The following is a 144,179-nucleotide window of genomic DNA, read 5'->3' on the forward strand; positions in this document are numbered from 1 at the left end:
GTGGGAATGGTAGACGTTGACACAAATACTTCCAGTCCGACTATTATTCTAAAGTTTTTAAATTATTTATTCTAGAAAAAGTTATTTATTTATTGTATTTTTTCCATTTGTCATTGTCTTTGTTTGAGGGTGATGGGTAAATTTCCACATATTTGGCCTTAAGTTATTTTTAAAGGCCTGGGGTTCCAAAAGAGCGCTGTTCTGACCACCTTGACCCCTTCAGCAACATGGGCAAGCCCAAATATAAAATAAATTTCACCCATACTCCTACAAATGTCAATTTATTTTATAGTTTATTGTTTTGGTGTTTTTTTATGACGTGTATGCTAATTAGTAAAATTATATATTTTTAAAAGTGATAAGCATAGATGTTTTTCGGATAAGAGTGTTTTTTTTTTCCTTTCGTTTTTGTTCTTAAAAGTGTGGTGGAAAAGGCGGTTTTATTGGGTACACCTTCCGGTTTCAAGAAGATTCCCTAGATCCCATGTGAAAAATAGTTCTACCTTTATAGTGATAATAAAAAATACAAACTGTGTCAATTACTTTGATTTTTTTTTTTTACTTTTATAACATGATTTATATAATGATCAAACATGCTCGGAATACAAGTTTATCAGTTCTGTGGCGGACGGATATATGTGACTGCAGTCCGCGCAGCATGCTCCGCCGCATTCTGCACCAAGGCTTTTAGCTGTATCGTGTTACACTTGACGTCCCCATCAAGAACTTTGTAAGTATGTTATACTATTGATAATACTAATAGTGAGCGATTCCCGAAATGTTATTATAATGTTTTTATTTCGTTAGTCCCAGTTGGTTCAGCTAAGTAATTCAAGTGTTTTTTTTCCCTCTAAATGGACGAACGTTTAAGAGCGCTTAACGTTAGTCTCCGTGCCGCTGTCTCACTGTGTTGCACTTGAGTCGACGTCCCCATCAAGGAATTTGTAAGTAACATTATGTTATAATATGGTAATACTAATAGTGAGTGTTTTTCGAAATGTTATCAAAGTTTTTTTTCGTTAGTCCCGGTTCAGCTAACGTTAAGTAATTCAATTTGTTTTCCCTATAAATGGACGCGCTAGCTACTTAAGCTAGCTCCTCGTGTCGCTGTCTCACAGTGTTGCACTTGAGTCTACGTCCCCATCAAGGACTTTGTAAGTATGTTAAAATATTGGTTATACTAATAGTGAGTGATTCCAGAAATGATATCATAAAGTTTTTTTCGTTAGTCCAAGTTGGTTCAGCTAAGTAATTCAAATGTTTTTTTCCCTCTAAAAGGACGTGCTAGCTACTTAAGCTAGCTTAGTTGCCAAGGAAGGCTCCTCGTGTCGCTGTTTGACGGTGTTGCACTTGAGTCAACGTCCCATCAAGGACTTTGTAAGTATAACATTGTTATAATAGGGTAATACCAATAGTGAGTGTTTTTCAAAATATCATAAAGTTTTTTTGGTTACACTTTATTTTGATAGTCCACTTTAGACAGTCTACTAACTAGTAACTTTTCAACTAGCAGCTACATGTCAACTAAGTTAAAGGAGAACTCCGGTCAATTCTAACATTGAGCTCATTTTTTTGTACATTTGGAGTGCTGTCAATACAGAGAACAATGACAAAAATCGGTGCTGCCTACACCAAGTTATTCTATTTTTAAAATTTGCACCCTGTTGACTTCAATGGGGCAAGTACTAAACCTGCTTTTAGCCTCTTAACATCCTTGATGTGTCATTACAAGTAGGGATGTCCCGATCAGGTTTTTTTGCCCTCGAGTCCGAGTCCGAGTCATTTGATTTTGAGTATCTGCCGATACCGAGTCCCGATCCGATACTTATTACATAAAAAAAGAATAAAGAAGAGCGAAAAAACAGATCCAGGATGTTCCTTATTTTTTATTTAATTCATTTGTCGATTGCCGAGTTCACACGCGTGATCATAGGTAACTAAAACTATGCGCGTGAACTCGGCAATCGACTACTTTGGACTTCAACCGAAAAACAGGATGTAAACACAGGTATTTGCGCTGGCTTAACATAATTTTTATACATATCTTTCACATCTACTGCAGTCAGATTCACTCGTGTTCACTCAGAAGGAATCACTCACATTTTCTGTGCACTTGTAATGACACATCAAGGATGTTAAGAGGCTAAAAGCAGGTTTAGTACTTGCCCCATTGAAGTCAACAGGGTGCAAATTTTAAAAATAGAATAACTCGGTGTAGGCAACACCGATTTTTGTCGTTGTTCTCTGTACTGACAGCACTCCAAATGTACAAAAAAATTAGCTCAATGTTAAAATTGACCGGAGTTCTCCTTTAACTCTCAGAGTATTAGTAAGCTGTAGTAGACCGGACGTTTTTTAATTCGATGATCGAGATTGTGATTTAATTTCGATCAATTTCGATTAAAAATCAAAATCGTGACACCCTTAATGTGTATGCATATGGTAGACATACACCCCTGTAGAAGAATAAAATAGAATAGCAGACATTTAGGCCAAAGTGGCAAAGATAAAAATCTTTGTTAGTGAGATTTTCTCTTGTGTTTTGTTGTTTTATTAACATTAAAGGGATAGTTCCCCCAAAAATTTTAATTGTCATAATTTACTCTCTCACGTTGTTTTAAACCCAAAAGTTATTTTTTTTTTGTCTGTTGAAAAAAAAAAAAAAAACGCCAAAGAGAGCCCGCAATCCAATACTATCTAACTTATTTGTAACTGAACACGTGATCCGTATTTATATATAAAAACCGGACAAGGCATCATCTCCAGTGTGTGTGTGTATGCACACGCAAAATATTTAATTTTACTGAATTTTGTTTTGACACTTTCAACTTAAGGGTTAAAGATGGCTTATTTAAGAATGTGGAGGAAACGTAGAGCAGACATCAATGAACTTCTCCAATCTGACGATGACACTGCGGTGACAATTGATGACGCAGTAACCACAAATGACAGAGAGGAAACAACCAATGATGATGGTGGAAGCAATACTGATGACCACAGCATCAGTGTGACCACTGATGGTTCAGACTTTGACACTGACATCGGAATGTGTGACTCAGATGTGGAGATTTTGAACCCCGAACCAGAGGTCCAAGTTAGAAACATCGGCGATGACTTGCGAGAGTGGAGTACAAGACATCAAATTACTAATAGGTCCCTAAATGAATTGTTGCAGATTCTAAGGGATCATGGACATGTACTCCCCAAAGATGCACGCACATTACTAGCCACTCCTCAAGTCATTGACAGCCATTCTAAATGCAATGGACAGTATATTTACTATGGCTTGGAGGGGGGCATTTCCCGTGTACTGTCTCAAAATGATGCTTTTAGACAACAACACAGTACAGTCAGTTTGGATGTGAACATTGATGGACTACCAATCTTCAAAAGTAGTAAAGTCCAGTTCTGGCCAATACTGGTTACATTTAGCAATTTCAGTCCATTTATTGTGGCATTATACTGTGGGGAAAGCAAGCCTGAGCCCCTTGATGCGTATCTCCATGACTTTTTGGAGGAGTTCAATAATCTCCAACAGAATGGCCTGGTGTTTCGTGAGAAAAAGTATGCCGTAAATGTTCGTACCTTTATCTGTGATGCACCGGCAAGAGCATATTTAAAATGCATTAAAGGTCATACTGCATATGACAGCTGTGAGAGGTGCCAAGTGAAAGGTCAGTATGTTGAAAGAAGAGTTGTCTTCAATCAGCTGACATCCACCTTGCGCACAGATGAAGGATTTAGTCAGTTAGAGTATTCCCGTCATCAAAATGGGTCTAGCCCTTTAATAGCTGCTGGGATTCCCTGTGTCAGTGCCTTTGTGTTGGATTATATGCATACGGTTTGCTTGGGTGTTGTTAGGCGGCTGTTGGTGTATCTGACTAGAGGCCCAAAACTGTGTAGGCTTTCTGTGAGACAGAAAAATGAAATCTCACAAAAACTAAACCTGCTACGAGGCCAGATGCCCAGTGAGTTTGCGCGACAGCCCCGTGGCCTTCAGGAGTTGGACAGGTGGAAAGCCACAGAGTTCCGTCAGTTTCTTCTGTACACGGGACCCATAGTACTCAAAAATACAGTCTCCTCACAGCTGTATGCTCATTTTGTGACATTGACCGTGGCAGTATCCATCATGCTGGACTCAGATGAGAGGAAAAGAGCTGCCTATTTGGATTTTTCTGCTGAACTGATGAGGCACTTTGTGTCTAGCTGCCCTGCACTCTATGGAAAAACATTTACGGTGTACAATGTGCATGCCCTGTTACACATCCATGAAGATGTCTCTCGTTTCAGGTGCTCTTTAAATGACATATGTTGTTTTCCATATGAGAACTATTTGCAGCAGATTAAAAGATTGGTCAGGACTGGCCAAAATCCCTTAACGCAGGTGTCCAAACGCCTGGTCGAAATTGAACATGCCCAGGGGAATTCCACTGCACAGCCTAAAGCAAAGCCCCAAATGTACATTTCATCAAAAAGGAGAGACAGCTGTTTCCTTCTGGAAGATGAGAGCTTTGCTTTTGTTCAAGAGAGGAGGGGAGATGGTACAGTTGTTTGCGATGTGGTAAAACAGAGACACACTGTCGACCTGTTTGACAAACCATGTCCGTCAAACCTCTTGAACATTGCCTACATAGGGAATGGCCGAAGACTTAGAAGAAAAGAAGTCAAGGAAAAAGACCTTGGTCGAAAAGTAGCCTGCCTTCCTTTCAACAATGGCTCTGTCATGATTCCTCTGCTGCATGGCATTGAACATTCATGATGAAGATTGGCAAGACATAAAGTACGTTGGGTATACTATGTATATGGGTGCATGATTTGCATGAAATGTGTATTGCTCAACTCAAATCTCGAAACAAGCAAAAACTAAATGCACTGTGCTTTCTAAAATAAAATATAATTAAACTAAATATTGACATATTAGCAATACTGCAAACTTGTTGTTTGTCTCAATAGTACAACAGTAAAGATGTCATATTTACCTATGCCCTTACTGTCTAACTGGTAGGCCTTGGACATATACCGAAATTTAATTATCAAACAACCTGCACTGCGTAAAATATGAATAAAAAATATAGACTTATCCTTATTAAAGCTTCAAAAGTTCTTTAGTCAAGAGCAGTGAGTAAATATACATATATTTAATAGTTCATTTATTTATTATATTCATTTTTGTTGCAGGTTATGCTTTTCGTCAGAGCCGTCTGGAACGAGAATGGGAAGGAAATGGAGGGGACCATCCCTGATGCCTGGGTTAATGTTGCCGAGAAAACCCTTCGATGGCCAAAAACAAGGGCAAAATATTGTTTCGACAATCATGTGGCTCCTAAGGAGGACTGGGAAACTTTCCCATTGCTGAAAGTTAAATTTACCTCAGGTAACCTCTTATATTTTGATACAATGGTAAAAAAAATTGGAGAAGTTATGTGGACTATACATTGATATAAGCTTTGATGACATGCATGCTGTCTTTGCAGAAAGTTTCCATGAGTGTGAAGACTACGATCAAACCAGCCATGCTGAACTATGTGAAGAAGATGAAGACGAAGAGGTTGTTGTTAAAAAGAGGATAAAAAAAACAAAAAATTTTGACGATTTTGTTGAAGGTATGTCCCCATCATTTGTTAAATAGTGAAAACATGCTAACTCATGTTACAATTGAACGTGTTTTAATATTAAAAGGATCTGACCTGTCTGAGGCGACTGCTGAGGAGGATGATAAAGAAAAGAGGAAAGGAGGTACCGAAATGTTTATTGTGGCATTCATTTAATGTGTATTGAAACGTTGCCTGTTCTCAGTACAAAATCAAGTAAACTGTATGTTAATTTTGCTATACCCCTTATTTGCTGTTAAGATTCCAGTCCAATAATTCCAGTATTTCCCACCCCACCAATCAAGTTAAAGAATGGTGAGTTGTTACTAAGATGACCATGTGCATTTTAACCAGATTCAAATTTTAAGTTAAGTATTTGTATTAAACCATGTCTATCTTTGTTGTCAGTGGGCCTCGACAGATCAAATAGTGGTGAGTAGAGCTGTCAATCTTCCCATTTAATACTATTCAAATTTCATTTTTCTTTTAATATTCAAATATTGAATGCTCAAATGAAGCCTGTACTTCACTATTATGCATTATCAACACTGTAATGAAACATTAGAATAATTTGAAACAAACATAATTAGCCGTCTAATGATAATGATAACATAAGCATTTTGGCTTGGTGGATGACAATTTTAAACTTAATGTTAAATCTATTACCCATCCTTCCGAATCCCAGCTGCAGCCTGTCACTAACATTACATGATACATAACATTAGCTCAGTAATCTAAAAACCTCACATTGCCTTGTGTTTCGCACTCTCGCTAACTTGAATTTACTTGAATTGGCTTTATGCACAGTTGAACGACTTCCTGAGCTTCAGCCTGCTCTTTTGTTTCCTGTCTGACATTATTCAGGGATGCAAACAGCGCGCATCCCTGATTATTAATGTGCAGCCCTACTACTTATCATGACTGACTGACATTTTCGATTTGGTTTGTTTAGGTTCACCCAGTTCTGCGTACCGTGACAGGTCAACTGGTCGTGAGTATAACTTTTCATTTTTAAATTATTGAATCAGCATGCAGGTTACTAACACTTGATAATGACTGACTGATGTTTCTGTTCTGCATTGCTTAGGTTCACCCAGGTCTGCGGGCCGTGACAGGTCAACTAGTCGTGAGTATAGCCTTTCATTGCTGAATATTGCAGGCTGGTCACTAGGACTAATGATAATGAATCACTGATGTTTCTGCTCTGCATTGCTTAGGTACAGCCAGGTCTACAGGCCGTGACAGGTCAACTAGTCGTGAGTATAACTTTTCATTTTTAAATTATCGAAGCAGCATGCAGGTAACTAACAATGTTGATCATGACTGACTGATGTTTCTGTTCTGCATTGCTTAGGTTCACCCAGGTCTGTGGGCCGTGACAGGACAACTAGTCGTGAGTATAGCCTTTTTTTATTGCTGAATATTGCAGGCTGGTCACTTGGACTGTTGATAAAGAATCACTGATGTTTGTTTCTGCTCTGCATTGCTTAGGTACAGCCAGGTCTACAGGCCGTGACAGGTCAACTAGTCGTGAGTATAACTTTTCATTTTTAAATTATTGAATCAGCATGCAGGTTACTAACACTTGATATTGACTGACTGATGTTTCTGTTCTGCATTGCTTAGGTTCACCCAGGTCTGTGGGCCGTGACAGGTCAACTAGTCGTGAGTATAGCCTTTCATTGCTGAATATTGCAGGCTGGTCACTAGGACTAATGATAATGAATCACTGATGTTTCTGCTCTGCATTGCTTAGGCACACCCAGGTCTTTGGACTGCGACAGGTCAACTAGTGGTGAGTTAAACTTTTCATTTTTAAATTTTCAAATCAGCATGCAGGTTACTAACAATGTTGATCATGACTGACTGATGTTTCTGTTCTGCATTGCTTAGGTACAGCCAGGTCTGCGGGCCGTGACAGGACAACTAGTCGTGAGTATAGCCTTTCATTGCTGAATATTGCAGGCTGGTCACTTGGACTGTTGATAAAGAATCACTAATGTTTGTTTCTGCTCTGCATTGCTTAGGTACAGCCAGGTCTACAGGCCGTGACAGGTCAACTAGTCGTGAGTATAACTTTTCATTTTTAAATTATCGAAGCAGCATGCAGGTAACTAACAATGTTGATCATGACTGACTGATGTTTCTGTTCTGCATTGCTTAGGTTCACCCAGGTCTGTGGGCCGTGACAGGACAACTAGTCGTGAGTATAGCCTTTCATTGCTGAATATTGCAGGCTGGTCACTAGGACTAATGATAATGAATCACTGATGTTTCTGCTCTGCATTGCTTAGGCACACCCAGGTCTTTGGACTTCGACAGGTCAACTAGTGGTGAGTTAAACTTTTCATTTTTAAATTTTCAAATCAGCATGCAGGTTACTAATTGGTCATGACAAAATGATGTTTCAGTTTTGGGTTCCACAGATTCGTCCAGATCCAGGTCCAGGTCTGTGGGCCGGGACAGTTCAATTAGTTGTAAGTATAGCCAGGCACAGTTGTGTTTTATTGAATATTAAATTAGCATGGGTAATTTGCACTATTGATAATGGCTACATTTGGGTTGCACAGGTTCATCCAGGTCTGTGGGCCGGGACAATTCAAGCAGTCGTGAGTATTGCCAGTTACATTTGGCTTGTCTTATTGAATATCAAATTAGCATGAATAATACTATTCATACTGAATAACTAATGTTGGTGGTTTGGGTTTCTCAGGTGTACCCAGGTCCCAGGCTGTGGAAAGTAGGTCCATAGATGGTGAATGTCATTGGTTGTATCACTTAATGAGGCACATTGTACAAGTGTTCTAAATATATTGATCGCTTCACACACTTTTTTCTTTCCTGCTTAGGTCTTTCACATGAAAAGTCCAGTTATAATAGGGATGTGCCAACCACATTCCCCCTGTCAGAAGCGAGTAAGTACAAGAATATTTTCATGTAACACCCAGACTAATTACTTATGTATTAACATTACATTCTCTTTGTAACTGGTGAATCAGACTTCAGGTTTTCATTTTATTGCTTTGGCATTTATGACATTTAGTCTAGAACCATCTCTTAATAAAATTGTTATTTAATACAACTGATTTGTCAAATACAGGGTTAAAGTTTACCTGTTAAATAGTGTTATGTAACAAATTGAATAGTTATTCATTTTTCTAGGATTGCTAGAGAGCACACTTTTACTGAAATGCCTTGCTGTTACCAGAGAACCATGATTATAGTGAGTAATTATTATTATTTTTCTTAATTTCTCATTATTGCCAGAATTCCAAAAAATAGTGCTGACAAAGCTGGTGACTCTCACTGATGAGGTCAAAAAACTCCAGAGGAGCATGCCTAAATCTAGCATTGAGATCAGAAAGATTAACACCTTGGAAGAGTTCGAGAGGGAGGAGGCTTCTCTTCTGGATAAAAACAAATTTGAAACCTTGGTAAGAAGTTTTCAACCTCTAATGAGCTTACAATCCTATTGATTATCCTTAATAAACATAGACATTATCACATTGTGTTTTTCCACTAGAAATAAACCTTGTTACATTATTACCTTTAATTTGGTACTGTGAAGCTGCTTTGGGGCAATACGTATTGTGAAAAGCGCTATATAAATAAACCTGACTTGACTTGACTTAGTGCTGGGCGGTAAACCAGTTCATACCGAAAGCCGCTGTATATTTTCGTTACGATGTTAATTTTTAATAAACCGCCAAACTGATGTATTCAAGTACACAACGTTCGGAAGTCGGAACGTTGCACTGCGCCACACGACACTGTTTCAGACGGACCCTTTAAAATGTTGCACTTCAGCGATTGCAAGCAGTGGTGAGGGTAAACAAACGGCAGTGTTCTGGTGTTACGGATGTACACGCTGCAAGTTCGGACACTTGGGAGGTCGTGAGATATTGCACACATTCGCATCAATGCAGCCGGTACACGGCACGACTGTCCTGCACAAATTTTATCCCGAGTTGGTGGCAATCACGTGAGCTTTCACGCTAAACACAGAAACAATGTAAAATGACAGAGAACAGTAGCCATTCGGAATCCATTCCTCTCAACATAAACACTTATTAAAAGAGCGAGATTGTATGTGTGATAGTGTATGTAATATTAATGCAAATTGTAACTTCACTAAGTCACTTGTTTTATATTTCCTTTTTAGATTTACTTGAATACTGTGTAATGTACCTGTATTGCAAGTTGTTCTATTTTTTTGTATTGGTTTTTTATAAAAAATAAAAAAGAAGTGAAATTTGAAAAGTTAAAGTTCTGAATTTTGACTACAATTGTCTTTGCATTCTGATTCCTCACTTCATTAGAAGCATGACTGGCTCTTATTTGTAAGCAACAGCATAATTTTCTGGGGCCATGCAAACCTGTTTTACTAGTGTGGAAATATTCTACAATATTCACTAATGACAGTAAAATAGACCATCCTAAATCAATTTACTGCAGTAATTCCTCTCTCAATGAGTAGAAAATGCATTGAACACCTGACTATGCATGAAAATAAAATAAAAAAACGTCATAAACCGGAAAACCGTCATCATAAAAAAAAAAATAAAAAAAAAACGTGATATAAATTTTTGGTCAAACCGCCCAGCACTAACTTGACTAATTAGGACTTGACTAATGCCAATAGGGGGCTATGCGGAACACCGAACGTTCTAACCGGAAAACAGGTCTTATTTCCACTTTTCACTTCAGTACAGAACACATCTGCAGTGGTAGGTGATGTCTTAGGTAACTGAAGTTTTGCTTATTATAATAAAATTTGTATAAACTGTAGTGTATTTCTTTTAATTAAAATGTTGGAAGTTTTTGTTTTGCCAAGCTGCAAGTCAGTCAGGGTGATATGCTTCCGAAAGATTATGCGTGCTAATTTTGTTGTAAGGAGACACACCCTGAGTCGCATTTTATGCCAGAAAATATATGCAACAGAGTAATACAGCAGAGATCTTATATATTGATACATTTCAATATCGATCCAGCAAATTCTTTCAGCTTTTTGTATTTACCTGCTGATAAAATGTTTTGGGATTTTTTTTATATTTGAGTTAAAATCTTTCAATTATTTCATGATTATACATATGATTTTTGTATGGTTTACATGTGATGTTTTTTAGGGCAGCAAACAACTGGACCCTGTTCTCAATTTTTTACCATTAATATATTTTCATGTGTTTTTTTAATTATAGGTTTGTCAGCTGGCAAGAGTGGGTGGGAAAGATGTGAAGGACTGCACGCACAAAGTGATGGACAGGTATTTATTTACATATTAACTTAACAGACACAGATCCCCAATCTGTTTTCATTTGGTAGTTTGGTTTAGTTGTTGGTTTAAGTAAAGAGCAGGACTGTGCACTAGGGCTTGGCAATATGGATAGTTTTATATCTTGGTGTTTTTTGGCTAAATGGTGCTAAAAGATAAACTGTATATCATATATTTTATGAAAATGGCTAAATTTGTAAGTCAAATCCACCTTAGAGATGACATATGCACTTTTATTTAAACGGATGGTCATTAAAATAAAATGCAGTGGTTTACTTCCCTGTTTTATTCCCTACGTTGAATAAAAAAGCATTATTTCTGGTTTCCAACAACAATAACAGGAGGATTAAGAGAGGGAGAAGGAGAGACAGACAGGGGCTCACGGACAAAAGAGGGCATGAGAGGAAATTCCACCAGATTTCACTCTTTTCGGCCAGATGTCTGTTATCTTTCTTTAAAGGGACACTCCACCCATTTGCATTAAGCTTTGCATTGTTAGAAACCCAGTCATACTATTGAATGGTCGTGCAACACTCTTTCTTTTTCCCCTGAAACGGGAGAAATCCGTTATTTACCTCTTACACTTCCTCCTAAAAATGACGCAAAAATCGTCATTTTGCGTCATTGTAGGAGGAAGTGTAAGAGGTAAATAACGGATTTCTCCCCTAATTTCAAGCTCTGGTGGTAGCTAGCCTTGTAGACGGAAGAGTGATTTCTCTTATAGGCAGATATGCGCTTTCTGGATTAGTGGGAGTGGCTTGCGGAGCTGTGCAATGTGGTGCATTGTGGGAGTTGTTGTCTTTCATACAAATGCGTCCTGAAGTTATTTTTTGTCTTTCCTCGATCACGAAGGCACCAAATTAAAAATTTATTTTACATTTAGACTACATATATGACCCACTTTAAATAAAAAACAATGTTCAAATGGGTGGAATGCCCCTTTAAAATAAATTTAAGCTCTGTCGATTTATGTAAATTGCTCCTCAGATCTCTGCAGGGTAAATCCATACAGCTAGCTAGACTATCTGTCCAATCTGAGTTTTCTGTTGTACGACTAAAACAACTTTTGAACATGTATGTTACACCAAAAGAAATTTCTTCCTAAGGCTAATTTGCAGTGGCACCGTGGCTTTGCCTGGCTCCAATCCCAGAATGCCGCACCGAAAACGCATGCATACTAGAAATAGAACCGACGCTTATTTTTCACGCGATTACATGTTGTTTGAAAGTGTCTAGGTTTTGACATAAAAATGCAATACTTTTATTAAATACTTGAATAAAAGTCAGTACTTCCAAAGTTGTCTTCAAATCAAATCAGTATATTTTTATGTTTAACATGAAGTGTGCTACTGCAGTAAATCAATTGGAAACATGCGTGTGTACAGACAAGGCTAGCAGCGCAGCGTCAGACATGTTTCTGGTGTGCAAAGACATAGAAAATGCAACGCAGCCGCCACACAACAGAAACGCCAGGCTCATGCGACGCAGCCAATTTGTGTAGCCAGCCTAAGGCTGACACTGGCTAATTTATGAATCCCTATGTGCTTCTCAGCTAAGAGGTCTAATGTATGTAAAGATCTGTATGGTTATATTGTATAGTGTCTTTTCAGGCGATTTGATGAAGGTAAAAATAGTGTGGCTGTGTATAATGCCAATGCTCTATCAAAATCAATTTAATTTGAAGACAATTCTGCGTGTGGTGGAATAATTGCATATTATTTTTGTCTTGGATTGGATTAGGCTCTTCACCAACCACCTAATGACACTATTTAATTTGAAGGGGAAGGGCAAAAAAGAGAAAATTGGTCTCGAAGACAAGAAATTGTTTTCAGCAATAAAAGGTAAGAATTTATATTATGGTAATTTTAAAAAAATTTGTGTGGAATGCTTAATATCAGGCTTGATGTAATTTTACTTAATTTGTTATCTATTTCATTTAATTGATTTGTTACTCAAATTTTCATCTAAGCATAATATGTATCTCTGCTGCAAGCTAAACCACAACAGTGGCGTTTGAATTGATTTATTTTACACAGGATTTCTTTGCTTTGATTGTAGATGCTGTCATGAAATGGGATGCAGCTGCCACAGAGGCCCAGATAAAGTCGGCTGCATCGGACCACCTTAAACATGCCCCTGGGAGAGTCGGGGGTGGTGCTTATAAATAAATAAATACACTGTGCTAATAGTACAAAATTTTATAGCACTTTTATTTATTACTTTACTGTTCTGACTTTTAAGTTTTATTATGTTATTGTGTTAATTTATACTTTCTGTTCTCGTTTTAAGTATTAGTGTGTTATTGTTTTAATTTATACTGCTGTTCTGGTTTTTAGTTTTACTAAATATTAGTAATAAAAATATATTTTGAAATTTAGATGATTTCTTGGAGTGATCAGTTTGGTTTACAGGAAAATGGTAAGCAGTTTATTACAATTATATTGATAAGATACAAAAATGCAAGACTAGTATATAAACTAAACAATTATTCAATTGAATATTCAATTTAATCCATATTCTTTCAAATAATTTAGGTCTATGGTCTGTCTGCAGTTTCATGACACGACAACCATTAACAATGAGTAACTGGGTTTTTCTCAGTGAGAACTAACTCACTCAATGCCACTGTTTGAAGCAAACATTTTTTTGAATTTTGATCCTGTCACAGTGTCTGGGTTGTGTCCCTGGGTGTCCACTAGATGTCCTCCTTCTCACGGTGTCTGTCACCTTATCACTTCCTGTCTCCTTATTTGGTCACCTTCCTCCTTGTTTAGGTAATTGATTGTTCCCCACCTGTCTCCTGTTTCCCCATCATCCTTGTGTGTATTTATACCTGGTCTGTCTGAGTCTTAGTCACGGAGTCCTTGTTTAATGTTGTACGTTAATTCTTGCCCGTCATCTTGCCTTGCCTTGCCGTCGTGTTTGTTTATGTTTGGATTGCTCTTCCGGTTTTCGACTCACGCCTGGACTGTTTATGCTCTGTGGATTAACCCCTAATAAAAGGCATACCCGCTATTGGTTCTCTCTCCTGTGTGTTCTGTACACCAGACGTGACAGAAGGACTCCGTCCCACTGAGATCCAGCGGTATGTTTTTTTCCCGTTCCCCAGCCAAGATGGCGGAGCGGAGAGCTAAGTATCTCCGGCTGATCGCTCTCCGCCAAGAGGGCAATGAGGTGGGTGCCCTGGCACAGGTGTTCTGGTCCCTGGCCGAGGGTATGGGATACAACGATGCGGCCTTGAAGGACTACTTCAACGGCGGGCTGGATGATCCAGTGTCTCAGGAGGAGATGGCACATTTAGAGACACTGGACTACTGGGAGTTCGTGTACTATGTGCAGCATCGGCTTCTGTGGAATGCCCCAGCCACTCCGGTCTCTTCCGGTGGGGCGGTCCCCAGCCCAGCACCACTGCTCAAGATGGCCGCCAATCCAGGGCCACAACACAAGATGGCCGCCAGCCCAGAGCCACAGCACAAGATGGCCGCCAGCCCAGCGCCACAGCACAAGGTGGCCGCCAGCTTGGGGCCACAGCACAAGATGGCCGACTCAACGCCTGAGTCTCCAGATAAGGTGTCACCGGCTCGCCAACATAGAGGACGGAGGAGGAGGAGACAGGCGTCTACCGTTCCTCAAGGCCCAGAGGACGTTCCCGAGGCGGTGCCCGATGCTGTTCCGGAGACCGAGGCGGTGCCCGATGCTGTTCCGGAGACCGAGGCGGTGCCCGATGCTGTTCCGGAGACCGAGGCGGTGCCCGATGCTGTTCCGGAGGCCGAGGCGGTGCCCGAAGCCGAGGCGGTGCCCGATGCTGTTCCGGAGGCCGAGGCGGTGCCCAATGCTGTCCCGGAGGCCGAGGCGGTGCCCGATGCCGAGGCGGTGCCCGATGCTGTGGCGGTGCCCGATGCTGAGGCGGTGCCCGACGCCGAGGCGGTGCCCGATGCCGAGGCGGTGCCCGATGCTGTTCCGGAGGCCGAGGCGGTGCCCGATGCCGAGGCGGTGCCCGACGCCGAGGCGGTGCCCGACGCCGAGGCGGTGCCCGATGCTGTTCCGGAGGCCGAGGCGGTGCCCGATGCTGTTCCGGAGGCCGAGGCGGTGCCCGATGCTGTTCCGGAGGCCGAGGCGGTGCCCAATGCTGTTCCGGAGGCCGAGGCGGTGCCCGATGCTGTTCCGGAGGCCGAGGCGGTGCCCGAGGCCGAGGCGGTGCCCGATGCCGAGGCTGTTCCGGAGGCCGAGGCGGTGCCCGAGGCCGAGGCTGTTCCGGAGGCCAAGGCGGTGCCCGAGGCCGAGGCTGTTCCGGAGGCCGAGGCGGTGCCCGAGGCCGAGGCTGTTCCGGAGGCCGAGGCGGTGCCCGAGGCCGATGCTGTTCCGGAGGCCGAGGCGGTGCCCGAGGCCGATGCTGTTCCGGAGGGCGATGCCGTTCCCGAGGCCGAGGCGGTGCCCGATGCCGTTCCCGAGGCCGAGGCGGTGCCCGATGCCGTTCCCGAGGCCGAGGCGGTGCCCGATGCCGTTCTCGATTCGGTGCCCAAGACCGGTCTAGAGTCAGGGCCAGCCACTGATGACCTTCCAGAGTCAGGGCGGGTCACCGTGGGACGTTCAGAGTCAAGTCAAGTCACGGGGTGGGCTGCTGCTCGGGCCTGTTGGACTCCGGCATCGACCACGAGGACGTGGTGGTCCTCCGCTCCACCCTGGGGGGCTTCCGCTCTGACCACGAGGACGTGGTGGTCTTCCATTCCGCCCTGGGGGGCTTCCGCTCTGACCACGAGGACGTGGTGGTCTTCCATTCCGCCCTGGGGGGCGTCCGCTCTGACCACGAGGATGTGGTGGTCTTCTGCTCCACCCTGGGGGGCTTCTGCTCTGACCACACGGACATGGTGGTCTTCTGCCCCGCCCTGGGGGGCTTCATGTTGTTTTTTGTTTGTTGGTTTTGTATTTACTCCTGTCCCTGTTCCTCTCTGTAGTCTGGCCCTCCATCCCTCCCCCTGAACCTCCTCCAGTCCTCCTCCCTCCTGGTCTTCCTGGTTTGTGTTTACTGTCTGGTGCCTGTTTCCAATGTCTTTCTTTTCTGGCCCTCCGTCCCTCCCCCTGAGCCTCCACCTGTCCGCCTCCCTCCTGGTCTGTTTTGTGTCTGTCGTGGAGCGTCTGGGAGCCGCTCCGTAGAGGGGGGGTTCTGTCACAGTGTCTGGGTTGTGTCCCTGGGTGTCCACTAGATGTCCTCCTTCTCACGGTGTCTGTCACCTTATCACTTCCTGTCTCCTTATTTGGTCACCTTCCTCCTTGTTTAGGTAATTGATTGTTCCCCACCTGTCTCCTGTTTCCCCATCATCCTTGTGTGTATTTATACCTGGTCTGTCTGAGTCTTAGTCACGGAGTCCTTGTTTAATGTTGTACGTTAATTCTTGCCCGTCATCTTGCCTTGCCTTGCCGTCGTGTTTGTTTATGTTTGGATTGCTCTTCCGGTTTTCGACTCACGCCTGGACTGTTTATGCTCTGTGGATTAACCCCTAATAAAAGGCATACCCGCTATTGGTTCTCTCTCCTGTGTGTTCTGTACACCAGACGTGACAGATCCTTGCAAATATGTCCAGATAGGATTTCCATGTTAATACGAGTCTTTAACAGTCATCTTTGACATTTCTACAGAAAACGCATCTAATACAACTTTTATTCTGGCTGTCTAAAGATTACATATTTAGCACGTTTTTGACATCTAAATAATGTCCTAAAAAGACATCAAAAAAACTATCTTTCTGGCTCTTGTGAGGACGTCTTATGGATGTCGAAAAACTACGTCCGTGGAACGTCTTTAATTTACGTCTAAACAACGTCCAGAAAAGACGTCAAAAAAACTTTCATTCTGGCTCATGTAAGGACGTCTTCTGGATGTCTAACAACTTCGTCTGTACAACGTCTTTAATTTACGTCTAAACAACGTCCAGAAAAGACGTCAAAAAACCTTTCATTCTGGCTCCTGTGAGGACGTCTTCTGGATGTCTAAGAATGACGTCGTTAGCACGTCTTTAATTGACGTCTATACAATGTCCAGAAAAGACGTCTAGTGGATATCTAAAAATGACGTCATTATCACGTCTTTAATTGACGTCTATACAATATCCAGAAAAGACGTCAAAAAAACTTTCATTCTGGCTCCTGTGAGGACGTTTTCTGGATGTCTAAGAATGACGTCTTTTAGACGTCTACTAGACTACTTCTTGCTCGCTGGGTTGTTTTAGGCTAAATAGAAAGCGTGATTCAATCTGATATCTATAACACAATTGTGATACTGATTTACAGAAGTAGCATAACAAGTTTATATTTTTATTAACTTATGTCTCAGAGGGGAAAAGCCAGGTAAGGTGCGTTCAACGTTGTTCCACATTTCCTTAGCCCGCAATGGGTTTGAGTTGGTCTGACCAGTTGACCAACAGAAAGCTGCTTCGTTTAAAAGTTGAATTCTTTTTTCCCCCGAAATTGTGGAGAAAAGGTGGCCTCGCATATTTGCTATATTCATTCACAGCGAACGAAAATACCTCAAGTTTGGCATGTAACCAAGCAACGGACATGATTTAAATTAAGTGGAACGGAGCGACAGTAACTTTTTCCCTCCTTGCTCAAACCTTCTGTAAGGCTCATGATCCAGTCCGGGATTTCCATTTTCTCATTAGTGAAAGAAACCCGCTCCAAACGATGAACAGGGTTCGAGGGACAACTGATGGTAGTTCCATTATCGCTCTCTGGTGAGATAAACCCGCTCCAAACTGCAGTCAACAGTCACACACAACTTCGTTTCCATTTCCGATAGAAAACAACAAATCTAAACAAAAGGACTCTGTGAACACAGACACCATGCGAATTCCAAACGGTGTTTTTGCGCACTGAAGGACACCGCCAAGACTTTATAGCTCCGCCCTTTTCAGTGTTCCGCTCGTTGTCTTTTGTCTTCCACACTACTCAATTAAAAGTAAAAATAATAGTCTGAATAGCTGCTTGAGTAAGAGTAAAAAAGTAAGGTGTGTGTATGCTGGTCATATAATTAGAATATCATCAAAAAGTTGATTTATTTCACTAATTCCATTCAAAAAGTGAAACTTGTATATTATATTCATTCATTAGACACAGACTGATATATTTCAAATGTTTATTTCTTTTAATTTTGATGATTATCACTGACAACTAAGGAAAATCCCAAATTCATTATCTCAGAAAATTAGAATATTGTGAAAAGGTTTAATATTGAAGACACCTGGTGCCACACTCTAATCAGCTAATTAACTAAAAATACCTGCAAAGGCCTTTAAATGGTCTCTCATTCTCAGTTCGGTAGGCTACACAATCATGGGGAAGACTGCTGACTTGACAGTTGTCCAAAAGACCACCATTGACACCTTGCACAAGGAGGGCAAGACACAAAAGGTCATTGCAAAAGAGGCTGACTGTTCACAGAGCTCTGTTTCCAAGCACATTAATTGAGAGGCGAAGGGAAGGAAAAGTGTAATAGGGATAACCGCACCCTGGAGACGACTGTGAAGCAAAACCCATTCAAAAATGTGGGGGAGATTCTCTAAGAGTGGACTGCAGCTGGAGTCAGTGCTTCAAGAATCACTACACACAGACGTATGCAAGACATGGGTTTCAGCTGTCGCATTCCTTGTGCCAAGCCACTCTTGAACAACAAACATTGTCAGAAGCGTCTAATGGCCTAAAGACAAAAAGGACTGGACCTGCTGCTGAGTGTTCCAAAGTTATGTTCTCTGATGAAAGTAAATTTTGCATTTCCTTTGGAAATCAGGGTCCCAGAGTCTGGAGGAAGAGAGGAGAGGCACACAATAAACGTTGCTTGAGGTTCAGTGTAAAGTTTCCACAGTCAGTGATGGTTTGGGATGCCATGTCATCTGTTGTTGTTGGTCACTGTGTTTTCTGAGGTTCAAGGTCAACACAGCCGTATACCAGAAAGTTTTAGAGCACTTCATGCTTCCTGCTGCTGGCCAACTTTATGGAGATGCAAATTTCATACAGTGCCAAAGCTACCTGGTTTAAGGACCATGGTATCCCTGTTCTTAATTGGCCAGCAAACTCGCTTGAAAATCTATGGGGTATTGTGAAGAGGAAGATGCGATATGCCAGACCCAACGATGCAGAAGAGCTGAAGGCCACTATCAGAGCACCCGCGGCTCTCATAACACCTGAGCAGTGCCACAGACTGATCGACTCCATGCCACGCTGCATTGCTGCAGTAATTCAGGCAAAAGGAGTCCCAACTAACTATTGAGTGCTGTACATGCTTATACTGTCATGTTCATAATTTTCAGTTGGCCAAGATTTCTAAAAATCCTGTCTTCGTATTGGTCTTAAGTAATATTCAAATTTTCTGAGATACTGAATTTGAGATTTTCCTTAGTTGTCAGTTATAATCATCAAAATTAAAAGAAATAAACATTTGAAATATATCAGTCTGTGTGTAATGAATGCATATAATATAAAAGTTTCACTTTTTGAATGGAATAAGTGAAATAAACTTTTTGATGATATTCTAATTATATGACCAGCACCTGTATATATAGGCTATATACAGCCTAGAATACACACGCAGCCTTTCAAAATATTTGTAATTTTTTTATGTTATTTATTTCAGTGATGCAAATCAAAATTTTCAACAGTCTTTACGCTGGTCTTCAGTGTCACATAATCATTACAATATGATGATCTATTATCAATGCTATTCTTTTTAGCTTTCTATTCATCAAAAAATCCTGAACAAAATGTCCCAGCCACAGTATCCAAAAAATATTAAGCAGCAAAAACTGTTTCCAACACTGGTAATAAATCAATATATTGATATCTGATCATATTACTCTGAAAGCTGGAGTAACAGCTGATGAAAATTTTCATCACTGAATTAAATTATATTTCAAATAGGGCTGGGCCAACGCTATCTCATGGCCACTCCGTAAGTAGCCTATTTTAGGAGGTGGCTAATTCCTCACCCGTACAATTTTGTCTCTCGCAGTGACTGGTTGTCCTGTCTTCACATCGATAATATCTATCATTTTTGTGTAACTTACAACGAATATCTGTAATAACTTAATGCGACTGAAACCAAAGCTCAACATTTTGCTGTAGATCATTAAACCATTACTCTGCCTCAGAATCCTGTCCAAAATTAGTTTCATGAGGTGCCTTCGTGCAAAAACGCTGCCTGCAAAGTCATTACCTGATGCGGCAGCAAGGCAGCAAGTCACCTGCCTAAGTTCTCAGTTGCAGCCACTGTATAAAATCCTAACCCCACCCCTAAACCTACCCATAACTAGGTTTAGGGGTGGGGTTTCTGGTTTTTATACAGTGGCAACGTATCTCAAACCCCTTGCACACTGTTGCACACCGTTTCCAGGAAACAAGTCGTTCAAAACGTTGTGCACTGGTTTGAGCTTGAACTAGACCCTACTGGCTTGGGATGGGTGTCATCACGTGTCTTAACCAATGAGAGCATTTGGGGTGGCAGCAGCGCTCACGACTCCATAAGTGGGAAATAGGAAAATTCCTATTGTGGAGTGCTTCATTTTTTTTTAACTTTGTGGTTTATTATTTTGAGTCGTCTGGGACACACGGCCCTCTCATAATATATTGGTTTACAAATCTATCACTTTTTGACGCTCAGAAATGTTCACTCAATCATGCTGCATGTATCAAAAGTTCACCGCTCCAACACTTCATGTGTATCGCACCTGAGCCCAACTGGACTTTGCTCTGGCCCACCTCTTCCAACCAAGCCAGGGCTGGCTAAACAAACCACGCTCGAGCTTGGCACGGAGCATCACACTAGTCAAACACACTTGGATTTTTAGTTTTATATATTTTAAACATTATTCATTATTATTCGCATATGTGTAAATCAATAAAACTGAACAGACTGTCAACAATGAAAAGGTTTCCTGCCTGTAGCGTCTGGTGCCCTACCCCAAGTAACCGCTAGAGGACACTGCTGTGAAGGATGTAAAGTAAATGGATAAGGCAGGGCTGATAATTCCTGAATTCATTGAAATACTCCTGAAAGATTGCATGCAGCAGTCTCTCCTTATGAATTTTCAAACTTATTTTGTGTTTATTCATTTTTAACCATTGGTATTGCATGCAAAGGACTGCCATATATTTCTTAAGTTACAAAGACATTCATTTGTTCTGACAATAAGTTCTTGCAGACAAGCTAATACTGGTTGGTGTGTCTCTTCTCAGGGGTTTTCATTAGGCCATTTCAGAAGACAGGACAGGGGTGGGAATGTTTGTATTCTGTTTCACACACTGCTGAACATTCACAACCGCACGAGTGGTGAAGATTCCATTTACAAGGTTGTCAAATCTTCAGGCCTACAATTTGAGCTCTCATTATCAGCAGAATGAAGACCGATATTCATAATCATATTTAACCAAAGGAATGGTCTGACCTGAAATAGGTAGACTGCTTAAGGAGGGAAAGTTATCTTTATATAATGTGCTATCCAATGTTAACCAAGATTACCTTGCTCGTAACATTTTTCAACAGTTTTTCATTATTTAACATTTCCTTGTTTCTTCAGACAGGCTTCTAATTGCCCTGCTGGATTTTAATATATTTTGGTCAGTTGTAAATGTGTTCTGTTTTCCCCAGCATTTGATATACTGAAAATGAAGAAAACACCAGCTGGATGTCTGCATGTTTGGCCATAGATCCAGCAGGCATGAGCTCTTACAGACAGTAAGTGTGAGTGTGTGAGAGTATGTTACGACCTCCATGAGGAATGAGTGGGCAGCAGAGACAGATCTGATCCTCCACTCAGAACAGGAGGATGTTTACGCATCTGCCAGCTGCTTTATACCTGCAGGCCTTTAGAGTAATTGGATTGTTCTGTACTGCGCTTTAGCTGGTGTCTCGGGTGGTTTCTGGTCTACTCGGATACTCAGCTTATTCTGTTCTCCGGTGCAGTAGGAAGAACTCTAAAATGGATACACTGAATAAGCATAAGGATAATGCTTATTAAAACATGTTGATGTGAGTCACTGTAGCAGCCCAGCTTTTTGCATTAAAGGTCCCGTTTTTCGCGCTTTTTTGAAGCTGTGATTGTGTTTACAGTGTGCAATATAACATGTGTACATGTTTCGCGTGTTAAAAAAAACACAGTATTTTTCACACAATTCACCTATCTGTTTACCGCTGTTTTCACTGTCATAAAAACGGGCTGATGACTTCCTGGTTCTATAAAGTCCCTCCTTCAGAAACACGTAACGAGTTCTGATTGTGCCAGTGGTTCCTGTGTTGTGATTCGACAGCAGCTGAGCGCGCGCTGCCCTCCTGGTAACGTGATTGGGCTAGTTATGAGAAGCAAGTGGGCAGGAGCATGTGCTGGAGATGTACTTATAATCACAGGAGCGTTTTTACTGACGAGATGCGCATGAAAATCGCATTCGTTTTTTTGCACAGCCCTAACATCTAGTTAACAAAGCTAAACAGCATTGCCCTTTGTGTAATAAGTTACAGAAACTGTTAAACGCACCAAATTAAATAATAAAATACACTTATCTTTTGTGGTCCATAAACAACGCCTTCTCCAGACAAAGAGGGAACTGCTCCATCTTTCAAGAATAATCTTTTTGCGAATCCGGTATTAAACTGATTGAGATTGAGGAAGCTGTCCTCAGCAAAATGTGCTGCACATAGTTTTACATGTGGATTATCATTTTCGGGAACCGAGTTAAACATAAATTGTAACCATTAATCTCCAAGTACAGCGTCCCTGGGAAGCCCAAACAAAGGTGATTGGACTCCGAGATGAAAATAACAGCGTTTCAACGACATGGCATACACAAACGCAGCTCTTCCTTCTTCTCCGTCGGAGCGCAACAAGACCACGCCCCCCTTTTTGTGAATTCATGTGGGCGGATGTTAGTCAAAAAACTGTTTTAGTGACGTCATTACTGCAGGAACTAGAGGTATGTAGTCCAAACGGGTCGTTTTTTTGTAGGCGAATTCTGTTAAATAAAATATCTCGCTTGGCATTGAACTTTGAGCTTTAGAATTTTACAGATATTATTTATACTCTAACAACAACATTACAGACTAACTAAAGTTTAAAACATTGGATCACGAAGAAGGGGACCTTTAATTCCTCTTCAGGGTCCACTGCTTTTCTTTTCAAAATGAGCAAGACTTCCTAGAAAGCACACATTCTTGAGAATATTGGCAGGAAAGAAGTGTTTTGTGTGTGGAAAAAGAGGACAGCAGGCCTTCCCTGCACTCCCTGTCTGAGCAGCAGTAGAGCTCCACATGGGGTTTAGCTTCAGTAAAATGTCAGACTAAAACCCGTTCACCTTGAGCGCGACAATACGGCTGCTGCATATATAAACACACCCGAACACAGACTTTTATAAATCTTACCATTTCAGCTGTGTCTTAAAACATAATGTACCTTGTAATAAATGAACAACAATATAGACTAAATAACAGCAATAATTTTCATCCTAATTTACCACTCTTATTCTCTGCACTGCAGATGAACATTGACTGCTGATGCTTGTCATGCTAAAAACTTTGCACCTCCTACCTGACTAAAGTCCACTGCATTGAATTACTGTATGTATTTGACCTTTTTCCACACTGCCGCCAAGTGGCTTAAAATACATAGTGTCATGTGGCTATGTGAAAATCAGTGCATAGGCACAGAAATGTCAGATTTGGCTAATTTTTCCCTTTTTAAAACACAGCATGGGTTTGTGTGTACAAGGGAGAAGCTAAAATGATGGAAAAGGATGGAAAATAGTTTAAAGTGAGCAGGAAAACTGCTGGGATGCAGATGCTTGGATTGACAAGTATGGTAAAGACAGTAAAGCAGTGGTTATTTCTCAGTGATTTTTTTTTTTAAATCAAATAAATCAATATTTTATATCTAAAATACTTATCTACATTTACATTATCTTCAGACCACATAAACTTTAGTGTATTGTTATATCTATTACCGAGATTTGTTTTAATTTTTTTAGGAGTGACAGTACATGCCCTTTCCACTTACCACTCCACTTTTCCATGACGTTCAGCTACTGTAACAAAGTATAATAAACGATGACGTATTAAAGGACTCTCTTTCTTGCAGGATAAAGTGATGTTAGGCACAGATTACCCATTTCCATTGGGGGAACTGGAGCCAGGCACATTAATTGAATCCATGGATGAGTTAGTTCACTAAAGGTAAGATAAACCGCTATCCATCTGTCTGTATGTCTGTCTGTCTGTCTGTCCGTCTGTCCGTGTTAAACAGTTGTCATAAAGCTCTCATTTATTTTCTGAAAAGAACAAATGTATATAATGAAATAGTTAGAATTATTTTTTTACTTATTATTATTATTATTATTATTATTAGCATTTCCCTTGATATCGTTGCCTCACACTCCATCCCACTAGGTGGCAGAATATGCACCAAAAGCTGGTTTGCCAACCACCATAAAACCTCAAAAGAAGAAGAAAGTAAACTACAGTTCCCAGCAGAAACTTGTGAGACGTACGTCAGAGACTGGACGTCGCGTGTACGTGACGTATGTGAAAATACGTGACCGTCGTTCTCTGTTCGTCTGCTGGACGGTAATGGCGGCGTGCCGGGGTTCATCGTCCAAATGGTTTTTTACCCGGGAACAGCTCGAAAACACCCCGTCCCGCCGCTGCGGAATGGAGCCGGACAGAGAGCTGTCGTATCGACAGCAAGCCGCAAATCTTATTCAGGACATGGGCCAGAGACTAAATGTGTATCCTTTAGACGCGCTGATCAACAGCATCAGGCCCGTTTCTGTCTCTCGCAGTGACTGGTTGTGTTGCCTTCACATCGATTATATCTATCTTTTTTTTTTTTTTTTGTAACTTACCACGAATATCTGTAATAACTGAACGCGACTGAAATTATTTGAGGTTGTCAATTAAACACCCTTAAGGTAGCAGCGCGCATTTAGTCTAGGACAGGCGCTTGCTGATTAATGTTAATGTTGTACAAGTGTTTAAAGTACGATTTGTATATGTACATATCATCTATATGTAGCATAATAATGAGCTAGTTGTACCTTGAATTTATGTTGTTTATGTTCAAGTAGCTCAGGCGTGTGAGAGCACGCAGCTCACGCGCATTTGTGATGTCAGGGGCACGCGAGCAGGCCGGTTACCGTAAATATTAAAGCCGCTCTGCACTACTAAACCATGTCAAGGTATGATTTATGTAAACATTTTGACGTTTGTTTAAAAATATTAGTATTGGTATTTCTGGCAACTTGTATCGGTACGAAATGCGAATACGTAAAGTGTTCGTAATACGTACGGATACGTAATACGTTCAGTCAGTTAATGGCTGAAGTTACGTAACCCTACGTTTTCCTTAACCCTTAACATCAGTTCTCAACTCACAATAAATACTGCCATTGTTTACATGCACAGATTTTATATGTACCACTCTTTCACCAAATTCCACAGAAATGTAAGTGTTTCCATCCACACTGCTTGCATCTACTACGTATACCCTTCTCAACCATATGAATATTCATGGACCTGTGCTTCCCCTGGAGTGTGAGAATGGTCGGTCTTTCAGTGCAACTGTTAATGCGGTTTCCAAAACGAAAGTGAAATAGATACGTTATAGGACTCTGTTAACCACCGCAATAAACCTGAGAACAAAATTCATTGGTTCCATGTGAATAACAGCCTAAATGAAATCTGTTTATTTAAAGCAATTGTGTCTCTTCAAAAGACTAAACTACACAAATAGGCTAGTTTTTAATAATCATTTTATGAACTTTAAGAAATCTTTCAGGCTACAATAAAAGTATCTTAATTTGTGTTTTGAAGAAGAATGAAAGTCTTGAATGAAGAGTGAATGATGACAGCATTTTCATTTTAAGCTAAATAACTTTTTAAAGTATGCTTACATCTTTTGACATGACCATGATATTTTTTTCCTTTCCTCTCCAGACCATCTCCCCAACCACATTATTTCTGGCTGCAAAAGTTGAAGAGCAACCACGGAAACTCGAACATGTCATTAAAGTAGCGCATGCGTGTTTAAACCCCCAAGAACCTCCACTGGATACAAAGAGTAATGTAAGTCCTAAGTATTATTATTGTTTTGTTATTTCTTCTTCAATTTCCTCAACCTTTTCATCACACTGGATAATTTCAGCTACACTTGCATCCATAAAAGTGTTTAGCTCCTGTCGCTACAGATTCAGTTGTCTCACTAGTCAACTCCAAACAACTTGACTTTGATTAGAGTTTTAACCGTTTTTAAAAATCTTGTCCTCACGTCTGTCACACACAGTGATTGCAAGTTTATTTCATCCCAAAAAAATAAAATGTCATCATTAACTCAACCTCTTGTTCCAAACCCATAAGATTTTTGTTCGTTCAAAACACAAATGAAGATATTTTTATGAAACATGACAGATTTTTTTTTGCCTCTATTTCAAGTATTCACCTAAAACTTTGATACTTCAAAAAGTAGATAGAGTGAGCATAAATCCATATGAATCAAATGATTAAACCCAAGTCTCTGATATGATCATATAAATGTGAATAAATTACATTTTAGATGTTGTGCACATATAAGCGTTAATCGGTTAAAGGAAGCTCAAACATGCATGATCTACCAATGAATGAGGTTTGATCTTGTGTGTCATGCAAGTTCCCCTGACCATATTTGAAAGTTTTGAATGAATTAACTTTCACTCGAGGGACAGAGATCCATTTCAAGAAATCCAGAAATATCTATTTACATTTGTTCTGAAGAAAAACTAATCTCATATGGCTCTGGAACAACATGTGGATGAGTAAATAATGGAGTTTTAATTTTTGAGCAAACTATTCCTCTAAGAATGACAGAGGGGAGACAGATTATATAAATGCCTCTGCTATTTCTTTCCCGTTCATGTGAATCTCACAGAACCCTTGACTCCCTTCGATTTCCAAGCAACACTGTAAATGAGGCTTACAAGTGAAAATAGACTAGTGAGACACTGACATTAGACATCCAGCATGTCAGTGCTGGGACAGAAATCTCTCTTGAATGAGAAAAATTGTCTTGAAAAAGACAAAATAGAAAATAATTGTGTCGCAAACAACTAATGTTGCCTGTAATTGGAAGAGTGCAGAGAATTCAGTTTATGGGTTGAAGATACAGAAAGACACATTACAAGCCTCATGTAATGATTGTCTATTGAACTTCAGGCATACCTCCAGCAAGCTCAAGAGCTGGTGATACTTGAAACCATAGTGCTGCAGACTTTAGGTAAGTCTATGAAAGGAGGTTTCTCTCAACTGAATATTAGAGTGGACATAGAAGACTTGCTGACAGTGGGTCACTTTTGGAGAAAAAAAAAAAAGTATTTGCCTGGCAAAGTTGTATCATCACTAAATCATGATTTTGAATGTTTTATTGCAAGAAACCAAATTGGTGTAACTAATGCCTGGTTATCTTTCATGATCCACAGGTGTTGATAGCAGTGTGATTCAGCTTTGAATGAAATTCATGTGCTTTATATTGCAGGCTTTGAAATAACAATTGAACATCCACACACTGATGTAGTGAAATGTTCCCAGCTAGTGCGAGGTATAGATTTTCCTTCATATGCTCTCTGCAACCAACTTTAGATATAAAACAGTGCTTAATATTTGAATCAAACTATTGGCTTTTGAATTATGGCTAAGCATGCAGTTCAGGGAGAGGTAAACCTCACTGTATTGAGGGTAAATGTGTCTCATTCTTACTTGCGTGTATAGTTTGACTTACTCTCATTCTTTTGCCATTCTCTCTCCCTCTCTGTTTACTTTCACAGCAAGCAAGGATCTGGCACAGACTTCCTATTTCATGGCTACCAACAGGTTGTTATCCAGAACCTCATTTGTTGCACTGTGACTGCACACTATAGCTTCCTTTACTGCAGGTTACCCTACCAGTGTCCAACGCCCTCCTTGCACCGGTGGCTACTGGGACGCCCCCCCTCTCTAAAACTTGCCCTCAGAGCAGGGTGGGGAGGGGGTTCGGTGGCACCGGCCCCGGTTGCAGTGCGGTGTATTGTACAGGGGGATCATTGTTGGCACAGAGGGGTTGAATGCACAATGTGAAGTGTAGTGGTGCTCTTGAACCTCACGTTTGCTCGGTTACAGAAGTGCATTTGTCTAAAAAAGACGCTTTGGTAGCCTGAATAGCAGCTAAAGATTACACAGATGTAAACATTACATAGAAGTCCTCACGGTAAGTACCCAGACCCCTTTGTTTTTTCCTATGATTTTGTTATTCTCAAAGTGATAATTGAACCTTTGTTTTAGTATTTCGTATTCAGACTATTTAGAAGTACTTTTTTTTTTTTTAATGCCTGAATTGTTTTTGAGATAGACATTTGTTGTGGTTCCGTTGTGATGTACCTGGTTTATTGCAAATTAACCCATTAAGGACCTGTTTAGTTTTCTTTTTTTTTTAATTGAAATAGCTGTTTTATTGGCTATGTATTTTTATACCAATTATAATCTTGAAAAATTGTATCAGGTGTGTTACAAAAGGTCCTTAAAGGGTGTAGTCGTCATTAATCAAATAGAAGATTTTTTTTGTTGTTTGTGTTTGTCCCTCATTGTGTAGTTATTTTTAAATCAGGTTAGCTGTCATTAGTGTTTGCCCCCTTGTTTGAATAGGGATACTTCAGCATTGTATACGATGTCTGAACATGGGACTAGAGCGGCATATGCTCAACACATGGTCTGCATATTATATGGCCATCAAGGTTTTTTTTTTTTTATTAAGTAGAGGCTGCTTTTCTTTTAGATCCTGATCGCCTATTGCTAATGCAGCTTATGAATGTTGCAGTTATTATTTGTTTGTCTTTGTTGCATTAGGATTTATAGGCTCCTCTTACCCCATGTCCAAACATTGATTCTGTTCTGTAGCACAGGGTTACCATCCAGCTTTGACTGAGGCTTTAGTTTAATGCTATTTGTCTCAAATGTCAGTACAACACTACTATGTTCAATGTAAGATTGTTAGCATATTTCTTCAGGGACTAATTATGTAGTTCTTATGCATTCCCTTTTCCCCCCTAGTAGAACAAGTAACTACCTTTCACATACTTTAAAATAGTAACATTGTTTTTTTTAAGATGTAGACAAGTTTACAAAGATTAAAGAACAAGCACTTGATGAGGCCAAACAGTCAGCCCTGCTTTGTTTTTATTATGTGGGCTGCAATTCTTATGTGGTAAATATGGATGGTAACCATATGCTTGTTTGCTTTATAGTTCCATATGATTGCTGACTGCAGGCTTTTATGGCTGTTATTGAATGTACAGTAATATGTCAATAGTATCAAATTTATCCTTGATTATGAGTAACAAACCTTTTTTTCTTTTTCTTTTTTGCTTGCACAGATTTTTTTTTTCACAAAGTAAATCTCATTTTATAGAATGTTTTTATGCTTTCTACTGCTATTCTAAATTTAAAGGGGTCATATGACGTTGCTAAAAATTTAAATTATATTAAAATTATTTGTATTTGGTGAAATGGAATGTGTTTATGCGGTTAAAGATAAATTATTATCATTATTTTATACATACTGTACATTTTTTCTTCTCTATGCCCCACCTTTCTGAAACGCATTGATTTGTACAAATCTCATCATTCTGAAAAAGCGAGGTGAATGCTAATTGTCCAGCTATGCAGTACGTTGTGATTGGCCGAATACCTTAAGCATGTGACAGAAATGTTACGTCCCTTACCATACTGTGATGCCGTGTGTCCCAGTGCTACGAGACAAATCCAATAAAACCCAATCTAAACGAGGCATTTGTTATAACAAGTGGGTACATAATTAATGATTACATAATTAATGAGTTATACTGTCTTTTTATGCATTGCATCATGCCACGTAAACACAAAACTATGCCTACATTTGTGATCTCAGAAATGACAAACAAGCGCTACCCTAAACTGCTCAAAACTCGTGTTTGAATCAGCAGAGGCATATCCTTTAAATATGAAAACGTACTTACAGGCTGTGAGTCAGTATTATTTGTCAAAACACTGCCATTGTAGGCTACTGGTTCAGAAAACAGTCCTCGTCCTCTATAAAATGCGCTGCACACATCTGAATATTTGGTTTGAGCCGTTCTGGAACAGTGTTGCAAATACAACTTAACCACTAATTTGTAGTTGTGTCCTCTTTTGGAAGACCAAACAAAGTAGCTTCACTTTCACAATGAAACACACAGTGTCTCCACAACATGGCGGCGGCGGCAACCACGAGAATAAAATGTATGCCTTTTTTCTTTGTGTGAACATTTGGGTGGTGTTATGCAAATCTTCCCACAAAGTGACGTAGACATGTGGAGGCGTGTTTAAATGAGGTGTTTTAGGAGGCTGTGAATGGGTCTTAACTTTTTTTAAACAATATCTCTTTGGTTTAGAGACTTAAGTCTTTGCAACTTTAGGGATTTTATCTATGCATAAACAGCTTGTAACACTCCAAAGGGAAAGGAAAACATGATATCGCATCATATGACCCCTTTAAAATGTAGGGATGATGTAATCAGCTGCTGATCAGAATTGGCTGATTGCACTCCGGCATCAGGCCTTATAGACAATTTCCTCTTATGCCAATCTGTGTATCTTTACATGGATAATTTTAGTTATCCTGCTTTTAAGGTTAATAAAAATATTGATTGGTGCTTCCCTTCTCTTGTTGGCTTTTGCCCTTTAGCTTGTACCCAATGTAAACTACTGAGCATGAACTGTAAATTTTTTTTAAGGAAAATAAACTTTTTTTGTAATGTCTGAATTGCAAAATGTTAATAAATTGCATGGTGCTAAATAAAGTAGTTTCTGAACTGTGCAGGTACATTTTTGAATTATGTTACTCACAACTGGGAAATATATTAGTGGCTTCAGTGCTTCCATAATAGCATTCTCTAGATGAGTGTTTCCAAAACCTGTCCTGGAGCCCCCCCTGCCCTGCACTTTTTGTATGTCTCCCTTATCTAACACACTGATTCCACTCATTAGTAGAGACTGCAAAAACTAAATTGGGTGTGTCTGATTAGGGTGATATACAAAATGTGCAAGGCAGGGGTGGTCCTCCAGGACAGGTTTGGGAAGCACTGCTCTAGATGTTCAAAAGTGCCTTCTATCTGCTTAGTGACTGATCATTTTGTGCTCTTTCTTTTTTGTCTCTTTTCTTCCTCCATAATGTCCTGCTCTTGCAGTCTGCACCTCACCACCTTCTGCTTGCAGTACAAGCCCACAGTCATCGCCTGCGTCTGCATTCACCTGGCCTGCAAGTGGTCCAACTGGGAGATCCCTGTTTCCACCGATGGCAAGCACTGGTGGGAGTATGTGGACAGCTCAGTTACACTTGAACTGCTTGATGGTAAATGGACATTCCTGTAAATTATAATGTTAGACTCATTTTGCGCTGTTTGCTTGTCACCCATGATTTATATTAATTAAAATTTTGTTGTAGAACTGACCCATGAGTTTCTGCAAATATTAGAGAAGACACCCAGCAGGTTACAGAGGATTCGTAACTGGAGGGTAAGTGATTAGAATAGATAAGTAAAGAATTTGGTTTCTTTACATTGGTTAATTTGGATAACACATATTTGTTGTTGTTGTTGTTTATTTCTAGGCTACACAAGCTGCTAAGAAGCCCAAATCAGATGGTCAAGCCTCAGACAGTGGCTCTTTAGCAGGACCGTCATTAACCCAGGACGTGGCCTTGATGGATGCCCTTCCCGGAGTTTCTAGAAATACAGCATTCTCCAAAGCCTCAACATCTTTCCCAGTGACCCTGCCAAGCAACTCAAGCAGCAGTCTTTCTCTTGATTCCATTGCCAACATGCAAGGAACCTCATACACTTATACCGCCCCCAGTGACTGGCCTAAGGACCAAGTGCACTCAGACCAGTATTCTGTCAAAGAGCTTCCCCCACACAGTTCTATGCATCCACACCGGCCTGATAAAAGTGCAGAGTTCAACCCTGCCAAACACGAACACAAGGCCAGCGGTGGGGTGAAGCACCAGGCCACGGCCCATCCTCCACCTGCAGCACCCACACAGAAAATGTCTCTTGACAAGTACAGGGAGAAACACGCTGCTGAGTTGGCTGTGCTGAAACGCAGGCAAGAGCAGCAGAACGTGGAGATGGAGGTCTATGGTGCTCAGACAGATCACCGCAAGCACCTGCCCCAACTGTCTCACGGGCAGCAGGGAGCAGGAGCCACCACTGCCTCGCCCCTGAAGATGAAGCTGCCTGTCTCTGGGCAGGACAAGCTCCAGGACAAACGCGAGAAAGGGAGCTCTTTAAAACTGCGTCTTCCGGTACCTTCCCAGAGTGAGAAGGGGGGATCAAGTAAGGAGGAGCTAAAAATGAAAATAAAGGTCTCCTCTGAGCGGCACAGCTCCTCAGATGAGGGTGCTGCAAAGAGCAAACATTCCAGCCCGCTTGTGATCAAGGAGAAACACAGAGACCACTCAGCCCATCGTCACCATCACAAACACAGCCACTCACACACACATAGTGGCAACGGCAGGAGCAGCCTTGAGGCACCCGCATCTGGTTCGGCCCTTCGGAGCCCAGTAGGTTCTGGCGGCGATGACACAAGCTCAACTTCCACTTCCTCACGCAAGAGAGTTAACCCTGAAGCCAGCCACAATCACCACTCCAAAAAGAACAAAAGCTCCAAAGGCAGTGCAGGTAGTTCCTCTCATTGTTCTTCTGTTCAGCAGTGTGTGTCATCTCACAGCTCTGTTCTTAACCTTCCCTTCCCCCTCCCCCTGTCACATACCAGGTGGGCTACGGACATCTCAGCACCCTAGTGAAACTGGACAGGAAACCAGTGGAGAGCCATGGCCCTGAGGGCGCCGGCCTAGCTAATGGCCAACACACAGACTGCAAAGATACTTTTGACACGCTTGAGTCGCTGTTAAGTGCCCAAGGAATGGACTCTTGAACGATAGGAAAGAAAAGAAAATATAAAAGAAAATCAAGCATAGATTTCATTATTAGGAAGAGGAAAAAACAGGAATGTGAAGATTGAGAAAGGAAATAAAAAATACTTCCCGATCTTCTGGCAGTTCGGATCAGTTTCGCCATCTCTGAATAACTGCTGCTTTCCTCAGTATTCCCTCACAAGCAGTCTGTATGAATATGTGAGCCAGTATATGAATGTCAGGGCCATTATAGTAAAAGGAAAAAAAAAACCTTATCATGATAAAAGCATAACGAGTGATGAAAGTTTTTGCCACAAGAAAATTTATAAGACTGAAAGCACCCTCTAAAATGACTGAGGCTTCTCTCGTTTGATAAAAAAAAAGTAGAAGGAATGCAGAATCAAGATTTAAGTTCCATAGTTCCTTGAATGTTTATTTGTTTACTTTTCCCTCATCTGATACCTTCTATGTGAGCATGTTAATAATGAAAGGGATGAGATAGTTGTTTACTGATTGTGAAGAAAAATGTACATACATTCTCGTATGTTAAAAGCTGTACCATAACTTCTCAGGTTTGGAGCTGCTTGTAAAAAAAAATATATATATATATATATATATATATATATATATATATATATTGGGGTAGGGGGGTTTTTGTGACTCAGTGTTAGAATTTATCACATTGGCAATTCTAGCGCTGCCTTCCAGTGATGTGCTCTAGAACTGGTGTTCCATGTTGCTATCAGGAGAGGGTAAACTAGCAGGCAATCCACACCCTGCCAATTACCTGGCATGTTGTCAAGGGCCATGCAATTTGTACCTTTTTTTGAACTTCAAAATGACCTTAAGCTGGATGCCAAAGGCTGTGCCTCAAAAAGTATAGTTCTATGAAGTTTACATAACCTTCGCTGTGAAGTGCATTTTATATATTTCTTGGCTTGAAGCAGTAGCCTTTAATAAATGACCAGAAACATATGTGAGCAAAAGGAGATTGAGTTCATTAACACAGTACTGACCCAAAGAGATCTGGGCTTTCACAGGCCCTTAACATTATTTCTGAATACGGATGAATGGTTTTCATTTTTTATTTTATTTTTTTTATATATATACTTTTTAGTGTGAAGATATTGGTAAATGAGGCCAGCATTGTAAAATCATCATTTTACTATGGATCGCTGAATTGCAGTTAGATAAGGCAAGTGCAAACCCTGGCATTTTTTTTTTTTTTTTTTGTCTTTTCCCAATTTTATTTAGATTTAATAATAAATTCCATGGTTTCCACTACCCTAACCTCAGTCTTTATGTGATCATTTATTGCATTAAGAACTTATTGGCACATCTGTCAAATAACTATTTCCAGATCTTCACTATTATAAATAACATTTTCTCCATGTTAAATTGTTGCCTCACAATGTCAGTTTGTTTTGTATCATTGTTTTTAAAAGTCACTTTTTGATTTGGTGAATTAAGTTTTCAGTTCATTGTCCTACTGCAGCCTTGGCTGTGATGAGAGATGAATGCATGTCTTAACATTTCCTCTGCTGAAGGTCGTTGCTTTGGATCTCTGCAAAGAGGAAAATTGTTTCACTGTTATATGAAAAAGGATAATGTGTGGATAACTTACACCATGTCTACACCAGATCCGAGCAGCACAGTGCAAAAAACGACCACAGAACCCTTTATAATCAGTGACACTGGATGTGGCATGACAAATCCCCCACAGTAAACTGATGCCTTGTTCTATTTATCATGTACTGAAAACAAAGTTTAACTGATGTTTAATGGTCACTTTGTCGCATCCGGTGTAGACAGTATTAGACTACTAATATACAAAGAACTAAAAATAAAACATTAGCACAAAATATCCAGAGCAAACCTTTAATTTCTGAGTAAAAGAAAATTACCTGGTTAGGCAAGCCTTGACAAAGCCTTTTGCATGTGTACTGAAGTCATCTGTCAGAGATGGCATTAAGCCCTTTTGAGCCCCAATGTAAAAGAGGGCTGCTATCTTGTTCATGTGAGCGAGGGGTGGCTTTCCTGTGGCCATTTCATACACGGTGCAGCCAATGCTCCAGATGTCTGATTTTCGTCCATGACCTGTCTCACTTATCACCTCTGGTGCCATCCAGTATGGAGTACCATGCACAGACTTCAGAAGGTCACTCTTACTTCCAGCTGAAGTCTGAAGACAGCTAAGACGGCAAGCACAACCAAAGTCGATTAGCTTGACCACTCCATTGGGCATAAGCATAATGTTGTTCCCCTTCAGATCTCTATGGATGACCCTATTAGCATGAAGATAGGCAACACCTTCCAGAATTTGTCGAGTGTATAGAACAAAGACCTTCTCTGGCAAGGGTCCAAACTGGCTCAAGATGTTTGAGATGGAGCCCCCTGGAACATACTCCATGAAGATGCTAACAGCATTCTCACAGAGAGCTGTGCCCAAGAAACCAACAATGTTAGTGTGATGAAGGGTCTTGAGAAGATCCACTTCTCTCTCCAGGCGTTCATACTCTTTTTCTGCCATCTCTGAAGTTGAAGCATCCAGTGCCACTTGTTTTACTGCAATCAGCTGACCTTGACTGGTTAGCCCACAATACACCTATGAATAGTAATATAAAATAAAATGTGAAAGCTTTACATTGGATTATACTTGGAGAACTTTACGTTAAAGCTAAGAAGGGTGCTTTAAAATTATTGCATTGAAATGCTTACTGTTCCATAAGCTCCTTTACCCAGAACCTCTCCTTTTGTCCATGTGATGGCATCATCTGAGCAAGATCCATTGGTGTAATGCAGTTCACCTGAGGATGAACCCTGATGGACAACAGAAACTCAATGTAATGGCCCATAAAATAGCACAGGGGTAGCCAACCCTGTTCCTGAAGAGCTACCATTCTGCAGATTTCAGCTCCAACCCAGTCAAACACATCTAAAGCAGTTAATCAAGGTATTCAGCGTTAGTTTTACCGTTATAACTTCATAAATTACAGGTAAGCATGTTAAAGCAGGGTTGTAGTCTGAATTCTGCAGGAAAGGTGCCATCTAGGAGCAGAGCTGGTTGATGAACAAGTGGAATATGTTAGAATGTTACCTCATTTAATAACATTCTAAATCTCGAAGGCACATTATGTTTGAACTCTGTGCTATATTCCTTTTCAGTCTTGAGTGTTTCAAAATCTCTTCTCTCGAGTGAGATCAACTCGTCTGCCAAAGACCTCAGCAAGTCATCTGTGAGAGGTCCATCGCCAACCTCATCTAGAAGGCTGTGGTACACTGGTGAGACTGTTCCGTCACTTGTCCAGGTATTGATAAGAGGCTGTGATGGCAATTTGGTTTCGTGTAATATTTCAGGTTCACTTTTGGCACCTGCATCAATTGGAGTTTGTTCTTGATGTATTATTTCCTTTATGAGAGTTTTGGATACAGTGTTGGAAAGTACTTCCTCAATCACTGATAGTATGGAAGTATGTTGTCTCTCTGCGCTTGATAATTCCCTTCCATCTCCCTCGATGTGCATTTTGGATATATTCAGCTGGACTGCTGCACAAGCAGAAGTTAAAAGGACATGGCATTTATTCTCTGAAGAAGGTGGGTTTTTCCTTATTCCTTTGTTAACAGTATCCCTCCGCTTGAGTTGCCTGTGTTTAGCTCGACTGGATCTTTCTGATTGAGCTTGTTTCCTTCGGTTAACCTCCACTGTTTTTTGGCCCTTCAGTTTTCCATTGGTTTGTCTTTTAACTTGAAGTGCTGTATGGACCTGTCTGGTTCTCTCTGCAGAACTGTCTACTCTAAGATTTTCATAAACTGGAGTTGCAAACATTTCGTAGATTGCTGGACCTTCATCTCCCTGACTGATCTTCAGAAACATGTCGTTGTAAGTGACATAATCCACAGCAGACCTTGTTCGCTGTACTGGTCCTGTTCCTGGCTTTTTGGATGCTTTTGCACCTCTTAGATCTCTGAGAAGTTGGTTTTGGCTGTTACCGCTTAGTTTCTTGTCATCACTCAACTTCATGTGTTGAAAAGGTTCAGAGACCCCCCTTGCTGTTGGGGCTTCATGTGCAGTTTTTTTACAAGGTGCTCTTGGCAAATATTTGCTGTTAGACTCTCCTGCAATAACTAGGCTGGTGGGTTTACTTTCTCGGAGTTGCACCTTTGAGTGAATTGGTGAATTTATCCTATTCCTTGTGGTTTTAACAGAACTTTGTTTTCTGTGTGCCAGAACATTGAATGACTGATTTGTCTGAATAGATGTTTTGCCTTTACTGTCATTTCTTTTGATAATCTTAACGGGTTTGTTCTTTTCATGTGGAGTGTGTTCTGCTACATCAGTATCCACAGTAGAGCGATGCTTCTCTCCTGAAATAAAATGGGATCCTCTGTCTATAGGTTGTGTTTGTCTGATTATGCTTTGGGGCTCTTCAGAGACAGAGCAGCAGTCCATATTTGGGGACTTCCTCAGAAATTCCCGTGAGTTTTCAGTTGTTTTAGTAGACTTGCATATTATTTCATCCTCGACATCCCTGGCAGTCAATGATTTGATAGATGTATAGCCTTTCTTGTTGTCTGAAGTTATATCTTTTCTACTATTGTGTATTACTGAACTGACGAACTCCTGAAAATCCAAATAGGTCCCTAGTTCCAGATTAAGGGATTTATCTAAGCCCCCATGAATCTTTTGTGTATCTTGAGGCACTGTCTCATCCTCTTCTTGGCTACTACTGCTGCAGGAGTTGCTCTCTTCACTGCCAGTTCTGGTGCCTCTGGATCTTCTGGAAGACGGCCTGGAGATCCTTTCCAGTCTTCTCCTGGATTGTGATGAGATGGGCAATATACTACTTTGTTTTAAGAGCAGTGGGTGCTCAAGACTTGAACGTGCAGAGCCATTCCTATATATATTATCCAGCGGAGCAAGATGTTTAGGTGACTTTGAACATAGAGTAGGTATTGTCTGGAAATCCCAGCACAACATTCAAAATGGTATTAAAGGCATGAGTTTTTGTATTTGTTGAAATTAGAAAAAAATATATATAATAATAATTCCTCACCTTTTGTCTGCTATTATCATCCCCTGTGTTAACACCTCCAAGTCCTGTAGTTAATTAAAAACTTTTATTATATGCCTTTCATATGACAACCTTGTCAACAGTGCTTTTCAGTCATTACAATCAGTTGAACACAGATATTAAAAATTAAAAGTTGAGTTACTTCCAGAGACCTGAACTAAGGGAATGTGTCCTCGCTTTTGGTGACACAGCAACCATAAGGCAAGATATGTTTGTTTGAAAACTACCCCTTGAGCATCCTGTAATCCTCTCCCTAATGGATTTTTACAAAGTATTAGTGACGGTCTCTTCTAATGCATGGTCTTCTGATGACAAAATACCCTAAGTTCCCACATGCATAGACACAGCTGATCGGGTGAGGAGACAGCTGTGGAAGCTCTCCACAGGCAAGCTTCTGGGGTAAATGTAGCCCTGTCAGGATTATGTTCTCTAAAATGGTGAGTTCTTTACTCTCTTATAATCCATTCAGTTTTCTAACTGAAATGCAAGCTCCTGGCAATATGAGTAGATGTATCCCTGATCACAGACTAACCTAATAACAGACTCTAGATAACAAATATGATCAACACTGGCACTACTTCCCTTCTTGCTTCTTATGTTACTTGTAGATGTTTGGAAACTCTTACAGTCTCATCAGAAAGAGCAGTTAATGCTTGATTGCTTTGGCACTGGGAAACCACTGAGACTAGGTACTGGGGCAAATAGTGAGATATTTGATTATTTACTAATAAACTAGTGTTTTCTGAGTCTGCGTCGCAAAGATGAAGTTGCCGAGCCTGACTTGTCATCTCCTCATTAGACACGCCTTTAGAGAGAAGTGCATCTTTACAGATTATGATTATAATTAAAGAGTTTTTGTTTTTGATTTATATTATTTTAAGTAGTCGTTTAAAGCTTTCTATAGATATATTTATCATGTCTGTGAGGCATGTTTTCATTGAGTTTCAGTTAATTTTTCTACTACTGTTAAAGACGAGATGGCAGAAAGCACATCATGTTTGTTTTCTTTATTTTATAAAAGCGCAACGTTTTGTTGATTTATTATGAGTGCACACAAATAAAAGTAGACCCTTTGCAGTTACGAATGATGTATTACTTTTACCTTTAAGAGCAAAAATGACGGCTTATCCACTGAAAAAAATGCAAGTGATCATGCTGTCGCCTCCATGTCCTGAAGCGTCTAGGCAGAAACTATTGGATACAGCGCACATTTATCTGGGACTAATGTTTAAACGTTGTTATAAGTTTGAACTGTTTTATATCTATAGATTTTATTTTAGGCAAGTCGTGATGATTTGAGAAGGCTAAATTTATCAAATACAGGCTCACCGCTTGATCGTTACTTAAAAAAAAAAAAAACGTAAAAATCCAAACGTTTTTCAAAATTAACTTAAAAAAAACATAACGAAATATAATCACTTCACTATAACATACAAAACTAAACTATTTTAATAGCTGAAACAGTAGTATAAGCTGTTTAGGGACTGTTTAGCTGTTCAAATCAGACACTAGAGCATCCCTTTATTCAGAGACTGTGGAAGATCTGATAACAATCCATGTAGAGGGGCCAAGTCTGGAAGATTTTGATGCTAGAGAGAGTGTGGCCAGCTGGTTTAGCCAATGCCAAAGATCAAGAAGGCTCTAGTGTCAGAAGCAATTAAAACACTTAATTCAGATTTTCTTTTTATTTCATTTATCTTGCAATGTTTTAAGTTTAAATTTTAGCTCAGTGAAGCACTTTAAACACCAACACTTTTTCATTGTTACCTTTCTTGTAGAATTGTGCTTCAAATAAAGAACTTTGTTTTCCAGATTGTTAATTAATCATTTAGGCTACAAGTCAATATTGCCCATATCGACAGCGATATATATAAAAAAAAAGTGAACTTGTAAAACTGCGGTGTTAAATATGATGCGGTCAAAAATTTGGATGCACTTCACTTTTGTGCTGGTGCACCTAAGAAAAAAAGTTAGGCGCACCAATGCAAAAAGTTAGTCTAGAGCCCTGAACATGGTTATTGTGGTTGTGAATCCACAAACACTTTTGTACATCCTCGCACACCCAGTCTAGATAGCATGCAGTTTTACTAAAGGCTAGTTCACAATACACTGGCAGACGCAGACCAGCGATGAGAAACATCAGATTACAGTAGAGTTTAGGCATTCTGCGACCCACAGCAACAGATGCCGACAGGGGAAACATTGATTCGACTAAACTTGATAAACATGTCTTTTGGCATCTATCGGTGCAATGTGATACAGCCTTAACAAGTGGAGCCAGTTACATTTTTGGCTGACTGTGTTTGCTGATTCACTGAAATCTGTCAAACTGCATTACAGGAAATGCATGTATGTGCATATTTCTGTATGTATCTATTCATCAGTGTCATTTTTTAAATAAAAGCAAATTCTTTCACAATAAACAACTTTCTATACTTACTATTATGAATGTTAGTCCGTGCTTGCAGCAGCACACTTGCATCAAGAAGAGGGTCCATTAGCACTGGTGCTGACTTACTGAGCTGAGTGACATGAGCAGCAGGAAGAACAGGTATTGAGGAAGAAGTCAAACTGACTGATGGATGCAAGGACCTTATTTTGCCCCAGTCTTTTCTGTTGTTCCATAAGCTAGGCAAGGATGATGTCCGACTAAGTGAAAATTAATTTACATTAGCATGTTCACATTCTTCAAAGCATTTAAAAATGAGCTCTTTTTTCTCTTTTTCTACATGCTGAATGTTTATTTGCAGTAAGTGCAGTTAAATCTTCTTTGGACAAGTTCTCCTCTCTTTCTCTCTAATACCCCTAGTATTATGCTGACAACGGCTCGATCCTGTAACTGTACTCCTCTGTACAGTCTTTGTGTAGAAATGAGAGAGAGCCACTGAATGGACATGAGGTTTCATGCAGGCAAATTGTTTGTGAGGTCTGTTTGTGAATGTTATGTTTACACAGCTGCTGTTGGTGGTGTTTAAGTGTGATTTGTTGAATTGTGATTGGATCTCTTGTTTATCTACTTGCTAATTTTTATTTGATGAGGAAGCGATGAATGGGTGTGTATGCAGTCAGCTGGCTAACCTGCTTTGCTTCCTCTCGTCTCTGCCATCTTGGCTGATGTCTATCTTTGGCTCCATCCAACCCTCAAAGCAAATCCTGTTATCTGCAGACACACAGCCAAATACACTCTGGGTGAAAAGGGTAGATGAAAAATGGTCATGTAAAAAAAAAAACTGATAACACCTATATTACTGAAGGAGAATAAGATAAGATGATTGATATATATATATATATATATATATATTTTTTTTTTTTTTTTTTTTTTTTTTAATGCCAGAATATATATATTTTTCAACATTTATTAAAAAAGAAAATTTGGAGTAATGACTACTTAAAATTCAACTTTGTCATCAGGAATAAATTACATTAAAAAAAAAGAAAACCGTTTTGATTTGTAAACTGTCTTTCAAAAACATTAAAAAATCTTAAAGACCACAAATCTTTGAACTGTGCATATATACAGACACAGCTTGTAAACTAAATATATATACAAAATGTACCTTTCACAAAGTCAGTCCTCTCTAAATTAGCCCAAGCTTCAGTGAAACCAAATGTTTTACAGTTCCTGTGAGTCTTGCATAATCCTTATCTGTGAGAGTCAGAGGTTCTCTGTGGATGACTTTTGTGTCGTCTGACTCATTTGAAACCGAGGAGCCCAAAAAGCAGAGTCAGACACACCCCTCATATTGTCATGGATTCTCTGAGGGACGGGCTGAGAGTCTGAGACTACTCTTTGTGTGTGTGTTTGAGGGTGGTGGAAAAGGTTGCCAAAGCTTTTGAAAGCCCGGTGGACACAGAGAGTCGCTGTCTTGAATGATCCTGCAGGTGTACCACTAACACTGTATTCTGTCTTCTAGGTTTAACAATGCACAAGTCTAGTTGTTTGACTGACCTTGGTGGATATCTGCATGATCCTTTTGTGCCATGATAATCTCAGCTAAATCCTTCTGCAAAAAATAAAGTTCAGTAAAGGAAAGGTTATCAATGACACAGCTGGTATACAGCAAGAAACAAAAGTTTTGAGGTTGGGCGTCCCTTACAATAACCTTTCACAGAATCACACATGACTAATTCACCTGTTGACTACTGACCATCTGGAGATGGTCTATTGAGTCAGATAACACTATCATTAGCCAGCTGTGATGCCTGTGACCAAGACGCAGCCAAATGAAACGCCATGAAGGGTTTAATCAAAACATTTCAGAGTAAATACACTACATTTAATTGGCTTTGCATTTACAATCCCACTGAGCCTTTTTTATTATTTGACTCTGTTTATGCTGTCGTTATGTTTGTATGTGCAAACGGATTTCTGCAAGACACACTGCCAAGATTCATTGTATATAATGAGCAAGAAGTGTGAGAGCACCTGACCTTCATCCCATCTGAATCTGCTGTGCAACAGCCACGTTTAGGAGAGCAGCTGGGGAGTACAGGACTCGTTGGCCGATAACATGTGTCCAGGCATGTGAATATTGTTTCTCCAAAAATACAATACAAATACTAAAATAAGTCATCGCATTAAAAACATAAACAGGTTTCTAATGAATTGCACTACAAATAAATGAATGTTTTGTCTTATAAAAATGTTTAAACAGTGGTATAAAGTCTATAAACAGTGTTTTGAGAATTAGATGTTATAACGGGTATTGCTGCTGGTACCATTGCATTCACATGCTTGATAATTAACTTCAGTGAAAACACTGATTGGACAACATATAAAATATGAAATTATTATACATAATGTACATCTAGTCCATGGTTTATGAAGATAAAATAATTGTTTTATCCACCTTATTACATTTACCATTTACTGCACTTTTACAGAACAGCTTACTTCCACATTGCAAAATAAAATGAATATATAGTATTTTACCTGTTTGCATTGAAGAATCCATTATATGGAAGAGTTTTTCTTTCTTGGTGCTCTTGATATGAGAAGCGTACCACAAAGCAGTATGACCTCTTCCATCAAGGATCTTCTTATCACTGGAAATCAGAGGAGGTGGATTTGTGACCAACATTCATCTTAAGTTCCATTTTACTGTTATATTTTGCATTTCCAATTAAAAGCCAACAAGGGATTGACCAGATTAAGTTGAAATGTTTTGTTTCCTTACACTGGAAAAGACATAAGTTCCTTCACCACTTCCACAGGTTGATATTCCCATGGTGTCTCAAATCCTTCAAATAGATCCACATCCCTTACAGCCAGCATCAGTGGGGTCAGTCCATCTCTGTTCTGTTTATTTAACTCCAACAAGTCTGCCTGGACCTGTAACAGACAAACAACATAAGCTTTATTTGTGGTAATTACTCCAGCCATTGCCTGAGGTGAGTGTAAAAATATCTCACTCTCACATGACAGGTGGCCAATACTGATCCATCAGAGAACTCCCTATGGAGTCTACCCTGCTTCGTGGGAACCTATGGTTGATATCGCATTACTAACAGTCAAAGTGCAAGTGGAAGTTGAAGTCTGAGCTGCTCACCATCAGGTCCTGTAGACAGCAGAGGTCTCCCCTCCAGGCTGCTAGTGAGAGCTGCCTCTGATGGGGTACGTCTCTGATCATAGCCGTCAACAGCTCTCCCTTGAGTGCTGGTTGACTAACATGAAGAGCTGTCTGATTGCTATTGTTACACAGTGTAGCATCGGCTCCTCCTTTCAGAAGGAAATGCATAACCTGTGTTCAAAATATGTCAAAAGCAATGTATCCGAATTATTACAATGTTAATGAACCAGGTGAATGATAGGTTTATGATATTTAAGCAAAGTGAGTTCTGACATTACGATTTCAAGTGTGATATTGCTTTTATTCAACAATTCATTAAGTTAATACTGAGTAATCTACATTTTAGACAGTATTGGCTGTTAGTTTGTATGTTTTTGCTCTGCTAGCGAAAATAATTCCAAAATAATGTTGCAACTTCTGAGCAAGTGCTATTAAGCTGTGAATGAATCAGACATTTTTAACCGATCAATTGAGTAAATGATTCAATGACTCAAGAGAAGATGCCCCCTATAATTTAATTCACTATTCCCTACATTACTCCACTATTATAGTCTACTGAATGAATTTTAAATGAGTTAAAAAAAAATTTATTTTTACCAAATTCAGATACTGAGTGTATTGGAAGTGCTACAGACATGGGAAATTATTCGTGGGACACTCATCGGATTATGGAATTGAATGAGTGCACTTGATAGTGTTGTCGCCACATAGTGGTGAAACATTGTAACATGAAGGAAGATTGACTACAAAAGATTCCCTGTAGTACAGACACACACAAACACAGAAAAAAAAAACAATCCAAAGCCCCTATTGGACTCTATATCATTACTCTTAAAACTAACTGTTGTTTGATGCATAATGCAGCAATTCAATCAAGAAAGCAGGAAGCAGTAGAAAGTAGCTACTACAGTAAGTGAAACATTATGCCCATTATTGTAATCAATATATTAAACCCCTATTACACTACATTAGCTTTCCTACACAGAAGTCAACTATAGTTTCCACTTTGTTTTGATCGTATCACCCATTTGTCTCATACCCTAGTAAGACCCATCCTGCAGGCAGTGATAAGAGGAGTGGAGCCCCATGAATCATGAGGCAGGTCAATCTCTTCCCAGGTGTAGACTCCCTGCTCCAGTCCCAGAGCCACAGCCTCAAGCTCGTCCTTCAATAGCTGCTCCACAAATCTGCTTCTTTCATGTTTATTCATGCTCCAGAGTTCTGGCAGATGCACAAACACAGAAAATTAGCTGCTGTTCTGATGCACTAACTGTAATGAATGCCGTCTTCAATATTCACAGCATGCACAAGAACTGCTTTGTTGCCCCCATGTGGTTGTGTTTATGATGAAGGAAATGCATAGTCTCAGTACTGTATTTTTTAAAGATATTTGTATATCTTTAATAAATTGTCAATGTTTGCTTTTGAAGTTATTGATTAGGACATTTTCCCTTAAGTAACTTTCTGCATAATTTACTAATAAATGTAATATTAGTAGACAGTAGAAATTACTAAATGACCATGCATTCACTGCGTAAGAAAAGCAAGCCCCTATAAACTAATAATCACTATTCATAATGCATATATCAGCATAGAACTTTCCAAGAAAAATAAAATATTTGTTAAACAATAGTTACTAAATAAGGAAATGAAAAGTATTTTCTTTTGCTTATGTTTAAACAAGCAAGACTCACCTGTGTAAGCAGTTTGTTACTTCTCTGGACTGAAATGTTTGAGTTAAATGAAGTTAAATTAGTTCCTGTGTTTGCGTCCTTGTCTTTTAAGGGTCAGTCCTTTGTCTTCATTGCACATTTGCCTGAAGCAGCTTTGAGTTTACAGCCTGTTGCCAAGGAGACGCCAGCTTTGGCATAAAAACAATGAGCTCACCATGAGACCTTTGTTTTCGTTTCAAAGGGGAAGTGTGCAGAAATGTCCACATGAGCATTTGCATTTGGTTGTTATGATTATATATATATATATATAATTATAATAATTATATAATTGCCATTCATTCATTTATAGTGTTTGCCACCTTATTCACAAACCTTATATCCCAGTCAGCATATAAGTTGTCTCTTGTAACCTCTTTGCACTTGTGTTGTGCCGAAGCTGTCCTGGGAGTCATTCTGTGGGAGATTCGGTTGCATTGATTGACCTTCACTTGAACCAGAGTCCTTCATAGACAGAATTACACAGCAGTTTTCTAAAGAATCACTGTAATGATCCACATAATTGATCGTGATCTAAATGAATCTTTGCTATACCTTTTACAGTACTTACAGGAACTCCATTCAATTTTACAGTTGGCTGTAATACTTTAGATTTAACATTTTAGTTTAGACAATATAACAAAAAAATACAAGACTTGAACAACCTCGAAGAACTACACGACCTCTAGTGTTCACTGCTGATATGTTGTTGATGTTGTAAACAATAGCTTTGATTAAACTGCTTGAGGGAAAAAACTTAAACATTATCTAAATGTGTGTGTGTGTGTGTGTGTGTGTGTGTGTGTGTGTGTGTGTGTGTGTGTGTGTGTGTGTGTGTGTGTGTGTGTGTGTGTGTGTGTGTGTGTGTGTGTGCGTATGTGTGTGTGTGTGTGTGTGTGTGTGTGTGTGTGTGTGTGCAGGGGCGTCATGCATTCATGATTTTTGAGGGGGCACATTTTTTTTTGGGGGGGGGGGGGGGGGGTCGGGGGTATAAGTCATTCTACGAAAGCACTGTATAACTGATATAGGCTTATTTTTTATTTATTTTTTTCCTTTTTATTCAAAACAATTTCAAACATGCTTAATATATCAGGAAATATCTCGTTTCTCAAATATGTGTAGGTAAACGCGTTTTGCACCTTTATAGATTGCTATTTGATCAATATATGGAAATGTAGTGTAATCTATTAACTACACATAAAAACCTGACTTTTTACTTAAGTGCCATATCATGCCATAAAATATTTTTAATACGACTGAATTTGCATTTAATGTAAATTTTAATAACAATATTGTAAGATACTTATTTTAACACTTTCATTTTACAGAGAGTAAAGAACATTTACATTATCAAAAAACATTTTCATTCAGTCTAGCCAGAGTTCAGGCACTCTCAAAAACTCCCATTAAAATCACTGAAGCACTTTACATTATGAAACGAATATCTTACTTACATTCGTACGCACATCTGCACTTTTTGTTGTTTCTGATGAGAGAATTCGCTAAATAATTCAGTCAGCGAGCAAGTGAACAAAACACCGCGTTTCAGTGATGACTCTTCTGGACGTCTCTGATTGGCCATTGCATCCATAAGCTCAACAGATTAGTTTCTGATTGGTTATCATGAAGCGTTGTACGAACGCGTCTGTCTCTGGCTCAGCGCCAGCCAGCGAACGCAGATTTGAATTTAGCAGCTGATGATGTGCACTGAACGATCTAATCACACCGCTGTGATTGTATCAAATATATAAAAAATATTATTCTGCAATTTTTTTTTCGTTTCGAAGCTGCATTTAAAATCCACTTGGCTCAGAAATCTGAGGGGGCACGTGCCCCCTCACTTCGAATGGGCACGACGCCTCTGTGTGTGTGTGTGTGTGTGTGTGTGTGTGTGTGTGTGTGTGTGGAAAAGCAACTGAATAGAAATGTTTAATTCGTTTACAATCGCATAATTGATATACTATATAACTGTTGAATTCCATTTAAAAAACTATCACTGAATGCAAAAAAAAAAAAAATTAAATAAACAAGCGGTTTGTTTTATCACTCCAGCAGGAAGTGTTTGTTTGGAAAATATACTTTTCCTATCAGTAGCAATATAAATTATTTAGACTAGTCGTGTTATGTTTTTTTTAAGTCTAGCATTTGCTTTGTTTACATGTAAAGTTATATGTTTATGTTTTATAAAGCATTATGATGACATCATGATGGCGCATGTGACTACGTCAAATAAAATATATTTTGCAATGGTGTTGTTGATTTCTTAGTTTTATTGCTTTTTTTTGGGGGGGGGGGGTTGATATGTAACAAATACAACATAAGCATAATTATACAAGGTTACAGATTTTTTCATGCACCATGTAACAAAATGCACTACAAGACAGAACACAAAATATGAGACTTGTCACAATAGACACAATTTAGAGGTTAAAGATATTTCGGAGCCATAACTTGTTTCCAGAAAGGTTTAACAAGACTACATTCTCAAATACGTTGTAAAAAGGTACCTGTTTCCAACTAGCATTTCCAACATGAATGGTCTTTCATCATAAAGTCTTACCGGAGTGTGGTAATAGCCCATCTATGAAGAATCTTATAAGTAGTGAACTGCCCCCTTGCTTCTTTTATAAATTTACCGCACCTCACCAAGATTCTGGGTCAATTTCTTCGCCAGTGTGTTCTGTTGATTTATTTGAGCAAATTTGTGATTAGTTGCAGTCGTGGGCAGCTCTGCTGAGAGGCGCTGTTGGACAGCAGAAGCGCGTGCGGAAGGAGCGGCCGCCGTCAGTCAGAGCGCGTGGAACTGTCCAGTGCTGACGCTCTTCAAACACTCAAGGTGCACTCGGCTTTAGCTCCTAACATCGAGCACCAACGACAACAAAACTACACTCGTTTGAAATGATTATGTGATATGTTACGTGCTGTTTGAAACGGTGTCCAGGAGTTTATTTGATCTGAGGTTGTTTTCCGTTTCAAAGCTTCTTTCAGTGGGACTGGACCGTGCGGGCTGAACGACTGGCAAGCGACAAGACATTTTGATTGTTTGATTGATGCATTCCTCTGCAGACTGCGTGGAGGACCAGATCTACTGACCGGAGAGAAAGTTTCCTTGGATAAAATCATACACGATGATGGATGCTGCTGAATGTTGTGTGAAGGTGATGTGCCGATTCAGGCCACTTAACGAATCGGAAATCACCAGAGGTGACAAATACATACCGAAATTCAAAGGAGAAGACACCGTGGTGATATCGGTAAGATGTCTTTGTCGGTAGATGTCTGATATCGGTAAGAGTCTACAGAAGTTAAGGCGCGCATTTCTTCTTCTTTTTTTTTTTGAGCAGGATGTTATATATGATGTAACTTCAGATAAATATATCTATTAGTCTAACTTGACTCATTGATGTGATCATTTCATATCTGTCTGGGTGAATCATATTCGTATGGTTCTTTCATAAATTGTAACCTTGAACTGATTCTTAGTAAGAAATGAAAGAAATTATCTTTCATTTGAAAATTATTTGCGCTTTGAGTTATTTATATTGCTATGCGTCTGTTTAGTTTTTTTTTTTTTTTTTTTTGCGAGACTCGCCCCACACAGTGCTATGTTGAACATGGTTTCTTTTTACTTAATCGAGTTTGTTTCAATTTTGTATTTTTTATTTTATTTTTTAAATTACATACATTATCGACTTGGGTACATAGAGCTGTTGAACATTCCCCTTATGGCAGTAAAAAGATATGTCTCACGATGACCAGTGCTACGTGTTGAGACCAACCATGAAATAGTTTATGATAGGCTTCTCAGCAAAAATTAAACGGCAGAACTGTATGAAACGCAAAACAAAAATGTGGAAGGTAATGTACAACACATTGTAACTGATAAATTGTGCACATCACATAAAACACGTGGGTAAAAATGTCCAGAGATCACAGATAATATATATATTTTTCTTTTAATTTTAGGCTACCTTTATTCTATAGTCCAAGTTGACTCTTGTCTGAATGTACTTTGTGTTCATACGGAATAGATATAACAATGATATTTTATGTTTTAGAAATTTTAGTATGGAGGGCAGAATTTATAAAAAATATATTCTCACACTCTTTGTGACATTTTTCCAACATGTTGACCTTTGAGAATGTCAGTGTTCTCGGTATTCCATCTCACCATAATATCTTTGTTTACTTTAAAATCATAATTTTCTTAATGACCACCAGTTGTGCCGGGCTTTTTAAAGAATAAATGGCAAGTTACCTGTCACATATTTCCTGTAATTTTATTAATTTCACTTTAACCTTAATTCAATCACATCAGATTTATTTATTTATTTATTTACCTATCTAGCTACATTAAATCTGTCCTCTTTGTTTTGAATGCAGATGTAGAGTGTAGAATGATTGTCGGCCATCTGCACTTTTAGGGTTGGAATTATGGTTACTCAGTCTGGAAGATACATGCTGATTATGGGTCAGAGCCTTCATGTATCTTTTAAAAACACAATATGATTTATTTTAGTAGTGGGATCAAATTAAAGAGCATTTGATATCTGGAATGAGAGTCTGAAAGACTGTGTGGGTGTGTTACATGCTATAAATAAGCTGGCCTGTCGACACAGTAAGATACTGATGGTTTTTATGTTTTACAGTAAACCTCCAGAAATCCCTTGTGCAAACACAATAGCCCATATTATCTGACCCATTGAGATGGTAATCGACATTTCCATGCCTAATCTGCACACAAAATGGAGCGTAGCAGGTATTAGACTTCTGCTTCTAATGTAAATTCTCTTTAATGGTACCCTGCAGGCTCTGCACAGCCTGATGGTCCTTATGCCAGACATTTAGCTTTAGGATACAAGTTTGACTTTGAATGGAAATCTAGGTAATTTATGTACATTTATTACTGTCAATGTTTATCAAACTGCATCTCATTAGAGATATTTTTGGTAGAGAATCTTTCCGTGTGTTGCTTTAATGCAATAGATTTTAAACCCTTAATAAACTCAAATTCATTTGTGGGGGAAGGGGGGATTTCACACCTCCTCCAACAGCTCTGATGAACTGGAAATAAATAGAAATGAAAATCTGTCTATCTAGCTATCCAGTGATCTATCTACAGTATCTTTCTAGTGCTCTATTTGTATTTTATGTATGAAACAAATATTAACTTCCACAGAGTCACAATTAAATTTTTGGTTTTAAATAAACTAATTTTTAATTAGCCTTTGAATTATTGATGAAAATGTAAATGGACTGAAAATGTGAAGAGTATACTTGAGTATTTATTTATAAATAGCACAATTCTATAGTTTTATAAATGATGGTATAGTATTAGAAGAATTTTATTATTTATTTATTTTTATTTTCTTTATAGCCTACTTTATTTACACTCTTTATTTAATTGAAAAATGCACCAACATGGCAACAATTTTGCTAAAAATATTCAGCAACAACTTAGATAAATCGTTTTTTTTCTTCTTTTTCTTCTTCTTTTTTTGCAGTATAATTATTTAATTATAAAAAAGGAAAGAAATATAAAAATATACATTATTTTCAAATTATTTCTTTCTTTCATTATTTATTCATTCATAGTTTAGCATAAACAACCAGCAGTAAAAAGATTGAATGGTTTGTGTTTGAGAATAAACTCCTTAAATGAATATCCACCTCAAAACAATTGCTGGAAGATTTATAGGACAGATTGTGACAGTGAGAAATTACTGATCATTTGCAGCTTGTCAATACCAGGCTGGGTTTGATGTTTTGCTCTATGAGGGTTATCTGGTCAGCAGTGTTTAATGTGGGTGCTAACATCTTATTATATGTGCAAGGCCACAAAGAGGCCCAGGGCCCCTGTGAGTAATTTACGTTGCCGTAGTGACAGAGGTGCTGTTTGAGGGGCCAGGACTGGCAGGGAACGGTGAGGCTGATTTAGTGGAATATTTAAGCCAGTCCACTGAGGATTGGGACAATTGTTGTTTGCCACGCACAGTCACATGCACGTTACTTGTATAAACCCCCTTCTTGTAGCTGTATTTCTTATTCTCTTTAATATTTTGTCATTATCTTACAAACAACCCTTACATTTACTACATTATTGGATTTTTTTATGATGCACATTTGTTTCTATATAATTTCTCTAAATACTGTATATGTGCTATTTTTATTCAATAAACCCATCTGAAATGGATAGAAAAACATGCATTATCTTTTCAAGTACTTGTTCAGGAAGTAAGCGATATAGATATTTGATTGAATGTGGAAATATCCTGCACTCTTGAAAAAGCCTTGATGGTCCCCAGATAATATGCATGAATTATTGACTAAAAGAATACATTGTCCCGAACACATGCGCTTTTATATACAGCCAGTGTTTGTGTTTATAAAAGACTGTGTTTAGATTCCAGCACATGGATTAATTGTGGAGTGATACTTGTAAATATTTACAGACTACATACACACTATATATAAAATACTTGTTTGCCTGTTGACAGTGGCTTTCCAGTAATTATTCATTTTTCTGTATTACAAGAATTAATTTCAATTTGCAGTATTTATTTGACTTCTAACATAAAAGGTTGGACCCATAATGAGAGCGATGGAAGGAAGAGATGGTTTTCATCATGTTATTCTCCTCCTGTATTGGCCAGGAGACAGGTGCTGACTACCAGCCAATCAGTGCTTTTCTTTCTGAGCGAGATGTAGTTTCCGTGGTGACGGTCTGGGTTTGAGCAACAGCTCTCATTTGAGTCTCGGCAGGGATGCATGACCCCGACCAGTTTAATAAAACACAGACAGAAACATTGTGTGTCTGTGTGAACACTGTCAACTCTGATACAGCAGTATTAGCGTCTGTGTGATGTCTTACACTGATAATCAACAGGGCAAATGCATGTTTGTTTTACGTCACCTGATGTGCATATGGGCGAAAGAGGATGTGGAAAAATGAGCTCTCCGTGATCTTTGTGTGCATGAGTGAACACAACACTAATGCTAATTCTCACATCTCAGTAAGCTGAGATATACAGCATATATACAGTAAAAGAAAGAAGCATGCTTAATTATTTATCCAGCTTAACATTTTTTATTACTTATTTATACGTTTTTGTCTAAACTAAAGTTTAAACATAAGGGTTAGACAAAATACATGCAAAATATATTGTAAAAAATAAAAATAAAAATGACAGAGAAACAATTAAAAACAGAGGAGAAAGGGGCAGAGGAGAAGTCATTTTTGTGCCAGTAGCATCATCAAACTGAATTTCCAAAACTTTTTTCTAGCTTAGCAGGATTAACTTATAGTTTAAAGTCTATATTTTGCACGTAGTTCTTTCTTTGGAGAGTTAATTTTCATTTCTAATCACATTTATAGATTTCAGCAGCAGGTTCAGGCTCCGGCTCAGGGAATCAAAACAAAAGAGAAGGATTTGTTGAGGCTCAATAAGATCGACTGGCAGCTGGGGGTTGGGCTGCATTCAACACAAGGTCCTCTTATTTTCTCTTCAACAATGTAGACCCCTCAAATCCTCTTGGGAACTTCACAAATAGCCGTTAGTAGAATCTGTGCAGCATCACCAAAACAAAGAGGTGCTGGGGCAATTTATGAGAGTGACCTCTTGATAAAAACAAACAAACAAAAAAAACAGATTAATTCTGAAATGACCATGATATATAATGAAATCAAACTTATCTGTTTTGGGCTAAATTATTGAAAAGGTAACACAAAAACATACATTTATGAACACATTTATTATTGTGGATATTAAAGAGATGAATTTATAGTAGGGTGTTAAAGGTTAAAACAAAATATTAATGATATTTTCTGTTAGAGATTGTCTTTTTGAACTATTTTATGTTATAAGACCTGTACATTACTTGTATATTGACTAATGTGTTTGTCTTTTTAGGGCAAACCGTATATCTTTGACCGAGTCTTTCCTCCAAACACAACACAAGAACAAGTATATGATACCTGTGCCAAACAGATTGTTAAAGGTTGTATATACATTACGTGTAGCTGCATGGGAGGTTAAATTATACAGGCCTTTAAAGAGTTTTTTTTTTTAAACCATAAATCTTGCATTTCAGATGTGCTGGATGGCTATAATGGGACAATCTTTGCATATGGCCAAACCTCATCAGGGAAGACGCACACTATGGAAGTAAGGGGAAAAAAACTATTCTAATCATATCACGGATGCTATCAAGTTCAAACAATTTTGTAGTTTAATAATAGAATAACCTTTCATCACATGTACGATGAGAAAATGTCACTAGTTGCTCAGTTACAAAATGCTCTAGATGGATGAATCTCTCGGCATCTTTCATGAAATGACTGAAATGCCAAACTGCTGCAACAGCTGCAAAATGCCACTTGACTGCAGGCGTTGCCCTGGAAACAGTCTGCGATTTCAGCAAGTGGTTTGCATATAAAGTCAATAAATTCACTTGTAAATGTTTCTGAAAATGAATCACTCTGTAACCATTGAAAGATGAAAATTATCCAAACTGGATGTCCTCATACATACTTCAGAGGAAAGACTTATATCTTTCCAGCCTGATCTCACGGCAATTCGTACATATTTTCCGAGATGGTTAATTCATATGAATTTGTACGACCTCATTCATACAAATTCATACGTTTTGTGCAAAATCATACATATTTTACGAATTGCACAATTCGTAAGATTTTGTACAAATGACCTAGACCTAACCCTGCCCCTAAACCTACCCTTCACTGGGGACTAGACAAATCATACAAAATCGTACGAGTGAGGTCATATGAATTCCTACGAATTAGCCACCTTGTAAAATATGTACGAATTGGTCAGGAGATAGCGTTGTATCTTTCTTATTCACATTACACACATAGTGGAGGGAAATAGAAATTCTATAATGCAGTGCTTAGGTCTTACACAAACTGTCTTTAGTTGTTAGAAATAAAGTGGCATATTATAAAATATTTGCTATAAATATCCTCTGCAACATGCACACAGGGGCAGCTCCATAACTCACAACTGAAGGGCATCATCCCTCGCATCGCCCAAGACATCTTTGACCACATCTACTCTATGGATGAGAACCTGGAGTTCCATATCAAGGTGAAAACATTCAGCTTATTTTCACATGAGAATTCGTTCAGTTTTACATTGATTTGAATGTGCCTTTTTCAAAAATATTTTTTATAAAAATAAATTGTATTATTATTCATGGCCATCCTTCACCACAGGTCTCTTATTTTGAAATCTATATGGACAAAATTAGAGATTTGCTTGATGGTGAGATAAAAGCAATATTCTTCATAGTATTAAGATTCTTTAAAAATATATATATTAATAGATTTTTCAGGGTGTAAAATACATTTTTGTTGTCCGATTCTAAAGTTTCCAAAACCAACCTGGCTGTCCATGAAGATAAGAACAGGGTGCCATTTGTCAAGGTAGGAAAGCTAATACATATTGAAATACAGTGTTTTTAATCACCAGGCATGAAGCAAACACTTCCTTGATGTCTTGTGTCTTTTGATGCTGTTCCTGTACCAGGGCTGTACCGAGCGTTTTGTGTCCAGTCCGGAGGACGTCATGGATGTGATCGATGAGGGAAAATCCAATCGTCACGTGGCTGTCACAAGTAAGTGACTGACTATTCCTTATCCCCTGCAATACATTACATCTTGAATCAAACATAACTAATATACAGTGTTATTATCTTGACCTTGTGTCACACAGTTTTTACCCTAACCCATGATCCTTTGATGTTACACTGTGTTCCAGACATGAATGAGCACAGCTCCCGCAGTCACAGCATTTTCCTCATTAATATTAAGCAGGAGAATGTGGAGACAGAGAAGAAACTGAGTGGAAAACTCTACCTGGTGGATCTGGCAGGAAGTGAAAAGGCATGCTTTTATTGATTTATGGATTTTTATATATTGATATATATATTCTATTGTTGCCTTTTATCTCTATTTGTATCTACAACCCGAATTCCGGAAAAGTTGGGACGTTTTTTAAATTTTAATAAAATGAAAACTAAAGGAATTTCAAATCACATGAGCCAATATTTTATTCACAATAGAACATAGATAACGTAGCAAATGTTTAAACTGAGAAATTTTACACTTTTATCCACTTAATTAGCTCATTTAAAATTTAATGCCTGCTACAGGTCTCAAAAAAGTTGGAACGGGGGCAACAAATGGCTAAAAAAGCAAGCAGTTTTGAAAAGATTCAGCTGGGAGAATATCTAGTGATTAATTAAGTTAATTGATATCAGGTCTGTAACATGATTAGCTATAAAAGCTTTGTCTTAGAGAAGCAGAGTCTCTCAGAAGTAAAGATGGGCAGAGGCTCTCCAATCTGTGAAAGACTGCGTAAAAAAATTGTTCAACGTCAAATTGCAAAGGCTTTGCAAATCTCATCATCTACAGTGCATAACATCATCAAAAGATTCAGAGAAACTGGAGAAATCTCTGTGCATAAGGGACAAGGCCGGAGACCTTTATTGGATGCCCGTGGTCTTCGGGCTCTCAGACGACACTGCATCACTCATCGGCATGATTGTGTCAATGACATTACTAAATGGGCCCAGGAATACTTTCAGAAACCACTGTCGGTAAACACAATCCGCCGTGCCATCAGCAGATGCCAACTAAAGCTCTATCATGCAAAAAGGAAGCCATATGTGAACATGGTCCAGAAGCGCCGTCGTGTCCTGTGGGCCAAGGCTCATTTAAAATGGACTATTTCAAAGTGGAATAGTGTTTTATGGTCAGACGAGTCCAAATTTGACATTCTTGTTGGAAATCACGGACGCCGTGTCCTCCGGGCTAAAGAGGAGGGAGACCTTCCAGCATGTTATCAGCGTTCAGTTCAAAAGCCAGCATCTCTGATGGTATGGGGGTGCATAAGTGCATACGGTATGGGCAGCTTGCATGTTTTGGAAGGCTCTGTGAATGCTAAAAGGTATATAAAGGTTTTAGAGCAACATATGCTTCCCTCCAAACAACGTCTATTTCAGGGAAGGCCTTGTTTATTTCAGCAGGACAATGCAAAACCACATACTGCAGCTATAACAACAGCATGGCTTCGTCGTAGAAGAGTCCAGGTGCTAACCTGGCCTGCCTGCAGTCCAGATCTTTCACCTATAGAGAACATTTGGCGCATCATTAAACGAAAAATACGTCAAAGACGACCACAAACTCTTCAGCAGCTGGAAATCTATATAAGGCAAGAATGGGACCAAATTCCAACAGCAAAACTCCAGCAACTCATAGCCTCAATGCCCAGACGTCTTCAAACTGTTTTGAAAAGAAAAGGAGATGCTACACCATGGTAAACATGCCCCGTCCCAACTATTTTGAGACCTGTAGCAGAAATCAAAATTGAAATGAGCTCATTTTGTGCATAAAATTGTAAACTTTCTCAGTTTAAACATTTGCTATGTTATCTATGTTCTATTGTGAATAAAATATTGGCTCTTGTGATTTGAAAGTCTTTTAGTTTTCATTTTATTAAAATTTAAAAAACGTCCCAACTTTTCCGGAATTCGGGTTGTAGAAGCAATACGAAAAATAAGCAAAAGGGCAAAAAATAAAATTTAAAAAATTCAACTTTATATCATATTTGTGTAATTATAGAATTATAGTTAAAAAACCCTGACATAATCATAATAAAACTACAAAATAGATTTAAGAATGATATAATACCTCCACTCTTTCTCTCTCGACCTCTCTGTGGCTCTTTCTCTTTCACAGGTCAGTAAAACTGGAGCAGAAGGATCTGTGCTGGACGAGGCTAAAAATATCAATAAGTCTCTCTCTGCTCTGGGGAACGTCATCTCAGCCCTGGCTGAAGGAACTGTAAGTGCTCAACTCATTTCAACTGCCCAGATGGTTTCTTTTTCTCTTTTCACTAAAATGCCACTCATCTCTCTGCCTCACACAGTAAAGCAATATTTGCTTTATACATTATTTATTGTTTTGCCTTATCTTTCTCATTACAGAAAACCCATGTGCCATACAGAGACAGTAAAATGACCAGGATCCTGCAGGACTCTTTGGGTGGGAACTGCAGAACAACCATTGTCATCTGCTGCTCTCCATCCGTATATAATGATGCTGAGACCAAATCCACACTCATGTTCGGCCAAAGGTGAAGCCATTTTATGCCCTAGAAGATTTCTCTTTCACTGTATAAAGACTGAAATTAAGAATAGATAGTGAAGCTAAAACAAAAAAGACATAAAAATGTGCATATATAAATCCACCATGCTTTATTCACACAGGGCCAAAACCATCAAAAACACGGTTTCTGTGAACATGGAGCTTACAGCTGAGGAATGGAAGAAGAAATATGAGAAAGAGAAAGAGAAGACCAGAAATCTGAAAATCACCATCCAGCGGCTAGAAAATGAGCTTAAACGATGGCGGAAAGGTAAAGCGAAAAGATGGAGAATAAACACGGGTGTTAAGAAAAAAAGCTGACAAATATTTAACTGATTAGAATTTGATTTTTATTTTGTATCATGTTTAATAGTTGTGTTATTGTTATATTGTATTATATATTTGTTATAGATTTTATATATATACTATTGTTTATATATACTATTGTTTATATATATATATCACAGAGGAAAATTTCATTGAAATTATGCTTGACATTTGAAGTGGTTGCTTTGAAAATACTGTAATGGTTGAGATGATGCATATTATTTTGTTTGCTGGGTCAGATTTGCAGAGGCCAGTCAATTTTTGATGTAATTGTCTTAACAAAAGCTTTTTGTTTGTGTTTCGGGTCCTTAAAAGTGACTCTATGATAAGGAGCCAGTTATTTCATCTTCCCCTGTTTATCTAAGACTTATTAAAGTCAGGGCCAATTTATGTTTTTTAGTAAAATAATGATGTTCAAAGAGAAAATGAAGTTATTGAATAGTTAATGAAATTTTGTTATATAGAACTTGACACAAATTGGTCTTCATATAAAACATGCATGTGCTGATGACAGAAATTCACAATAATTGACAATGATAAATACCAATATACACAATAATTACACAGATTGTGTAATGGTACAGACATAATGACTCTGAACAAACAAGCCTGTCATTAAGTGAAAGCATGTTTGCTACAAAGTACTTACAGTATGTATGTCAACGCTACTGTATATGACTAAATATATTTACTTTCCTTATTATAAGGAATACACTAAGCCTCCGACATATTCAAACCTTTTCTTTTTTCTCTTCTATGAATCCTGCTGTTTTTGTCATTCCCTCTGTATCTATTACTTTCTCTCTCCTGCATCCCATGAATAGGTTTTTATTTCTTTGTCAGTGTTATCAGCTCCCTCCACCTATCCTGCACATAAAACACACAGATGCCATCCCAGCTCTATAAAGCCCAGAGAATAACTGTGCCTCTGACTCAGCTGTTCTTTCCTTTACATCCAATCAGTCGTTCTCATCTCTGTCTTTATCGTCAAGTCTGAAAGACTTCCTGAAAGCCTTCGTCATTCTTTTAATTAATAATCCAATGCCTTTTTATTTTATTTCAATTTATTTTATTTTAATTTATACAAAAATAACTCCATACTACAAAAAAGAAAATTGCATAAAACAACAGCTTTACATATTTTACCTCTTTATCATTAGGTGAGAATGTTCCTGCTGATGAGCAGCACAGCAGTAAAGAATTAAAGAATTCTGAAGCCGCTCCCATAATTGAGACTTCAGCTCCGCCCCCTGAGCCTCTTTCTGATTCAGAGAAAACCCAGTATGAGGAGCTGATCAATGACCTGTATCAGCAACTAGACGACAAGGTGATAAATACCTCTCACACACTGTTAGAAAAGTGCATCAGGAAGTGCAACCTTCACAATTCAGACCTTCCTCTCCTTCTCTTTCTCACCACAGGATGATGAGATCAACCAGCACAGTCAGCTGGCAGAGAACCTGAAACAGCAGATGGTGGACCAGGATGAGGTCAGTCTGGCTCAAGAGCAGCAACATAGAGCAGAAAACTCATGCCCTCCGCAATTTATGATGTCACACACCTTCCCATGATGCCTTATCTGCAATGCATCTGAAACTGAAACAAGACGTAACTATGGCAGAGAATGAAACCGTTGCATGTCTTAATTGCAATGTGTTTATCAATACTCTTTAAAACAAATGTTATCTTTAGTTTAAAAAAAATTATGTTTCATATTTAGCTCTATCATTTCTTTGCCTGTACTTAGAAATTCCATTCGTGTACAAAGAGTAGCAACAAAGAAAAATTAGTTCTAGTTTTACAGGTGGAAGTGAAAGACATTTAAATATAAATGTTGTTCCTATGGAAACAGTTACACAGGATCTCTTTTGAAACAACCTCAGAAACTCAAAATTCCCATATTTCTGTGTCAGTGTCATTTTTTGGTCAGTCCAATTAAATCTTTCTGAACAGCATTCCAGTGACCACATTCTGTATGTTCTTATGGAAAATAGCCTACCCTTTACTTCCATCTGAGATCTGATAGTTTTGCTGCCTCTGAGTTAGTTTGGGGTTAGTTTTTTATATTATTATTATAATTATGTTCACTAAAGCAGCATCTATTTGATCAAACACACACAAAAAAATGTCTATCATTGTAATATGCTGATTTGGTGCTAAAGAAACTATTATTATTATTATTATTATTATTATTATTATTATTATTATTATTAGCAGTGTTTTCAACAGTTGTTCTGCTTAATTCAACCTTTACTGTTACTTTTGCTCAATTATTTGTCTCCAGACAGTCTGCTGACTAACATGGATGTCTGATTTCTCCATCCTGCATTGTTACAGTTACTGGCATCCACACGGCGTGACTATGAGAAGATCCAGGAAGATCTGAGCCGTTTGCAGCATGAGAACGAGGCAGCTAAAGATGAGGTGAAGGAGGTGCTCCAGGCCTTAGAAGAGCTGGCTGTGAACTACGACCAGAAAAGCCATGAGGTGGAAGACAGAAGCAAGACAAACCAGCAGCTCACAGAGGAGCTTATGCAGAAGAGTGTAAGCAGAATGAGGAGGAAATAATAAAGCTCATGTTAAGGAGTAGTGGCGGTGATTTTGTCCTGTTATCTCGTAGGCAGCTCTGGCTGGTGTGGAGAGGGATCTGTCTGCCCTGCAGGAGCACAGTGGGCATCACAAGAAGAGATCAGCAGAGATCCTCAGTCTCTTGCTCCGGGACCTCAATGAGATTGGCAGTGTTATTGCCTTGAATGACCACAAGGTAAGAATACACAACTTCATAAAGAAAAAAAGTAAATGCACAACTTATTCACTTATCAAAAGATACAATTTTAATCAGTTAAAAAAGGGGCTGTTATTCTAAGTTGTGCAGATGTTTTTCCATTTTTTTTTATATAATTTGTAAATTGCACATTACTTTTCATCATTGTAAATAATGCATACCTCACAACTACATGCATATAAATGTGAATATCCGGTTATTTACAAATACGTTTATACATTATATATGCACCTTCCATTCGAATATCTCCTATGCTAACAATGTAATTTGTTTAAAAAAAAAAAACTTTAATATTATGAAATATTAATGTAAGTTAAAAGATTCAATATATTTGAATTATGTTGAAATACCATTTATTTATATATATATATATATATATATATATATATATATATATATATATAATATAGTATTATTATTATTATTAATACATTTTTTGTATTATGTGATAAATTGAAAGGTCAAATTAAACCGCATGTATTTGAAATAGAATTTATTGTCTATACTGTCACTTCTGATGACAGATATTCAAATAGCAAGTGACTGGAATAGTATTATGCCATTTATTTGGTTTCTCTTTATTCAGATGACAGAGATGAACGGAGGAATGGAGGAGGAATTCACCATGGCACGGCTCTTCATAAGTAAGATGAAGTCAGAAGTGAAGTCTCTGGTCAACCGCAGTAAACAGCTTGAGAGCACACAGGCCGACACAATGCGGAAAATGCAGGCCAACGAGAAAGAGCTGGCTTCCTGTCAGCTGCTGATCTCTCAGGTACTCGCAGTGATTTATTTAGAGCAGCTAACAGCGCTATCTAGTGGTGGTTTTACATCAGAACATTGTATTTGGGTGATTCTTCACATCCATTTAAGTGATTTTAATGAGCAACATTTTTTTATTATTATTTAAAGTTCACTTTTTTACTTTTGAAACCACAAAGTAAGGAATTTATTACAGAAATGCAATTAATGTCCCTAATTGAAGAACAATACTAACCTAGGAACCTCCCTGCAATACATTGATGGAGTCCTCAAGCCCAGTAATCTCAACATTGTTTTTTGTGTCTAGCATCAAGCAAAGATCAAATCCCTCACCGACTACATGCAGAACATGGAACAGAAGAAAAGACAGCTGGAAGAAAGCCACGACTCACTGACGGAGGAGCTCGCTAAACTCAATGCGCAAGGTCTTTGCGATGCACACACATTTTTTTGAAGCATTTACATGCAACGTTGTCACAAAACACTATGATATTATATTCAAATTCAAACAAGCACAACCTGTTTCATTCACAGTGGTTTTACTATAAATGTAAAAATCTTCTTTTGGTTCATACAGAAAAGATGCATGAGGTTTCAGTCATGGATAAGGAAAAGGAACACATGAGCAGGATGCAGGACGCTGAGGAGATGAAGGTGATGAGCATGAACAGATAGCAGAGCAACGTTACAGAGAAATCAATCTAAAAATGACTAACTTATACAGTAGCTGTCTCTGCATGATAAACTATGATTACTTTTGATAGTTCAAGATATAAATATAATCTGAAAGGCCAAATCTGCTGCGTAGAATAGGAAAATATATTTTATTATTGAAACCAAATAGCCCTAGAAGATTAACACTGCACCATTTACATTGAATATATAAATCCCATATACATCTGCATGTAGAAAGCGCTGGAACAGCAGATGGAAAGCCACAGAGAGGCTCATCAGAAGCAGCTTTCACGTCTGCGAGATGAGATCGACGTGAAACAGAGGATCCTTGATGAGCTGAAAGAGTAAGTACTTTATTTCTGATTACTTCTAATCACTTCTGTAATTGTTGTATGTCTAACATTAATTTGTAATATTTATTTTTAGACCGTTACTACATCTGCTTTTGACTGGTATTACTCCAAATTAATGAACTTATAAAAATAAAAATAAAAATAAAAATCAATAATTCCCTGCTGTCAGTGTGAACCAGGCTCTTCAGCTTGAACAGAATCAGCTCAGGTCTGACTATGAAAAGCTGAAACAAGAGGAACAGAAGAAGGACGAGAGGCTGCAGAAGCTTCTGTGAGTCAACTGCTCATATTAAAAAGTCATAAATGATCTGCTCATGGAATAAGTCAAAGATAGATTTTAAGAGCGACAATGTTTGTAAAACAGCTCTGTTCCGCTAATAAAGCTATTTTGAACATATATGATCATTTTTGTTGTAATCAGCTTGTTGAATGAGAAGAGGGAGCAAGCTAAAGAAGATCTCAAGGGTCTGGAAGAGACTGTGGTGAGTATTATTACATTACCTGGCATTCCTAGAGTTTGTCTCTGAGCACCACCATCTGCTATCTCAGAGACGTTCACCTTGAATTTTAAACCTGCAAAGGTGTTATTTTTGTACAAAGTATTTTTAGATCACTTATCATGCCATTTGCTTTTCAACAAGGCCAAAGAGCTCCAGACTCTCCTGAACCTGCGTGTAATGTTCATCCAGGACATCAATAATCGCATTGGACGAGTGAGTATGCAAAACAAATACTGTTCCCTTCTTTTTTGATATTTTTATTTTTATCTGAGTGGCAATGTGCTAGTATCCTCTGACCAACAACTGCTAATTACTGTTTGTAGTGATGCAAAACTAGACAACAATAGGAATGAAGTAACACGTTAAAGCTTCCATAAATTGTCTTCTTTCGGACTAGTGATAGAACATAGCCAAACTACACAATTAAGTGTTTAATTTAATACCCTTTGTCTATGTGCATCTGTAGATATTATTTTCAACACATATCTTTAAAGGCTTATTATCTTTTAAATATCTTTAAAAAAAAAAAACGTTCCCATGCACTGAGCCAAAAATCTCCTTTCACTATAGGTTTATTGTACGGAGACATGCGAGAAAAAATAAATAAATAGTGCACATGATTTACTAATTCATTCCCCCGATGTAATAAAACATGCGCATGATTACGATTTTGTTTCCTCGATTTGTTAAATCATCCGCACAATTGACTAATTTGTTCTCTTGATTTATAGATCATGTACACTATATAGCAAATCAAGAGAACAAATTAGTAAATCGTGTGGACAATTAATAATTTGAGGGAACTAAATGGTAAATTGAGTGCACAATTTAGCCTACTTTTTTGGGCTCCATATTATTCCGAGCTAAATTCTAAACAAAATTCCTGTTTTATTTGGTTGAAACCTTAGTTAAAGGTTTTTTAACTGAGGGTTTTTACATTTTGGATAGGTATTTTTATCAATCCATAAATCAATAAATACTTTCAACAGTATTAAAAACTATTAATGTTTTTAGGTATATGATGTTGTATAAATCGTGTAAAATGACATGAATGAACAAACTTGAGTAAAAAAAACCTGTAAAAACCATTAACTCTAATATGTCTACAAGAATTGAACCTGGCTTTAACCAGTGTTTAGATTTCTGTTCTGGGACATTATGCAAATGAGATCTAATTTAAATTGATAATGGATATTTGAATATTTAAACATAACTTTTTAGAAAGTGTGTAATACAAAACGTCAGCTGAGGAACTATGGTGATGTCTGCATATTAGTTATAATATTTTTACCTATTAAACTACCTTTTTAAAATGGTTCAGATAAATACAGTGTAACAAGCCACTGTAACAAAAAAAAATCAATTTCTGTTTTATAGAGTGTAGAGTTGGACACTGATGAATCAGGGGGAAGTCTGGCACAAAAACAGAAAATAATTTTCCTCGAGAATAACCTGGAGCAGCTCACTAAAGTCCACAAGCAGGTTTGTATTTCATTTTTATTTTTTTAACTTTCCACAGTAATTCCACATATAACGAACTACAACAAAGTAATAGTAATATATATTGTAATATAATTTAATATGAATAATTCTGTCTATATATTCTGTGATTTTCTTAGCTGGTACGTGATAATGCAGACTTAAGGTGTGAGCTGCCCAAACTGGAGAAGCGCCTGCGTGCAACTGCTGAGCGAGTGAAGATCCTGGAGTCTGCTCTGAGAGAGGCCAAAGAAAGCGCCATGAGAGACCGTAAGAAGTACCAGCAGGAGGTGGACCGCATCAAGGAGGTCATCCGAGCCAACAACCAGGCCAGGATGAAACAAACCGCACAGATCGGTCAGAGCTGCTTCATCTTCAGATCTCAATGTTGCATTATATCCAGTAGAGGGCACCACATACTCAGAAATACCATGTCTCTGGTTACCTGATGCCCAAATGCTCTCATATATTGGTGCATGTTTCCCATACATTATGCATGTTCCATATATCTATATATGCATATTCATTGAAGTTAAGTTTTTTAAATATGTTCAATTTAAACTACACTGTCTCTTATAGCTAAGCCTATTCGTGCTGGACATCATCACTCAGCGGCTTCTGCCTCACTGGGCCACAGTATCAGAGGGGGCGTCCCAAGCCCACGACGACACCACCAGCACCAACAGCAGCAGCAGCAGCAGTACCATCACAGGAGCAAGTGAAAAACTCTCCATGTACGTTTGGTTTAGTGCCTTTTCTGCTATAACTATATGTATTGCTTCATTTTAACCCTGTAACAACTGGCAGGTGAAATAACGTTCAGTTTTTTTTAAGTATCACATTTGATACATCAGGCTTTTATGGCTCATATAATATATCATGAGAATGCAGATCTCATAATCAAGAAGGGGAAAAAATCACCTTGATTTTATCCATATTCAATAAAGTGAGCAAAAAAAATGCAATTTAGGCTAATGCTTTATAGCAGACTACTCACATACATAAAAGGTATTTATATATCAATTGTCACTATGTCTCCTAATAATGTCTTTGATAGATATTTGATCATAAATTATGTACAATATTATCTGTTTTAATAGTTAGGGGTGAAACATATAATCCAGTGCAATACAGAAATGATTAAGAGATATACAAATAAAGGTTCCGAAAAACCTGATGTATCATATTCTACACACTTAAATTTTAACATGATTTTTCTAGAAGTGTATCAAGTAAACCTAAGCTGCTTCAATATTACTAACAATATAGAAGTTATATATACATTTACTTTATAAAAAATCAGTAAAGATATAATGAAAATAAGACAATTTTTTTATAAAATTTTTGTAAAAGTCATGTCATGTACTTATAGATGCATTTGTTTTCTCATCTTAATTGGACACTAGAACAAGCTGAAGTGATTTTGTTTGGCTTAATGTTGAGATGAATGGGTCAGTGCTGAAAAATGCTGCTGATTAGTTTTCCAGCATGTGATGCATCTGGGAAGCACAAATAACAGAAAGTTGTGGTGTAACATTAGTTACTGTGCCAACTGTTTGACAAAGATGGAGCAGCATGGTTATAATAGCTACAAAAGACTTGTGCCCGAATGCTTGGGAAAGTAAGTGAACTGTGGACAGCGTCTAGTGCCATCTGGCATTCACTGAAATGTTGTCAAAGTTTATGGATCTATTTCAGGGTAGGTCACTTTCCTTTACCCAGTCATGAAGATACCATTCTTCATGTTCTGGGTGACAAGAAAAGCTGTTTGTCAGTAATGTGGTTCAATGTTTCTTGCTAATATTTTTTTTTCCCAACACAGTGTGTCTAACTATTAACACTTCCAACAGGGGACAAAAAATGACCGGTCTGACTCCAGTCTGCGCATTCTTTCCATTCCAGCTATGTGTGGCAACAAGACGACGTCTTTTTCCAATGCAGTCTTTTCTATTCAGTAAGGTGGGGGGGGGGGGGGGGGGGACTACTGTCATCTTCAAGTTCATTTCCTGTCCTTACCATGACCTCCTTACATTCATCCTGTTTAAATGGAGATTTGTGGACTCAACTATCAATAAACAAACCCAAACCCACAAAGTAAGACTAAAGGATATTGGATTTTAAAGTCATAGAAGTGCTATTTCACTGAATTTCTGTTTTTCTTGGCTTCTTTCTGCATTGAGTCATTTTGTATTTGAAAATATCTTCAATGTTTCTATCAAATTCAACGCATCTGTCATTACTCACGCCAGGTTAGCTTTCATAGAAGTCTGGAAAGATGAAAAGTATTCACTAGAACCTACACTGGAAGTTTTTATCCCCTCAGGAGATTCATTGAGACCTTTCTGTTCTTTCAATTGGCACTAATTCCTTCTGTCTTAATGGCCATTGAGAACATGCAGTGACATGACTTGGGAATGCTGCTTAGGAATACACACATTGCTTCAAGCTTAACTCATCGTGTATAAAGTCAATATGATATTACTAGATGTTAAATTAATTTTATTTAATTTTATATACATTAAGTATTGGAATTTAGTTTTTTTATGTTTACGTAATGTCTTTTGTATATTATTTTTAAGTTCCTTTTATTAGATCTAGGTCATCATGTGTACATGTTTTTATACAGAATACAGGTGCTTTGAAAATGCATTAATTTATATAAGGTGCTCTGGAGCAAACAACAACTGTAAAATATCAGTATTTATTACCACATTAGTGGTAAAATCAGGAATCATTACTCTGTCATATATTGGCTGTTACTTAAACTGACCTGTTTTGAAAGGAATGAAATGCAGTCATTTAGAGAAAGTCAAAGTCAGAGATATTACAGCATATGAAAAATTCTGATAAATTCAAGAAAGCAAAAGTGGAGCGATTTTTCAACTGATTGTTTATTTGCCATTTATCTGCTGAATTTAATTTGACTTATTTTTGTGTGATTATTTCTTATTCTTGATATCATTATGATATGAATTACCAATTATTCTTTAAAAAAAACTGTAAGGAGAAATATTGACTTTTTCAAGAACCACAAATACTATTTCAACAGGTAAACCATGCTATCATGCCATAGCTATTTACATTCTTGTGCTAATGCAAAAATGTTGCCTACTATCTGTCTTGTGTTAATTGTCTCTGGTACGTCTGTATGTTCAGCACTGTTTTATCAGCTGTAACAAAGTGATCAGTACATGAAAATGTCAGTACGTTGAAAACAAATTCTCACACAGTTTACTGTAAAAACTGACCAACTCCATGATAAGTAATGTGAGCACTTTCTTGCAACTTTCTTTTTGGATGTTGTGAGCTGATGAAGAAAAACACAAATGCATTGATGGAAGTTCATCTAAGTTTTCTATTTGATAACCTGTGGTATCAAAAAGACTTCCTTCATCACTGAAATAATTAGTTTTTCCTCTTAAAAAGATCATCTAATGCAGGGGTTTTCAAACCTCTCCATGAAGTACCCCCAGCACTGCATGTTTTGTATCTCTCCCTATATCTGACACTCACACTTCAGGTCTTGCAGTCTCCATTAATTAGCTGATGATTTGAATCAGATGTGATAATTGAGGGAGACATACAAAATGTGCAGGGCAGGTTTGAGAACCACTGATCTAATGTAAAATATAAAACCCCATATCCTAACAAGGTCTAGTGTTTTTGTATACAGTATGTGTCCTCTATTGTGGTGAGTTACTGTATTGCACACAGAGACCTCATCGATTTTGTCTTGTTCATCAGTGTTTCTGAAGTTTCTGAAATGTGCTATAACTTTACCTCAGCAGTGTATGAAGCTTTTGAGAAATTAAACAACATGGAATTTACTTCAAATGATTCAGTTGTTTTGTAGGTGAAGGAAGTGCCACAACAAGGATATGAAAAGCTTTATAGAGTTTGTTTCAAGATAAAGCACGTGTTATGGACAACAGGGTTTTACCTACAGAGTGTGACACTCATTTATCAGATGTTGATGTGGAATAAAAAAGTTTACTAAATGTATCGTGCATTAACTTTGTCTTTTCTTGGCAAACAAGTTTGTCTTTGCTGTAATTTGCTTTAAGGAAAGAAAATGAGCAGGACTACATATATCGTCAGTTTAATGGTGAAAGTAAAAAACAGAGCATAAAAGCGGGTACACCTTTTCAGTGAATCGATTCTTTTGAACAGTTCGTATCAAAGAACCGATTTAAATGGATTCAATTTTTTATATAGTTGCGTCATCAAGTGATCCTGACTTCCCAGTGAGAATATTACAACATGGGCTAAAATTATCTAATAAATCCATATGTACCAGGTACATTACTTTTTATTGAGGTTTCAAGGTTGTTGGTTTTTTTTTTTTAAAATCACGTTAATGAATCATTTAGTTATGTGAACTGGTTCAATCAATTCATTAAAAGATTCAATTCACAAGAAAGAAGAAGAGGACAGATCCAATCGACCAATCAGAGACTCTGTTTATGTGAGCGGCGAGACGCGAAAAACCTCATTGAAGTGGACTGTGGGTGCAGTGTATGTGGGCTAGTCCCGCGTCGCAGAGGGGATGCGGCTGACCTTCACATAATACAAGGAGACCTTGGTTTTATTTCTGTTCATGTGAATGAAGTAACACACGTCGACGGTGAGTATGCTTTGAGCTCTCTACGTTTGACGGTTAAAATTCTACTTACTGTGGGACAAACGCTAGATTTCTTTACTAACACCAACGAAACGCCTACACAACGTGACCCATTATTTCACGTTAGACATTTTTACATGATGTTAATCTAAATATTTTATCCAACCGACTTAGACCTAATGACCAATGGAGCAAGATCGCTTCAGTTTAAGTTCCCTGGCATTCACAGCTATGGAATGATATTGCGGACATTATTCGAAAGGCATTGCAAATTGTATTTGCAATTGCGTTTTCAATTTGTGGACACATAAAATGTGACATAATCCAAACGCAAATGCAAATCGCGCATTACCGTTTTCATTTTCGATTAAGTGAACGCACAGTGTCTGCCAAATTTAAAATGGAAATGCAAAGTCCGTTTGCAATTGTGTTTCCCATATCTTAGGAGCTATGAGCCTGTCATATTTAAATAGCAATATTAATTACCACATTTGCCTTTTCACTCTCTCTGCACTGTGCATGTAAACTGCCAAAACTCAAATGGAATCGCAATACCTTTTGCATTTGAATTTCCAACGTCTACACGGAAACCTGTCAATCAAGTGACAGGGGTGGGGCCGTTTTATTGGGCGTGTTTGCAATGGGAAGTGACGATCGTACTAAAATGTAATATGTTTTTACTAGGGTAAATATGAGTTAACGATAGTGTTTATAATTAAGCCACAGTAGCCACAAATGTACATTTGTCTTAGACGAATTCTCCTTGATTCAGCAGTTGCTCGATGTACAGCCGAGAGTCCTGTCTTCAATCTAGAGATCTGGTACTATTTCATTGTAGCTTGGTAGCTCAGTGGTTAGTGACTGTCGTCTCTCACGGCATACTGTCTTTTAGCGCGTGTTCGAAACCCGGGCAGACACAGACGTTCTTTATTTTTTTGTTTATCCTACTAACTTCAGCCGCTGATTTCGGACTTGCATCCTCAGTAGTTCAGACTTTGTGCATTCGACTCGGGAGTGTGATGTCTGCGAGGACGCAGGTTCGGTATTTCTTCAAACAGCATCGTACTTGATAACATGTCAGCTCGCCTTGACTACTGCAATTTTCCTCACTGTATGATCGCCCGTTTGGCGGCTGAAGTTAGTAGGATAAACAAAAAAATGAAGAACGTCTGTGTCGGCCCGGGTTTCGAACACGCGCTAAAAAGACTGTATGCCGTGAGAGATGACAGTCACTAACCACTGAGCTACCAAGCTACACTGAAGTAGCATCAGATCTCTAGATTCAAGACAGGAGACTCTGCTGTACATCGTGCAGCTGCTGAATCAAGGAGAATTCGTCTAAGACAACTGTACATTTGTGGCTTAATTATAAACACTATCGTTAACTCATATTTACCCTAGTAAAAACATATTACATTTTAGTACGATCGTCACTTCCCAATGCAAACACGCCCAATAAAACGGCCCCACCCCTGTCACTTGATTGACAGGTTTCCGTGTAGACGTTGGAAATTCAAATGCAAAAGGTATTGCGATTCCATTTGAGTTTTGGCAGTTTACATGCACAGTGCAGAGAGAGTGAAAAGGCAAATGTGGTAATTAATATTGCTATTTAAATATGGCAGGCTCATAGCTCCTAAGATATGGGAAACACAATTGCAAACGGACTTTGCATTTCCATTTTACATTTGGCAGACACTGTGCGTTCACTTAATCGAAAATGAAAACGGTAATGCGCGATTTGCATTTGCGTTTGGATTATGTCACATTTTATGCGTCCACAAATTGAACATGCAATTGCAAATACAATTTGCAATGCCTTTTGAATAAAGTCCGCAATATCATTCCATACTGTGCGTTCACTTAATCAAAAATGAAAACGGTAATGCGCGATTTGCATTTGCGTTTGGATTATGTCACATTTTATGCGTCCACAAATTGAAAACGCAATTGCAAATACAATTTGCAATGCCTTTTGAATAATGTCCGCAATATCATTCCATACACAGCTTTAAACGGGGCAAACCGGGGCTAGTTGTCACACGCTTTATTTCACTGAATATAACACTCAGCAGCATGATGTTATTTTATAACATCCTTTTTTGACAGACCACAGTCTTGTCTACAAACAAGCAAATGCTGTTCATTGAAGCACGTTGGGATATGTTCATGCTGACACTGTATTTAAAATCAAAATGCCATTATCCACTATATACAAAGTAGACAAGTTAATGATTAATGAAAGTAAATTTTTCTTCATAATTTGATCTATAAATAATGAAAAAAAAAACAAGAAAATAACATAAAAATATATTGACATAAAACATAAAATAATTATAATGTAATGTAATGTAATTATTTATAAAAATACAACACGTGAAATTTCTGACAAATGACCCTGTCTTTAGCAATATCAAAAACAATATAAAAAAAATGACTGGAATTTTAGTTTGGCTGATAATTCACTTTTTAAAATTATTACTTTTAGTTTTTACCTGGGTGTCTGAAACCACCTTTCATTAGCATTGTTTTATATATATATATATATATATATATATATATATATATATATATATATATAATCCAAGTTGATTCATCAACAAAAGTTATCCGGATTACACAAATGCAAAATCAAATGTAATTAAAGTTGAAATTAAGTTTTTGGTGAAAAGAAACATCATAGCCCATTTTGTATAAATTTGTTCATTCATTCTGCATAGACCGCCAATTTTATTCAAAGCTCATCTTTCCGGTTGTGAATTTCCACTTTAAAACCATATAACAACGTTGACAACTTGCCCTCTCCTTCATACATGATTTTAATGAACGCAAGATATATTTTATGGTTATTCACAGAACAGGATTGATAAAATATATCTTTAATATGCCTAACAATACAAAATAACACAAATCTGCTGATGTGACTCCCAGAGACTGAGAATATCATATCAGCTGCACTTCATTTTGACGGTGCAGGTCCAAATGATTATATTGTGATTAGAACCTCTGTTGGCCCTGACTTCCACTACACGTTGTCCTCTGCATTTCTTCCTCCATGTGTCATTTCTCATAGGGTTAAGGAGTGATCGAGAGCCCCTCCTCTCTTCTTACCTCAGCCGTCACTCATCTCCGCTCTCATGTAGAACTGGAGGACACTAGCAGATCACAGGCAGGATTGTTGTCTTTGATGTGGCCCTCAGCTCCTAAAGATATCATCGAGGCTCCCTCTCTAGCTTCCATTAGCCTGTCAGGGAAAGCTCACTTTTACCCAGGGATCAGATTCTGCTGTCAGCTGTCATGTATCTGTGCAATCGAGAGTCAGACTGTCATTAACAGTGTGTTGAGGAGCCCACAAGATAGAGATGAACTGGTCACATCCTGTCATTCAAACCTACGCACCACTAAACCCAAAGACTAAACAACTTGTTAGTATTGGTAATTGAGCCTTAAAATAAAGTGTTACCACTAGCTCTAAAATGATGTTTTCAGTGTTGTATAAATGCAATATCACACGAATATCAGTGCGATATGGCTGGACATCGGCACGCTGTGAGTACCTATAGCTGTTACCATTCTGACAGTTGTTTATAAACAGCTTCCAAAAAAGAATAAGAATTTAAAAACATGCTCATCACAGAAGAGGTGTATTAGAGTTAGTGCTTGTATAAGTTGTTTATTATGTATTTTTAAATAAATTAATAGAACCAGCCAAAAAAGATTTAGAAAACCAATTATAATTTAAAGAGACAGTGTCTAAGTAATTGTAAGAATGCTGTTTCCATGCAGCATCAATTGTCCTTGTCTCAGATTTTTTGTCAATACTTTGCTTAGGATGTTCTACATAAAATTGTTCTGATCAAAGCCACATGACTCGGCTGTTTTGGTCCTGATTCAGAACTTTGCAATTACTGTGGAATTTCAGGAGTGGCTGCATAACACACCAATTACGTTTTTATCACTTGCATAGAGAGTAAGAGCCTTGTTTGCTTGCCCTATTTGATTCAGAAGGACTGTTGTGGACAGATGAAGGGGGACAGATGGCACGAAGGCTTGGTGATCTTAGAGGTCGCAGCTGCTGTTGACTGACTTACACGGCATTGTGCTCGATGCCAAACTACTTCTTTTCAAGTTTGCATAGCAAAGATACTGTAATTTCAACTCATGTTTACTATATAATCAGGAGAAGATTCATCTCTTATTTGTTTTGGATGCTCATGTTGTTCCACATTTTTGAGCGGGTTTGTTCCTTTATGGATGACGTGCGTAGATCTTTTCGTTTAATAGGTGTTTGGATGTACTTTAAACACAGGGTTGTTTTATTCCCTGAAGTGGTGCTTACGATAGCTAAGAGCTCAGCTATTTTACTGCAGTCTATCATTAGAGTGAGTCATGAATATCAGCTCTTTACAGTTGACTTGAGAGGGAGCTCAGAGCTTACAAGTGGGTCTTCATCAAACCTTAAAGTACAAGCTCTTGACTGGTATCATGACTCTAGAGTTATGTCATCTTCTAACTCAAGGAATGATGTAAAGATGTCATTTCAGTTCATAGAAAGGTTCTGACTTGTATTTTTTGTGCCCCACTTCTTAACGACTACCCTGACAGGCCCTGCCTCACTGTGGGCATGTTAAGACCAATACATTCAGGTTTAAAGAGGTTGTTTGTAGTAGTTACTACTATATGATTACATCCTGAAGATACCAATTCTGTTTGTGCTCCAGAACAAAAAATAAATAAATGGAGAAGCAGAAAATGTGAACGTGCTTTAGCTCAGGTGAGAGAATCCCTCTTGAATGACTGGGGATGGTCAAGCATGGAGATAAGCCTGACCTGAGTATCGCAGTGTCACCAAGTAGAATGACAGAGGAGGGTCACCTGCTCTTGGCCTCAAGGTCATGATAACAACAGAGATCCTCGGGGTCATGGGTGAGAAACACATACTCTTATCTCCAAAAAGTCAGAGGAAGCATTAGTAGAGTATCTAGAATAAACTCGTTATATACTGTAGTTGAAGAATAGGTCCTCCCTTATGAGGTTTGTTCATTATTTACTATGTATTGTATTTGTAATTTGGTCACAGTGTCTACACCATCTCGGTCTCTCCGCTCTGCTGGTTCTCTTACTCTGTACCAGCCTCGTTGTAAACTCAAAACTATGGGTGGGACGTCTTTCTCTTGTATTGCTCCCAGGTTGTGGAATTCTCTGCCTTTTCCTAATGCTCTGTCTTTTGATTGATTTAAGAAATTACTCAAAACATATCTTTAGTGAAGCTTTTCAGTTATAATCTTACAGTTGTTCTTGCCATTGTTATTACTATGTTGTCATTGTGATTGTTATCATGGAGTAGTGTTGTTTCTTTTATTTATTTATTTTTTTTATACTGTTGTAGCGCCTTAAGTGTAAGAAAGGCACATTACAAATAAAATGTATTGTAATGTAAAATGTACATATATATATCTATATCTGTTTTATTTATTTATTTTCTTAAACTAAGCACTACATGAAAAATATAGTTTTTTTTTTAAGTTTGAGCACAAATTGTCATTTATAACAGGATCTGGTTATGCCAAAAGTGCAGTTCAGGGCAGGCACTCCACATTATTCTGCTGTATTTCCACCTTTTTCTCATTCTTCAGGTAAACTGCACATGACCTCTGCAGTATTATGGCACTTAGCACAGTCTGCATTCCTTCTCATTGCTCTCTTCAATAAGAGCACTGTAATCCTCATCAGAACCTGAGAATGCAGGGAGACTCTCACACAGAATAAATGTCCAGGCATCTCTATCCAGTTACCTTGGCCACAGTCCAGGTGAGACCGTTAAAGGGTCTATTTAATCTTAACTTGACGAGAGCACTTTGGAAAAGAATCTCTCATCATCTCCGGAGATTAGATCCGCACACCCACAAATCAGATGCGTGGAAAGCAGTGGCCAGCGTAATAGGCACTTAGGTCTGGGTTTCTGAACCCAGTGTGTTTTTGGATGAAGCACTCTGACCGGTTAATTAAGCATGAATAAAAACATTCTAGAAGAGTAATAAGCAGCTTGTGACAAAATTAAATTATTCAGACACATTAATTACTCATTTACACCCAATTATCAGCACTTATGTTAAATTTAACTTCTCAGGTTAACTAAATTCCAATGTTAGCAGATGGAGTTGTGTAGTCTTATGATTAGCAAATGCAAAAAGAAGTGCATTAATTCATATCTTAGTGATTACAAAAGCAGCACATTTTAGGGAAGGGAAGTGTTACGCCCTTTGGGGCGTATCTGTTTTTCTGCAAATCTCCTGATTACTCTTCCTACCTACCATTCATTGCCAACAACCGCCAGCTATCTATTCATCATAACCAAACACTTAAACTGTACTGTTTTTTATTTTTTATTTATATTTTAAAAAAAGAACGAGACTAAGAACATATTTGTTAGACCCTTTTACTGGCAAGTTTTGTTTACAATCTGTTTTGTGAGTCCTTTGTGAATTTCAGACCTACTATTGTGTGGAGGCTTGGCCCACTGCCTTCCTTGCTGTGTGTATGAGTTCTTGTGCTGGGATCTGAATAAGGGACCCATCACATTGTGCAGCACAAAGACTCATTTACTTTGTTTACTCGCATAGTTTAGGATGTCAGTGGATGTTGTCTTCTGTGTAGTCAGGTTGAGTTGAGACTATTTTAGTCAGCTTCCCTTTTCTTTTGTTAGTGTCTTTGGCAACAACTTTTCTCCTTTTTGCTCCTTTTGTTTATTAAGTATTGAGTCAGTGAATAGACCATATATATATATATATATAAAGCTCATTTTTTAAATTGTTTTTTGGGATAAAAGTCTCTGGTTGAAAACTCTGGCCTTAGACTTATCAAAGTGCAACATACAGAAATGTTTTTAATATAATAGGTGACTATTAGAAGAGATGTATGAAAATTCTGTCGTCATTCATCATCATGTTGTTTCAAATCCATAAGACTTTTTTTTTTCGAATACAAATGAAGTATATTTATATATTTTCTCATAGTTTTTTTTCTATCCATATAAAGTCTAATTTAGTTTTGTACTTACATAAACATCGATCAACACAAAGACATAGAGTACATCAAAAATAGTAAACAGAAGCTCAGACAAGCTTGCCTGGCACACAGAAACCAATGAAGTTCGTTCTCAGGCAAGTATGTTTATTCAAGTATTGTACATCAGGCAAGTACTGTATACGTGCACTTATATATTTCCTTAAAGGTCCCGTTCTTCGTGATCCCATGTTTTAAACTTTAGTTAGTGTGTAATGTTGTTGTTAGAGTATAAATAATATCTGCAAAATTCTAAAGCTCAAAGTTCAATGCCAAGTGAGAAATTTTATTTAACAGAATTCGCCTACAACAAACGACCAGTTTGGACTACATCCCTCTAGTTCCTGCAGTAATGACGTCACGAAAACCATTTTTTGTCTATCCTCCGCCCACAGGAATACACAAAAAGGGGGCGTGGTCTTGTTGCGCTCGCACGGAGGAGGAGGAAGAGTTGCATTTGTGTTTGTTGCCATCATCAAAACACTGTTATTTTCATCTCGGAGTCCAATCATCTTTGTTTGGGCTTCCCAGGGACGCTGTACTTCGAGATCAATGGTTACAATTTATGTGTAACTCGGTTCCCGAAAATTATAATCCACATGTAAAACTATGTGCAGCACATTTTGCTGAGGACAGCTTCCTCAATCTCAATCAGTTTAATGCCGGATTCGCACAAAGATTATTCTTGAAAGATGGAGCAGTTCCCTCTTTGTCTGGAGAAGGCGTTGTTTATGGACCACAACCGGTAAGTGTATTTTATTATTTAAGTTGGTGCGTTTAACAGTTTCTGTAACTTATTACACAAAGGGCAACGCTGTTTAGATTTGTTAACTAGATGTTAGGGCTGCGCAAAAAAATCGAACGCAATTTTCATGCGCATCTCGTCAGTAAAGTCGTTCTGTGATTAGAAGTACATCTCCAGCACGTGAGTTCAGATCAGGATTGCCAGGTTTTCAAAACAAATCCTGTCCACTTGCTTCTCAAAACTACTCCAAAACTAGCCCAATCGCGTCTCTAGGAGGGCCGTGTGCGCTAAGCTGCTGTCGAATCACAACACAGGAACCGCTGGCACAACTCAGAACTCGTTACGTGTTTCTGAAGGAGGGACTGTATAGAACAAGGAAGTCATCAGCCCATTTTTATGACAGTGAAAACAGCGGTATACAGATAAGTGAATTGTGTGAAAAATACTGTTTTTTTTACACGCGAAATTTGAACACATGTTATATTGCACACTGTAAACACAGTCAAAGCTTAAAAAAAACACGAAAAACGGGACCTTTAATATTCTGCTGTAAAAACTCATAGGACTGCAAGAATTTTTATAAAATTATAAAGTGATGCTTCTACAAATTCTAAATTTTCAATGGAGGGACAGAAAGCTCTCGGACTAAATCTAAAATATCTTAAACTGTGTTCCCGAAGATGAGGTCTCACGGGTTTGAAACGACATGAGGGTGTTATTAATGACATCATTTTCATTTTGGGGTGAACTAACCCTTTAATATTACAAAATGCAGATTGGATTGGCTTCTTTTTAAAATTGTATCATAAACCATTTAGTTTGTGTGTGTAAAAATGTTATGGTAACACTTTAGTAAAGAGACCAATTCTCACTATTAACTAGTTGCTTATTAGCATTAGCTGTTTATTAGTACTTTTAAATCACATATTCTGCATGACCATATCCTACATCCTTATCTAATACCTAAACTTAACAACTACTTCACTAACTATAAATAAGCAGTAATTTGGAGTATATTGAGGGAAAAGTCGCAATTAATAGTTTGTTTATAGTGAGAACTGGACCTTAAAATAAAGTGTGACTGATATTATAAACTTTAAGAACTTTCTTGGATCCAGTGTGAGCCAAATCATTTGAACATCTGTAGTCATGCTGGATTTCGCCAGATCTCATCCAGTTAGATATCAGTTCAGAACCATATGCTTCACCTGCCGTTAGTGATACCTGAGCCCACGTTTCTCCCGGGGCCCCATCCAGCCCTCGCTGTGGCCTCAGAGGCAAATGGACAAACTCATCTCCATTTCCCAGCCCAGTGAAGCAGACAAAGGAAGCCCTTGTTGCGGGGCTCTGATATCACTGAACCTGGAGGCCAGAGAACAGGAAGGCTTCTGAGAGTCTGCAGGAGAACGGGGCGAGCAAAAGAGCGTGTGCGCTGTAATCAGTTGGCCAATTAATCAGACCCTGGTCTCTCACCCCCATGTAATGAGAGAGACTGACACTCAAGGGTTCCTTTCTCAACATACGAACCTTGGGAAGGGATACTTCTTCTTTGTATGCACAGATAAGCTGTACACATTTGTTATGCGCTGGTTACCATTTAACATTTTTCTTAAAGTGAAGATAAAAATAATATTTATGTTAATTATGAAAGGCAGTTGGTCTAAATAGTCTAAAAGGCTTTGGGACAGAAGACCAATTTGCCTTTCAGTTCATGATGGACTTTTGAGAGTATTCCTTTAGAAAGACCCGTATTTTAACTTGGATGGACTAATGAAGGGTTGATACACCAAATGTACATACTCAGAATTTCTTTAAGGCTTTCTAAGCTGCTTTTAGGTGTCATGTACCAAAAAGTAATCATAAGAGCCCACAAAGAAATTTAACGCTAAATATAAGAAGCGTGTAATTTTACCAGGGTGGCCGTTGAGCCCTTAAAATTGCTGTGGAAAGAGACGTTCAGCTTCCCTTTCTGAAACCTTTTTCATGGTTCAGTGCAGGTGCCAAACGGTGTGGCTCACTCCTCTGATCTTTTCGATCTTATCGACTCCAAACTTTTAAGTAGTAGTTTTTGTCAGATATCATAAGCTTTGAATTAGTTTATTTTAAAACATTGCCTTGAAAATATATCCTTTCATTATATTGGAATTTGCCTTTGTTAGCCAAGATGCTAAGTATTACATTTACGTTTTCTATAATCATTGGAAGTTTGTAGATTTGTTAAGTTATTAATTATTGTTTAAGTATTGTAAACTGAACAGCAGGTCACAGCTAGTTCAACTTCACGTAACTAAGACACTGTCACAAAAGCACTATTCTGAATTGATGAGCAAGGGCAAGATTATTTTTCATAAATATCAGTTGTTTGAAGAAGTTGCCACATTTTAAATATTGGAAATTTATACATAATTGATTAAAATATATAATTGATTGATTACATTTTATTTTTTTATGTTTGACTTTTTTTTGCGGTTTCATTAATTGTTTACATTTTGCTAATGCAAAATTAGTGACTGATTTCTTTTTTTTTTTTCTTTTCAGGACAACAACAGTGGGAATGTTTGATGGCTTTTTGTAGTCAGGATATTAAGGTAAGTGCCTAAGCAGAAATTGACTTAAACTTAAAAATTAAGACTAAAATCTCCACTAAATGTGTAACAACTAGTCCTGGTCTTCTCATGCCATTACACAAGTGAGAATTATCTACTACAAGCTTCTTTTTCTATCCTAACTTACCATGACCCTCATCTTCACATTCACATAAATACACACCTCAGGGATTTTCCACACAAATCTCTCTTAGGCACGACTAGACCTGATCGGATAACAGAAAGGCATTATACTGAATTTATGACTGTACGTCACCTCCATTATCCACATGACTTAGCCTGAAGGAAATAATAGAAATCTTTACATGGCAGTTTTATATAACAATAAACAATGTTGATGTTGACAGATGTTTATCTGTTGATGGAAAAGATTATGCAAGTTTGTAATAGATTTACAGAATGAACAGATTTAAACTATTAGCCTACATCCTTCCCTAACAAATAAAGACCGGAATAAATAAATTACCTCGATCTGCTCATTTTCTTTCTTTTATTCTCAGTACTAATCAATACTCAGTACTATTTAATTGATTTTCTTTGTTTCATTTCATTTAATATAGTTTTTTATTAAAAGATGTCTGCTAGTCCACCAGAGTACTAATAGCCCCCCGTATTGTCCTCAGGCCTCTGTGTTTTACAGCCTACATGTCTGTGTGCTGACTTGGTCAGTATTGATAATTGAGTGGAAAGGCACCAATCACAAATGAGCAATAAAAGGAGTCACACAAAGCCCCCTTGAGTTTATATCCTTGACCTGGTGTGTTTATGACAGTCTGTCTTCCTGTGAAGGTGGGCTCACGTACCTAACCAGTGACTGACCAATGGAAGACAAAGGAGATTGTGTAGGAAAAATCCTGGACTCTTTCAGTCCAGAGAGGAAATGAAGATGTTTGTCAAGTAAGCAGTCTGGATAGATAGATTTAATTGTTTTCCCTTTTTATCAGCTGTTTCTTAAGGAGGAAAGTCATTTAAGAGAGAAAGTGGAAGCGTTTTATGCATTTGAGGATCTCAACAGGAAGTCACAGGTAACTGGAACATTTGAATGTTTGTGTTGTTCTTTCAGTGTTGCCATGCCATGATGATTCATGAGCTTGGTAGATATATACACACCTGAGTGAGTGGCGTACTTGAAATTCTGCCAGTGTTACTGTGTACTGAGCAACATGGAGGTCTTAGAAATATTGCTTTGATGTCACTTTCTGCCCATATTCCAAAAGAAATCTGATACCTCAAAGTGTCTTGGAACCGGGGCGTTTGGGTCTTTAAAGCTTATTTTTCTAATACATGCTAAGCTTTCAGTTATGACATATTTCAAGAGACATGACATGTGGGTTTAAGTGTTTTTCACTTGAATGCTCAGGATCTGGGTCGTACCTATGCAGGTGCCTCCAAGTGAACTGTGGGAATGTTTTTTTTTTTTATCTTTATGTTCAGACAAATTGTTTTTCAATTGCTAGACTTAGGATCACATTTACGAGAAGGTTGTTGAGGAGCATTAAATCATGCCATTCATAGGACAAAAAGCTAGATTGGTCCAGTACATCTGAAGATTAGCCTTAAAGATTAGATTTCATGTGACATCACATTTCTTCCTCAGTTTCTTCACATTCCTCTTTTTTCAACTGTAACCTCAAAGAAGCAGAAATAGAGCACTGTATAATGTAATGAAATGGATCCACCGGCCCTCAGGCCATCAGCAAAGCCCTCCGGCCCTTGAGACACCTATAGAAGAGCACGTCATGTGTCCTGTTTTTTCTGTCAAAAGACAGAAATCTGCTGGTTTCAAAACAAAGTAGTAAATCTGTCAGCAGTGTCTTCCAGTATAAGAGATGACAGAGAAGTATAGTATTCCTGGACATATACTGTACATCTTGTTTTGGCATTAATGTTTGCAAATTATATATTTAAAATATTTAAAGTCCTTTGAGTATGAACCCAGTGTGACTTTTACCATCCCTTAAGAACACAAGATAAGACATAAATAAAGCATGTGACTGTAAGTGACTCTTAATAGCTATGGAGTCTATTTCTGAAAGACCAGGAAGAAAAGTCATATTAATTACATTTTTCTGGCTCATGAAAAATAGTGGATTAACTCATTCCAAGACTAACTGAAGAAAGACAATTAGTCCTTGATTCGTTCCTTTCCAATCCTGTTGAGCCTCTGTTTTGAAATCGTCACTGTGGAAGATGATTTCCCTGGAGGCAAGACAAGACAGTGGCTGATTAGCATTCTCCATTAAAATGTGTTTAAAGAACCGTTTCTTATTTTTATAGAAATAGTGCCATGACATAAAGCTTAATAGCGTTAAACCTTCACTTAAAGACATAAATGGGAAAAACCAAACTGTCTATGGCCAAAAGGCAGTCGTGAAATATTCAGGAATGTATTTGAGAATATCAACAGTGTTTTATTTGGATTTTCAAAGGATAATCCACCATTAATTTTTAGGGATTTTTAAAAGCCCTGGTTAGTCTGGGAACATTCCTGTAATTCTAACCCTGTCAGCACATCAGGCTTTTATAAAGCTCAAAGGATGCACTAAAACTCACTGTGGTGTGATATTTACACAAGACTTGAAGATTTCACAGCTGTATATTTACTGTGACAGCCGTGAGGGACAGCTAGAACTCAAGCTAGAACATCATATGAGCAGTGCTATATCAAATTTCATTGATATTCCACATGCAGTTTTTTATGGGGACTGGCAGAAGGCTGTAATATATTTTAGTACATGATATTCATATTGTATCAGAAAGTCAGTGGTAACACACAGTATGAAGCCTGTATTTCCTGTTATTGAGGTGTTGATGTGATTTGTACACTCAGCAGTCTTTTCCTCACTTCACTCACTGATGATCTCACCTCTCAATAACAGCTCTCCATAGATGAATAACACATACTGTACTGCTAACTGTTGCTGCTGCTCACAGTTATACTGTAGGTCAAATTATATTATAAGATATAATTTAATTTGTGATTTATTCAAAGTATATCACAGTGGGTAAATTCCCCTTGAGGAACTAAAGCCTAAATAACCTGCATGCCACAATGGTAAAAAAACAAAAACAAAAAGAAGGCAGATATAATTGGCGATCACTGCTCATTTCCATGTGTTAGCAGTCCTGGATCAAATTCAATGGTTTATTTTCCCCATGCAAGTGCATGACAGAAGGTTTAAACATGATGATGCTAGGTTCTGAAATAAAAAGCTTTATTTATGATATGATAAATAAACACCTCTCTAAGTAGGTGGTGTATAATGCACTACCATTAAAGTGTAAGTCTTTTTGTTTTTTGGAAAGGAAATTAGTAGTTATTACTTTTTTTTATTTAAAATAAATAAATAAATAGAATAGTTATTTTAAATTGTAAGGTGAATAGTTTTCATGAATAGTTTTTACGATACAGTGAATGAATTGAATCTCACTGCTAGAGATTTCTAAGTAATAAAGCAATTGACTTGCAAACCCCCAAAGATCATCAAGTACCTCTTATCATTAGTGGGTTTTAGTGTTGATCTCTGCAGATTTAGCAAAAGTCAATGCATGAATCACTCATGTAGTGTATTGAGGAAAGTACAGTTCATGAGTTCTGGGTGTTCCAGAGGTTATGGAGATGGGGTGTGAGCTAAGTGTGTTTGTGTGAATGCTAATTACATGGACTAGACTTGCTTGACACCACACTGTCACTGACTTCACACAATAGCTAGAGGCTCCACCCCCACAATGCACCTGCTGTCCAATCAGAAGCCGGGGTTTTCAGGAAGGTTGGGGTCGGTGGTTTCTTTTCTGTTGTTGTGAGAGAGAGCTGAAATGGAAAATGACTTCTAAGCTTTCTCTTTCTCTTTCCTTTTCCTTTTCCTTTTCCTTTGAAAGTCTCAGTCAAGACAGGAGCCTCTGCACATTTATCAGGGAATCTGCCTACTTGGCCTGTTAAACCTATAAGCTTTCCATACAGACAAAAGGTAAGTCTTTGTTTTATATATATACATATATTTCAAATTTATGCATGTTTTGTGTAAATATTATTTAGTGTGATATTTGTATTGGATGAGTAGTGTTTTTAGTAAGGCATCAGTTTCTGTAAATTCTAAATATTAATTATAAGATTCTAAAAGATGTTTTATATATATATAGTTACTATGTTAAAAGTCTTGGTTATTCAGGTGGCTTCAAAGATCACTGAAGCAATCAACAGGGCTCTGAAGTTCTCAAACCAGTCAGACAGCACTGGCCTCTAGAACTCATATACATTTTCATAAAGACATTTACTGTAAAAAAAAATGCATTTAAATATCCAACTAGACTACGGTTTTGATCTAAAATCCAACCATGTTTCAGAATGCAGCCTTTGTGTATGTAAGAATGAGCGCATGTTTGTGTGGTTTTGAATTCAGCATAAAAATGCCAAAATAAAGATGCATGCAAATGGCCATTTTATGCTCTTCACTCTTAATGAACTGCTTTTAAGTCCCTACATGTGCCCTGGCTGGTTTGTGACCTAAGAACACTTATGTTTGGAGCTGAAAAGCTTCAGACTGCAGGCCCCTGTGTGTGTTTTAACCTCTAGGTCAGTGGAGCTGATTGCTGTTGTGCTGTCAGTCATTATATATATGTGTGATCTCTCTTTACTCTGCTAGAGACCTTAGGAGTAGATTGTCACTGCCACAAGATTAATGACACTCGTCTGTTTGCTTTTAAACCATATGCTGTCTGCAGATGAAGGAGAGCCTGTGGAATTCTGTGTACTAAACTGATGCTTAATGCTTGATTTAAGTCATTTGAAAAGTGAAATATTAATTTCTTTATCATTCAGATTGTGAATGTATTTAAAGAACTTGCTCAAAGCATGTTTCGCTGATGCACTCTCATGTTTTTTCAAACAGGAAATAAGTTACGCAGTAGGCAAACGTCCATCACACACAGTGAGATTGTCAATACTGTGTAACTAAACTCTGATGGATACAAGCACTAGAGCATGTTAATGTCCTCAGAGAATGTGTTCAGCCTTAATCATTAACCTCTGAGGTCACCGTGCCTTACTGCTTCTTAAAATGCCAAGGGCAGGTGCAAGACATTTCAAAAATGGGGGCGGAAGACGTGGATGGGGACTTTAGTCCCTCGTCATCAGTTATTAGGCTGGATTTTGGTTTCCTGCTTAAAAATTAGGTACTTGCAATTGAAGTACTGTACCCGAGGGCTTTATGTAAATGGTCATGAATCCAGCTCATTCAGTAAATTGAATAATGCATGAAATTAATACTGTTTGGATGATTAGAATTCATAGATTGTACTTCTTCAGAGTATGAGCCTTTTGCTGTAATTAAAAGAAGTAATGTGTGAATCCATCCATCATCTCTATTTCTGTTCTGTTATTTAGGCATTTGTGATTTGTGGTTATTCTGTCATAAATATAGTTCAGTTCTGTCATTAATTACTCACCCTCATGTCATTCCAAACCCATAAAACCTTTGTTCATTATCTGAACACAAATTAAAATATTTTGATGTAATCCGAGAGCTCTTTGGCCCTTCATAATGCAAAACAACTCTTTTGAAGGTGCATGAAAGACTGAAACCGAAGAGAAGAAATTGTTGAAAAGCATTCTCGCAGCTTCATAACATTACGTTGAACCACTGATGTTACATGTTTTAATGATGTTCTTACTACCCTTCTTGGCCTTGAACGTGGTAGTTGTGTTGTTGTCTATGCAGGGTCAGAAAGCTCTCGGATTTCATTTTTGGGTGAACTATCCCTTTAAAATGAATTATGATGGATATGAATGATTATGTATAGAATTGTATAGAATATGTAGAATTTTATTTTATATAAAATACTTTTGTTACAAAAATTTATATTTTGCATATATTATCTACTGCTGTTAAGAAATTGGTTCCTGTTCATCATACTTAAGCATTAGAAGCTGTGTGTATTTGCCCAAGTCTACGCCAATAATTATATATTATGGTGCGTAACAAAATATATATTAGGACAAAAGGAAGTCAGATGTTCAGAGACTTAAACTTTATCTTCGACTGTTTATTTTAGGAGTCACTATCAGTGTTTTAAACATGGCAGCAGATCTGGCCTTAGTCACTGTTCTCGTCCAGCTTCTTGTTGATTTGGTGACAAGTGACAGCATTGACTTCTACAATATCATGCCTGCTTTAGAAGGTGAGTTTGTTTATTCTAGGTCATTTAGTTCATTTCTTCATTCATTTTAATTTTGTAAACTTCCAGTGACTTTATAGCGATACTATAACACAGTGTTCATGTCTGTGCAGCCACCCCGTACCCCGAGAGTTTCAAGTGCTTCACATGTGAACAGGCCTTAGACAACTACAGCTGTAACCGCTGGGCAGAAGATGTGTGGTGTCCTCAGAGTGAGTTTACTAAACAAACCCACCGCTCTCAGATCTGCACAGTTGTCTCTAGATTTACTTTGTAAAGCAAAACCTGTTTCTTCATTTTTAGATACTCAATTTTGTATGACAATACACCACTTCAGCCATCATGGAAAGACAAAATTAGTTACCAAAAGATGTGCTGTGCGTGAAGAATGCCAGTTAGCTGGCTGTAGACATCACAAAAACACACACCATGTGAGTATTCACGTTATTCCACTCATACCAATGTATAATCTCTTACATCAAAACTATTCACTTGCAAAATGTGTTTCTGTCTTGCAGGAGTGCATTTCTTGCTGTGAAGGGATGGTTTGTAACGTAGAGCTGCCGACCAATCACAGTAATGCAGTGTTTACCCAGAGACAAACCCACAGCTCAGTAGCACCCACTTTCAGGATCTGGGATTGTGTGACCCTGCTGGTCCCAGTTCTCATGGGACTGCTACCATTGTGATCCTCAGTCATAAGAACCTGTTCGGTGATGAACAGCACTGCAAATCATTGAGACTGAGGAGACGTCATCCACACTGGAATATTAATACAGTCAGATAGATGTTTTCATTAAGGTCACACGCAGTAATATCATGCAGGAGAAAGCTAGCATTCCCATTCATCTCAGTGGCAGGATGTCGCACTCGCAGGAAACTCTGTAAGAATGTGATTGGCATCTTTGCTGATGGGCTCACAGATGTTCTCATGACTGATCAGTGACTAATCACCCTGGAGCCGCAAGAAAAATTACATCATGGCTTGGCTGATTGGGTAATGAACCACAAGAAGAAGAGCACTTACTAGTGACTGTCTGGAGCTGTAATATAAGTCAATTTCACACTTGGAGGCTCCCTTCACGCACAGTTGTGGAAACTGAATAATCTACAATAATATAATGAAATGTTTGTGGCTTACACATTACTTACAAATTATTTTATTCTTTTAGAAAACACAATGACTTGGAGTGGAGACAGATGCATTTTGCAACCAAATGGTGTAGTGGTAACTCAAATATGCAAATCAGCAAAACCATATCTTCATTTTTCAGCGATGAGACGGCCAGTCGGGCAGTGGTGGAGCAACTGTGTGCACAGGAAGTTGCTGTGTCAGGAAGGTCTGTCAGTGGAGTAGTTTTGCTTCTAATCACTGCTTATTAATGACGTGCTAAATAGGACAGAGAACCAGACGGGTTGCAAAACAGCATTTAGCAACTAAAGCAGTGGAATTAACTTATACTGCCTCACTGGATTTGTATTGAGCAAATTGAGGCTCACACACTAAGCATTAGAAGTCTCTATTTGGGATGTTCCTGTGGCTCTGGTCCCAGATTCTGTCTCACAGGCCGAGCACAGCAATGAGAGGACGCGGGATGTGTTGTTCTAGTTTTCTAAATGGTGTGAATGTCTCTAAAAGAGATCTGGATTGCTGCATAAATATCAGTGCTTTAAGAAGGTGGACCTGCATCATGTTAAAGCAGTGATTCATTAATTAAAATTAAGTATATTTTGAATTATTCAGTCTTGACTATTGCAAATGCTGTCATGTTTTACTTTACCAAAAAACCAATAGAAATAAAAAATATATATATATTTTATTAGTATTTTTTTTAACTAATTCTAAGGTGTCCATGCACAAAAACTCTTAAGTTATTATGCTACTAATATTTCCCTTACAGCTGGCAATACATGAAAATTCACTTTTATCTATTTTCATAATATATTTTATTTATTTTATTGTGAATGCGAAAAAATGAGAAAAAAATGTTAACCTCATAATTTTTAACCAAAATGTCCTAAACCACACCACTGACCTACAACCAAATGCAAGTTTGCATTTAGCTGATTTGCCTCCATCAAATCAAGAACTGATAAGTAGAATTGAGTCCTCATCCTACATTTTTATTTTCTTATTTGATAGTTTCACTCGGAATCAAAATACTGACGAAAAGATCCACCGCTACTTTAATTTGTCATCAAAACTTTGAAAATGTAATTAAAACTCCTAAAAAACAACCTTTTATATAGCCTATATCATTTTTGCAAATTGCTAATTCAGTTAATTTTTTAATTTTTAGTCATGGCATATTAAAAAAATTATAAATAGGAAATTCTGTATGTATAAAACCTAAGAAAACCTAGTTCTAAAACCGTTTTATAGATGTTAATGTACAAACCTCACAACGCGGCTGTGTTCCTTCCCATGAAGGTTGAAGTGAGTTATGATAAATAGTCTTGTTTACGTTCATTGGGTTGATTGAGTGTGTAAACGGTCTCTCATCTCTTTAATCTATAACATACCGCTGTGCTTTTTGTATAAGAGCAGCAGGGCTACGTTTTTAAAATTCCTTCCACACTGATCTGAGGACAGTTTCTGTCTTTTCACGTGAGAATGCCCAGGTTTAAATTTTGAGGAGGGAGCTGAACCTCAAACAACACAAAAGACCAACTTCCCCCCCCCCAGAGCTCTGAGAACAATAAAAACATTCCCAAGAGGATCTCAGTGTGGGTCACAAAGCCGTGGACCATTAATATCATTGCTGTCTGGAATAATGAGGTTTTTTTTTCTCTAAACCAAACATGACATATGGTTCTTCCTCTAAAATTGTTGCAGAGGAAATGAGATTTGCTTTCCGTGTAGCTGCCTTATACTGACTTATGAAGTTAAAGTGTGTGTGTGTGTGTGTGTGTTCCTGCTCCGCTGACTGTCTCGCCGTGTGTACTGTTTGCTCTGGCTGCTGGCTGTCTTTGTTCTGGTTTTATTAGGCGTGGAGTTGGAGTCTGTCACTTTCAGGCTTTGGAGAGTTGTTTATCTCCCTTTGAGAAAAACCGTATCAGCGCCGCTGCTCTCATCTGCACCGCATGTGTCTCTACTATTCAGAACCTAGTCTGTTCAGAGGAGGAGACCGAAAGCTCATGTCTCTTCCATCCAGAAGCATTACTGTGTGAATGTTAGCCAACCAAAAGACATTGTAACTAATTAAAACTTTTAACAGTATGCTTTATTGCATAGTGGTGTGCATAGGTTACCATTGGATTTTTTTTTTTAAAGAAAGAAATTGTTATAGATAAAGAGAATAATAAATTCTTATATAATAATAATAAATAAATAATAAAATTTTATGTATTTTAGGTCATTAAAGGGATACTCCACCCCAAAATGAAACTTTTTTGTCATTAATCACTTATCCCCATGCCAAACCCGTAAAAGCTTCGTTCATCTTCGGAAAACAATTTACAATATTTTGGATGAAAACTTTGGAGGCTTGAGACTGTCCCATAGATGCCAAGTAAGTTACACTGTCAAGGTCCAGGAAAGTATGAAAAGCATCGTCAGAATAATCCATCTGCCATCAGTGTTTCAACTGTAACGTTATTAAGGGATTGAGAATACTTTTTGTATGCGAATAAAACAAAAATAACTTTATTTAACAATACCTTTGTCAAGTCTCCTCAGTGTCTCTCCACATCACTCAAACTCCCTATGCTCCTCTGCATCAGCCGCGCCACAAGGATGCGCTGTTTTCTTTCCAATCAAAGCATAAATACATGTAGAAACAGCACATCCTTGTGGCACTGCTGACACAGAAGAGTGCAGGCAATTTGAGTGATGTGGAGAGACACAAAGGAATTGTTGAATAAAGTCATTATTTTTGTTTTATTCACGTACAAAAAGTATTCTCGTTGTTTCATACTGTTAAGGTTGAACCACAGATGGCAGATGGCCATTTCTTAGTAACAGTGTAACTTACTTGTCAGTCTATGGGACAGTCACAAGCCTCCCGGTTTTCATCCAAAATAACTTAAATTTTGTTCTGAAGACAAAGCTTTTACGGGTTTAGAACAACATTAGGGTAAGTGATTAATGACAAATTTTCATTTTGGTGTGGAGTATCCCTTTAATCCAATAATCAAATTATAATATAATATATAATGTGAACACCACATGATGTACAGATTTTCTTGCATCCATTGTAGCACAAGATTTTAGAAAATTCTAATGCTGAAGAACATAATCAGGTTTTACACATACAGAAAAAAAAATCAAGTAATTTTTCTACAATTCTTAGGTTTTTAAATTATTATTATTAATGATTTTCTAAGCTATTTTGAAAGATTCATTTTCTAATTTATATAATTGTTTGCTCAGATTTGTTTTTGATAATGTCATTTATATTTAAGGAAATATTTTATATGATTTATACATTTTTACCATTGTATAACACATTTTCATAAAAGATGGATAATGATCTTTAATATATACAGTAAACATCATGTTTTTCTACAGCAGTAAAATGCCAACGTACATTTTAAAGGAGCACAACACTCATTGGAAAGTCCCCTCATACATTCTTATTAATTTAAAGGAAAATTGACATGATTTATTGGATTATCCACTGATGCATTTGGTAAGAAGAGTGACTGCAAACTTTTACGTCACAAAAGTAGTACAAAAGCAACATTCATTTACTGAGAGGCATTTGATACTCTCAAACAATGAACAACCTTCATTCCTGCTCTTGTTTTTATGGTGGCGCCATGTAAATTTGTGTTTCAATGAAGTCTGGTGATTGATGATGTCTCCTCACACAGGCATCTTCAATAATTGTGTTCTTCTTGTTAAGGAAGTGGCTTGTGATTGGCAGCACTGTGCACATACATCTTTAGCAAATGAAATAAAAGTAATCAATAGTACCTTATCTGGAGAATATGGAGATCTCCTAGTCTTTATACTGTTTCTTTTTTTTTTTTTTATAATTCATCTGGCTTTTTTATTATTATTATTATTATTGATCAGTTTGGGATAAATTGATTGATTCATTCATTCATTCATACTGCAGGAATCAGGGGATTAACGCTTGGCAGCTACTCTAGGTCTTTAGATGTTTCGAATGACATTGTTCAAAAAATGGGAAAAGCCTTTCCCTACTTCAAGGGCTCTTGACGAACGAGAAATGTACTTTGAACACAAATACCCTCTTTGGACAAGCCTTCTCTGGTAATCCCAACACAGCACTGGCCGCATTTGATCATGTGTGTATATGCTCTGTGACGGCCAGCCGCTGCAGGGCCAGAGATCACCAAACTAATTGGCAGCCGACAGTGTTTTCAGAGGGATTTTGTTCTCCATGAGGATCGGACCTCTCTGAAACCTGGTTGAACCGGACCTCAAAGACGGCTCTGTACCCTCAGTGCCACTTAGTCATTGGACAATAAAAATACCAATGAGCGAGAAGTTTTTCTGATGGATTGCAGAGTAGTGGGCCTCATTGTTTATGATTCAGAGATATAGATCATAGGCCTGTGACCTTTTAAATGAACAGTTCAAAATACAGTAAAATTCTTAAACATGCAATCAGAAGTACAGTATATCAAGAAGAAAAAGGAAAAAAAAATAAGTAACATACAACTGCTTTAGACAAAGTGAGATGAACCCACCTTATAAACTACATAACCTCGTAGAACAAGTCAAAGTTTGTACAAAACCCAGAGCCTGGTCTAAAAGTAGAGACTGTGCTACAATCCTGACGTGCAGCTGATGGAAGAGGACAGGTGTATCTCGCTCTGTGATCTTTAATGTGTGCACATGTGAAGAGCAGTTTCTGTGAAGTCTGAAGACTTGCTGAGATCTTACACCCCCTGTGTTGCCAAACAAACCTTTCAACATGAAGAAGAAATAACTTGGGGCTGATGGAAAGTACATATTTGGCCCCTGTTGACCCTCTCTCGCCAAACATTTAGGGACCAGAAATAGAATTCAGCTTAACTTTTCATTATCCCTCCAACATTAAAAGGTATTAAAGGGTTAGTTCAGCCAAAAATAAAATTGTTAGCCAAGAGCTAATCAGTATTACTTTCCTGATTCAAATTGACCTTTTTGTAAACAACTTTAAAGAGTTATGGCGAGCTTTGAAGAAAACAAATGATATTAATAACTTTTCAAGACTAGTGAAGTGGTTTATGCAACCAGCCCAATGTCTCTTCAGAAAACTTGGATCTAACAACTTGATTAATATATTACTCTGCCTTTTATGTACTTTAAAGCTTGAAAATGTTGATTACATGGACAGAAAGTTAGAAGAATATTAAAAGTTTATTTTTTGTCCTAAAGAAGAATGACATGCTTACAGGTTTCATAGTGACATGAGGGACTAAATGATGACTTTTTTTTTTATTTCTGTCTGAACTAATGCTTTATGAGTATATGACCTGATCACAACAAAAATCGCCTAAAGCAAAAGTCTTGAGATACAAATCTAGATGAAAGCAGAATAAAAAGAAGTGGCCTATGTCATTAGAAGGAGGAATTCAGAATAGCTACCAGCATTTCATCTCTAAATCCTCTTTTGCAAATGGGCATTTATCTCGTTCTGTACAAATGATTGACATGTTGTGAAGAAGGATTGGTGCTCCTTGAAGAGACCAGAACGGATGATTGAAGTATGCCTGAGGCAGTCATGCCTTCACCAGTGTCCCTGTAGTGCACATCATCAAAGCCAACCCGTTCATTCAGTTTGGGATGATTATGTGCCTCTCGCATGCCAACCAAATCAACTAGACGCCTGGTGACAGGTAAGAGGACAGACCAGGTGTGTTATTCCCTTCTGGAGGTATAAAAAAAAAAAAAAGAAGCAGCATCACGACTGTGATGAGTAATAGTCAACTCATCAATGTGTTTTTTACTTTGGCACGTGGGCAAATGTTGAATGTCATGGGTGCTTTTTTTCTTTGAGAAGTAGATTATCTACAACTGAGATGTTCCTCGGAGTGCCTGTAAGGACTGCTGGTGTTGGTTTGCAGCTGTACAGCCTGAGGCAGAAATGACAATGGCAGTTTAATTTGTTTCATACCTTCTCCTCTCTGTCTATAGCAGCTCTATTTTCAGACAAGATTGTGGAATTTAGAAGTTATAGAGCAAATCCTAGAATTATTTATGTGGTCTTACTAAAGAGAGTATTAACATAGTCTCAGACCCTTTCCTTTGAGCAGAGCCTCACATAATACTACACATTTGTTTAATTCTGTTATCGTTTACAATTGCCACAGCTGCCATAAAGAGATTATCCACCTTATTTTTAAAGTATGATGCCATTTGTAACTTTAATGTGCGAGGCTTCCGGTGTCATCCGCTTTAGCTATTTTAGTTGTACAAAGACAGTCTGTTATGCTGCTTGATTATGCAAACTGGTATTTGACATTATTATTGTAATCATAAACACTGTTTGCAGCACAAATATTTTGGCATATTCACAGAAAATAGCTTACGTCATCATGTTGTAAAATAAGATGGAGAGACACCATCATGTTTAAAGAAAGGTCAGACTTTGCATGCTATGTGCATTAAAGAACACAAACTGTATGCATTTTATATACTTTGATTCAATATGAGTGAAGTGACATTCAGCCAAGTATGGTGACCCATACTCGGAATTTGTGCTCTGCGTTTAACCCATCCAAAGTGCACACACACAGAGCAGTGAACACACACACACACACTGTGAGCACACACCCGGAGCAGTGGGCAGCCATATGATGTCCCTCATGCATGCAAATTACATATTTTTATCAATATGATGCCAAAAGCATGCTAAGAATCGAGACTGAACTATTTGCCTTCGTTCTGTTTCTCCAGTGTCTTTGTGAACTCCTCTTGCTCTGCTAATTCACTGTTCGTTTCAACCTGTAGTAAAATTATCCTTATCTCGTGGCTCTGCATACCAGCGAGACCCTGCACCTCCATTACATGAAATCTGACCCCACGGGAGGAGGTTGTAATTATGGCTGAACGGCTGATTTTAGATTTCAACTTCAAGTGGAATCCAGTCATGCACAAAATTTGTACATGGTGCTGATGCTCTTTTCTTCATCCCGTCGGGCCGTTCCAGTGATATCTGCCGTGCTGTGTGGACACTATCTCAGCATGTCAGACGGGAAACTCATGTGTGGAGATGGAGAAGAAAATTTTTTTAATACAAAACAAACTCTGAACATCTATTTCAGATCTGTTTGAATTTGGGTCTGTTCATCAAGCTAGATTTTTGTATTGTGTCCTATTGTATTCTACTCGGAGACATGGGAGTTGTACAGTGAGTAAACCACATGAAAACAATGTATTTACATGGCTGATCTCACCTCATGATCTAGTCCTGCCATCAATCTCTCTGCACTTCTCTAAATCCGCTCGCTACAAATCAAACTCTCATCCTGTGCAAAGATTCTCTGCTTTGAAGTTGATCTTTAGACACAGGCTTTTAAGTAGCTACGATGGATTTATTTACACTTTAACTTAATGTTTTAAGGGCCCTGGAGTTTTTCCAGAGGAAGCCAGTTTTCTTCAAAACACTAGATTTTTTCTTACATATTTAATTTTCAATATTATGCAGTCTATAGGTGGCAAAAGCCAATTAATCTATTTATTTAAATTATTATTATCTATTTAATTTAATAATAATAATAATTTAAATGATTATTTAAATTATATTATTTATAATAAAGAATATTTAACATGTAAAATGTATTATCAATTATTCAAATTAAGGTTTTTATTTTATTTTTATTTTTTTTGTTGACTAAAAGTGTGAACAGCTTTTTTTATGGTTTTACTGATGCCACATATCTTCATTCCTCAAGCACATGTCACTTTTCATCAGGCTCTTTGTCTTTAAGTTGGTAATTGTTGCCTTGGGGAAACATTTTGGATTTTTGTGGCATGGAGCATTTTACAACCTATTCATGACATCAGTGCATATAATATTTGGAGGCTAAGCAAGGCAAATTTACTGATTGCATACATGATATAGTAATGTGTGAGGTTGACATTTTTAATCAAAGTGATTCACTGTGCACTAATTACAGAGACAGTCCTCTTGAAGCCACCCGGGGTTTAGGGTCTTGCTTAAAGGCAAAGCAGTGACAGGGGGGTCTGTAATGCTCCCCGCTTTACGGGTCACACCCCGCACAGCTTTTAACTCACCCTCACAAATAATGTTTGCTTGCAGGTTTACGTGACCCAGGACATACCAAATTGGAGGCCATCAAAGACAGTAGAGCTCGATATTAAAATGCTTACAGCAGGTAGATCTATTGCTCTTTTAACTTACAGAATCACTTCTGTAAATGTGAATTATCTGGCCATAGATCTGTTGTCTTCCTAGATAGGGTACTTTTTCTCCATGATAAAAGGCCTATTTAGTGTTTCTCCCAAAACAGTAAATAGCAACAAACCAAAACTAAATCGAAGTTCTTGTTTGCCATTATGGTACATATTCCATTTTGATTTTCAAGTCAACTGAATATAATATTTTGTCATTTTTTAAATGTTGCAGATTTATGTAGCCAATGAGAATCTATGAAAGTGTAACATATATTTTTAGACAAAAAAAATGTTTTTTATTCAAGGTGCACCTATACACTTTGCCCCATTTGTGCAGGAGCCTTTTACCATAAATGTGTCGTGATTTTAAATCAAAACAAACTTTCTTTACCATTTCTTTTCACAAGTGTCTCTATTAATATTCAATAGAAAGAAATATATTTTTGACTGTCTAGCTCCATTGTGAAGAAATGAATCATTTCAGACATTAGGCTACAAATATATATATATATATATAATATATGAATACACACATATAGTTTGTGAATGTTGTGATTTAGTAAGAAATAGGAATGTTGGATGATATCTATTTATAAGTCTCATTTTGTCAACATTTATTCGGTTGTGGTTGACTGAGAGGAAGTGTTTGATTTGACATTTCACAGTCATTTACCGTGTTTTATCACCAGCAGAGGGCCCATTGAAAAGACTTTAGTAACGTGCCAATCGAAACGGCATTTTTGTCAAATCATCAGCGTTTTTATGAACCATATGCTCACAAGTCAATTCGCGTTCATATTGTGCACAAAAAGACTATTATTATTAGCTATAGACTTAGGCCGTAATGTAAAGCTTATAACATACTTTACCAGATATTTTAGCCAAGGCTTCAAGTAGTGCGAATAAAACCCAGTACAGTAGGTGTGTGTGTGTGTGTGTGTGTGTGTGTGGATCCATCGGGACGCGCCTCCTCTCGACCTCTGATAGGCGCAGCCGAGCGTCTCATCCGCCTTTTAGGAAGCTTCGAGTTCACAGGGATTCAGCTCGGACGTGTCATGAGTACAGACAACTGAAAGGACACTATTGATATACATGACTCTCTTCGGCTCTTGTCATACAGGGATAAATCTGCCGTGCTAAAAGTTTGACTACAGTCGTTTGAATCATTCTCGGTAAGTAGCCGTAATCATTTTTATTTGACCTGCTGCGATTGGATTAATGCATGACAGAGCACACCCTTTAAAATCTGAACTAATGTCATGTTTTCATCTGTAGAATAGTTATTTTTTTGTGTGTAAAATGTATTCACTCCACCTTCTGATCCAAACCACAGTTGAAAGATAGTAATCATAGTAAATAACAGCGGCAGCTTGTTAGACAGCGTTGCGTCAAAACTAGAACGCTTGCATTATAATCAATTAGACAGAAGCGCACGCTCGCGCTACACGCTTCTGATTATGGTGATTAACGTTCTGAAAATGTTAGGGATCTTAACACACACACACACACAAAATATATATAACAAACAATTGATTGTGATGACAGAACTATTACATTACCATATAGGCTACTACACGATAAAATAGGCTACGTTTTAAAATGTATAACACATAATTTTGCTTTTAAATATTAACAATGTTTGTGGATTTCTATGTATGGCTTTAACAATGCAATATGTATATTTTATTAGTAAAAATTTATATTTTACAAATAATTTATTTATGGGGAATTTATGGCCTTATAGGTTATTTAGTTAATGTTCCTTGCATTATTTTGGTGTTTTATGAGAGCCTGATGTGCTTTGTCTTTATGTGAATTACACTGTGCATTTTGATAAACTATAAATTATCATGTGGCCATTTATTGTCCTCCTGTTTCATTCCAGTAAATTTTACAGTGACAAACATATTAAAATAACTTAAATGGGTGTATATATTACCATTACATAGTTTATTGACATATAGAAAAGTATAGTACAATTATAAAATATCCTTTCACAAAATAAGATATACATATATATATATATATATATATATATATTGCAGTGTAGTTTGTTGCTTAACAATATAGATGTGGTTTTTAAATTTAGTCTACATTAGTAAGGAGTGTAAGACACAATGCCATTTTCAAAGGTCAAACAAAATGGTCATCCTGTCAAAAGTCATAATTGATATTTTACATTATATAAGTTTAATTAAACATACGAAGGGGTTGAAATTCAGCTCACTGTAAATTGCACTCTTAAATCTGTTCATATCTTTAACACAGTGCTGGCCAAAAAAGCAAGTTATATTCCATTCTCATTAAATGTGTGTATTTTGACGTTCTGTCAAAAGAAAGTGATGACCTGTCATTCATTGCATTTATAAAAGGTCAGGAATGACCCTCCCTGCCCACCATGAGTTTATGCCAGGAATGTGTAGTGTCATGCATTTGTACTATATTATATGGAACTAATAAGCAATGAAGCGCTCTTACATCTATTAGTGTGAATGCATGCACAATAATGGATCTATAATATTTCATATTAAAATATGCAGCAGGTGCATGGATGCAGCAGTGCGTGTTTTTTTTGTTTTGTTTTTTTTTAGGAATGAGGCAGATTTTATTTGGTATGGGTCGATCCCTTGGCTTGATGGAGCGTTGTGTGCAGCTTTGTGTTTGCCATGCTTGTAGGAGTGGTTAATTCAGTGTGTATGTATACATTGCTTCTTTCCATTTGTTCTCTGCATACCCAATACAAATACGTAGGCTTCTTATTATACAGAATATAATACAAAAATGTTTTGATTAATGTTTTTTGGCTCACAGTCAATGCCTAATATTGACCAACCATGAGAATCTCATATTCTCTTTTTAATGACCTTTTTATGAATGTTCCCGGGCCGTTGTTTTTCTCTTTCTAGAGCCGATGCTTAATCTCATTTAGTTGTAATGCACCTGCGTGGGGCTGGAGAAGATAAACGACTCCATGCTCATTTCCACAGTGAGATTTTTCAGTGCAAAAAATAGTCTGAAGCGCTTTTTATCTGTAGTCTGTGCTGAGATTGTGTGTGTACAGACTCAACACAAGCAGCCAAGGACACAACGGGAAGGAGCACTGCAAAATATTCTCACTTAGCAGACAGTGAGAGGAAATCCACAGAGTAACTTATAAACCAAGCTTCCTTTGAGATTAGACAGGAGAAAATATTTCAACTGAGGTGGAAAGCCCTTTTCTTACTGGTAAAGCCCTGATGACAATTTCAGACAATGCAAAGTCAAAGTACTGTTGTAAAGCGTAGCATTCACCTTCAAATTCAAGAATATCATGGGAATATTTTGCAGTAATATGCATTAACATTAGTTGATGCTTTAGGGTTTAGGTGTAAATGTTGATCACATTATAATTTTTGTTGTTCATACAACCACTATTACGTATTGTATGTTTAATTTATTTTACTATGTATTTTTGATCATTTATGCTTAGTATTAGATTATAATGCTTGAAATAATGTTATCATTTATAATTTAAAAGTTATATATATAGTTTATACTGTATTTTGATAATAACCATAACTGAGATTAATATATAATGTGAATGTATTAGTTTATGTTAACTATTGCATTATGCTGATCTAGCCAGAACTGGTTTAAAATCATATAGTACATCTGTAAAGCCATTTTCAGTGTTAAATACACCAAAGCCTATAGTCTTGTCCAGTCAGAAGCAAAGGAAATGCATCGTCTCCTGCAAACATGCATAGGAAGAATGGAATTATAGAGTGATGTGTGTCTAAAGCCCATCTGTGGACGGTCTGGTTTTGTGGTGGGGCTGCAGTCTTGGTTGAAGGGACACGGTCAGAACAATGAATTCAAGAAGAAAATGTTTAAGAAATGAAAGGGTCCTCACCAGCGTGAAAAATGCATTTGTCTTCGTTTTTAAAATCCCAGTGCCCACGCAAAAGATTTATCGTCCATTAGTTCTCCTGGGTTCACTTTATCTGGATGGGGGTGGTGTAACTCAAGACCATCTCACGCATAGGCTTATGTGCTATTTTCTGTAAATATGAACGGAAGAGATTTGCTTCATTATCTGTTTGCAAAGCAGTAAAGCTTAGTAAATATGAGATACAGACTGTAGTTGTAGTTTGTGTCAGAAAATAGATGCTCAGACATGTTTTAATTTTCAGAAAAGGGTCAGACTTCTTTTATGATTAATTAAATGTGCAGCTAATTAGCAAGTTCTAAGTACAAGGCTTTACTGAAACAATTACAACACTATAGTGACTGAAAGAGTGACAGAAAGAGAAACAAGAGTGCAGAGCTGTTTTGCAATATACATTATTATTATTATTATTATTATTATTAATAGTAGTAGTAGTAGTAGTAGTCGTATTTTACCTATAGGACTATATGTCCACTGTAACCTCACAACAAAAGTAAAATATAATATAGGTCAATATATAATTTGTAGTTGTATTAAAATGCTTCATATATATATATATATATATATATATATATATATATATATATATATACAGAATGTTCTTTACCTTATGAAGGATGATTTTATGTAGAAAACAGTTGATCACAAAAAAAATGGCTTTAGGGTTTTCACAGATAGGGTAAAAAAAATTATGCAAATATCGTGTTTATACATATCCACAACTGGCCTGAAACTCTCTCACACTGGCTCTGTTCAATAAGTTCATCTGTATTATCCAGCCCTGCTAATAACTCAGCTTTGAAGAGTGATGGAGAAATCTGACATCTTGTTAGTTTGGGTTTGATGGATTAGCTTTACCTGTCAACCAGTTTGTGGATTCCACTGGGTTTGAGTAAATACTTTCCCTTATAGACACTTGTGACAGGAAGGCCCACATATTTGCATGTCCTCTGACCCCAAGAAACAGTTGATCACCTGAAAACACATTAGAGCCGGGGCAGGTGTTTCTCCAGACAGTCAGCCGAGAAACTGAAAGGTGTTATTTGAGACCTTCTAATGACAAGGGTATAGAAGCCTTTCGAGTTATATGGGTCTTTATTACTGATGTATGAGGGTGGCTTTCTGACGGCATGATGCAGGCTGGAGGAATGTCACAGGAATGTTTGATCTGGTCGTTGCAAAGTGTTCCGAACCATTGACCATCTCATTACATGTAATGATGTTACTGTGTGTTGTGCATGAATTTATCTATTCATTTACTCTCTTTGTATAATTAAACTCATGCTAGATGTCAGGAGCATCTTTGTTCTTTAAATAATCTTGTAATACCCACAATATATCACCCTTTTTACCATTGCGTGACCATCAGAGGTCTGATGAATCGTCGTAGTGGGGGAGGGGGTTCAGTGCTCCATGTGCTGATCGGACCCTCCATTATCGAGAGTGCCATCCCAATGAGGACGGTGAGGCAGAAGACAGAGCGATGGCTTCATCTGACCCCTTTGTTTCCCCTCACCATGTCGAGGAACTTGACAAAGGCTGATGGTCTTTAGATAATGATCCTTCACTTTGGGCCGAATACATAACAAACGCTGTTCATCGGGGCGTAAGGGAGAATCCCTCAACGCTGTGCATTACTTATGCTCTTTTTGAATTATTTAGCAAAGTTTGTTTAGCGTTAACTGCATGAGTGACCAGGCAAAGATCACTATCCCCGAGTCAATGCTAGTCTGCCTGAGGCGCCTGGCGCTCTTAATGCATCTGTTATTTTTGCATGTTATGCCCCATTATTCCATTATTTCCATTTTTAAGTATTTTTAGCATTACCACATGATATATGTATTTTTATAAGTCACTATGGAGAATATCCTGGTTAGAGAGGACTATGTAAAACTGTGTGGTGTTAAGGAGCTTTTGGCAGATTTTGATGCTAATTAGCTGCTCTTGAACCCCATTTGAATGCTTTACTGAACAGATGTATCCGATTTGTCTTACGGAGGCCTTTTTGCACCCTGTAGTGAAGCTGTAAGCTGTAGTGAAGATTCAAGATGGCGGCACCCTGTGGCATGCAGTTACTTCAGAAAGAACAAAGTGACAATAATTAAACTAAACTAAATTGATATAGCTGATTTGTACTGAAACGAAAAAAAACTAAACAAAATGCCACCGAAGAAAATCAGTAGCGTAGTTGAGGAAGAGTTGGAGGAGATTAGGAAATCTCTAAACTTCATGTCGGATGAATTGAGCAAAGTTGCTAAACAACAAGCTATGCTAATTGATCTGATGGATGAAGTCAAACAACTGAAGAACCTTGTGAAAGAGAAAGATAAGAGAATTGAAGGACTAGAGAGAAGGATTGATGATTTGGAACAATACACAAGAATGGAGGATTTAATTATAAGCGGACTGGAAACAAAACATTGAACGTATGCTAGTGCATTGGCCAGAGACAAAGTTGGTGAAAATGCCCTGCCAGAGGAACTTCAAACGCTGGAAAATCAAGTAATCAAGTTTTTTGAAAGTAAACATATGTACATCCACTGCGATAATGTTGTGGCCTGTCATACCCTTCCACAAAGAAACAGCGGAGCGAAGCCCGCCATAGTTGTTCGGTTTATGAATCGCAAGCATAAAACCGAGTTACTGAAGCAGGCAAAGAAGCTAAAGGGAACGGGGGTATACCTGAATGAACATCTTACAAAAAAGAACGCCGACATTGCAAGACACGCACGCACTCTGAGGAAACAGAACAAGATACAAGCTACATGGACAAGGAATTGCAAAGTGATGATACGGCTAAATGGAACACCTGAAGAAGCCAAAGTACTCACAATAAGAAAACTTAAAGAATTGGAACAGTACGGATAAGTAAGGACTGCTTGGAGGAATATCCTTGTAGAATGATGTGTAAATCGTGGCTACAAGGGTGAACTATGTGGACTGTTCACATGGATCAACAATATAAAATGATGGACTTTGATAAGGATTTCTTGTTTCCATTTAGAGATATTGATGATGGGGAGTTTGTTCATATTCATAAAGACTGTGAGTCTGGTGATTTACAAAGTCACTGTAAGTATGAACATTTAAATTTTAAAACTTTCAATCACACAGATTACAAAATGTATGAGATTGATAATGACATAGACCCAGAAAACCACTTTTTCAATAATATAAATAATAATTGTTGTGAGTACTATACAGAAGAACAATTTAATAGAAATGTGGAAATGGAAGGGGCATTATCAATAATACATTTTAATAGTAGAAGTCTCTATAAAAACTTCGTACAAATTAAGGATTTTTTGTGCAAGTTTAATAAATTTGATGTGATTGCTGTGTCAGAGACTTGGCTTGATAATGAGAAAGCACAAGGTGTGGAATTGGATGGATATAATTTGTTGACGATTAACAGAGTTAACAAAAAAGGAGGAGGAGTTGCTTTATATGTTGACACAGCGTTAAAATGTAGTCTGATTAAAAGTATGTCATGGACTATAGAAAATATTCTGGAATGCTTAACCATAGAAATCGACTTTGAAAGATCTAAAAATATAATAAATAGTTGTGTGTATAGAACACCAGGATCATGTATTGATACATTTATGAATAGATTAGTAGGTGTGTTAAATAAATGGAATGAGAACAAGTTACAAATTATATGTGGAGATTTTAACATTGATTTGTTAAATCCAAATGGACATAAGAGAACATCTGATTTTATTGATACAATGTATAGTAAAGGTATATTTCCGGTGATTACAAAACCAAGTAGAATAACATCAGACACTGCTACACTAATTGATAATATATATACAAATGAAATTGAAGGGGAAATTGTAGGAGGATTATTTATAAATGATATGACTGATCATCTCCCAGTTTTTGCGATCTTTCAAAGATTTTTTACAAAACCAAATGAAAATAGGACAAACAATGTTAAAATGATTCGACATAGAACACCAGAAGCCATTGCTGCCCTTGGGGAGGATTTAAAGAAACTTAACTGGAGTGAGGTTTATGAAAATGAAGATCCTAATAGAGCCTATAATGCTTTTTTAACCATACTGATTAAAAAATATGAAAAACATTGTTTTTTCAAGAAGTTTGTAAGGAAGCGAAAAAATGTGGACAAACCATGGATTACAAATGGAATAGAGAAGGCATGTAAAAGGAAGAATGCATTATACAGGAAATTTATTGCAACAATGACAAAACAAGCTGAAAATAATTATAAAATTTATAAAAATAAATTAGTAAGTATTATAAGATTTAGTAAAAAGGACTATTATCATACATTATTGAACAAGTATAAGAGTAATACTAAAAAAACATGGGAAGTACTTAATAGTATAATTAAAACGAATAGAGGAAAAGTAGATTACCCAAATTTTTTGTAAATGATGACTCAGGAATTATAAATAAAGTGAATGACATTGTCAATACATTTAATGAGTATTTTGTAAATGTTGGTTATAAGTTAGCACAAGAGATTGTGGAGCAGAGAAATGAGGAAAGGCCAGATGAAGTAGATATCCCTAGTAATATCCATTCAATATTTATTAGGGGAACTCATGAAATGGAAATACTTGATATAGTTAATAATTGTAAGAATAAAAAATCTACTGATTGTAATGATATCGACATGTCATTATTAAAAAATATCATAGAATATATAGTAAAACCATTTACATATATTTGTAATCAATCATTTTTAACAGGTATATTTCCAAATAATATGAAAATAGCTAAAATTATTCCTATCTTTAAAAGCGGTGATAGACATCTTTTTTCCAATTACAGACCAATTTTTCTGCTTTCCCAGTTCTCTAAAATTTTGGAGAAACTATTTGTGCGTAGGCTAGACACCTTCATAGACAAACATAAACTATTGAGTGAACATCAGTATGGCTTTAGAGCAAATAGGTCAACTTCAATGGCAGTGATGGAAATGGTAGAAGAGATTTCCACTTCAATGGATAATAATAAATATACTGTGGGGGTGTTCCTGGATTTAAAAAAAGCTTTTGACACTATTGATCATGCTCTATTAATGAGGAAACTGGAAAGATATGGTATAAGAGGCAAAGCCTATTTTTGGTTAAAAAGTTACCTTGATGACAGATATCAATTTGTCCAAATAAATGATGTTAGATCAGATTTAATGAAAGTTACTTGTGGTGTTCCACAGGGCTCGGTGTTAGGCCCCATAATGTTTGTACTGTACATAAATGATATTTGTGAAGTGTCAAAAATATTAAAAATGGTTTTGTTTGCTGATGACACTAATTTATATTGTTCAGGGAAAAATTTGGAACAGCTTCTGAATACAGTGGAAATTGAATTGATGATCTTAAAAAAATGGTTTGATGATAATAGATTGTCATTGAATTTAAGTAAAACAAAGTTCATAATATTTGGTAATCGAAAGAGTTTTAATAAAGTTAAAATTAGGATTAACAATGAGGAAATAGATAGAGTATATGAAAATAAATTTCTAGGTGTTATAATAGATCACAAATTATGTTGGAAACCACATATTAATCATGTAAAAAGAAAAATGTCACAATCCATTGCAATATTACATAAAACTAAACATATTCTGAATGAAAATTCATTATATATTTTGTATTGTGCGCTCATAGTTCCATACATGATCTATTGTGTGGAGGTTTGGGGACATGCATATAAAACCAATATAAATCCAATATATATGTTACAAAAAAGAGCAATAAGGATTATAAAACATGTTGACTATCACGAGCCAACTAATCAATTGTTTAGTAATTTAAATGCTTTAAAATTTTTTGATTTAGTAAATTTCTATACTGTACAGACAATGTATAAAGTCTATAATAATTTGCTTCCAAACTGTATCCAGAGGCTGTTTGAAATAAGAGAAAGTCAGTATGGAATAAGAGGAATGCATATGTTTAAAAAAATAAGGGTAAGAACTAATACAAAAAATAGATGCATATCTGTCAAAGGGGTTAATCTATGGAATAATTTGCATACGGAATTAAAATTGTGTAATTCACTTTGTAAATTCAAGAAAATGTTTAAAAACAAGGTGGTTAATAATTATTTAATTTAACGGGTATTAAAAAGTTATTTTTCTTTCCCTCTGTTTTTTTTTTTTTTTCTTTCTTTATATAATTTGTATATGTATGTGTGTCTTGTATTAATCACTACTAGTAAAAAGTGCCGCTCATTTGATTGATAATTATGTACAAAGGGTAGGCGTAATAAGCAGAGGCTTCAGCCTACACCTTTTCGGTTATTATGTATAACTTCATTTATTTTTGTATGATTGATTGTCTGTGAGGACCGAATTAAATAAAATAAATAAATAAAATAAAAAAAAAAGCTGCTGCCATCTTTTGTCTGCATATGAAGATTTATATGCAGTCTGTTAATACACTTTGTACCAGGATTTGAACAACAAGGCTCATTCAGCTCAGTGTGTAGTTCAATATCAGTGTAATGAGATATATTTTGAAATGAATTTATTATGAAATCAAGCATTTCATTCAGCACCTCGTTCATTCATTCATTATTCAACATAGACCGATTAACCTGATCAAAAGGGACAGTGCAGACTTATAAATTGTTGCAAAATATATATACTTTTAAATAAATGCTGTGCTTCTGAACTTTCTTTTTATCGAAGAATCCTGAAAAAATAAAATATAATAAAAAGATTTTCTGTTTGACTTGATCATGATATTGCATTTAGTACTGTAAATTTAACTACTGCCTAGTCTGTTATTTTTGCCATTTTGCTTTATTATATGTGTTGTATGTATATGTATGCAGTCAATCCTGGTGTTGTCTTGTAGGGTACATTTCTTCCTCCTCAGCATCAGCTGCAGATACTTTCTCAGCATGCCTCCAGAGCTTTTCCATTTCCTTTGATCTTTTTTTCTTTCCATGAGAATGCTTGGTTGGATTCTTGCACATAATTCCCATTGCAAGCATATAAAAAAGCATATAATTTAAAAGTGCTTTTAACCTGATGCTTAATAAAATTTTCTGAAATAAATAAATAAATGGTCTACACTGATTTGTATATTCTTGTATATTTCTTTGATATTACTCAATGACATTTTAAAAGTTGAGGTGATTGTCCTTATTGTCATTCCTTGTAAATACAGTCCTGTCATCCCACTTTCACTGCAGACATGAGCTTCAAAACCTCTTGCCTAATTGTAGAGGTTTTACACTGGTATGTTTTTGATTGCCATCTCAAACCTTTCATGTTTACACAACAAAACCATTTCTTTCTTCATGGGTGGATGCTTTCCACAGGTTGTCTGTTTTGCAAAAACATAGGCATACACTTTTGTTGATTCATCTTATTCCCTTCATTTAGACCTTGAACAGACATAGTGGTGTTATGTTTGGGCAAGTTATGTTACTAATGTTCTTTGACATGGTATTTTGACTGAATCACCAGCTCCTCTAGTGTCAGGTGATCTGAATTTCAATGATGTCTGAACTATAGATGTTTACATGAAAACATGCACAAAAGCCTTATAGTTGCGAGCAGAGCAGATTTTTTTCCCCCCATCTGATTAAACTCGGAGTGATCACGGAGTGTAAATGTCTTGTTGGGAGAATGTGATGTTTTGCCATCTGAGCCCCAAAGACAAAAGAGGTAGCAAATCCTTTCATGAACATTCCTAATTAGCCCCCGTTTGCCCTTATTCTGTTATGGTTTTGCTGGCCCAAAGTTCAAGGGAATCAGACTTACCCCACCCACTTGGTTTTCTACAGCTGCCACAAGGATATTTTATCCCTTCTTCAGTCCGACCCCCCCACACGCCAAGACATTATTGTATCTGCCCTGCCCTACAAAGAGCTCAAGTCTTTTTCCTAGTTTCAAGCAGTGGATTCACCGAACCCAAGAAGAAGAGAGACTATTGCAGAGTTCATATGATCTAGCAGAATCAGTTAATCCCAAATCTACACAAGCAAAACAGATGAATCAATAACTTGTTGAGAAAACATATCAAAATAGAAAATGATTATTAAAGGGCTAGTTCACCCAAAACTAAAAAATCTGTTATTATTTACTCACCCGGTTATCATAGTTAACTACTGTACATCTAATACTGAAACTAAAATTAAAACCATGGAAAACATCATTACTTGAAATAAAATAAAATAAACATTAACTGAAGTACAGTAAAATATAAAATGGCAGCATTTCGTATTTTAATTGTTTAACTAGATATATAAAAATAACTAAAAATAAACTAAACTAGAAATAAAATGAACACAGACAATATAGACATTATGGTAGCACTTTAGAATAGGTAACACTTGTTAACTGTTAACTATGACATTTCTCTCAATAAATTCTTAATTTGATGCTTATTAATAGTTAGTAAGGTAGTTGTTAGGTTTAGGTATTGGGTAAGATTAGGGATGTAGAATAAGGTTAAGTAGAATAAGGCATTAATATGTTCTTAATTAGCACTAATACATGGCTAATATTCTAGTAATATGCAGGCTAATAAGCAACTAATAGGTGTTACCTATTCTAAAGTGTTACCCATTGTAATAAAAGATAAAATCAAACTACTAATTTTATTTTTATGAAAAATAAAATTGTATTCTTTATGGGTTCCTTCTTATGGATTATTACATTAGGACAGCTGTATGACTGACATTTTGACTTCATGTCCACCCAAAAATATTAAAGTGTTATATGAATGAAAATGTTTTCCCCCAAACTTAAGCATGCAGCATATGACACATTGTGTCACATTGTGTCATATTAGTATTGTTCCAGCAGTGATCATTTTAAACAGAGAACTGATTTTCCATTGCGTTACTCTGTGCTACATGACCGATTCCTTGGATCTTTGAATGTGTCAAGAGACTGAAGAGGGGATTAAAAATTATACAGCTGAACTGGACCACTTCAAACGAATAGTGCCGGATTAGTGTGTGTGTGTGTGTGTGTGTGTGTGTGTATGTGTGTGTGTGTGTGTGTGTGTGTGTGTGTGTGTGTGTGTGTGTGTGCTTGTAGGATTTCAATTAGCTGGTGTGTGATTCTGATCCAACGTGACTCCTTTGGTTTTGGCCGGGTGCACTATAGGGCACAGGCATTGCTCGATGCCATTTGGCTTTGTTGAGATGGCATTGTGCTCTCTCAAATGAATGGAGAGGTGCAGCTTCATCTGTGTTATCGTCCATTCTTGTCGTATTGTGGCTTTCCAAGGAATTTAGCTTTACAATAAACTGTTTTGAATAAGTTATGCAATATTTGTATTTATTTTCTATTCATGGCATAGATAAGGATTGTGCTATTGTAATATCAACCTCTTGTGTAATGTTTTCCTTCTAGGTGAATTACTGAGATTCAGGTGTTTGTGGCAGACTGGAAAAGAGCCACAACTTGCAGCTTGTGGCTTCTTTGCTGCTCTTCTCCTTTCACTTCTCAAACCTGTGCGAAATCTGGTCCAACAAGTTCTGGAAGTCACAAGAGAGGATTTGCATTTCTTTCCCTCCATTAATGGGAGCGACTGCATTCACAGGCCAATTCACAACCTCGAGTATTGTGTTTCTGACCTGAGTTAGTCTTACTCACCTGGCAGTGGCTCAGGCAGCAACTCCAGGGCCCTTGTCCTGCTGGGAGCCTCTTTCCTCAGCCGTCAGCCGGTGACCTGCAGTAATGAGATGACATGAATGTGACTGGATGTGGCATGCTGTACAGAGAGGAAGTCAGGCTTTCATATCACAGGTGCTAAACACTAAAATAAGCACTTTTGCTTTAAAAGTAGCGTAAATACATGCAGCCAAACTACTAATTTTGCATGTTTTGGAGTGAATTGTTCTTTTTTTTCAACAATGGCTCAGCCAAAACATCAGAAATTGCGATTATAGGTTTAAGCATTTCTTACAAAATAGACCAAAGAATCTAAACATTACTATGCACATTATTTGTACAGCTCTATGCAATAAAGTGATCAAAAGTGATAGTAAAACATGCATTATATTACAAAATCGTTCTATTTTAAATAAATACTGTTCTGTAAATATTAAGCAACACACTTGTTTTCAACATTGATAATAATTAGAAATATTTATTGAGCAGCAAATCTGCATATTAGTATGATTTCTGAAGGATCATGTGACACTGAAGACTGTTGTAATTACTTATGAAAAATTAGATTTTATTTCCATCACAGGTTTCAATTACATTAAAATATATCCAAATATAAAATTCTAATAGTATTTGACAATATTACCGTTTTCACTGTATTTCTCATTAAATGAATTCAGTCTTTCTGAGCATAAAATATTAAAAAAATCATACCCACCCCAAACATTTAAACAGTAGTATATTTCAACAAAGTCTTATTTGTTTCTGTTATTTCATTTGAGCATAACACATCTGAGACTGAAAGTTTATGCTTAAAGGAATAGTTCACACAAAAATGAAATTTTTGTCAACATTTTGTCATCAGTTACTCTCCATCATGTCGTTTCTTTTTTATCCTGAACATAAAAGTGCTTTAATGCAGCGTGATCCTCTTCAACCCTCTCTAAACAACAGATATGTCTGCTTAAACAAACCGACAACCGCAGTTTCCATTTTCCAGAGCAACTCGCAGGCGTGTAGGCTTTGATGACAGCTATTGCTCATGGCAGGCACCTGGCAAAGCTTTAGAAGAGATGGGGCACTGAAGTTCAACCTCAGGCACTTCCTGATTGGTCTGGAAGGTTGCCTTTGAATGTCAGAGTAATTATTATGTGCCCTGTTTGGAAACGGATGTATTTCAATTAAATATATTTGACTGGCATGAGTTGCAGTTGTCATTATTGTGATTAGAATGTCAACGCTTGAAATAAAATTATTAAAATAATTATGAAGAAATTATAATCTCTTATCAACCATCTTCTGTTCTGAGTTGTGGCCTGGAAAGCTTAATAGTCTTAGACAGACTCACAAATAACAGATAAAGCTGAATAAGATGACTCTGGTCCGAGGACACCTGTGTGTTGAAACCAAATCCATGTTTTTTTTTATCAGTAGGTTGTATTTTTGTTACTCTAGGCTTTCCTCACTTAACATATTCCCTCTTTGTGTCACAGTTTCATACTGGGGTGATTTTATCAGAGATTCAGATTATATCACCTGCAGGCATTCTCTATCTTGGCTAAAAATTATGTGAATCAATTTTAAGAACAAATGCAATAAACCGCTTTGCATTGGCTATTTAAGTGTAGATTTTGTTATAGTTGGCCAGGTAATATATTTTACGTATATATCTATTTTTATAGTTAGATATAGTTGATATAGTTGGATACACTAAACATATTTCACCGAATAATTGAAATAGTTGTCTTTTTTTCATTTCTTTTGTGAAACAGTGAGCAGTTTTTTGTGCTGCTCTGTTCCATAAAATTAAAATGAAAGCAGAGGCTGTCAAGCTCCCAAAATATAAGTTACAATAAAAAAAGTAACTGTAACTTATTTATTCTCATAAATAACTTATTATAAAGGTCACCACATTTATCAAAGGTGTGTCAAATATTAAAATATTAAAAATAGCACAGAAGTCATATGAACTACTTACTGTCTACTTACTACTTAAAATCCAATTTATTATCTTCAGACTTAGCTTATTATAGAGGTCACCACATTTATCAAAGGTGTGTCAAAACATTCTTAAATTGTTTGTTGACATTCCCAGTTGACGAACAGCTTGTGGGACCAATCTACAGCTAAAAACGAAAACCGATATGTACTTCTGTGTTCCTTTTCAATACCGCTTTAGACCTTCAGCGGTGAAAAAGGATCACTTTGAGGAAACCTGATGCTCTCTAACATGACTGTGCTGTGCCACTCAGCATTGTCTGAGAGGTCAGGAGCTACACAGCAGCAGGAGCTCAAGGCTGCCCTGTGTCGGTCTGTTGAATCATTTTTTCTGAAACCAGCATGGCTATCACAATAAACATGAGGAAATCTGTTTTTCCTGCCTTAAACAGGAAAGCCATTAAAATCCTACTGGACATGTATCACTTTAGGGACTCCTATCAGTTAAAGTCTTTAATAGTAGCCTACTAATACATTGATTGCACCGATTTCTATTGACTTTGAATGGATGCAGAGAAAAAAAAGAAAATTGATTACTATTATTATTATTTTAGTTTTTATATAAAATACAGTTGTAAAGGTTTGGGTTTTTTCACATCTGTGTTCACAGAGATATGCTGGGATTGTTGTTCTTGATTAAAGGGGAATTACTTGCTAAATCAAAGAAAGGTCTAATCCTTATTAATGAAGCACAGAAAGTACCCAAAAAATTGGCTATGCTTTGAAGATGTGCTTTCTTGCCTTCCAGGTTCAGATTTGTAAGTGAATGAACTGATGGAGATGGGAAAAAATGAAAAATGGCTACTTTGCTGCTGGTTGTCTTCATTTAATATTAAAAGTCAATGAGCTGTTTTGGTCTGGTATGCTGTAAATTAAGCAAATATCTTCTGAAAAGAGTGCTCTGATTCGCTGATATATCTGATGACTAAAATATAAACTCATAAACTTTACAGGAGTTCTTCTTTACAAGAAGAGTGGGGTCCATTTCATTTACAGTTTTTTTTGGTTGTTGAAGGATATTTTTTACTTCATGTTGAAAGTAAATTAAATAGCTTTCTCATGCTTGGATTTATGAGTCAGCTTTTATCCCATGGGGAATTCAATTTGTGAGTTGTAAACAGAGTTAGGGAAATTGATTCACCAAAATGAATGGATTGATTACTGGCTGGCTCGCCATCTGACTTGCTGAAGAAAGCACACAAAGCAGTTTAGTCAAGCACTTCTGAAAAATGTGTAATCTGCCCCAGCTTTCGTTTCAGTAATGTAAACCACACAGCTCTGTGTTTAAGCCATGTGCTTTTCTCCAGGCTTATTTTAGGATTTCTGTTGAACAAGTGTCACACACACCAAAAAATAGCATAGATCCTTCTCATATTTCAACCTTTGTACATCTAATTCTATTTTATTTAAATAAACATACATAGTGGAAATGAAATTGTATTATTTTTTACTTTTAAGTAAAATTCTAAACATTATTTTTTTTAGGCAAATGTTAAATAAATTCTATAAAAAAATATGCCACGTGAACATTCTGTTCCAATAAATTTTATCACATTTAATAGATTATAAATATTTAACTATCCATTTTGTGGTGTTTGTCAAAGATGTCATTGCATGGCATTCAGTAATTGAAAACAATGGATGAGTGTTTGTTCTGCTGCCAAAAACCAAAGCGAACGGCTAAGAGGGTCAGTGTTGCTGAGGGCAGGACACTGGCAGACTGCTGACATTGTCATTGATATAATGAAGCACTTGCTGGAATAACAAGCATGCCTCTTTGTGTCCGGTGTTCTGGAGAGGGATAACACTGCTTTTGAACTGATTTAATCCTATAGAATTTCCTTTCTATCTTCAGCAGCTGTTTCTTTAATCGCTTTAGTGCCTATAGTTAAGTTGTTTCGTATGACCCTGTAGTATGTTTTTTTTAAGAAATGGTTGTTTTGTTCATCAGGTGCCGTGTTGGATCTGGATACCTGCTCATGTGAGTTTTCCTCCAGCTATGGAACCCTGGCCTCTCATGGCCTGGGGCCTGATGCTGACCGCCATCATCAAAGTGGTTCAATCGAGGGACTTCACGGAAAAAGATATTATTTTTCTCCATCCCTCAAGTAAGTATTTCTTCTTAGATTCTGCCAAAACCTTGAAAATGAAATGGATATAATCCATGTTTTTCCTGGGTTATTTGGAATATTAAAAGAGTCAGAAATCAGTTCTATAGATCCTTTATGGGGTTCTAGATTTAATATTGTGTCCTAATAGTTGGCTTTCCAGGATGTATCAGTGGTTGAGCATCAGGCCAGTGATCCGTAGCTAAACTCCGGCTGTGTTAAGATCCCCCACCCTGACACTCATGGATTGCCCATCATCCCTGCTGACGCAAAATCAGTTGTTTATAGCATGTGGCATCAGCCATGGCGCCATGGTTCAGTGTAGCCTATTCTGCCCGAGATTTGCTACTTTGAGCCTCATTTGATTTGTGTCTTGAAATGCTTAAAATGGCTGTTATGCTCATTAAATATACATCAAATATATTCTAATACACCTTAATCAAGTAATTAACAAACATGAATTTGGTAGCACTTTAGAATAGGGCACACTTATTCACTATTAACTGCAACTTTTCCCTCATTAAATTCCTTATTTGGTGCTTATTAATAGTTATTAAGGTAGTTGTTAAGTTTAGGTATTGGGTAAGATTAGGGATGTAGAATAAGGCATTAATATGTGCTTAATTTTGACTTATAAATGGCTAATATTCTAGTAATATACATTCTAATAATCAATTAGTTAAGAAGAAGTTTCTTGTTCTCATCAAGGCTGTATTTATTTGAAAGTACAATAATAATTAAAAAAAACTACCATTACAATATATTATGACGATTTAAAATAATTGTTTTTTACTTGAATATATAAGTGCTAAAATTGCTGGGCTGTTATTTGTGGAAACCAAGATGCATTTTTTCAGGATTCTTTGATGAATATAAATTAATTAATGTATTTACTTTTGATCAGTTGACCAGTCTTTGACGTAAAACATATATAGATATATTTGGATATACTGTATACAAATATAAGTTGTATAATACAGTACATATATACAACTTACATAAGAACAAATACTTTGGAGTGTATATTAGTGAAAGCAATACGATTTTCTGAACATTTTCCAACCAGAATCATTACATTCCTCATGGTTCCCAATATATATATATATATATATATATATATATATATATATATATATATATATATATATATATATATGAATGTACTGATAACTCTATACATTACATGTTCGTCAATGACTTATATTGATAGTTACAATAATTTGTTACCAGTTCCTATTTAAATATGTAATATCTCAGAATCAGTTGGTTACATGTGGTAATGTTCAAGTACAATTTGGCTATAATGAGAGAGACTGAAGGTTGGTTTCAGTTCTGTTGAATGAATTAATCTCTGAAATCCCAAACTCTTTCATCACAGTGAGCAGGACCTCCCAAAATCCTTTTAGCTGTGTGCCGGCTCACCAGTGTGCAGCTGGAGATATCCGTATCTGCTCAATGTCCCAGCGGGGATTGAGAGAGTGTGTGTGTGTGTGTGTGTGTGTGTGTGTGTGTGTGTGAGAGAGAGAGAGAGAGAGAGAGAGAGAGAGAGAGAGAGAGAGGTTAAAAGAAATCAGTTCTTATGAGATCCCAATATAGTTATGTACCAGCAGCGATTTTGTTACCTGCTGATATCCAGCTGTTGCATATTGATGTAGAGGATTTATTATGATGATGGAGTTCATTTTGTTTCATCACTGCAGAGGGCAAGTGTGAATTTACAACCACATGAGATCATTCAGAAAACAAAACACACTCCAGCTACTTGGCATAGTTAAGACTACTTTAAATTAAAATTTAAATTATGCATTTAGCAGACGCTTTTATCCAAAGCGACTTACAGTACATTCAGGCTATCAATTTTTACATATCATGTGTTCCCGGGGAATCAAACCCCCAACCTTACGCTTGATAATGCAGTGCTCTACCAATTGAGCTACAGGAACACTTTACAATGAGTGCTCACAAACACAACAGAACGCTATCAAAAATAAGCTCATTATAAAAGCTGAAAAACTCAAAAGCATGGTTGCAATGAATTATGTTAAAAAAAAATTGTTTTCTTCTTTTTTGACATCAAAAATTAAACACCCAAACAAGACATGCATATTGAATTAGCTGGGGGGGAATGTATCATTTTATAATTACATAGACACCCGATGGCTGTAAATGTGTCTCTGACTGTTTATGTCTTGCTGTTGTTTTAAATAAAATGTTTCTCTTACCTCTTTAAATCTGTGCTGTATCTAAGAGAGGTTATAGTCAGTTGTATCATTGTATTAATTATTGAGTGACCACTTTAATAAGAGTCACAAGAATTTGGGGGAGTTAACAGAAAAAGTGTAGGTCAAAAGCTTTGCTTATACAGAGCTATTTAGAGACTTCAGAAGTAATAACAGATGAATGAATGGTCTGTTTGAAATGGTCACTTGATCAGATTCTCAAATGTTTGCTGGGGGAGGTCAACAAGAGGTTTTTCTTCTTAAAACTTTAAAAAAAAAAAAAAAAAAAGAGACAGATTTTTCTGTTTCTTGTGAGCTATATAATCTGATTGAGGAGCTCCAGAAAGAGAAAAAGCACACTGTATTTCCAAGAGCTTTTTTCACCTAAGAAACGACAGCAAAATGCTGGTGAAAGAGCACTTGATTAGATTGTGTCTCGGTCTGTATGCCAGATGATTTTCAACAGTGAAAATAATAGGAAATGTTTTTTACGTACCTTATCATGATTTCATGAATTATTTTTGAAAATTAGTGTAATATCTTCTGAAATTCATCTTTGCTGTAACAGGAATAAATACAATTTTAAAATATAATAATAATAATAATAATAATAAATTGTTTACATTTGTAATAATATTTCATTTTTAATATTACTGTTTATAATGTATTAATTAAAATATATTTTTAAAATGAATTAATACAATTAATACAATTGAAAAGTGGCACCTTGGTGAGAATAAGATGCTTTCAAAAACAAACAATGACAACACCAATAATTTTTTTTTATAATATGCAAGTATATCGGTTTCACCAAAAGTGAAACATTTCTTTTAACATTGTTTATTGTACATGTTTCTCCAGCAACTCCATATCCAGGAGGATTTAAATGTTTTACTTGTGAAGATGCACTTGACAACTATGAATGCAACCGCTGGGCTCCAGATCGCTACTGTCCACGAGGTACCAACATCTCCATTACGTCTCTCTTACTACAGAGCAGTCTGAATTCCTCTGACAGACCCATCATTTCATTTCGTCTTGCACTGTGTATCCTGAAACAAAAATATTTCTGTCATTCTGTGAACCAACAATTTTTATTAAGGCACAATCTATCAATCTATCATGAATCAGTGATGGTGCATTTAAATAGTCACAGCACAGTGCTGTTGAAGTGCATTCAGTGAATGCTCAGATAATAACTGAATAAGATGCAGCTGGGTCAGTATGTTTCAGGACCTGCTTTGCCCACGAGTTGCTCCATATCTATTCAGTTCATGTTTTTGCCGTGAATAGCCTTCCATATAAGGAAGGCTCTGTGCTGTGTCGTGTCTGATTTACAGCAGTGTGTTAATGACTCAGGAGCTGTAACCCCTTACAGACATTCATTCCTTCAGTAAAGCGCATGCTGCTGCAGAACATCTGCACATTTGCAGGGAATGTATATATTTCCAGGAATGCTCAAATATGGTTGTGTTCAGTGTTTCCACATAGTTCTTAAATATGGTGCAGTATTATGTTACTGTAAGACTCACACTTCAAGGGCACTTATTAAAGATTTTTAAAGTGGCTGAGGGCAAGTTCTGCAACATCCAGTGCAAAAAAAAAAATCCCTTGAGGAATATTGCTTTTTCACTGAAATCTGACTCCTTTATTAGATAGAAGTCAAAGCTTTCTTTTGTGATGTATACTGTAGGTCCTTGAGCAAACTAAGTAAAGCCCCTTTGTAACTTTTAGAGAGCAGATATTGCTACACACAACATAAGATGAGCTGGGATGGAAACACAGTGTCGGTGACCAAGCGTTGTGTGGCGCTGGAAGACTGTCTTGAAACAGGCTGCTCTGAGATGGACCATGAAGGAAACAAGGTGAGATACAACTCACATCACATCAAGAAACTTTTGTTTCAGACCAAACGCATCCAGTTTTTTTTTTTTGTTCGCCTTGCTGAAATCCATCCACGTTTATTTTCTCATCTCACTTTACACAGTGCACTTTAAGTGATCTTACAGAAAACACATGGAGGGGTTGATTAACACATTTGTGAATGGTTCTGCCGCCTGTAAGACATGGCTCAGTCAGCGACACTAAACTCTTTAGTTAATCCATTTATCCTCTCAAGTGACTTCGCTGCAGATGTGATAAAGTTGTGCATAAAGTTATGCTGCGGTCTCTCAGTAATCCTTCTTTGAGTAATCCTTGCTGAAAGGTGCGCCCGGTCACTCCCTAAACTCTTTGTGTCTTACCTTTTACCTCTAGCACAGGACAGGAGTTATGCAGAGGGCAGGGGGCAGATGTGAGAAGGCCAGATTGAGAGATAAATGCGGTGTAAAGATGCCACAGCTACACTAAAAGGGAAAATTTAGAAGCCGAAGGTTCATTCTCAGGTTAAAAAAGGTTTAATTTATTTGTGTTTGTCTGAAGTGATTTTTTTTCTCTGTAGGTAAACTTTAAATAATGGCTGTTTACTGTTTATGTTCAGACGGGTGATGTTGAGCCTTTTATTACAGTGCAGCACTGTACTGACACTCTGGCCTAATCTGAAGTATGCTATTAAACTTCAGCAACTGATTCAGCCCAAAACACTTAACACCAACTTTTTTTTTTTCTGAGGATTGCTGTAAATATTTATTAAACATTTAAGAAATTTGAGACTAAAATTTTTCCCATCTCCAACGTGAGTTCACTCCAGAAATTTCCTCATGATTTACTCACCCCCATGTCATCCAAGATGTTCATGTCTTTCTTTCTTCAGCTGAAAAGAAATGGAAGATTTGAGTTTGAGGAAAACATTTTTTCTTCATATAGTGGACTTTAATAGGGACCAATGGGTTGAAGGTCCGAAATGCAGTTTCACTTCAGCTTCAGAGGTCTCTACACGATCCCAACAAAGGAATAAGGGTCTTGTCTAGCAAAACAATTGGTCAATGTAAATGTATATACTTTTAAACCACAAATGCTCATCTTGCACTAGCTCTGCGATGCGTGTCCTCGACTTCATGCACTAAGTGAATAATTTGTCAACAAAGCTTCAGAGGAAATGCTTTCCCCGCAAAAAAAAGTTAAGAAATATATACCCAAATTTGTGGCAGTGTTTTATTATTTTGTTCCCTCGTTTTAGTTCAATCATGGCCATTATATGTACTAATTTGTCCACTTGTTTTAATGTAGTTCAATTTTGGCGACAAATTCATAAGTTGTAACAACATCATTTTAATTTGTGGCCACATTATTTTTTTTTCCCCCGCTTGTCATTAGAGCAACTTATTGTTTTTCATTTAACACTTTTGTAAATGATCACTTTCTTAATCTCTGCTTATTTATCATTTGTTTTCCTTTATGCAGGTGTGCACATCCTGTTGTGAAGGGAACATCTGTAACATACCCCTCCCACGAAACGAGACTGATGCCATCTTTGCCACCACGTCTCCTATTAACGCCAGCATTCAACCAGCACAGAGTCCCACGCTGCTGCTCTCTGTCTGTATCATCAGCCTGACGCTCCACAGTATTAACTGAGACAATCATCCAGAGTGGAATAAACCTTAACAGCGGTCATTTAGGAAACCATTGACTCGTGCCAGTCAGCTGTGGGCTTTATCTTTCTCAAAATGAAGTGTTAGCTCTTGGACTTTTGAATATATGAGTATATGGACTTATGAATCATATACTAATGTTTGGTTTGGCTGAGTGGTTTTTTGTGATGGATGTGGGATGGGGATATTTATGGCAAAACTGACACAAACCTGCACATTTTTTTGTTTTGCGTTTTATACGTTTGTATAGATATATTTATTTTTTTATCATCCGTTTTTGTAGGAAGCTGAACTATTGACTATGAACATATTTTTTTTTGGGGGGGGGGGGGGGGGGGGGTTAGATGAGTTAGATGAGAAAACTCAGGCTAGATGAGTTTTCCAGCCAGCCCTCTCATTGTTAGAGTATTCTTGTCATCATGGAAAAGGGCTTGGCACCTATAGGATCCAAGTTCAGCGTGTCATCCATCATTCCTCGCTCCTATAAAAAGAACATTCTCTGTTTAGTTTTGCACTGTGTATTTGTGTCATAATGCAAGCACTTGTGTACAGATTGTCATGTGGAAGTGTAGTGACTAGCATTGAACATCCATATAGCCTACAGTGGAGGGCTTTAATATTATGATATACATATGTATGTTCCTACACATTTGTCAGTCCATTGTTGTGTACTGTAATATTTCCTAATCAGAATTCCTGGCTGACTGTGTAATCAGCAAAAAGTGTTGAGTCTGCAGCGACAGTGTTATTTTTTTCAGGCGTTATGATTTGTTTAGGCGATGTGCCCGGCTGTAAATGAAGCTATTTCCTGTTTCTTCCCTGTCTTTTGTTGAGTTATGAAAAGGATTGTAACATTCACTGAAATCAGTTTGTTCAAATCAGTACAACATAAAGGACAATGTGATCACAGAAGGGCTGAAAACCTTTACTCAGGTAATTATGGACCAGTTAGTGCCAGTTTAGAAACACCTTTATCCTGAGTAGAACCGGCCGAACAATCTGAGCTTATATGCATTAAACATGTCTCTGAATGTGCTGATGTTAAATTGGCTCTCATTAGCTCAGATTTATAACATTGTGTACATAAAAAGGTTTTTTTTTTTAAATCAGTTTTTACTCTCATCTTTAATATAAAAAAAATAATACAGATTTGTAATAGGGTTGCATGAACTTTTTATACTTACAAAATTGTGAATGCTGCATGCCATCGTGTGCCAAGGCTTCTTATAAATGTAGATATTTTTTTCTACGCTTGTTTGTAATATCCCTGTATATTCTTGTGTACATAATTTTGGATGTGTTTTTGAATCACACCTCTGGAGTACATTGGTAACACTTGTGTGGTCTCTTACCTGTGTTGTATGTATTAAATTGAAATGTTTACTGATGTTTTGTTTACTGATAATAAAATAAATATTCTGAAGAAATTAAGTTTGTTTTGGCTAAAATACACACGTCATGATTCAACAAGAAAAATCAAATGAGTTTGTCAGTGTTCTCTTCAAATAATGCTTGCATTGGCTATTCAAACAAAATATATTTCTGTTTTCTTCAATTTTCCACTCAACCCTTACATCCACTGTCCATTTTCCACTCAAAAAGGAAAGGTAAAGCTAAACTTTGTCAATTTGATACACACACACACACACACACACTCACACACACATAAAATAATAATAATGATATATATATATATATATATATATATATACTATAACTTTTTTATCATGTTTTTTATGTTATCATGTATTTATATTGCATTATTTTTAACCTAATCAAAATAACCCAACTGCAGTTTGAGATTAATTGCAATGCATAATAAAAAATAAAAAACATGGTTTTTGAGTAATCAGTTTTTGCAAATGAACTCTTCATATATATATATATATATATATATATATATATATATATATATATATATATATATAATCTAGATCATGTTTTATTTATATAATTTATTTTTTACATTTATTTTTAATATAAAGTCATACCCTAAACATACACCTCAATTAGAGCTGGTATATGTATAAGTATCTAGCTCCAATGGTTCATGTCACTCAAATATTGACTAGACAGGTTTACGTCTTATTTTATGAGTCTTCAGATTTATGTTGGAGTTGTGGGTGTTTGAAATGCGGCAGAGAAGAGGAAACACAACTCTCATTAAACCCAGTGCCAGAGGTCAAAGGTGAACACCCACTGACCTTTTGGTCACTTCTTGATTCACAAATGGACTACATGTTGAAAATGAAGTCAACCTTATGGAGGTTTTTAGTAACAATCAGCTGTTGTGATAGCAGGAAGATACATTTCTGTAACATAAAGCTGGCTTTATCAGAGAAAAGTGATAATACAATACAACAGAGTAGCTGCAGAGTTTTAAATGCATTTAAAAGGAACTGAATGAAAACAAAGAAATAAAAAAAAAATTTCGACATACGTTCAGATAAGTTTCCAAATCAAAACAAAAGCTCCCTTCATCTTCTTGCTTTAGTAATCCAGTTTCTCGGCTCATTCCCTGCTGATAAAAAGTCGAATTTCCGCTCTGAAGCTGACTTTCCAGATGAGCAGTAACATGTTTTTAATGATCGAGAGCTGTTGCAGGTTGGGTTTCAGGTACCCGGCCTGGAGTCCAAAGAATGACCCTCATTGTTGGAGGGCATGGCAGCATATCCTGTTCAGTACGGCCATGCCGAGCTTTGGGATAGATTGAGCAGCAATGGAAACAAACGCAGCCCTTCTTTACTGTGGGAACATGCCAACTGTCTGTGTTCTGCATGACCGAGCCACACGTAAAAATATAGGTTTAATATTGCACCAGATAATAAGGCAGTTGTTTATAGTGATTTTAGAATAGACTGCTCATAACAATGATTACTGGTACAGTTAAATGTATACTGGTCAAAGGTTTTGAATAACAAAGGTTTTTATTGCTTTGTCTCATGCTTACCAATGCTGCTTTCATATTTTGGAATATTACAATTTAAAATATCAGTTTTTTATTTTATTTATATTTAAAAGTAAATGATGCCTTTTCAGCAGCCATTACTCAACATGATCCTTCAGAAATCATTCTATATAAATTTTTTCAGGATTGTTTTAAGGGTGGGAAGTTCAAAGAACATCATTTATTTGAAATATAAATCTTTCATAAAATTATAAATGGCTTTATTGTCACTTTTAAACAGTTGAATGCATCCTTGCAGAATAAAAGTATTTTTAACCCTATACATACCCCAGCATTTTGAATGTTAATGTATCATGGTGTTCCAAAAAAATATTAAGCAGCATAAAAATGTTTTCAGCATTGATAATAACAAAAGATATTTCTTGCATACTGAATCAGCATGTTAGAATTTTAAGAATTTCACATTATTACTGTCTTCAAGGTATTTTGGATGAAATAGAAGCAGCTTTGGTGAGCATAAGAAATAAACACATACTGTACACACACACAACTGAAGTTTTGACCAAATATTTGATTTCATCAGGCTTTCATGTAGATTCAAAGTAATTCATATTTATCTAATAATCTGTGCCTGAATAAATCATGCAGGCTGGACAAAATGTAACTTTTGGTGTGTGAATACGCTATGAGTTTCCAGGACAGAGTGGAGACAACAACAGATAAATGTGAAATCTGTTTTCAGAGGAAGACGGAGACAGTGGGAAAATCTCACAGGACAGACTGCTGCAGTGTGATGGGAAGACCTGAGAGAAGTGCACCATCACAGCTTCAGCTTCTCGATAACTGAATTACACCATGATGACAGACCCAGGGGAAAAAAGACTCAGGATACACCAAAATAGGAATTATCAATCCTAAAAATAGCTTCTGGTTCAAAAACCAGCACTGCAAGAAGCACTGACAAAAAGAGTGACCAGGGCAGAAACAAAAGGACAGATCTAAAAGAAAAACTTTTATATAAAATTATTATTTGCTCTAAAAAGTATAAGCATTTGAGCCTAATCATTAGTGAGCCCCATCAACTGTTTGCTAAAGTCTAACAAGGTTGTTTCTAAAGATCCAGCTGTTTTGTGCATGTAGCTGCAGCTCTCACTCATTATGAGTTTTCTAATTCATTAAATTCTGATCCGAGTCTAATTCAATGAAATTCCAGCAGAGAAAAGCCTAAAAGGATTAGGAGTCAGAATACGCAACGCTGAATGAACAAGCACACATTAAACCAGCGGCTGTTCGGTCCAAATACACAGACTCTGAGCTTCTGAGTCAACAAAACTTGATCTTTAGGAACAGGTCAACTTGAAAAGTTATGACCACAAGAGATACGGTGCTAAAATACCTTCCGTTGTTTGCCCAGTGCAGAGAAAAATCTTTAACGGTGTGCATCTCTACATGACCAAGCCAATGTAAATCTGAGCTGTTTTCTAAAAACAGGAAAGTGTTGGCAGATAACGAGTGGGAACGTTCCATTGTCTGAACAGACCTCTGACAGCAGGTTTCCCTTTGCTTTACAGACCTGGCGCTGCTGTCACTTTACTAACAGGAGACACAGCACCCCCCACCCAACTCACACCGATTTTCATTTATGCAGATATACTTTCATTTCTTGTGTTTGACTTCTTTGACTTGACTCAATTTGAATTGCTTAGTCCTTCCTTGTCATTTATGCTTCAATACATTTTTCAGCATTACTCAAAAATATGCCGCCTTCTAGTTATTTGGTGGGAATTTCCAATTCTATCAATCATCTGACAATTGTTGTTGTGTACTTACTAATGCACATATGTATTTACCAAAAATTCCGGTTCACGTTTCTTAAAAATAAAGGATTTATCTTCCAGATATAACATGACCTTTATCAAATTCATAGATCTATAAACCAAATATAATTTCTTCAAAAAATAAAAAAAAAAAAGAAACCTTGTTCTTAGAGGACGTGGGGTCGGTAGGGCGGGGGTTTGTTTGAATAATTTATTTCTCATGAAAAGCAACAAGATGGCTGTCTGACCTAGATATCTAACCCCAATTAAAAATGTATGATCCTGACTTTCTCCTGTGATTTGAATCATTGCCCCAATGCAAATGCTTTAATCACGCATAAAGTTTATAAATATATATTTCATATTTATGCCACAAGAAAATTATTTTATTTGATTATGTAAATAAATGTATTTAATTAATGTGTTATTTTATCCTGCTTAAAAAAAAAGTTCAAGCAGTGTGAATGTTGCTTAATTTGTTACCTTAACACTCCGCTAAAGACTAAATATACATTTTGGGCATATTACTAGGATAAGAGTTCAACGGTAGCTCACATTTAGCAGCTACAATAAAAGAAAAGCTGTGAGATCAGAGACATTTAATAACACTGTCCGTTTCAAATTTGATAAACTATTTTTTTTTGGTTAACAGGCGAGTACTTATACAGCAACCAAAAAAACTAACAAAAAAAAAACTTTGTTTTGCATTAAATATACACATGAAACACAATGCTATGCAATTTTGAAACAAAGCTGAGACATAGAAACAGATGCCTCACAACACAAAGTTCATTTATAAATTTAAAAAGGACAAGCTGACATTATAATCATATCATTAATGAGTTGTTCAGTTTGACAATTTGAATACAGTTAAACGGGAAAGAAACCAGGAACCAAGTTTTAGCAAGACAATTACATCTAATTGATAGCCATGTCAATAAGACAGACATGGGGTGATGACTGCTGTCTCTAAAACATGTCACCATCCACACACAGCTTTGATCAACCGCACTCTTTGATTCCTGCACACATCATGACAGGACTTTGTTAAATATCTTAAACGAGATCAGATGCTGGTTACCACAGGAAGAAAACCACAGTACAGTATATTCAGATTCAATGCATGCACTAAGATGTTCTATGAAGGACTGAAAAATGATGTAAGCAAATGATCATTTCTAATGTAATGCAAAATATTTATAAAAAACACTATAGCTTTTATAGAATTTTTGTGTGACTTTCTGTCAAGGAGAGATCAGCTGTTACAGTCCATCTGTTGTGCGTTTGAATTAATTCTAATGACACCCGTGAGACATTGACAACAGCAGCTGCCAGCTTTGATCGCTTTAGGCTAATCAGGCCAAAGATATCCACCATATAGGTTAGAGACTAAAATCCAGAAAGATAATTCACTGAACTTTTTTATTGACACTACTACATTTTATAGTATAGTTACAGAAAGTTATAGTATGCACAGAAATCATCGTTGTAGTTGTTGTTGTTTTTTTTTTGGTGATTATCAGCAGCCTACACCCATAAAAACATAAGATGCATCTACTTATATTTACACGCATACTACAGTAAAAAACTTTAGGGTCAGTATATATATTTTTTACTTTAATAGAGTATAAAATAAATCTGTCAAACCAATTATCAGTCCAACTCTAGTTGCATTTACTAGTTACTTGAAATGCATGTCACTATACACACAAACAATAAGCCAACATAACAGCCAGTGATACTCTTAATTCTTTATTGTGCCTATTGTGAAGCTATTAAGAAATCTGACAATACTGCTTTTAATCACTACTGAAACTTTTTAAATATTAACGTATTGACAAAATACTAAATACACATTTAAATGGAGCAATGGTGTGAAATTTTTAGCTGTCACATTTTAGTTCCTTTGAGGTCTGTAGTAGAGGAAAGGCAACACAGAGGAAGAGAGCGACTGAAAGATGCTGGACATGTGACACAGAACTTCCCTTTGTAGCAAAAATAAAAGTCACACCAAAAGTGTTTCTTGATCAACAAAAATAAATACAAATTTCCAGCAGCAGCCGCTAGGCAACTTCTCTAAGTGCATTATGGGATGTAAGCGTGTTTTAAATGTGCTAATCATCTCAAAGGTGAGGTTTGGTGTTGAAATTAATAGTGTTCTGACTTAGCATCTTTAACTAATTCACTTTAGTTCCCTTGCAGCTTCTTCATGATCTGGCTGTCAGGTGGCGCTGTGGTGAAAAGTGTGCCCACAAAAACGTGCGTCCCCCACAAGACATGCCGAATCACTTTACAGCAGCCCAGGTCCTCGATCCGAAAACCTAAATGGCGATACCTTTCATCCGTTTCAAAGAGCGTGTTGTTTGTGTATGAACCAAAGAACTGCAGAGAGAGAAATGCAATAGAAATACATAGGGATTAAATGTTTTTAGATTGAAAAAGTTTAGCAGACATTTATATCACTTACTGCAAGTCCAGACGACGGGTCAATGAAATCAGCCCAGAATCCTTCTGTTCGGAGAGCATGGCATATCTCCTTTGCCCCTGCAACGAACTGCATACAACACAATTATCAACAATAATAAATGGCTTTAACCATGGAGCTCCCATTCAGTTCTGGCACATGCTTGGTTATAAAATCTTTACTTTTTGAATGCAGCAGCTCACAAACAAACAACAGCATGAGAATAATACAGTGCCTGCAGCATGGCTCCACATCGATTAGACAGGAACTCCAGTGATGTGAAGCAGACAGTAAATAACACAGAGAGCCGAAGGCATGAACTGCTGAGTCACAAAGCTCTGCCTCTCATACACACACGCTCTGAAGGAGTTTTACTGATCTAAAGCCACATAACTTTTCTAAAGGACAATACAAAGCCATAGAGAAAGGCTAAATATGATGAATTAATCAGGAGCTATGTTGATACTAAGTGACAGCCGCTGCAGTAAGGCATGGTGTGTACAGAAATCATATTTTACATGATACATGATGTTTATAATAATATTATCATATAATCTAGAAGAACTCACTTTATCGAGCAGTTCTTCTCTCTCCTGGTCCACTTGCTCAGTCCAGGCCGTCATGTCGTTCTGTGTCTTCTGAGTCACTGTGACCACCATCATGGCAGTCGACGGGGCCTCAGGGAACATGGACTTAAAATCTGAATGAGATGATCAACATTAATGAACAATAACCACAGGATAGCTACAATACATAAAAATATCTGTACAGGAATTATTGCTTACTACATTTTTGGATATAGAACACCACCACCACTCAGTGCCTAAAATAGGGATGGAAATGCTCCCCTCTTGTGGTCACATTTTACATTGAACATTACAAATGAGCTCAACCACACTGCCAATAACCTCAGCAGAAGGTCACAGTGCTTTATAGCAGTCCATGTTAAATCTGATCAACTCAAATGCTCTAAAACAACAACATGCAGACCTTTCTTTAATGATTCCGGGCAAGACTGAATGGCACACTCCACGCTGGAATGATCGAAGAAGTGCTCTGCTTTATCCAGGTTCTGTTCTGCGGATGTTTTATCACTTTCCTAAAAAAAAAAAAAATAATAAATAAATAAATCAGAGAAATTCAGAGAAAAGTTTTTTTTAAGCTTTCCACTGATTTATGGTTTGTTAGGATCGAACAATATTTTGCCGAGATAAATTATCTGAAAATCTGGAATCTGAGAGTGCAAAAAAATCTGAATATTGAGAAAATCTCCTTTAAAGTTGTCCAAATGAAGTTCTTAGCAATGCATATGATTAATCAAAAATTAAGTTTTGATTTATTTATGATAGGAAATTTACAAAATATCTGCATGGAACATCATCTTTACTTAATATCCTAATGATTTTTGGCATAAAAGAAAAATCGATCATTTTGACCCATACAATGTTTTTTTGGCCATTGCTACAAATACTGTATACCTGTAATACTTATGACTGGTTTTGTGCTCCAGGGTCACATTTATTAAACAGAACAACGGTTTCCAACATTGATAATAAGAAATTATTCTTGAGCCGCAAATCAGCATATTAAAATTATTTCTGAAGGATCTTGTGAAACTGAAGACTGGAGTAATAACTGCTGAGAATTCGGCTTTGCATTACAGGAATAAATTACATTTTAAAATACTTTCAAAATAGTCAAAAAAAAAGAATATATATTTCACCATTATTATTGTTCTTCCTGTATTTTTGATACAGCCTTGATTAGCAAAAGAAACTACTTTCAAAATACTAAAGAAAAAAAATCTAACGGATCCAAAACTTCTAAACGGTGGTGTAGGAACAAGAACACCATTGCATTACATAATATTTTACATTTGAATATAAACAGTATTAGTTTAAATTAATTATGAGATAATACTTAGGAGCAAGCAATAGCAAAAATAAATAACTTAATCATTGTACAGTCTTTTGTTTTTCAAATTCACATTAAGTGATTATGATCATTAATATCTTCACAGCCATTAATACAATTATTATTTTACTACTTATTTGTTTATTCTGTCAATTCAAGTTACTCTGAAAGCATCATACATGAAGCTCACTGATGAACTGGGTTAGGATGAAGCTGTGCCTCTCGCTGCTGGACTGAGCAGTGAGCACGTCTGGCATCACGCCGTCCATCGCTGAGGTCCTCTGCTCCTCTGCACCCTCCAAATGACAGTCAAAACCCATGTTACCCGGCAACTGGGAATGTTTATCCTGAGGTCCGAACGGGCCCATGGTCTCGTCCGGCCACACTGTCCTTTGTGCTACTCACAGAAGTACCAAGCAAACATCATTAGAAAACACCTTACGAAAACACAATCAACTATAAATACAAGAGCAAATGTTGTTATTATCCCATATGTAAAATATGCTGTAATCAAGTCTATTTGTAAAGGTATTGCTTATTAACTATTATACTGGAAGCTAACAGTTGATTTAGTATTCTACAGAGGAATACACTCATTTACCAGTGTCAGGGGTACTGCTTTGAAGGTGTGTCTCAACTAAGCCGGACGCACCGGAGAAAGTCCTGGCTCCAGAAACACGATGAATTAGAACGTGAAGCCCTGGCAGGTACGTCACCAGCCGAGCTCTGCTGCAGAGCACCTGACCAAACACATAAAACTTGCTTATAAAATGATGTAAACATCAAACATGGTAGCAAAAAAGTTGTAAATGAGAATAGTGATTCATATTTGATGTTAGATTGTGTTGCGTTTACATAGATCCACCTTAAATAATACAGGGCAATTACCCTCACAGGGAAGTCGTGGCCTAATGGTTAGAGAGTCGGACTCCCAATCGAAAGGTTGTGAGTTCGAGTCCCGGGCCGGCAGGAATTGTGGGTGGGGGGAGTGCATGTACAGTTCTCTCTCCACCCTCAATACCACGACTTAGGTGCCCTTGAGCAAGGCATCGAACCCCCAACTGCTCCCCGGGCGCCGCAGCATAAATGGCTGCCCACTGCTCCGGGTGTGTGCTCACAGTGTGTGTGTGTGTGTTCACTGCTCTGTGTGTGTGCATTTCGGATGGGTTAAATGCAGAGCACAAATTCTGAGTATGGGTCACCATGGCTGAATGTCACTTCACCACACACTCACACTGGTCATCCTGTTGGGCTTCTCCTGTTTACAGTTCACCTGTGGGTGGAGGAAAAACAAACGCATTAATATAGCCACAAGGCTATGCTTATTAAACTAAAGAGAAAACTGCTATTTACACACAACAAATGCAAATGTTAATTAGGCACCTCACAAGAAAACATGGATGATTGCAAAATATGTCCAAAACTTTGTTTAGAGAAGAGCTAAACAGCCCAGTAAATGCGCTTTAAAGAAAGAGAAAGTTTTGTTAGATCATCTGAAAAAAACATTTCCTCATATGAAACATTTCCTTTTCTTGCTGAGGACTAGACAATAACAAGATGATTGTTAGAAACATGCCAGGTGTAATAAAGCAGCTTCTGTCGTGTTTTTAACCAAAAGAAACAATAAAGGGACAATAAAGCAATAAATTACACAAAAATAAATAGAACTACTATATATACCTAATCCATTCGTCTACAAATGGATCGAACACGTGTAACAACAGAATGAATTCAAATAAACAGTTAATGACACATTTCTTAATATTTATGCATGTCTCACTAGCACAGTGGCTAAACTAAGTTGAGGTTACGTTTAATAATCAGTCGAAAAATGCTGAGAGCACGCTGTGTTTCGCATCATCTGGAACTCTGTTTGTGGATAGTCAGTAACGATATTCAAATGTAACAAAATTGTTTGTGATTACCTGAATTTTGTGAAATTGACGTTAGGCTGTTAGCTTGCTAAAAGCTAGCCTTGTTTAACCTTTGAGTACGTAACAACGGCAGCTTGTAAAGGACAAATAACGTCCATGAAATTCCTCACAGATACACTAGATGCCAGCAGAACATAGAAACATTTCTTAGGACTCGAGACTTTGGTTCCATTCAACTATATTACAGCTATTCACTCTCTTTAACCATAATATATATATATATATATATCCTGTATATCATGTATATTAAAAGACATTTTTTATCTGCTGGTATCAGTTATACTCTTTTTGTTTTGTTTTATTTTGTTTTATTATTTGACTTGATTTGATTTTTATTTGTACATTACAATAATTTAATTATTTTCATATTTTTCTAGAAAGCAATGACAGCACAGTAAATATTTGACTTTGTTTAGGCTAACTGTCCAAATGTACAAATTAAAGAACCTATAAGGCTAAAGAAATGGAGGTGTAACAGAGAATATAGCGTTATATAAAAGCATCAATGTTTAAAACAATTTATCTTACTCTATTTTCTGCCATGCACCAGACTGGGTACAGACCTCATTACTTTCAGCCATGAAGAAAATTTGACATTTGAAAACCAAACATATTTATATAGATTTTTCCATTTCTTCCAAGCGTCTAAGAGCATCTAGAAAATGTGATTTATATAGTCTGTTAAAACTGTCTTGCCATTTCTTCCTTTATTCTGCTAAAGCCAGCTTGATGGAAAATATGGCTTTTCTGAAGTACAGCATGCTTTCAAAGTTCACATACAATGACAATAAGAAAAGAGTGATTTCGTATTGCATCTTTCACAGTTGTATTTATAGCAAATGTAAGCTGCACACTAAACTGAAGAACATTACATTTGCTGCATTGCAACTGTACATAAGCCTAATTTTCTGATTACTTTTACATAACTATAAGGCAAAGATAAGCAAACATAATAGTGTCCCACCGCATGGACATTTTTATGGTCTTCCCTTTGGGTCCTTTTAAATCTGTTTTCATACATCTTGGGTCAGTTGTGATATGTACCAAAACTAAAAACAGCAACAGTCTCCATTTCTGTAAAAGGACAGAAGGCTTTTTGTTGAGGCCTATTAAGGCTTTCGTTGCCTTGTATGCTCTTCTGAAACTCTGAGGATATTTCAGGTCACCCTGAAGCACTGAATTGCATTACCAGGCACCGTTTGTCAGTCCTATCAATGAGCATGTGGCAACTGAACATCTAAAAGCTGTACTAAAGCTTAAGGGTAAAACTGCAGCACTGCACTTACTTTAATGAGGTGAAATGGAATTAGCTTCAGGTTTTCCCCCTTTTAGTGGCACTTGGCTGCCTTATTTCTCATGATAAAAGCAGAAAATATGTCCTAAGATGACTTGTTCTTTCAGTGATAAAGGCATGTGCATGAGGAAACTGTTATAAATTAACATACACCTTGAATTCTGTAAACATTCTGTAAAATTAACAAAAGCATTAATATTACTGAATTCAACCTTATTGTGAAACATATACATGTGGTCAAAAAAGTTTTCAAATATGTAAAATTGCTCCCTGCCTCCATATATCTATTTCTTAAAACCATAAACCACCATGATGAAAATTAAAATGTCTATCTACAGGTTCTTATTATGTCTTCTTTCTTGGAAACAGTAAGTTATTTCCTCTTCTGTAAAACCACAGTCATGAATCATTCATATGACAGCACATGATTCTGTACCTGACAGCTTCTCAATTAGGCTACATCAAAACTGAAGAGAAATGTGTTTCTGTTAGATATGAAATCAGAAAGATACAGAGCCAATCTGCAATGTGGCAGGATTTCCTCTGAAATCTAAATTTGTACGAGGTCATCTTTTTTTTGTATATATAAATGTTTTTGGCTAGGCCTCTTAATTCCAGTGAAGATCACTCTTATCTTTATTTATGCCATAGTGACTCTCTTTCTAGAGAAGTGTGTGCTTCCAACTTTTGTGCAACAATTTGAGGAGGAGTTGGAGGCCCTTTTCTTTTCCAGGATTACAATGGCTTTCATTCTCTGATGATTGTGTGGATTAATCATACTCAAACGCACAGGAAAACTTCTGTCTTATATGATGGTGTTTAGTTGAACTGTAATGGATCAGCCTCAAGGGGAAAACCAACCATCTCCTTATTTTCATATTGGAGGAGGAAATATCATTGCAATTTCTTTACAAATGATGACTGAAACAAAAGATGGTGCCAGTTGAGTTTGTACTCAACATATTACAATGTACAAAAGCAACAATTGTCAACAGAACGAACACTACATACTACAACAATATTACATTGTTATTAAAAAGATAGTTCACTCAAAAATGAAAATTCTGTTATCAGTGGTTCCAAACCTGTATGACTATCTTTCTTCTGTTTAACACAAATCGTAAAAAATACAATGGAAGTCAGTGGCTATACCTGCTTTTTGGTTATCAATATTCTTCAAAATATCTTCTTTTGTGTTCAACAGAAAATAAAGGAAATTCATACAACCTAAGGGTGAGTAAATAGCTATTTTTTATTTTATTTTATTTATTTATTTTTTACTCCACAATTTAATTTTCAGTTCAGTTAGCAATCAACAATTGTCCTTTGATTCCTGTTGATTGTTGTTTGGAATCATGGAGAATTTATTATTTTTTTCTCCCCAAGAATGTGTGACTGAGGACTGGAATGGCTGACAGATTCTATATTCAACTGCAGGATTACCAAACACATACAGCAGTTGATATTTTTCATCTTTACAAGCAGTGGAGAAGACACATGCATACATAAACTATGAGAAACTGTTCATCTCTAGGGTTTCAAAGATAAAACATTCTGAGTTACAACAAGCCACTGCATGCTGTCCTTTCCTATATCACTAGATCAACCGGTCGACTCTGAGATACCTTTTTTCTGTGCATTGCAGCATAGCCAGAGGCAGAAACTATTTATTAGAGCATGAAAAGGGTACCAGTAGTGGTGCGATTTTAGTTGATAAGACTTGTTTTCTGATGTGTGATAGGTGTGCTATCTTCCCACAAAACAAAAGCTTTCATCCTTTCAGTGCTTCCTTAAACCCCCTGGCACTGTCTCACATTATGAGAGCCATGTTGGTCCTGCAGCTAATAGTAATAATTGTGACAGTACCATATGAAAAAAACTTTTATTTATTTTAGAAATGCATTATACATATATTAAATGACTAAAATAATTGCTGCTTGATATATATGCTGCTTTGAATGCCAGTGAATGTTACATTTGATTCTGTTACATAATGCAGAAGATACTGTATTAGATGAAAACAGGGCAGATTGACAATATATACAGTATGTACTAATATATTGCAATAAAAAATGTTATAAAATTGTATTTCCTTGATATAACATGTCATATATATTTAAACCCGGGTCCTGTTGCACACAAAATGAAGTGTTTATATAATTTTCTTTGGTAATTTTTTATCTTGCCCAGAGCACAAATCTAGGACAGCGACTGGTGTACCCTAAAAAAAAAAGAAAAGAAAAGAAAGACAAACATACATGATGACCCTGGGCTTTGCCACAAACTTTCAATCACCCATATTCTCTCATGAAATGGTTACAATCTAAATATATACCCCCTTCTTCTAGACTGTCCTTGCACTATACTGTAGTTATTTTAGTTTGTTTCATGTCTCTATGGTGGGAACAAGAGATTTCTGGCAAATTGCCTTCATCTCAGAGTCTTCTTTCCTTCTTCACTGGCTCAATCTAAAGCCAGAGAGCTTTTATCATGTGAGGAGCCGCCTTGTAACAGAAAAGGCCAATGCCTGATTTTTAAGTTTCACATTCCTCAGACTCACAGTTTGTTATTCTATATTCCGGTGGTCCAGAGGGGGGTTGTGAATAACTTCTTCGAAAAATGGTGTTATCAGATCCATATGTTTCCACACACAGTGAGCGACCGCTACCTCTCAGACTTTTCAGTTCGGTGTAAAGCACATGTGGTATTTCTGCTCAGTCAGCACAAAGCTTCATCAGCTGGGGCCAATAGGGTTTCTAGGAACAGAAAAGGAACTGACACAAACATGCAGACAGTGATGCTGCTGACAGACGTGCATACAGATACTCTTCAATACTCTAGCAATTCTGTTACAGTATACAATGATCAGAGCTGTATTTAATAAAATAAAAACAAATATTGTACTCGGTCGCAAGGTTAGTAAAATCACAAGTGGGAAAATAATCATCAAGTGTTTCCATATTCCTAAAAGCATTTCACAAGTATTTATCATGATTTGTAAATGATCCGGGAAGGAGAAAGTTCTTGTTGGTTGACTGTGAGGATGTGGTATTCATTCAGTCATGGAGCAGCTTTTTGCTCTGGATGTTCTCCAACATGAGAACATTCCTGCTCTGGGTTGTGCTCCTAAACTGCTGCTGACACAGAAAAACAGGAGGGTCCTCACTAATATTTTCAGCATATAAAAATAATAATGATATAAAAAAAATATAATAAATAAGGCTTAGTCTGATGTTAAATTCAGTTTTATTTGTATTTTAATTTTTTTTAATGTTTTTATTATTTTATTTTTTGGTATATGAGATTAACACGTTTTTTCTTTAGATTATTATTGAAATATGTTTACGAAAAAACAATATAAATTAATGCATGCAAATGACACTGTTAAATGAAAAAGGGAATATGATTTCATTGTTACTGCTTATTATGATCATGTTTTAGACAAGAGTGAAAAAACAAAACAAATTATTCATGTGATTTCTGTGTTAAGACGCAGGCGAGGGGAGCCAACAATATTGCGAAATTGTTGAGAAAATAGGACAAACCAACCACAAGACATTCTTCTCACATTTCATCAAAAGCTTAGCCTCCCTATAAGTTTAAAAAGTCCCCCCATGGCTGTTTTCTTTTAAAATATCTTGCATATTGACCTCACGGTGAGTGTACTTTGGGACAAGCGATACTTTAGGAAGCATAGCTTTATCATATTAATTGGGTCAGAACATATCATAAGATCATAGGACATTCAACCTATTTTCAACTTTATTTCATTGTTGTAAATACTATCACAGCTGGACTGAGGCTTTTGTGATTGTTGATATTTGACATAAAATCCAAACAAAACAAAATGTGCATATGGCTGTAATTGACCATATTTGCTCTTTTTGAGAGCTGTTGTAAATAGGCTGACTAAACTTCCTTCTCATTGTAATTTTCTAGAGAACAACACCCTTACAAATTGCTCTCTGAAATACACTTCCAAGGATTTCGAAACATTTTCTTTTCACCATGTGTTTTCTCAGGGTCTGTTGATGAATATCTTGATAGACTAAGGTTAATTCAGGCAAAATTTGCCACATTTTGCTAAAAAAAAAAAAAAATTCTAGAACAGTATTAAAATATGTACTCTTAAAAAGCATCCCAAGAGTCATTTAAATATCAAAATTCAAAATGCGTGGGTTCAAAATGGACCAATGAGTCTGTGCAAAACCATCATTATGAACAAACGCCTATATCTCCTGACAACATCCTATAATTTGGTTAGCATTTTAAGTCAAGACAGTTCCTGAAATTTCAGTGTTGAGTCATAATGAATTACTATTACATTTCAATTTAGAAAGTTATTTGCAGAATAGGGGAAAAGAAGACGAAGCCTTAAAAGGGAAAGTTCACTCAAACATGAAAATTCTGTCATTAATTACTTATACCCTCATGTATTTCCAAACCTGTAAGACCTTCATTAATCTTCGGAACACAAATTAAGGTATTTTTGATGAAATCTGAGAGCTTTCTGATCCAGACAGCAACAGAACCGACACCCAGAAAGATAGTAAGGACATCGTTAAAATAATCCATATGACTCCTTTGGCTCAGATTGTATGAAGCTACAAGAATACTTTTTGTGTGCAAAGTAAATAAAAATAATTACTTTATTCAGCGATTTCTTCACTTCTGGGACAGTCCGCTGCCATTAATGAGAGTATAACAATGCATGGGGATTGCTTTCCTCTGCTTGTAGACAAGGCATGTACAGTATGTGTGTTCTAGGTCAGCAGCAGAACGCGCATGTATCATGGGACTCTCGATAATGGTGGAGGACAGTGATGCAAGGGAAAAGAATTGTTGAATAAAGTCTCTTTTGTCTTGTTTTCTTTGCACACAAAAAGTATTCTCGTAGCTTCATGAAATTACGGTTGAACCACTGATGTCACATGAACTATTGTGATGTCCTAGGTTTCTGGGCCTGGGAACATTACAGTTGCATTGCTGTCTATGGAGGGTCAGAGAGCTCTCGGAATTCATCAGAAATATCTTAATTTGTGTTCTGAAGATGAACGAAGGTCTTACGGGTTTGGAATGGCATGAGTAATTAATAATAGTAATTAATGACAGAATTTTCGATTTTGGGTGAACTATCTCTTTAAATGTGAGTGAGTGACTGAGTGCATGAATGAATGAATGAATCAATGAATAAATAAACATATAAATAAACAAAAATATGAAGCAGCACAACTGTTTTCATTATTGATAATGAGAAAAAATATTTCTTTTCTGCAAGAAAATCAGCATATTAGATAATTTATGAAACATCATATGAAACTGCAGACTGGAGTAGGCTGTTAAAATGTAACTTTGTCAACACGAGAATAAATTACAGTTCTTGAAATATATCCAAGTGCAGACAGTTATTTTTAATTGTATCGTACACAAAATCACATCTCTATGGCAGAGTTTGTCTCTTTCTCTTTCTCTTTCTCGCGTTGGAGCGCGCTGGAATGTGAGCTGACGCGAGGGGCGGTCTCGCGCTGCGCTCATCACTCAAGTATGTGAATGTTTCACAGAGTCCAGATCGACGCGTGAAGCGCTTTACTTCTCAGAGCAGCGGACAGAGGATGCGCCTCACGCCTGTACTGAGAGCCGAGGTTCAGCTTTACACATAACTCACCTTTATCACAACCTGAAGAGCACTGAGGACAACCAGAGTACTTTGAACAGAGAGAAGTGGACTATTTCTGTCATACTATAACATGGACCGACTGCAGACTCGAGGTCAACCGGTTGATGTTCAGCGACAGTGAATGAAGATGAGGTTCAGTTAGTCCATGATGGATCACCATCACGATCTGAAATGTAAAATAGTTGTGGTCGGGGACACTCAGTGTGGGAAGACGTCTTTGTTGAATGTTTTTGCCAAAGACTCCTTTCCAGAGGTTCGTAGAGAAAAGCCTATGAACATGAATTCGATTTTTAATGTCATTGGTGCAAAACTTACGTTATGTTTTTACTCTAACTTAACTTTTGCTTTTTCTCTCACAGAACTATGTTCCTACAGTGTTTGAGAACTACACAGCCAGTTTTGAGGTGGACACATTGAGAGTTGAGCTCAGTCTTTGGGATACTTCAGGTAAGAGCGGGAAATGACATTTGATGGAGCTAATTTGATGTCTCTGAGGACATTAAATTAGAGATTTTTATCCAAGCTTCCATCGTATGCCTCCACACACATTCACATAGGCCTGTGTATTTCTTAGTCGTTATAGAAACTGTAATGCATTTTTTGAGGTTTTAGGCTTTGTGGGCTATGTGATGGAGTTTTCTAAAGGCCATGAACCTCCTCCCATTTCTGGTGGACTGGGACTGGGTGAGGACCACAGAGATTTTTGTTAGAGTTATATGATTCATCTGTAGGCGAATGAAATTCATAAGTACAAATCGTGCATATGTGGGATGATGAGGTTGAAGAAGACTGAGCAGTTAAGCGAAGGAGGAAACATTTAAAAGTGAGTGTTAATGGACAATTTTCATATTTTATTAACATAGCTACAAAAATGAAGGTTTTAGTTTCGACTTGGGTTCAGGTTTTCCTTATCAAAATCAATGTTTCTAAGGATTTTAGAGGGTATAGTAATGATTTAGACTCACCGTGGATTGTCCATGATGTTTTCACAGCAGACTCACTCTTGTCTCCCACACTTCTAGAATGACTCAGATGAATGTTGTTAATGTTAGGTAATACTATTCTCAAAATAAACTACAGATATGTAGGTAGTATGTGATTGTAGCACGATTTCTTACAACATAGTTGTTTGTATATTGTGAAATCTGTTTATATATGTAATCTGAATTTAGTTATCATCTTTTGCCTCCTCATCTACGTTTTTGTAAGCAACCCATGAAGCTGCTCGCCATCCTTTTATCAGAAATCGCCAGACATTTCAAAATGAGACCTTTAAATATTTCAGTAATGATGGCTAATGATCTGAAGTTTGAACTCATTTCAAGCCCTACAAACTTTCTAGAGCAGATTCAACACTCCTCCCAGAATAGCACTGTAACCTAATTTACTGGGCTTGAATCATGAGAACGTGCTGTCTTCCTATAGCGGGACAGTGACTTGCACAGGGACCCCCACAGAAAATCAACCAGTGTCAGTCACTCACAGTGACACTTTCAATAAATAAATAGATAAGAAAAATATTATTTACTTTTCACTTTTAATTATTAGACTTTATTCAAAGATTTTTACTGTCAAACAACAGTAGTGTTTCTACAAAATTCATGCTATAAATGGACATAAAAGAAAAGAGAGAAAAAAAGTACTCCTCACTGATGACTTTCCATTTCTGACACACTGCACTGAGTAGCCATGTCTCCCAGAAGCTTTAATTTATGATTTTAGTTTTATAAAAAAAAATTTAAACCTAAAATTATTTTGGTAATTGAAATCAAGCTTAAATAAAATTAATCTGTTAAGCTTTAATCTAGCTTTAACAGATTAAAGCTAAACAGAAATATAAACAAATAACTAAAATGACAAAAGCACAAAACATTTTTTAAAACTCAAAATAAAATCACAATTAATTAGATTGTGAGTTTCAATAAGAGTTAATTGCCATGGTTCAACAAAGTGGAATAAACCTAAAAGCAATATACCTTAAACAATTCAGCTGCATAAATATATCACACTAACACGCTGTTTAACTTAGCCGATTGTTCCATTGTACTGTTATTGCACACATTTATTAGTTTATGTTAAGTAATAATTTATTTATTAGTGTTTTTGTGTCTTTTTGCAGGGTCTCAGTACTATGACAACGTGCGCCCCCTCTCTTACCCAGACGCTGATGCAGTTCTCATCTGTTTTGATATCGGTCGGCCGGAGACTCTGGAGAATGTGCTTAGGAAGGTAAGCTGATTTTAAAGACATTTGTTCATCAGTGCTGAATGTTTATAAACTGTTGTAGCTCTGAATTGTGGTTGGGATATTGTCACAAGCCCTGTCTTTGTAGCAATGAGAACAAATGTCCAGACATCTGAGAGAAGAGTCCAGTGAATGTGTGGGAGGGCTTTGATCCTTTGACTATCACATGAGGGGGAGAACGACATCCAGTAAGAGCTTGTTTACGTTGGGTCTCAGAATCAGAGAGCCTCTGTGCCGCTGAATGCTTTGTAAACTCTGATGTCATTGGTAGACGAGAGTTTTTGAGAGAGCAAGAATTAGCTGTTTTGGGGTGCTTTGGTGTTCGCACTGACTATAGTGATCTGTGTCGACTCAAAGCTGATGTCACCTGGAGTGATTCTAGGACTGCAGTCACTATACTGTATGCTAGGGTTCTCCACTGGCTAGAAGGGAAAATAAATGTGTGTTAGTATCTGGTCATGTCACGGACTCATGAAGAACAATCATGATACTGCTGAGATAACAAACATGGTTTAGAATCACTGGATATCATATAAACAATGGAGAAAGGAATTTGTGGGGCCTGTCATTTTCCAAATAAACAGCTCAATCCAGTATTATACAGAAAAAAACACTTAGTATTACTGATATTATATCATTTCTTTGAATAAAATTGCAATATACTGAATATTCAGACATATTATTTTTTTAAAAATTTTAGATTTTCTGTTTTTAATTTAATACTACTTCTTAAACTATATAATTCTATAAACTTAGTTGCCAAGGCAACATTTCTAAATTTCAATTAAAAAAATAATATTTATACTTTATAATTTGCTTTATTTTATATATATATATATATATACTGTATATATAATAGTAAAAAGTAATATCAGAATTTTGTAAAGTACATATGCTTTTATAATAGTCATCAATCTGACACTACGTTTTAAATCCTGTAGTGGAAGGGAGAAATCGAAGAATTCTGTCCCAATACTAAAGTACTTTTGGTTGGATGCAAGTCAGACCTGCGTGCAGACCTGGCTACATTTGTGCAGCTGTCCAATGACATTCCTTCATCATATGACCAGGTGAGTAAAGAATATTTTATACCTTTAATGAAAGAAAAAGAACAGATGCAACATATAATTTCAAAACCTTGTACTAGAAAATATTGCAATTAGATCCTTAGCATAGTATTTGAAGTGTCATAGTATTAGTAAATGCTAAAGTATCTTTAACAAAGGACCTCTTAAACTGTACATTGAATCTAACATTGATTACTGTAGCAGATCGCCTGCAGTAACACACGGCAGACTTTAAGTATTTAAGTATATAGTCATTTTTGACTATTTGTTTCAGGGTTCAAACATGGCCAAACTGATCTCGGCCCCTTACATCGAGTGCTCAGCGCAGCAGTCGGAGAACAGTGTGAAGGACATTTTTCACATAGCCACACTGGCATGCATCAGTAAAAACAACAAGAATGCGAAGCGCATTAAGTCCAGCAGAGCCACCAAGAGAACGACACATGTATCTAACAGGTCTGAGCTAGACTCAGTGTCACGTCTACACAAGACCAAGGCAAAAACCTGCACAGTCATGTGATTTTAGAAGCCATTTCATCTGCATGCATTCCTTCTCCTATCAGGATTCTTTCTAAAATTCATGGGACATGAACTGAAGGGAAATATTTTGCACTTCTCTAGAATCACAGTATGTACGACTGAGTCAGTGTCTGATGATGTCAGTCATTAATGATGATGCAGTCGGTTCTCCCCATTTCAAAGCACCTCAGAACATAATAAAACACCTAAAGCAGGGAAAATGTTCCTATGTACTGCCAAATGAGCACTTATAACTTTGTAGAAGCTGTCCAAAGAAGAATTTCCTCTGGATTTTGTTTTGTTATAATATTTCTTTGCAACTATCCCCAGTTTATGGATGTAACTAACTTGTATCAAAACATGGTCCGTGCTGCTAACCTTAGTCCTGTACAATCAGACCCGACAGCGCCAAAAAAGTGTCAAATAATGTCATATATAATACATTGTGGGTATTTTTTTTCTATGAGATATTAATTAATACGATAATTAATACGAGCATAACTGTCGAAAACTGTTGTTAACTCACATCATTATATACAAATACATCCCAAACACCATATAGCATAAAAACTTTCTAGTATGAGGATTTTAGAGTTTGCCTGTATTCTTTTGGGATAGTTCACCCAAAGATGAAAATTCTGTCATCATTCACTCACCCTCAAGTTATTCCAAACGTTTTTCCACAAAAGAAGATATTTTATTGAATTTTGGTGACCAAACGGTTACTACTAGCCATTCACTTTCATAGTATGGAACTATAAATATGAAAATCAATGGGAACCTTATGTTTGCTAACGAAAGCAGGAGTATAATAATGGCTATACTGATAGATGTATTAATGTATCACGGATTGTGATTTGTTTATTTAAATGTAAGCTACCCGAAACGTCCTTAGTTCACACTGGCAACTTTCTAGTGCATTAAGTTTGATGCAACACTACCATCTGCTGGATATAATTGGTAAATCAGGTAAATTTGGAAAATATGAAAACAGACACTGTGTGCTAAAAAAATGTATTTTACTGAAAGATTAAGAAATCAAAAGGCAAATCATCTGCAGAATAAACTTTTAGAGAGAAGGAGAATGCAAATGGGTGATGGGCTTGCAAAATCTATTTCATGGTGAATTTATTTTAAAGGTAGGGATAGAAAAAAATGGAAACATTTAAAAAATCATGCACATTCACTGACACATTCCATATCAACTTTCTTCTAGATCGTTTTTATGACATTAAATGAATCAGCTCTTAGACCTGTGCAATGCCTAGGCCTAAAGTGTCAAACTCAAATTTTTTGTTGACATAGAAGTGGAACAAAAACAGAAATGAGTAAAAGCTGGAATATTTCAATTTACTGCATTTACAATTCTCACCCACATGGGAGCATCATTGGAGTTTGCTTCAGACTGAAACTAAACTAGAGAGAAGGTTTTCTTGGAAACTGTGGACAGGTGTTAGAGCATTAAATGCATGCATTAAAACAACTATTTTTACAATGTAATGTCAAAAATGAGTACATTTACAGTATACCGTATAACAACAGTAAAATAAGTGTTATTTTAAATTAAAATGCCATTAAAAAGGCAACAGTCAAGTAAACATAATCTAAAAGCAAACTGCTTTGAAAAGTGCACAGTTATTTATACAGAAGCATTTGTTTTGACTGGCTCCTCTTGCTCAAAAAACTGCAGGTCAATGGATGTGGCCGGGACCAGCAGATTTCGTGTGATCGGCTTCACAGTCCTTCCTGAAGGGTCTGGACGCACTTCATAATGTTTAATTAACTGCAAAAAGTAAAAAAAAAAGAAATGAAGTCATATTGACCTTAACATGCACGGTTTATTCAAGTCTAATGTTAATCACAGGAAACATGCTGAATACATGAATCTTAGTTACTCATTGATAAGCAGGATTATCTCTGTAATAGTAGAGGAGGTTGGACCAAAGGTGAAGGACTGAAGATTAGGCAAGGATCCAAAAGAGACACAGCTAAACTGGGTCAGGAAAATCACTGCTGACATACATGGGTTTTATACTATTTAAACTCATTAAAATATTTAAAATCAGAACCTGAATCCAGATTTTCAATGTGGCCTCAGACTTCTGAGCCTCACTCTATAGTTTATAGAAGCAAAACTCTGTGAGGTACAAGAACTTCTTTTCATTTTGTAACAGAAACATCTGTGAAATGTGTTCTTACCCGGGACAAGAGATGGTACATCTCCAGTTCAGCCACTCTGCGGCCCAGGCAGGCGCGGATGCCAAAGCCAAATGGCACAGACGCGAAGGGATGCTGGTTTAACTGCTTCTCCCCCCGGATCCAGAGCTGAGGGAGGAAGGCAGAAGGATTGGGAAACACCTTTTCATCGTAGGAGGTGGAAAAGAGTCTGGAAAACACAGAATAAACCGTGCTGATCAGTTTGGACATCTATTTACTGGTACCAAATTGAATGTACATCAGATTCCAGCTGTATTTGTTTTTAGAGACTTCAGCTTACATTTTTAGGGAAGAGGTGGCCACCCACCACTATTTCTCTTTCAGCAACGACACGAGCATTCCCAGGAACCACAGGATATAAACTGAGAGAACACGTTTGGAGGATTCATTAGCAAGCTAACACAACAATGTTTTCATTACTTTGACATGCTTTTAATGAAATAGTAATGTACTCGCCCTCAGGCCATCCAAACTGTAGATGAGTTTGTTTCTTCATCAGAACATACAGTAGTATTTTGAGAAAATTAGCACCGCATCACTTGCTCACAGTGAATGCAGTGAATGGGTGCCATCAGAATGAGAGTCCAAACAACTGATAAAAACATCACAATAATCCACAAATTGACTCCTGCCCATGAATTAATGTTATATGAAGTGAAATGTTTGTAATAAGCAAATACATTGTTAAGACATTTTTATTTTCAATCCATTGCTTCCAACTAAAATATGAGTCTTTTAATCATTATACTAATTTCTTCAATTTCTCCACTGATTGACTAGAGCTGTGTTGATTACTTGTGATGCTTTTATCAGCTGTTTGGACTCTCATTCTGACGGCACCCATTCACTACAGATGATCCAAAACCTGTTCTAAAGAAAAAACAAACTCATCTACATCTTCGACAGCCTGAGGGTGAGTACCTTTTAAGCAACAATTTTAAGCAATTCTTTGGGTTAACTATCCCTTTAAATATGTTAATAACAGTATAACTGAGAGATACTATACCGAAGAGTCTCTCTAATGATGGCCTTGGCATCCTCATAATGTCTTCAACTGCAGGGCACACTGTCACCCGGGCAGACACTGGTAATCTCCTCATACAGCTTCTGCTGGATCTCTGGCTCTCGTGCCAAGTGATAAAGCGCCCAGGAAATAGTGTTTGATGTCTAAAATGATCATATATCAAGAAAGTAGAATCTCAAATACATTGCAAATACTACTGATGCTTATTTATTGCTCATTTGTTGTAAATGGTAAGATTAGTAATGCATTGCCTCCGTAAAGAGTGAAGATACTTACATATTGACTCCTGCCAGCAGAAGCTCATTGATGCTTCCTAAAACCTCAGTGAAGGACATCTGTTCACTGATCAGGAGGTGTGTGAGATACTCGCCCTCGACTGGCTGCCCATGTTTCACCCTTTCCTGAATCTCTGCCATCTTCTTCTGCATTAGTTCATCCTCTGTCCAAAAAAACTGCATATTTGAAGATGACTGGCATTCTGTGACCTATTGAGTATATCTTAACTAGAGACACTTACACTATTGTACAAATGTTTGGGGGATCCTTTAATGTCTAGTCTCTTATTCTCACAGACTGCATTTATTTGATATAAAATGCAGTTAAAACTGTAACATAAATAATATTAAATATATATATAATATTTTAGATTATGCTTATTTATATTTATATAATTATTAATGTTAATTACAATTTTTTCATATTTTAATATATCAATATATTAAAATATATTTTTTAAAAATGTAATTTATTCCTGTGTTGGCAAAGCTGAATTTAGGGCTCAAGAAACATTTCTTACTAATATCCTCAATGTTGAAAACATTTGTGCTAATTAATATTTTTGTGGAATGTATCAATAAGTTTTTTTTTTTCAGATTTCTTTGATAAATAGAAAGTTAAAAAGAAACAGCATTTATTTGAAATAGAAATCTTTTGCAACATTATACATGTCTT

The 144,179-nt window shown here is 37.0% G+C and overlaps 8 protein-coding genes and 1 pseudogene across 14 annotated transcripts; 5 read left to right on the forward strand and 4 right to left on the reverse strand.

Moving 5' to 3' along the window:
- Positions 1–24,409: 24,409 nt before the first annotated feature.
- On the forward strand, positions 24,410–34,115 carry ccnt2a (cyclin T2a). Its single transcript, XM_059500011.1, is given in 10 exon segments — positions 24,410–24,621; positions 25,256–25,337; positions 25,829–25,957; positions 27,080–27,140; positions 27,399–27,461; positions 27,688–27,733; positions 31,099–31,262; positions 31,356–31,426; positions 31,521–32,655; positions 32,658–34,115. Coding segments are annotated over 10 exon segments (2,097 nt in total). The 5' UTR covers positions 24,410–24,463; the 3' UTR covers positions 32,846–34,115.
- Positions 34,116–34,256: 141 nt separating this feature from the next.
- On the reverse strand, positions 34,257–42,436 carry map3k19 (mitogen-activated protein kinase kinase kinase 19). 3 transcript variants are annotated; one of them, XM_059500013.1, is made up of 9 exons: positions 42,329–42,436; positions 41,847–41,901; positions 40,976–41,057; positions 40,338–40,525; positions 37,880–37,923; positions 35,923–37,782; positions 35,544–35,645; positions 34,730–35,430; positions 34,257–34,389 (listed from the first exon to the last, which is right to left on the reverse strand). In XM_059500013.1, the coding sequence occupies exons 1-9, from the start codon at positions 42,332–42,334 to the stop codon at positions 34,299–34,301; spliced, it is 3,129 nt and encodes a 1,042-aa protein (XP_059355996.1). In that variant the 5' UTR covers positions 42,335–42,436; the 3' UTR covers positions 34,257–34,298. The 3 variants fall into 3 exon arrangements, with proteins under 3 accessions (XP_059355996.1, XP_059355995.1, XP_059355997.1); XM_059500012.1 differs by having other exon boundaries at positions 40,338–40,546; XM_059500014.1 differs by lacking the exons at positions 41,847–41,901; positions 42,329–42,436 and adding an exon at positions 41,455–41,756 and having other exon boundaries at positions 40,338–40,546.
- Positions 42,437–42,671: 235 nt separating this feature from the next.
- Positions 42,672–45,632, reverse strand: LOC132094720 (uncharacterized). The gene is made up of 6 exons (XM_059499376.1): positions 45,513–45,632; positions 45,162–45,328; positions 44,507–44,688; positions 43,447–43,638; positions 43,075–43,229; positions 42,672–42,943 (listed from the first exon to the last, which is right to left on the reverse strand). Exons 3-6 carry the CDS (start codon positions 44,675–44,677, stop codon positions 42,718–42,720), a joined length of 744 nt encoding a protein of 247 aa, XP_059355359.1. The 5' UTR covers positions 44,678–44,688; positions 45,162–45,328; positions 45,513–45,632; the 3' UTR covers positions 42,672–42,717.
- Positions 45,633–47,944: 2,312 nt separating this feature from the next.
- Positions 47,945–68,225, forward strand: kif5c (kinesin family member 5C). The gene is made up of 26 exons (XM_059500015.1): positions 47,945–48,430; positions 53,087–53,174; positions 53,268–53,341; positions 54,176–54,280; positions 54,409–54,457; positions 54,563–54,618; positions 54,722–54,809; positions 54,953–55,077; positions 56,935–57,039; positions 57,183–57,331; positions 57,465–57,613; positions 58,830–58,996; positions 59,091–59,159; positions 60,007–60,213; positions 60,290–60,433; positions 61,041–61,229; positions 61,524–61,641; positions 61,794–61,870; positions 62,126–62,235; positions 62,414–62,515; positions 62,666–62,726; positions 62,886–62,957; positions 64,122–64,226; positions 64,364–64,580; positions 64,803–64,957; positions 66,074–68,225. The coding sequence occupies exons 1-25, from the start codon at positions 48,305–48,307 to the stop codon at positions 64,943–64,945; spliced, it is 2,895 nt and encodes a 964-aa protein (XP_059355998.1). The 5' UTR covers positions 47,945–48,304; the 3' UTR covers positions 64,946–64,957; positions 66,074–68,225.
- Positions 68,226–68,710: 485 nt separating this feature from the next.
- On the forward strand, positions 68,711–86,889 carry LOC132094722 (ly6/PLAUR domain-containing protein 6B-like). 3 transcript variants are annotated; one of them, XR_009422382.1, is made up of 9 exons: positions 68,711–68,847; positions 80,050–80,157; positions 80,205–80,285; positions 83,140–83,228; positions 85,312–85,437; positions 85,548–85,646; positions 85,738–85,865; positions 85,953–86,431; positions 86,607–86,889. XR_009422382.1 is itself a non-coding variant. In XM_059499377.1 (8 exons), exons 5-8 carry the CDS (start codon positions 85,335–85,337, stop codon positions 86,121–86,123), a joined length of 501 nt encoding a protein of 166 aa, XP_059355360.1. In that variant the 5' UTR covers positions 68,711–68,847; positions 80,050–80,157; positions 80,205–80,285; positions 83,140–83,228; positions 85,312–85,334; the 3' UTR covers positions 86,124–86,889. The 3 variants fall into 3 exon arrangements, 2 of the variants coding, with proteins under 2 accessions (XP_059355360.1, XP_059355361.1); XM_059499377.1 differs by having other exon boundaries at positions 85,953–86,889; XM_059499378.1 differs by having other exon boundaries at positions 80,217–80,285; positions 85,953–86,889.
- An 8,867-nt stretch (positions 86,890–95,756) lies between these two features.
- Positions 95,757–118,470, forward strand: LOC132094723 (ly6/PLAUR domain-containing protein 6). Of its 2 annotated transcripts, XM_059499380.1 has the most exons (6): positions 95,757–95,922; positions 112,241–112,397; positions 115,478–115,576; positions 116,351–116,481; positions 116,873–117,000; positions 117,959–118,094. In XM_059499380.1, exons 2-5 carry the CDS (start codon positions 112,289–112,291, stop codon positions 116,963–116,965), a joined length of 432 nt encoding a protein of 143 aa, XP_059355363.1. In that variant the 5' UTR covers positions 95,757–95,922; positions 112,241–112,288; the 3' UTR covers positions 116,966–117,000; positions 117,959–118,094. The 2 variants fall into 2 exon arrangements, with proteins under 2 accessions (XP_059355363.1, XP_059355362.1); XM_059499379.1 differs by lacking the exon at positions 116,873–117,000 and having other exon boundaries at positions 95,761–95,922; positions 117,959–118,470.
- Positions 118,471–124,610: 6,140 nt separating this feature from the next.
- Positions 124,611–129,289, reverse strand: LOC132095211 (methylmalonic aciduria and homocystinuria type D homolog, mitochondrial-like). Of its 2 annotated transcripts, XM_059500017.1 has the most exons (9): positions 129,178–129,254; positions 128,636–128,713; positions 128,487–128,525; positions 127,854–127,992; positions 127,432–127,649; positions 126,329–126,437; positions 125,908–126,038; positions 125,342–125,428; positions 124,611–125,256 (listed from the first exon to the last, which is right to left on the reverse strand). In XM_059500017.1, the coding sequence occupies exons 2-9, from the start codon at positions 128,648–128,650 to the stop codon at positions 125,062–125,064; spliced, it is 933 nt and encodes a 310-aa protein (XP_059356000.1). In that variant the 5' UTR covers positions 128,651–128,713; positions 129,178–129,254; the 3' UTR covers positions 124,611–125,061. The 2 variants fall into 2 exon arrangements, with proteins under 2 accessions (XP_059356000.1, XP_059356001.1); XM_059500018.1 differs by lacking the exon at positions 128,636–128,713 and having other exon boundaries at positions 129,178–129,289.
- Positions 129,290–136,034: 6,745 nt separating this feature from the next.
- On the forward strand, positions 136,035–140,477 carry LOC132095213 (rho-related GTP-binding protein RhoE-like). Its single transcript, XM_059500019.1, has 5 exons — positions 136,035–136,410; positions 136,517–136,604; positions 138,277–138,386; positions 139,343–139,471; positions 139,743–140,477. Exons 1-5 carry the CDS (start codon positions 136,303–136,305, stop codon positions 139,986–139,988), a joined length of 681 nt encoding a protein of 226 aa, XP_059356002.1. The 5' UTR covers positions 136,035–136,302; the 3' UTR covers positions 139,989–140,477.
- A 984-nt stretch (positions 140,478–141,461) lies between these two features.
- LOC132094724 (sterol 26-hydroxylase, mitochondrial-like) overlaps positions 141,462–144,179 on the reverse strand; it is a 6,505-nt pseudogene continuing 3,787 nt past the window's right edge.

Source organism: Carassius carassius, chromosome 19, assembly GCF_963082965.1.
Source record: "Carassius carassius chromosome 19, fCarCar2.1, whole genome shotgun sequence".
NCBI classification, from domain to species: Eukaryota; Metazoa; Chordata; class Actinopteri; order Cypriniformes; family Cyprinidae; genus Carassius; species Carassius carassius.

Coding starts and splice junctions, on each gene's coding strand:
- map3k19 (XM_059500012.1), bottom strand. Junction 37,924..40,337: donor ACGGACTAACATTCATAATA/GTAAGTATAGAA, acceptor AATTAACTACAG/GACTTGGAGGTGTTAACACA. Junction 35,431..35,543: donor GTAAAGGAGCTTATGGAACA/GTAAGCATTTCA, acceptor TACTATTCATAG/GTGTATTGTGGGCTAACCAG.
- LOC132095211 (XM_059500017.1), bottom strand. Junction 127,650..127,853: donor AAGCAGTACCCCTGACACTG/GTAAATGAGTGT, acceptor TTCTGTGAGTAG/CACAAAGGACAGTGTGGCCG. Junction 125,429..125,907: donor GAGAAGAACTGCTCGATAAA/GTGAGTTCTTCT, acceptor TGTTGTATGCAG/TTCGTTGCAGGGGCAAAGGA.
- LOC132094720 (XM_059499376.1), bottom strand. CDS start 44,677: ATGAATAAACATGAAAGAAGCAGATTTGTGGAGCAGCTATTGAAGGAC. Junction 43,230..43,446: donor GCTGTCTACAGGACCTGATG/GTGAGCAGCTCA, acceptor TGTCTGTTACAG/GTCCAGGCAGACTTGTTGGA. Junction 42,944..43,074: donor GAACTTATGTCTTTTCCAGT/GTAAGGAAACAA, acceptor TCTGATTTCCAG/TGATAAGAAGATCCTTGATG.
- kif5c (XM_059500015.1), top strand. CDS start 48,305: ATGATGGATGCTGCTGAATGTTGTGTGAAGGTGATGTGCCGATTCAGG. Junction 48,431..53,086: donor AAGACACCGTGGTGATATCG/GTAAGATGTCTT, acceptor TTGTCTTTTTAG/GGCAAACCGTATATCTTTGA. Junction 62,958..64,121: donor TCAATAATCGCATTGGACGA/GTGAGTATGCAA, acceptor TCTGTTTTATAG/AGTGTAGAGTTGGACACTGA.
- LOC132094722 (XM_059499377.1), top strand. CDS start 85,335: ATGGCAGCAGATCTGGCCTTAGTCACTGTTCTCGTCCAGCTTCTTGTT. Junction 85,438..85,547: donor TATCATGCCTGCTTTAGAAG/GTGAGTTTGTTT, acceptor ATGTCTGTGCAG/CCACCCCGTACCCCGAGAGT. Junction 85,647..85,737: donor AGATGTGTGGTGTCCTCAGA/GTGAGTTTACTA, acceptor CTTCATTTTTAG/ATACTCAATTTTGTATGACA.
- LOC132095213 (XM_059500019.1), top strand. CDS start 136,303: ATGATGGATCACCATCACGATCTGAAATGTAAAATAGTTGTGGTCGGG. Junction 136,411..136,516: donor CCAAAGACTCCTTTCCAGAG/GTTCGTAGAGAA, acceptor TTTCTCTCACAG/AACTATGTTCCTACAGTGTT. Junction 139,472..139,742: donor TTCCTTCATCATATGACCAG/GTGAGTAAAGAA, acceptor TATTTGTTTCAG/GGTTCAAACATGGCCAAACT.
- LOC132094723 (XM_059499379.1), top strand. CDS start 112,289: ATGGAACCCTGGCCTCTCATGGCCTGGGGCCTGATGCTGACCGCCATC. Junction 115,577..116,350: donor AGATCGCTACTGTCCACGAG/GTACCAACATCT, acceptor TGTAACTTTTAG/AGAGCAGATATTGCTACACA. Junction 116,482..117,958: donor TGGACCATGAAGGAAACAAG/GTGAGATACAAC, acceptor TCCTTTATGCAG/GTGTGCACATCCTGTTGTGA.